This window comes from Pongo abelii, chromosome 20 (genome assembly GCF_028885655.2).
Source record: "Pongo abelii isolate AG06213 chromosome 20, NHGRI_mPonAbe1-v2.0_pri, whole genome shotgun sequence".
Taxonomy (NCBI): domain Eukaryota; kingdom Metazoa; phylum Chordata; class Mammalia; order Primates; family Hominidae; genus Pongo; species Pongo abelii.
The window spans coordinates 56929990-57068741 of NC_072005.2; the positions used below are offsets into that span (position 1 = coordinate 56929990).

Here is a 138752-nt window from a genome sequence, read left to right on the forward strand (position 1 = left end):
GGGATTACAGGCGTGCGCCACCATACCCGGCTAATTTTTGTATTTTTAGTAGAGACGGGGTCTCACCATGTTGGCTAGGCTGGTCTTGAACTCCTGACCTCAGGCGATCCTCCCACCTCAGCCTCCCAGAGTCCTGGGATTACAGGCGTGAGCCACCATGCCCAGCCTGTAACCATGTCTTCATAGGAGAGAAGGTCCTATAGGAGGGCCTGATTCATCAAGGTGGCTGGGAAAAGCTTTCGGTAGAAAGTGAAATTTGCACTGAGATCTCAGGAAGGAGTTAAAAAAAAAAAAAAAAGCAGAGGAAAGAAAGGGTGCTCCAGGCAGAGGGGCAGCACATGCAAAGGCCCTGGGGTGGGAGGGAGACGAGAGAATCTTGGCAATGGACACAAAGGTAGGGGAGCCGGGATGTGGTGCACAAAGAGGGGGAAGGTGCAAGATAAGTCTGGAGAGGGTGGCAGGTGCCCCAGCCCTCACCAGCGGTGTTGAGGAGACTCATATTTATCCCACAAGCAATGAAGAGCCACCGTGTAATTTTCCAGTTTGAACTGTATTTTTTTTTTTTTTTGAGACAGGGTCTCACTCTGTTGCCCAGGCTGGAGTGCAGTGGCACAATCATGGCTCACTGCAGCTCAACCTCCTGAGCTCAAGTCATCCTCATGCCTCAGCCTCCCAGATAGCTGGAACTACAATGCAAGCCACCCTGTTTAGCTTATTTTTATTTTGTAGAGACAGGGTTTTGCCTTGCCACCTAGACTGGTCTTGAAGCTCTGGTCTCAAGTGATTCTCCTGCCTGGGTCTCCCACAGTGCTGGGGTTACACGGTTTGGGGTTTCAAAGGATCACTCTGGCTGTAGGGTGGTGAGTGGCTGGTAGGAGATGAATATAAAGCTGGGGGCAAGGCACAGTGGCTCACGCCTGTACTCCCTGCACTTTGGGAGGCCAAGGTGCGTGAATCACCTGAGGTCAGGAGTTCAAGACCAGCCTGGCCAACATGGTGAAACCCCGTCTCTACTAAAAATACAAAAATTAGCCAGGCGTGTCCCTGGGGTGCGTCTCAACTACACTACTTAGGAGGGTGAGGCAGGAGAATTGCTTGAATCCGAGAGGCAGAGGTTTCAGTGAACCAAGATTGTACCACTGCACTCCAGCTCGGGCAACAGAGCGAGATCCTTTCAAAAAAAAAAAAAAAGCTGGGGCACTGTGTGCTTGGATGATAGGTCTATGGAGACAGGACATAGTGGACAGAGGCAAGAGGCTTTTTGGAGGCAAAATTGACAGGGCTTTGTGATGAATTGGGTGTGCGTGTTGAGGGAGTAGGAGAGAGAGTTATTCAAGGATTCTACACCCCTATCTCAGATGAGTATACTGAGGCTCGGGGTGCGGAGGAAGCCCTGAGCCCGAGATCACACAGTCATAATCCAGTGTCTCAACTAGAGCTTCGACCTATGCCTGTCTGCTGTGTAAGCTCAAGCTTTCCTCAACCCCAGACCTCTCTTCTCTGTCTGTACCTCACCCTTGGAGGACATTCTCAGGCTCAAAGATGTAAATGGCATCTAAATGTTTTTTTGTGTGTGGGGACAAGGTCTTGTCATGTTGTCCAGGCTCATACAATCTTCCTGCCTCTTTCTCCCAAAGTGCTGGGACTACAGAGGTGAGCCACTGCGCCCGGCTGGCATCTAAATTCTAATGACTCCCACATGCCTGTATCCAGCTAGAAACCCCTCTGTAATTTTTTTTTTTTTTTTTTTTTTTGAGTCTTACTCCGTGACCTAGTCTGGAGTGCAGTGGCGCCATCTTGCCTCACTGCAACCTCCATCTCCTAGGTTCAATGAATTCTCCTGCCTCAGCCTCCTGAGTAGCTGGGATTACAGCCACGTGCCACCACACCCGGCTAATTTTCGTAGTTTTAGTAGAGACGGGGTTTTGCCATGTTGGACAGGCTGGTCTCAAACTCCTGACCTCAGGTGATCCACCCACCTTGGCCTTCCAAAGTGCTGGGATTACAGGGGTGAGCCACCGTGCCGGAACCCCCTCCTGTAATCTTGCTGCCAGTATCCAGCTGCCTTAGTGAAGTTTCCCCGGGATGTCTTACAGGCATTTCAAAGGCGAAGTGACCAACCCCGAGCTCCTGGTCTTACTCCAAACCTGAGCTCCTGCTGTCTCCCCTATCCCAGTACAAAGTCCTGCAGTCACCCCGACACTGCTCTCCCTTTCAACTCAAACATCCAGTCCAGCAGCAAATCTAGCCAGCTCCACCTTGACCCAGGAATCTGCTTCCCACCCCCTCCTCTGACATCACCCTGGTCCCCATCTCCATCATTGCCCACCTGGGTTACTGCAGCAGCCTCCTCCCGGCCTCCTGCTTCCATTCCACCCCTCTCAGTCTAGTCTCAACCTTAAAGTCACAGTGATTGTTAAGACCTAAGTCAGATATTGTTCCTCCTCTGCTCAACAGTCTCTTGTAACTCCCATCTCACTCACAGGAAAGGCCAGGAGAGTCTGCACTATGACTCACAGGGTCCTGCTCCATCTGCCCGCTTCCCTCTCTGCCTTCACCTCTCACCTCTCTTCCCATTGGCCACGTGGCTCCAGCCACACCGGCCTCCCTGCTGTTCCTTGAGCGTTCCAGGCACCATCCTGACTCAGGACCTTTGCACAAGCTGCTGGTTCTGCCTGAAGGGCTCTTCCTCGATACGTATGTGCCTCACTATTTTGTTATCTCCTCCAAATCTTTGCTCAAATGTTATATTCTTTTTTTTTTTTTTTTTTTTGACATGGAGTCTTGCCCTGTTGCCTAGGCTCGAGTGCAATGGCGTGATCTCGGCTCACTGCAACCTCCGCCTTCTGGGTTCAAGTGATTCTCCTGCCCCAGCCCTCTGAGTAGCTGGGATTAAAGGTGGGCACCTCCACACCCAGCTAATTCTTTGTATCTTTAGTAGAGGTGGGGTTTCACCACGTTGGCCAGGCTGGTCTCGAACTCCTGACCTCGTGATCTGCACCCCTCAGCCTCCCAAAGTGCTGGGATTACAGGTGTGAGCCACCGAGCCTGGCCAAATGTTACATTCTTATTGGGGTCTTCCCTGACCACCCTGTTTAATGTACCAGTGGCCCCTTTCTGTCTCGTCCCTCACATTCCCAGTTGTCCTTATCTTGATTTTTTTTTTTTTTTTTTTTTTTTTTTTTGGTGACAGAGACTCACTCCGTCACCCAGGCTGGAGTGCAGTGGCCTGATCTCGGCTCACCACAACCTCCAACTTCCCAGATTCAAGTGATTCTCCTGCCTCAGCCTCCCAAATGCCTGGGATCACAGGTGTGTGCCACCGCGTCCGGCTAATTTTTTTATTTTTATTAGTGACGGGGTTTTGCCATGTTGGCCAGGCTGGTCTCGAACTCCTGACTTCAAGTGATCTGCTCGCCTCGGCCTCCCAGTGTGCTGGGATTACAGATGTGAACCACTGCGCTTGGCCTTACCTTGATCTTTTTCTAAAGAAAACATTTCATGGTTTTCATTTCTTCCTGTTGATATGTGTCACCATTTGAAATTACCTCCTTTCAGCCTAGAGGACTTACTTCCTTAAGCAATTTCTGTGGTCTGTAGGCCATATATTATCTCAGATCTGGCTTACCTGAAAATGCCCTTATTTCACTTTCATTTTTGAAAGATATTTTCACAGAATATAAAATTCTGGATCGACAGACATTTCTGCTGCCAATTTTTTCAAATAGTGGAGTAATTTTTAATATTTCGTCCAGATTTTAATTTTTTTTTTTTGTTTGTGGGACTATTTGTCTGACAGAGTTACTCTGACATTACCCAAAGTTAAAAGAACCTCCATCTCATTGTTTTTACTTCATTTTTATTGAGACAGGGTCTCGCTTTGTCACCCAGGCTGAAGTGAAATGGCATGACCATGGCTCATTGCAGCCTCGAATTCCAGGGCTCAAGTGACCCTCGTGTCTCAGTCTCCCGATTTGCTGGGACTACATGCACGCGTCACCATACCTGACTAATTTTTTTTTTTTTTTTTTGAGACAAAGTCTTGCTCTGTTGCCCGGGCTGGAGTGCAGTGGCACGATCTCGTCTCACTGCAGCCTCCGCCTCCTGGGTTCAAGGGACTCTCCTGCCTCAGCCTTCAGAGTAGCTGGGATTACAGGCACGCACCACCAAGCCTGGCTAATTTTTGTATTTTTAGTAGAGACAGGCGTTTGCCATGTTGGCCAGGCTGGTCTCGAACTCCTGAACTTAAGTGATCCACCAGCCTCAGCCTCCCAAAGTGCTGGGATTACAGGAATGAGCCATTACATCTCACGGCTAATTTTTAAATTTTATTTTATTTTATTTTATTTTTATTTTTTTGAGACGGAGTTTCACTCTCATTGCCCAGGCTGGAGTGCAGTGGCACGATCTTGGCTCACTGCAACCTCCGCCTCCCAAGTTTAAGTGATTCTTCAGCCTCATGAGTAGCTGGGATTACAGATGGCTGCCACCACACCCAGCTAATGTTTTTTGTATTTTTAGTAGAGACGGGGTTTTGCCATGCTGGGCGGGCTGATCTCAAAATACTGATCTCAGGTGATCCGCCTACCTCAGCCTCCCAAAGTGCTGGGATTACAGGCGTGAGCTACTGCGCCCGGCCACAAAAACTTTTAATTATTTATTTTTTGTAGAGACGGTCTCACTATGTTGCCCACCTTGGTTTGGAACTCCTGGCTTCAAGCAATCCTTCTGCCTCAGCTTCCCAAAGTGTTGTGATTACAAGCATGAGCCACCACACCTGGCCCCTCCATTTCATTTATTATTTTTCCATAACATTTGTAGTCTTCTAAAGCAGTATATCATGAATTAATTTATTATATGTATTACACCTGACATCTCCCACTGGGATGTAAGTTCCATGAGGGCTTGTTTTGTTACATGAGTTATCTCTGGTACTTAGAACAATATTATTGTGTCCAGTGAGCTGAGATCGTGCCATTGCACTCCAGCCTGGGTGACATAAGGAGACTCTGTATCAAAAAAAAAAAAAAAAAGAACAATGTTATTGTGTCATAAAAAGCATTCAGGCTGGGCTCAATGGCTCACACTTGTAATCCCAGTACTTTGGGAGGCTGAGGTGGGAGGATCACTTGAAGCCGGGAGTTCAAGACCAGCCTGGGCAACACAGCAAAACCCCATCTCTACAAAAAAGAATTTAAGGCCTGGCAGAGTGGCTCACACCTATAATCCCAGCACTTTGGGAGGCTGGTGGACGGGTCACGAGGTCAGGAGTTCGAGACCAGCCTGGCCAACATGGTAAAAGCCCGTCTCTACTAAAAACACAAAAATTAGCCAGGCGTGGTGGCATGTGCCTGTAGTTCCAGCTACTTGGGAGGTTGAGGCAGGAGAATTGCTTGAACCTTGGAGGTGGAGGTTGCAGTGAGCCGAGATCATACCATTGCACTACAGCCTGGGTGACAGAGAGAGCAAGACTCTGTGTCAAAAAAAAAAAAAAAAAAAAAAAGGTAAAAAAATTAGCCAGGCATGGTGGTTAAGTGCCTGTAGTCCCAGCTATTCCAGGAGGCTGAGGGGGGAGGATCTCTTGAGCCTAGGAGGTGGAGGCTGCAGTGAGCTGTGATTGTACCTTTGCACTCTAGCCTGGGTGACAGAGCATGACGCTGTCTCTAAAAGAATAATAATAATAAGCATTCCATAAAAATTATGGAATGGAGAAATCATGAATGGGGTCTCGGAGGGGATCAGGGGCTGCAGTGACAGGCAACCTGGGGTCCTGACACTTGATCGCTCTTGTTCCAGGAAGATGAACTCTTCCGGATGCCTGTCTGAGGAGGTGGGGTCCCTCCGCCCGCTGACTGTGGCTGTCCTGTCTGCGTCCTTTGTCGTCGGAGTGCTGGGCAATGGGCTGGTGCTGTGGATGACTGTCTTCCGTATGGCACGCACGGTCTCCACCGTCTGCTTCTTCCACCTGGCCGTTGCCGATTTCATGCTGTCGCTGTCTCTGCCCATTGCCATGTACTATATTGTCTCCAGGCAGTGGCTCCTCGGAGAGTGGGCCTGCAAACTCTACATCACCTTTGTGTTCCTCAGTTACTTTGCCAGTAACTGCCTCCTTGTCTTCATCTCTGTGGACCGTTGCATCTCTGTCCTCTACCCCGTCTGGGCCCTGAACCACCGCACTGTGCAGCGGGCGAGCTGGCTGGCCTTCGGGGTGTGGCTCCTGGCCGCCGCCTTGTGCTCTGCGCACCTGAAATTCCGGACAACCAGAAAATGGAATGGCTGTACGCACTGCTACTTGGCGTTCAACTCGGAGAATGAGACTGCCCAGATTTGGATTGAAGGGGTCGTGGAGGGACACATTATAGGGACCATTGGCCACTTCCTGCTGGGCTTCCTGGGGCCCTTAGCAATCATAGGCACCTGCGCCCACCTCATCCGGGCCAAGCTCTTGCGGGAGGGCTGGGTCCACGCCAACCGGCCCAAGAGGCTGCTGCTGGTGCTGGTGAGCGCTTTCTTTATCTTCTGGTCCCCGTTTAACGTGGTGCTTTTGGTCCATCTGTGGCGACGGGTGATGCTCAAGGAAATCTACCACCCCGGGATGCTGCTCATCCTCCAGGCTAGCTTTGCTTTGGGCTGTGTCAATAGCAGCCTCAATCCCTTCCTCTACGTCTTCGTTGGCAGAGATTTCCAAGAAAAGTTTTTCCAGTCTTTGACTTCTGCCCTGGCCAGGGCGTTTGGAGAGGAGGAGTTTCTCAGTCATCCTGCCCCCGTGGCAACGCCCCCGGGGAATGATGGAAGACTTCAGCTGGAAGCTGGAAGCCGTCTTTCTTAGTTTGCTTGTGGCCTCTTACCTTGACTGGCTTCTAAAACCCAGCCAAATCCTGCCTCTTCTTTCAGGAAGTCTTCCAGCAACCCCTCATCTAAAGCTCTACCTCATCCTGGGTAATTTGTAGACACGGGGTTTCATCATGTTGCCCAGGGTGGTCTCAAACTCCTGAGTTCAAGTGATCCTCCAGCCTCGGCTCCCCAAACTACTGGGATTACAGGTGTGAGCCACAGCACCTGGCCTCCCCTTTTTTGGTAGTAAAACTCCTGTGTTCTAATGAGGCACGTGGTTAACTAGAAAAAAGGAAAGACTACATTTCCCAGTATCCTTTGCATGTAGATACGCCCATGTGACTGCTTTCTGACCAATAGGATGTAAGAGGCAGCAATCAGTGTAACTTCCTTGAAGTGCCCTTAAATGGAAGAGGCCTGCCCTCCATTTCCCCATTTCCCCCTTTCTATTGTCCGGAATGCAGATGTATCAGTTAGCTCTTGCTGTGTAACAAAAACCCTCCATGTTTAGAGGCTTAAAAATATAATTTTTTTTTTTTTTTTTTTTTTTTCTGATAGGGTCTTGCTCTGTTGCTTAGGCTGGAGTGCAGTGGTGTGATCGCAGCTCACTGCCACCTCAATCTCCCAGCCTCAAGTGGTCCTCTCACCTCAGCCTCCTGAGTAGCTGGCATGTGCCACCATGCCAGGCTAATTTTGTATTTTCAGTAGAGATGGGGTTTCTCCATGTTGGCCAGGCTGGTCTCAAAATCCTGACCTTGAGTGATCTGCCCGCTTCAGCCTCCCAAAGTGCTAGAATTACAGGCATGAGCCACTGCACCTGGGCAGAACTACTTCTTTGAATCTTGAGCAAGTGGTGTGACAGCTTCTGGATTGCATGACATTTTTCTTTTGCCTCCACCTAGAGCCAAGGGAATGGCCTGTTGTGACCAGGGACCACTAGGAGTTCAGTTCCCAGAAAGGAGTATTCTTTACATGCATCAGTTTGGTTTTGGGGTGTTTTAAGTAACAGAAAACCTGACTCCAACTGGCTTCAACAATAAGGAAATTTATTAAGTCACTTCACACAAGTTCCAGAGGTTGGCACGTAATTAATAGTTAAGGGGTAGATTCAGCTGTTGCAGGAGAGACACAAAATAACAGTGGCTTCAATAAGCTAGGATTTGAAACCTCCCTTTTCACAACCTGGGTGTAAGCATCTCAGGGCTGGCCTAGGGACTCCCTGGGGACATGGTCGCTTTCCATCAGGGCTGCTGTGGTAGATTACACAAATGGCCCCCGTTCTGCAGACCTTCCTGCATGCGTGCTCCTTAGCAATGTCACTCTTCAGATTTTCCCATCAAGGGGTGGAGTCTCTTTCCTCACACCTGGAATCTAAGCCAGGCTCGTGACTTGCTTTTTGACCCGTAGCTTGAGTACTAGTCACTTTGTGCAAAGTTCTGAGCCTCCACTTCATACTTCCCTCACTCTTGGAACCCTCCCAACCATCACATGAAAAAGCCAGCCTGCAGGATGATAAAAGCTATGTCTCTAGTAAACATACAAAAATTAGCCAGGCATGGTGGCAGACGCCTGTAATCCCAGCTACTCGGGAGACTGAGGCAGGAGAATCGCTTGAACCTGGGAGACAGAGGTTGCAGTGAAGCAAGATCTCATCACTCCAGGCTGTGTGACTGAGACTCTGTCTCAAAAAAAAAAAAAAGAAAAGAAAAAGAAAAGAAAAGAAAAGTAAAAGAAAAAAAAAAAGCAGCAGCTCTGACTTGCCCTGAGAACTCCACCTCTCGGAGCCTCGGTTGCCCCAAGTCTATAAAATAGAAGCTAGTGTTTCCATCTTCTGGATGAGGAGAAGATTAAATGACACAGTGACTGAGTGCCAGGAAACACAGACGCACCTTAAAAAAAATTAACTCCTGTGGGAGGCTGAGCGGGGAGGATTGCTTTAGCCCAGGAATTTGAGACCAGCCTGGGCAACATGATGATACCCCATCTGTACAAGAGATTGGCATGGTGACGCATGCCTGTACTACTGGCTACCTGGGAGGCTGAGATAGGAGGATCACTTAAGCCTGGGCTGTGGAGGTTGCAGTGAGCTGAGATCGTGCCACTGCACTCCAGCCTGGGTGACATAGTGAGTCTCTCTCTCTCTCTCTCTCTCTCTCACACACACACAGAGAGAGAGAGAGACCTACCTATTCTGTTGACTAGTGGATCTGATTAAAAACAAATAAACTGGGAAAAATATTATTAAAAAAAAAAACTTGAAAGTGATGAGAAATAGTTCTCCCTTTCATTCCAAATCCTCCATTGTTACTTTTTCCTCACGAGAAAACTGTTACCAGTTCTTTGTGTATCCAACCCACGCATAAGCACTTTCTTTCTTTCTTTCTTTTTTTTTTTTTTTTTGAGACAGAGTCTTGCTCTGTTGCCTAGGCTGGAGTGCAGCAGTGAGATCTCGGCTCACCGCAGCCTCCTGAGGCAGGAGAAGTGATTCTCCTGCCTCAGCCTCCCGAGTAGCTGGGATTACAGACACCCACCATCATGTCCGGCTAATTTTTGTATTTTTGTAGAGACGGGGTTTCACCATGTTGACCAGGCTGGTCTTGAACTCCTGACCTCAGGTGATCTGCCCGCCTTGGCTTTCCAAAGTGCCTGGGATTATAGGCGTGAGCCACCGCATCCAGCACATAAGCACTTTCAACACAAATAGAACATGCCATAGCTATGATTCTACATCGTGAGTATTTTCCAAAGAGTATACCTTTGGGATGGAAATACATAAGATGTCTAGCAAATGACTTTTCAATGGTAGTGGCTAAGTGTTCCCTTATATGTATATACTGTGCACAAAAGTAGTTCCCTAATCCCCTACTGATGAGTTGCTTTGAATTTGATGCAATGATATTTTTGAAATTTTGAAAATTATTCAATAAAACATTCTGAACAATACAAAAATAAAATAGAACTGGAGGAATTCGTTTGATTTATCACCAAGTGAACAACCAGGGAACCGAGTCATAAGACAACGTGGCCACCCCAGGGCTCCCCTCCCACCTCCTCGCCCTCTCTGTCAGTCCTCCATCTCCTTTAAAGATAACTTTTATTTTGTTTTGTTTTGTTTTTTGAGATGGAGTATCCCTCTGTCATTCAGGCAGGAGTGTAGTGGTGTGATCTCAGCTCACTGCAACCTCTGCCTCCCGGGTTCAAGCGATTCTCCTGCCTCAGCCTCCTGAGTAGCTGGGATTACAGGCATGTGCCACCTCATCTGGCTAATTTTTTTTTTTTTTTTTTTTTTTGTAGTTTTAGTAGAGATGGGGTTTCTCTACGCTGGCCAGGCTGGTCTCGAACTCCTGGCCTCAGGTGATCCACTCGAACTGCCTCAGCCTCCCAAAGTGCTGGGATTACAGGTGTGAGTCTCCCCACCCTGGCCAATATATTTCAATTAAATATACCATCCTCACATTTGGTCAGTCTCTCTCTCCATCTGTCCATGCACTGTAGTACATCCAGTATGATGAGCAGACCAAGACAGGGACATGAGGTCTGGGAAACCCAGGGAGGGAGCCCTCAGCATACCCCCTGAGCTGTATGCTGTGCTGCAAGGGGCACAATGCTCAGCATTACCTCCCAAAAATGTTGAACTGTGTTAAAGTCTGCGCAGGTAGGACGTCATATTTCACCTATTAATTCTTTAGCCTGTATCTTCTAAGAACAAGGGCATTTTCCCTGTAAAATTATAATATTATTATCTCCCTCGAGAACTTTACCATTGGTATTATCTAATAAACAGGCCATATTCAAATTTCCTAACTGTTCCAATAATAAACTTTAGAGCAATTTTTCTTTTGAGTCAGGGTCTTGCTTTGTTGACCGGGCTGGAGTACAGTGGCATGGTCATAGCCCCCTGCAGCCTTGAATTCCTGGGCTCCAGCAATCCTCCTGCCTCAGCCTCCCAAAGTGTTGAGATTACACGTGTGAGCCGCTGCCCTTGGCATGGAGCATTTTTTAAAAAGCAGGATCCTGCAACGATACTCTCTGCCTCTCCTTGCCAAAAAAAAAAAAAAAAAAAAAAAAAAGACTATGCATTAGGTCACAAATAAAACATAGGTTGATTCCCCAAAGCAGAAGTAATACAGGCCATATTCAAATTTAGAAATTAATAACAAAAGATGAAAAAAATGCTTCAATTGCCTCGGACATTGCAAAACACCCTTCTAAATAACATCTGGGTTCAACTGATAATTAAAACTGAAGTTCTACTTCATTTAAAGCACACTACATATAAAAACTTATGGCCAGGCGTGGTGGCTCATACCTGTAATCCCAGCACTTTGGGAGGCCGAGGCAGGCAGATCACCTCTGGTCAGGAGTTCGAGACCAGCCTGGCCAACATGGTGAAACCCCATCTCTACTAAAAATACAAAAATTAGCCAGGCATGGTGGTGCACGCCTGTAGTCCCAGCTACTCGGGAGGCTGAGGGAGGAGAATCGCCTGAACCCTGGAGGCAGAGGTTGCAGTGAGCTGAGATCGTGCCACTGTACTCCAGCCTGGGTGACAGAGCAAGACTCTGTTTCAAAAATAAATAAATAAATAAATATTTTTTAAAAATCTTATGAGATGGGGCCAAAGCTGTGCTCAGAAGAAAATCTATAGCTTATTTGTTTTGTTGTTGTTGTTGTTGTTTATTTGAGACAGAGTCTCACTCTGTCACCCAGACTGGAGTATGGTGGCACCATCGCTCACTGTAGCCTCAACCTTCCAGGTTCAAGTGATCCTCTCACCTCAGCCTCCCCAGTATCTCCACCATGCCCTGTTATTTGTTTTATTTATTTATTTATTTATTGGTAGAGATGGGGTCTTGCTATGTTACCAAGGCTGATCTCAAACACCTGAGCTCAAGCCATCCTCCTGCCTTGGCCCCCCAAAGTGTTGAAATTACAGGTGTGAGCCACTGCACCCAGCCTTTAATTTAATTGTAATTAGAAGAGAGAGAGAGAGAGAAGGTACGAGAGGAAATTAGCGAAGCAAACAATTCAGGAAGAAAAAAAACAACTATAAAATAGCACACTAAAAGTTGAAAGAAAGCATTCATAGAGATTAGAGGGAATTAATTTAAAGTAACAAATTGTGGACAATAGTAAGAAGCTGGTTCTTTGGAAGGAAAAATACTCTTCCATGTTCTCTCTCTCTCATGTGCGCACACAGGTACACACACAAAAAACCAACAATAATATTCTTTTACATATTTGTTTGTGTACTTTTGTGAATGCTTCAAGAAGGCAGAAGAGCACAATGGGACACAAGTTGCTTCCACTCTCTGTGCCTCAGTTTCCACCAATGTAAAATGGGGATAATGGCAGTAGCTCCCTGAGAGGGTCGCTGTGAGGATGACTTGCGTTGCCGTGGGTGGGGCGCTTGGCTCCGTGCCTGGCACCGAGGAGGTGCGATGTGTTTGCTGTGATCAGTATCATCCTCTGTTGCATAAATTCCTCCTGGGGAACTGCCGGGTTAGAGGGCGGGTTCGATGTCGCAGACGCCGCCGCGAGCGCTCTGCAAGCCTGTTTCCCACGGCTTCGCCAACGCAGCAACCGCCAAGTCAGCCTCTTTGATCTCTGCCTTCTCAGAGGAGAAAAGTGGGATCCCGGGGAGGTTTTTAATTTGCATTGATTTTCTAATGAATGCGGTTCAGCCTTCTTCCAAGGAAGCTCTGCGGTTTTCAGAGCCGGCTGCAGGATCCTCCCTGGGGAGACGTGGTCTTTGCTGGGGCAGAGCCAGGCGCGGTGGTGGAGGTGGGTTTGAGTCTCGGGGAGCGCGCGGGAGCTGGGCACGGCCCCGTGCTTGAGAGGATCTGGCATTTTCCTGGGCAGCCTCGGCGAGAGAGTCGTGGAAGGTGAGTTAAGCCTCCGGATTATACTCTGCCAAACAGGGACTAAAAATCCGTATCCAATAGAATTGCTAAGACAGCTGAAGACTGCGATTCACGCCTTCGTCCCTTAAATAATGACAGCTCACAGGTATTGATCGTGACCTAAGTACCAGGCCCTGTCCAGAGCTTTCTAAACGTGTGAACTCCCAAAGTCAGCATCACAACCCTGAGGGCGGTGCTGCGATTATTCCCGTGGTACAGAGGAGGAAACTCGAGGCTCAGAGAGGTAAAGTCATTTACCGAAGGTCACACAGCTGGCTGGGCACGGTGGCTCACGCCTGTAATCCCAGCACTTTGGAAGGCTGAGGTGGGCGGATCACCTGAGGTCAGGAGTTCGAGACCAGCCTGGCCAACATGATGAAACCCCCGTCTCTGCTAAAAATACAAACATTAGCCGGGTGTAGTGGTGCATGCCTGTAAATGCCAGCTACTCTGGAGGCTGAGGCACGACAATTGCTTGAACCCGGGAGGCTGAGGCTGCAGTGAGTCGAGATCGTGCCACTGCACTCCAGCCTGGGCGACAGAGTGAGACTCCGTCTTAAAAAAAAAAAAAAAGAAAGAAGAAGAAGGTCACGAAGCAAGTAAGTGTAGGATGGGAACTTGACCGGTCTGACTCCATTAATCCATCCAGTTATGTTTACCGAGCGCCTGTCTGGTGAAGGTCACTGTTTTTGGCGTGGGAGAAAGGCAAAGAAGACAAAGATACCTACCTCTGAAGGACTAGCATTCTAGGGGGTAGCACTGACGTGCCAGGGGGAGGGGCTAGCATTTAGGGGGAGTGGATAACTTTAGGAGGCGGGGCTAAAATTCCAAAGGGAGAAACTGATCTTCCAGGGAAAGAAATTGACATTCAGAGGGGAGGGACTAACATCCCAGGGGAGGAGCTAATATTCCAGGGAGGAGGAGCTAACATTTCACGAGGAGGGGCTAATATTTTTAGTACAATTACACACTGTTAATCACTACCTCTGTTTCTAACATTTTAGGGTAATTGCATGCTCTTAATCACTACCTCTGTTTCTCTCAGGCAATAAAGGAGGGGCCAACCTTTATGAGGAAGGGGGTAACATGCCAAGGGGAGGAACTGACAATCCGTGGGGAGAAATGGACATTCTAGGGGGAGGAGCTAACAATGAGGAGGGGCTAACATCGCAGGAGAGAAATTGACATTTCAGAAGGGAGGCGCTAACATCGCAGGAGAGAAATGGACATTTCAGGGGGAGGAGCTAACACTGCAGGGGAGAAATTGACATTCAGGAGGAGGGGCTAACATTCAAATAAGGGTGCTAACATTCAGTGGGAGAGGCTAACATTACAGGGGAGAAACTGACATTTCAGGGCAGGGCTGACACTCTCTATCCTTCAGAGCCTACAGCCTCTGCCTCCTTGCTATACCCTGTCCCTACAAGTGTTGGCTGAGCTCATAGTAGGTGCAAATCTCTGCCACCCTGGGGATTTAAACGTGCCTGAAAAGAATGGAGTCTCTGCCCTCATAGAGCTCGCAGCCTGGGGGCAGATAGTTCTGAACGGAATGATTCCACAGAAAGACATTCACCTCCCAGGCAGGAGAGGTAATTACGCGCTGTTAATCACTACCTCTGTTTCTCTCAGGCAATACGGGAGGGGAGGCGGCGCCCCCATCGTGGCCTTGTTTGAGGTGTTCCCAGTCGTAGGAGACAGACAGACTGTCATCAAGTGTCGGAAAATAGCTGTCATGGGAATCCTCACCTCCTGACACCTTCCCAGTCCCGTGCTCCCGAAACCCTCCCGCGTGGCTGCAGAGTTGTAGGTTCTGCTCCTGTTGACGGGCAACCCCGTAATCTCCAATGCTCACGGCAGCTCTGCTGGGGCACAGCAGCTCCTGGGGGCCAAGGTCCCAGCCAGGACGTGGATGTCAGGGCCGAGATTGGAATGTAGAACCGTGGGAGTCCAGAGCCCAGGTCCTTCCCCACGCACCACCAGATGTGGTGTGGGTTTCCTGGTTTCCAAGAACGGAAACCAGGAAACCACGTGGAATAAAAGGAAAAGGCGGGGGAGTGACAGCCGCACCTAATGTCTCCGCACCACGGTGGGGGATTTTTGTCTGTTCCCTTTGCTGCTGTGTCCCCCGTGCCTGGGATGTGGCCAGTGCTGAACGATACCCCTTTGCACATATACAGTCTCACGCTGATTGATCTGGGTTTACTAAGTGTCAGTGATTCACTCCCTTGAAAATGGGGGCCGCTGTGTGACTCCCATTGTGGTCGTAGGTTCTGGGGACCCCCAGAGGAGTCAGGCCCAGACCCTGATCTCAAAAACGCCTCAGAGGCCGGGTGCAGTGGTTTACGCCTGTAATCCCAGCACTTTGGGAGGCCGAGGTGGGTGGACCACTTGAGGTCAGGAGTTCAAGACCAGCCTGGCCAACATGGTGAAACCCCATCTCTACTAAAAATACAAAAATTAGCCAAATGTGGTGGCGGCCGCCTGTAATCCCAGCTACTCGGGAGGCTGAGGCAGGAGAATTGCTTGAACCCGGGAGACGGAGGTTGCAGGGAGCCGTGATCGTGCCACTGCACTCCTGCCTGGGTGATTGAGACTCTGTGTCAAAAAAATAAATAAATAAAATAAGAGCAGGGATTTTCCATCCAGTTTGTACCTGAAACAGTTTCCGGTTGAGAGTCAGTGCTCAGTAAACATCATTGACTGAATGGATGGGTGGGAGTGAGGGAGGGTCCCCATGCCCTTTGTGGTAGGTGGATTAATGGCCCTCAAAATGTCCACATCCTAATCCCCAGAACCTGTGACTGTGTCATACCACATGGCAAAGGGAAATTAAAGTTACCAATGGAATTAAGGTTGCTTTCTTAACACAGGGAGATCAGCCTGGGTTATCTAAGTAGGCCTAACATAATCACAGGGCTTAAGTCAGGGGTGTCCATTCTTTTGGCTTCACTGTGCCAGATTGGAAGAAGAAATGTCCTGGGCCACACATAAAATACATTAACACAATAGCTGACGAGTTAAAAAAAATTACAAAAAAATCTCCTAATGTTTTAAGAAGCTTTACTAATTTTTCCTGGGCCACCTGCAGCCTGTGGGCCACAGATTGGACAAAGTTGCTTTAAGTAGAAGAAGGAGGCACACAGGTGAGAGTGAGGGAGCGATCTGAAGATCCTATCTAGATGGCTTTGAAGATGCAGGAAGGGGCTGGGCGCAGTGGCTTACGCCTGTAATCCCAGCACTTTGGTAGGCCGAGGTGGGCGGATCACCTGAGGTCAGGAGTTCGAGACCAGCTTGGCCAACACGGTGAAACCCTGTCTCCACTAAAAATACAAAAATTAGCCGGGCGTGGTGGTGCACACCTGTAATCCCACCTACTTGGGAGGCTGAGGCAGGAGAATCACTTGAACCCAGTAAGTGGAGGTTGCAGTGAGCCGAGATCATGCCACTGCACTCCAGCCTGGGCAACAGAGTGAGACTCCATCTCAAAAAAAAAGAAGATACTGGAAGGGACCTCGAGCCTTGAAAATGTGGGCAGGGCCTTGAGCCAGGAAATGTGGGTGTCCTCTAGAACCTGGGAAAAGAAAGGAAACAGGTTCTCCTTTAGAGCCCAGCAAGACCTATTTAGGACTTCTGACCACAACTAAATTTAAGGTAATTTGTTACAGCAGCAAGAGGAAACTAATTACACTATTTTATTTACTTATTTATTTATTTAATTTATCTATTTATTTTTATTATTATTTTTTGAGACAGAGTCTCTCTCTGTCGCCCAGGCTGGAGTGCAGTGACATAATCTTGGCTCACTGCAACCTCCATCTCCTGGGTTCAAGTGATTCTCCTGCCTCAAGCTCCCGAGTAGCTGGGATTACAGGTGTGTGCCACCATGCCTGGCTAATTTTTGTATTTTTCATAGAGATGGGGTTTCACCGTATTGGCCATGCTGGTCTCAAACTCCTGACCTCAGGTGATCCACCTGCCTCCCAAAGTGCTGGGATTACAGGCGTGTGCCCCTGCGCCTGGCCTGCTCTCACAAAGTCTCTATGTTAAAGCATTGAGAGGAGGCGGGGATGCAGACAGACAACACTATACAGAAATTTCAAACAATGCAGGATCAGAAGTGCTCTGAAGGGGAGAAAAGGAGGGTTAAGGGGCGAGCAGGTGCTGAGGAGCTGCCGCTTTACACAGGGTGGTCACAGAAGGCTTCTCAGAAAACGCTGCCTTTGGCCAAGTGCAGTGGCTCACGCCTGTAATCCCAACACTTTGGGAGGCCGAGGCGGGCGGATCACCTGAGGCCAGGAGTTTAAGACCAGCCTGGCCAACATGGTGAAACCCCATCTCTACTAAAAATACAAAAAAAAAAAAAAAATTAGCTGGGCGTGGTGACACATGCCTGTAATCCCAGCTACTCAGGAGGCTGAGACAGGAGAATTGCTTGAACCCGGGAGGTGGAGGCTGCAGTGAGCTGAGATTGCGCCATTGTACTCCAGCCTGGGTGACAGAGCGAGACTCTGTCTCAAAAAAACCAAAAAAACAAAAAAACAAAAAAACAAAGCTGCCTTTGAGCAGAGACCTGAATGACGTGAGGCAGCCAGGGGGTTCCATAAGGAAGGGTACTCCAGGTAGGCGTAAAGGCTGAGAGGTGGGAGAGTGCTGGATGTACTGAGGAACAGGGAGGAGGCCTGAGGGATCCCGTTGGGAGGATCCAGTATGGCGATGTCTGCGGCGTGCCGTGTTACTCACTCCTGAATTGCTGAAGGAGCCTTGGCCTCCACCTGAGGAAACTGGGCTCAGAAAGCTGTGTGAGGAATCGGGTGGCACGGGGGCTGAAGTATGGCCCCCTGAAGGATGGCCAGAGGGTAGGCCATCTGCGGACTCCTAGTATAGTGCTCTTTCAGCAGTCCTGGCCATCTCTACTCTGGAGAACCAGCCTGAGGTTCTGCGTCTCTTTCTCAGTCTTCGGGCTTTAGCCTCTTCTTCCTCCTGGTCTGTCTCCAGATCATGAGCTCCCTATGCATATATGCCTGGAAGCTCCCTGCAGGCCTCCGCCTGAGCTGGGTGATATTGGGGACTCAGATATGAATCAGCCCTTGGGGGGCTCCCAGGCTGTTCATGACATACATAGGGCACATTCATTTCCATCCTAGGGGGATCAAGTGGGTCAGGGGAGGGAAAGAGGTTGTAGGAGGACTCTACCTGGAAAGTCAGAGAGGGCTTCCTGGAGGAGGGGACAATTGAATTGGGAATTGATGTATGAGTAGGAGTTTGCCAGATGGAAATGGAAATACATTCATTCACTCATTCATTTACAGACATGTCCTGGGGCCTCGTGGGGTTTGATTGTGCAAGGATCATTCATTCATTCATTCATTCAATATGTGTCTGGGCAGGATAATGCAACACTTAAGACTGCAGATCCTAGAGTCGGTCCACCTGGATCTCTTTCTCAGTTGTGGCCCAGTTACTTGACCCTGTTCTATGCCTCAGTTTTCCCCTTGATAAAATGAGGACAGCAATAGTATCTTCCTCACAGTGTTCTTGGAATAAATGACAATGGTGCATGTAAACGTGATAACACACTGCTCTGTACATAGTAGATACTTAGTTCCCACCCTTGGTGCGGGCTGAACTAACTCTCAGAGACCCTTTATACAAGGAAGGTGATACCAGACCCAGCCTGATGGGGTGATTGGTGGTTAGAGAAGGGGTTCCAGGGAAGATGGCACCCAGTAGGGTTTTGAAGGATGAGTAGGAGTTTGCCATCTGCAGCGATGGGATAAAACAAGCTACTCTAGGATGAAGAAACAGCAAGGACAAAGGCTGCGTGTATGCAAGAGTGTGTGAAACTGTGTGGCTTGTTCTAGGAACTGCAGAGCAGAAAGAAGGGAAGTGGTAAGCTAGGAGGCTGGTGAAGTGGGTGGGGCCACAACCAGCAGGGCTGCAAATGCCAGGCAAAGGGGCTGGGACCTTATCCTGGGAGCAACGGTAAGACAGCCCTTGGGGGAATAAATGAGTCCTTCCGCTTTCAGAGGAGGAAGCTGAGGTCCATGTTCAGACCCTGCTTGGCAGCCTCTCTGATCTCCAGCCAGGACCCAGCTCCCACTTCCTCTTCTCTCCACTGGGGAGCTGCCCACATGGTCCCTCTTCGGGTCTTCTGGGGAAGACCAGGCCACCAGCTCCTGCTCAGAAGCCCTTGAAGACACCTGCTCCCCATCTTCCAGTGAATTCCGGACACGAGGGAGCAGAGGCATACACTGAGGCCCACAGACAGAGCAGGATCTGGGTGTGAGCCCCCTGAGCTGACATCGAGCCTCTGAAGTCTCACGGATGTGAGTTTGAGTCCAGGCTTGGTCTCGGCTTTGCGGTGGGATGTAGAGTAAGTGAATCCCTCTCTCTGAACCTGAGGGGTGCAGCTGTGCAGGGTAGCCACCTCGTGGGGCTTTGAGGCTGAAGAATGCAGGTTTCCCGGGAGGATGAAGCAGAGCAGCAGAATTTAAGGGAGTGAGGCGGGAGAGAAGGGCTAGCTGTTTGATGGACGGGGACTTTGTCCAGGACCACTGGGGTGCCATGGGAAGGTTATGAGCCGAGGAGAGGCAGGCCAGCTCTGAAGCCACGTGAGGATGGACTGGAGCAGAGAGACTGGAGGCAGGGAGGCCAGGAGGAGGATGGGCTATCGTAAAGGGGATAGAGGGGAGGCGATGGGGCAGAGTCAGTCGGAAGAGAAAGAACGGGGAGAGGATGGTGCCAGGGTCTGGGCGGCTGGTGGGGTCATCCCTGAGGCGAGGGACCTGGCCGGGTTGTGGGAATGGCAGTGGGACGGGCTAACCTGGAGGCCTGTGGGTCCCAATAGCATCGTCCAACCATGGAGGACCCTCCAGAGACACGGCAGGTGGCACCCCCTGCAGCCCTGTGCCTGCCTTCCTCCTCCTCTCCTCCCTGGCTGCTATCCCCTCGTACCTCCTGGACGTGGCCAGCCACAGCCTGGTGATCTGGGCCGCAGGGCCCCTCCTGCCTCCTCTGCTGTCCCCCATCTGGTTCGGCCACGAGGCCACAGCCGACGCCATCTTCACCGCCCTCCTGCCACTGACCCTCACCTGGACGCGCTCTGGCTGGCTCCTGGGTGGTGCCTTCTGCCACCTGGACCCCAGCCTGGCCTCCCTGACCTTCGATGCCAGCGGCTGCCTGCTGACCCAGGCCGCCGCCACCCACCACATTTCTGGGCTGTGGCCCTCCTGGGTGCAGTGTTCTGGGCCGGTGCATTCTGGCTCCTTCTGCTGGGCCTGGGCGGGCCAGCCTTGCACACCTTGGGGGACCAGGTGAACCCGGCAGTTCCCACTAACAGGACACTAGCTGGGGAGCCACCCAGCTGCCGCCAGGACTGCAGGGATTCCCCAAGTTGAATCAGCTGGTGTTTGGCTTTGGGGTGACTCTGGGGGTGCCGGGCGCCTTCCACAGCCTCCTGAGGGCCCAGCTGCATCACGCCAGGCTCACGGGGTGGCCAGAGCTGCTGGGCGAGCTGGGGGCATCGGGGGCCATGCTGTTTTTCTGCTGGTTTCCCTTCTCCTGCTGGTGCTGCTGAGGCTGCTGGGCGCAGGGGAGGTTGGGATGGAACTGGGGGATGTGTGGGTGTTGCTCAGACCCCTGGGTTCACCTTGGCGGGGGCCTGCACCTGCCTCAACCCTTTGCTCTACATGTGTGGGGACCAGGCCTTCAGGCGGCCGCTGGGCCAGGCCCTCTGGTCCTGCCTAGGGGGAGGGTCTGAAGACGCAGAGGTGGCAGTGGGCGCGGGGGATGGGGCCCTCGGTGACCTGTGAGGACCTGAAGGAAAATTCCTGGGGAGTTAGGGAGGGTGTGTGGGGAGGGGGCAGCCCCCCATGTCAACCTCCAGATAATGTGAGACGCTGAGCTGAGAGAAGCCAGAGATGATGGGCAGGGCAAGGAGGCAGAAAGACAGAGGAGCAGGGAGGCGGACAGAGACCCAGAGAGAGAGGGGGACGGAGACCCAGAGAGAGAGGGGGACAGAGACCCAGAGAGAGAGGGGGACGGAGACCCAGAGAGAGAGGGGGACGGAGACCCAGAGAGAGAGGGACAGAGACCCAGAGAGAGAGGGGGACAGAGACCCAGAGAGAGAGAGGAGGACAGAGACACAGAGAGAGAGGGGGACAGAGACTCAGAGAGAGAGGAGGACAGAGACACAGAGAGAGAGGGGGACAGAGACCCAGAGAGAGAGATAGAGACCCAGAGAGAGAGGGGGACAGAGACCCAGAGAGAGAGGAGGACAGAGACCCAGAGAGAGAGGGGGACAGAGACCCAGAGAGAGAGGGGGACAGAGACCCACAGAGAGAGGGGGACAGAGACCCAGAGAGAGAGAACAGAGACCCAGAGACAGGGGGACAGAGCCCCAGAGACAGGGGGACAGAGCCCCAGAGACGGGGGACAGAGCCCCAGAGAGGCAGGGAGAGCCCCAGAAAGAAAGCGGTAAGGCTGAAGAGGCGACGCCAGGAGCAGGAGCAATGTGGCCAGGAGGGAGACACACAGAGGCACAGAGGGGAGCGGAGAGAGCGGCCAGGCTTCTGGGAGGGGCAAGTGGGACACGGAAAAGGCCAAAGAGGCCAAGACTCAGGGAGAGACAGAAACACGGGGCACTCTAGTGAGAGACGGAAACACGGGGCACTCTAGTGAGAGACGGAAACACGGGGCACTCTAGTGAGAGACGGAAACACGGGGCACTCTAGTGAGAGACGGAAACACGGGGCACTCTAGTGAGAGACGGAAACACGGGGCACTCTAGTGAGAGACGGAAACACGGGGCACTCTAGTGAGAGACGGAAACAGAACCGGCGCTGGAGGATGGGAGAAGAGGAGAATCACCACTGAACAGGACAGACACAGCGACACACAGACAGAATGACAGAGACTGACAGAGCAGGTAGCCAGCTTTGAGAGAGCGAGGCGGGGGCCTGGGTGGAAAGCCTGGAATGCAGACATGGCCTACGAATTCGGCAAGTGGAATGAGGGTGACCAACCGCTGTGGCTGTCCCAGGACAGCAATTCCTGAGATGTGGGACAGCCAGTGCTGAAGCCAAATAGTTGTGTGCAAACAGAGCTTGCTGGTCCTCGCATGTGGGACAGAATGAGGGACAGGAGCAGGCCACCGGCTTTTCTGGTTCCTGAAGGAGTCTGTTGTGAAATACGCAAGTGCCTTCTGACCATGCGCACCAGGCCCTCTGCCCTGGGGAACAATGTGCTTCACCTTCCTTCGTTTTCAAGCTGCTGAATGTTTCCAAACTAAAAGGTAAATTTGGCTCCATGTTTTGAGTCTTTGATGTATCCACGGAGCTCCCTCTGAAATGCACTCAGCTCCAAGAAGAGGAAAATCGACCTCTTCGTCTTCTGGGAACACATTACAGCGAGGGCTCTTGACCCTGGCTCCACAGCACAATCTCTGGGGAGAGCTTTTAAAATAAAATCGATGCCCAGGCCCCATCCCCAGACCTTGTGGTTTAAGTGGTCCAGGGTGGAGCTCGGCTCTGGGAATTTCAAAACCTCCCCAGGGATTTCTGTGGGCAGCTGGGCTGAGACCCATCTATCTGTGGTTGTGAAAATACAACCTTGGGCCAGGCATGGTTGCTGACGCCTATAATCCCAGCACTTTGGGAGGCTGAGGCAGGCAGATCACTTGAGGTCAGGAGTTCGAGACCAGCCTGGCCAACATGGTGAAACCCCGTCTCTACCGGAAATACAAAAGAAAAAAAAAATGCAAGCATGGTGGCTCAAGCCTGTAATCCCAGCACTTTGGGAGGCCAAAGCAGGTGGATCACCTGAATTAAGGAGATCGAGACCAGCCTGGCCAACATGGCGAAACCCTGTCTCTACTAAAAATACGAAAATTAGCCGAGTGTGGTGGTGCACACCTGTAATCCCAGCTACTTGGGAGGCTGAGGCAGGAGAATCGCTTGAACCCAGGAGGTGGAAGTTGCAGTGATCCAAGATCTTGTAACTGCACTCCAGCCTGGGTGACAAAGCAAGATTCCATTTCAAAAAAAAAGAAAAGAGAAAAAGAAATACCAAAAAAATTACCCGGGTGTGATGGCACCTGTAATCGCAGCTACTCAGGAGGCTGAGACAGAGAATCGCTTGAACCCAGAAGGTGGAGGTTGCAGTGAGCTGAGATCGCGCCACTGCACTCCAGCCTGGGCGACAGAGCGAGATTGCGTCTTAAAAACAAAAAAAAAACAAAAAAAAGAAAAAGAAAATACAACCTTGATAGCTCCCAGAGGACTGAGAAAGGCAGCACTGAGTGGTTCAAACCCTGGGGTGTGGATGGGAACTTGGGGTGAAAACGCAAAGACCAGCTTTGTTGTCAATATTTGTTAGTGGTGATGTGGGTGCTGTGGTTCATGCCTGTAATCCCAACACTTTGGGAGACCATGGTGGGAGGGCTGTTTGAGACCAGGAGTTCAAGACCAGCCCGGGCACCATAAAAAGACCTCGTCTCTACTAAAAAAAAAAAAAATAGCCAGGCATAGTGGCGTGCACCTGTGGTCCCAGCTGCTAGGGAGGCTGAGGGGGGAGGATCCCTTGAACCCAGGAGGTAGAGGCTGCTGTGAGCCATGATCGCGCCACTGCACTCCAGTCTGTGTGACAGAGTGAGACCCTGTCTCAAAAAAAAAAAAAAAAAAAAGAAAAGAAAAGAAAGAAAAAAAAAAGAAAACTGAACTGTTGCACAAATGTAAGGCTTGATGTTATGTTCTTACACGTACTGTCAACTCCTTAAGGGTGGGAATGGTGTCTTTTTTTTCCTGCTCCCTCCACGGCATCCCCCATCCCCAACCTGTGCTCAACAAATGAATGGGTGTAGAGATGACATCGTAAAACACACTGCACGGTAACTTGCATGGTGGCTTAGCAAACAAGAGGTGCTTAATAAATGGTAGCTAAAACGACAACAAAAATTGTTTCCCAAACATTGACAGCCAAGCCCCAGCTGGGGGTTCAGCAGAGGTCAGATGCTGTTCAGAGCAACCCCACCCTGAAGCTCCCTGTCACAGCTGGGAAGGAGGGGAGGCAAAGTCGGGGCAGCAGACAGGAGAGTCTGACTTTGCTTAGTGTTCAAGGAAGCCTCAGGCGAGAGGTAGGGAAGTGACACAAAACAGACATGGGAGGCCGGGCACGGTGGCTCCTGCCTATAATCCCAGAACTTTGGGAGGCCAAGGCGGGCGGATCACCTGAGGTCAGGAGTTCGAGACCAGCCTGGCCAACATGGTGAAACCCCGTCTCTACTAAAAATACAAAAATCAGCTGGGCGTGGTGGTGGGCACCTGTAATCCCAGCTACTAGGGAGGCTGAGGCAGGAGAATCGCTGGAACCTGGGAGGCGGAGGTTGCAGTGAGCCAAGATCGCGCCACTGCACTCCAGCCTGGGTGACAGAGCAAAACTCGGTCTCAAAACAAACGAAGACATGGGAAAGGGCATTCCAGGCTGGGACCCAGCAGTGCAAATGTGTGGTGCTGCGTTTGGGACTATCTACGAATTCTCTGTGGCCAAGATTACACCAGGGTGGGCATGGGAGGTGGGTGAGATTTTTTTTTTTAAGCCTGGAGGGGGTCAGGTTACATGCAGCCTCCAATGCTCAGTGGAGGGCCTGGGATTCTTATCTTGGGTGGGGGTGCAGGGCCACTGGAGGGCTGTGAGGAGAAAGGGACAGGGTCAGCTCTGGGTACAGGAGGACCCCTCTGAGGACTGGAGGAGAGAGAGAGAAGGCTGGGGTGAGGGTCCAGCAGGGGAGGAAGCCCAGGCAGGGAGGAGGGAGGAAGCGTCCAGGACCCCCACCCAGGTCTCAAAAAATTGTGGTTTTGAACGAGACTCTGTCTCAAAAACAAACAAACAAATAAACAAACAATTGTGGTTTTGCCAAAACCAACGTTTATTTCTTGCTCTCAACCCCTAAGGCAACCAATTTCTGGCTGAGAAAATAGTGCAACACCGCCTCTATGTGGTTATTTGGAGTTTTGCAGCCAAGAACTGGAAAGTAAAGCCAGCCTCCAAATCGGGAAGCTTTTGAGAACTTCAGGAGGGCACTACTGCCACTGACGCTAAAACATTAGCCTAAAATGTTGGTGATCCACAAAAATTCTATTAATTTGAGATAAAATTATAGTGCGACTATGAATGTTTATTACTGAAATTTGTGGCCAAGCGCGGTGGCTCACACCTGTAATCCCAGCACTTTGAGAGGCCGAGGCGGGCAGATCACCAAGTCAGGAGTTCAAGACCAGCCTGGCCAACACAGTGAAACTCCATCTCTACTAAAAATACAAAACTTAACCAGGCGTGGCGGCGGGTGCCTGTAGTCCCAGCTACTTGGAAGGCTGAGGCAGGATAATTGCTTGAACCTAGGAGGTGGAGGTTGCAGTGGGCCGAGATTGCACTATTGCACTACAGCCTGAGTTTAACAGAGCGAGACTCCATCTCAAATAAAATAAAATAAAAAGAAATTTGTGAGGCCGGGCACAGTGGCTCATGCCTGTAATCCCAGCACTTTGGGAGGCCAAGGCGGGCGGATCACCTGACATTGGGAGTTCGAGACCAGCCTGACCAACATGGAGAAACCCCATCTCTACTAAAAATACAAAATTAGCCAGGCGTGGTGGCGCATGCCTGTAATCCCAGCTACTCAGGAGGCTAAAGCAGGAGAATTGCTTGAACCCGGGAGGTGGAAGTTGCGGTGAGCTGAGATTGCACCATTGCACTCCAGCCTGGGCAACAAGAGCAAAACTCTGGGAAGGAAGGAACGGGGGGGAAGGGGGCAGGGGAGGGGGGAGGGGAGGGAAGAGGGGAGGGGAGGAGAGGAGGGGGGAGGGGAGAGGGGAGAGGGGAGGGGAGGGGAGAGGGGAGAGGGGAGGGGAGGGGAGAGGGGAGAGGGGAGGGGAGGGGAGAGGGGAGGGGAGAGGGGGAGGGGAGGGGAGAGGGGAGGGGGAGGGGAGGAGGGGAGGGAGGGGAGGGAGGGGAGGGGAGACGGGAGAGGGAGGGGAGGGGAGGAGGGGAGGGAGGGGAGGGGAGGAGGGGAGGAGAGGAGGGAGGGGAGGGAGGGGAGGGGAGACGGGAGAGGGAGGGGAGGGGAGAAGGAGGGGAGGGATGGAAGGGGAGGGAGGGGAGGGATGGAAGGAAATTTGTTGGGCTTTTTCAGGAAAACCTAGCACATACAGTCAACCCTACTCCAAAGCTGGCTTTTCAGATATTGAGCTGAAATGAAATTGCTTTTGACTAGATGAGAAGGTAGGTGAAATGCAGCTGAAGGTGGAAGTGTCCCCCAGGGCATTGACCTGAGGATGCTGGAGACAGAGGCAGGGGGTGGGGGAAGGGCACTAAGCAAGGGGGCTGCTATCGAACTGCCTATGGGGGCGGGTCTGCACACTTTTATAGGAAGGGACATTGCTGGTGGGTGTTGAAGGTTAAATAGGAGTTTGTTAAGAAGAGAAAAGAGGCTGAGCACAGTGGCTCACATCTGTAATTCCAACACTTTGGGAGGCTGAGGTAGGAGGATTGCTTGAGGCCAGGAGTTAGAGACCAGCTTGGGCAACATACTGAGACCCTGTCTCTAAAAAAATTAAAAAGTTAGCTGGGCATGGTGGTGAACACCTACAGTCCCAGCTACTCAGGAGGCCGAGGCAGGAGGACTGCTTGAGCCTGGGAGTTCAGGGTTGCAGTGAGCTATGATCATACCACTGCACTCTAGCCTGGGCAACAGAGTGAGATCTCATCTCAAAAAGAAAAAAATTAAAAAAAAAAAAGAGGAAGATGTGTTGATACAGTATGACAGTGATGAGGAAGATGATGATAACTACAGACCCGCTGCAGCTGACAAAGTGCATTCACATTTTGGACATCAGGCTGCCCTGGCTGTGGTTTTCTGAGGCCCACTGGACAAAGATTTTCGCCTTTGTTTGATGGAGAAGAAATCGGGGGATCAAGGGAAATAACAAATCCGAGTACACAGCAGCCTGTGTTGGTGCCGGGTGCTCAATCTGCCCTGCTCTTTCTTCCCGCTGTGCCCTTATACCCAGAGTTGAAATGTTCTTCCTCTTCTTGGAATGCCCCCACACAGACTCCTACTCATCCCTCAAAACCCAGCTCAGATTCCCAGTTCCTAGCCTCAAACCTGAGAGGGTGGGCCCTCACCACTCTCCTACCTCAGACCCTGGAGTCTGGACCCCCCACTCCCTCCTGAAACACGGAGCCCCCAGGTGTGGCGTAGGCCCGAGGCCGGGCGCAGGCGCAGTGGGTTGGGTGAGCAGGATATGCGGATTCAGTTACATTTATTTGGCCTCAGAGCAATGGTAGAGGGAGAGGCAGGGCTCTTGTGTGGGGAGGTCCTGCGTCTTCTCACTGCTGAGCCTGAGAGAGGAAAACAGGGACATATACAGAGACGTGGGAGAGAAAGACCAAGATGACAAAACCGGACCAGGGAGACAGAGACTCAGCCCCCACCTCCGCCCTCCTCCCGCTCACCTTGTTGAAGAAATAGATGGACGTCAGGATGGTGAACAAGGCCATGGCCAAGGTCACATTCTGGGGGGGAGGAGATCAGAGGTCAGGAACATTCCCCTCCCTGCCCTCTGCCCCGCCCCAGGCCTCCCTTCCCCGCCAGACCCCTCCTCACTTCCTGAAAGTTCATGGCCTTGGGACTCCAGCCACCCCTTGCTTGGTCTTCTCTCTCTTTCCTGGGCCTCTGAGCCAGAGAGGGGAGAAGCATCTGGAACCCCAAGAGGGGGTTGTCGCAGAGACCAGAATCGTGGCCGTGGCAACGGGGGAAGGGCATTCTGGTAGAGGGGACAGGCAGGGGCATAGGGCAGAGACAGACCCTGGTGTGGCCCGCCACATGTGGTGTCTGAATGTGACATCGGGACATGTGAGATTGGAGAGTCTCGACCTCGAACACCACACTGAGGCGTTTGGGTTTTGCCCCGGAGGGTGCTGGGGAACGACGGGAGGGTTGACAGCAGGGGAGGGGCCAGGTCGGTTTTGGGTATAGAAATATCTCAAAACAGGAGCCTGCAGGCCAGAAGAACAGTTGAGGAAGTCCAGGCAAAATTTCCTCCTCCAGATGGGAGGATCACTTGAGCCCAGGGGGTCGAGGTTGCCATGAACCAAGATCACAGCACTGCACTCCAGCCTGGGCAACAGAGTGAGATCCTGTCTCCACAACTACAACTAAAAAAAATAAAATAAAATACATGTGATGCATGTGTGAGATACCTATTTACCTATCAATCGCTACCACAAAAAAGGGGACTATACAATCTGCTATTCAGGTAGCTATTTGCATTATTTGTGGCAGATATAGTCTCGCTATTTTTGGTAGTTATGTTGTACAACTGTGAACACCTATTGGGGAAATATATTTAGGGTTGGGTGCGGTGGCTCATGCCTGTAATCCCAACACTTTGGGAAAGTGAGACAGTAGAATCGCTTGAGCCCAGGAGTTTAAGACCAGCCTGGGCAACATAGTAAGACCCCATCTCTTTGAATATATATAAATATAGGCCAGGCACGGTGGCTCACACCTGTAATCCCAGCACTTTGGGAGGCCGGGGCGGGAGGATCACCTGAGGTCAGGAGTTTGAGACTAGCCTGGCCAACATGGCGAAACCCCATCTCTACTAAAAAAAAAAAAACCAAAAAAATTAGCTGGGCATGGTGGTGCACGCCTGTAGTCCCAGCTACTTGGGAGGCTGAGGCATGAGCAACACCTGAGCCCCAGGCGGAGGAGGTTACATTGAGCCGAGATTGTTCCACTGCACTCCAGCCTGGGCAACAGAGTGAGACTCCATCTCAAAAAAAAAAATAAATAAATAAATAGAAAAATATATACTTTTATTAATGAAGCAATGGGTCCTCATTTGCTGATTCAGTGGTCACAGTTATACAACATTGCTACTATGAATAATAAGAACTGACTGTAAAAACGATACCTCACGGCACTACCCAGAACATTCCAGACGGCAACACATTCTGCAGAGCAAGTGGCACCGTCTCTCCAACAAATCCATGCCACAGTGCAAAACAAAAGCAAGTGGCCTTGCTATATTTGAAATAATCTGTTAAGAGACACAAGACCAGCTTTGATGGGTGATCCTGGACTGGGTTTTGGTTTGGATGAAAGAAGCTATAAAGGCTCTTTGGGTGGGAGGCCGAGGCAGGAGGATCGCCTGAAGCCAGAAGTTCGAGACCAGCCTCAGCAGCGTGGCGAAACCCTGTCTCTACTAAAAATACAAAAATTAGCCCGGTGTGGTGGTGTGCACCTATAGTCCCAGCTACTCAGGAGGCTCAGGCGCAAGAATCACCAGAACCCGAGAGGAAGAGGTTGCAGTGAACCGAGATCGTACCACTGCACGCCAGCCTGTGTGACAGAGTGAGATCCTGTCTCAAAAAACAAAACAAAACAAAGTCTCTTTGGGGAGAAATGGAGGGACATTTGAATAGGGAGTGGGTATCAGACAAGACGAAAGCACTACCGCCAAGGAGAAGAGGAGGTTAACTGAAAGACGCAGGTTACAAAATTGCAGGTTCTGTATGATCTCATTTTGTTAAGAAGTACATATATGAAAAACTGCATTTAAACATCAGGTTTCACTCTGTCGTCCAGGATGGAGTGGAGTGACAGAATCAGGGCTCACTGCAGCCTCGACTTCGGGCTCAAGCAATGAGTGGCTGGGACTACAGGCATGTGCCACTACACCTGGCTAATTTTTGTATTTTTAGTAGAGACGGGGTTTCACCATGTTGCCCAAGCTGGTCTCAAACTCCTGGATTCAAGTGATCTGCCCACCTTGGCCTCCCGAAGTGACAGGATTACAGGTGTCAGCCACCATGCCTGGCCCAGTTATATTGATTTTAGACTTCCAACCTCCAGAACTGTAAGGGAATAAATGTGTGTCGTTTTAAGCCACTGAGTGCTAACTTGTCACAGCAGCCAATACATCAGTAGATATTAAAGTGCTGACATCTCTAGGGGCTAGAACATGGTTTCTAGTTCCTTAATTTTGTTTCAGGATTTTTTTCTTTTCTGTTTTTTTTAGAGACAGGGTCTTGCTCTATTGTCCAGGCTGTAGTGCAAAGGCACAATTATAGCTCACTGAAGCCTCAAATTCCTGGATTCATGTGATCCTCCCATCTCAGTCTCTTGAGTAGCTGGGACTACAGGTACACGCCACCATACCATGCCTGGCTAATTTTTGTTTATCTTTTATAGAGATGGAGTCGGACTCGGGGCGGGGTGGGTCTCACCATGTTGGCCAGGCTGATCTTGAACTCCTGGCCTCAAGCAATCCTCCCATCTTGGCCTCCCAAAGTGCTGGGATTACAGGTGTGAGCTGCCAGCTCCTGGTCTGGCTTAAGCCTCCAGCTCTTCTACTTCTTTATTCCAGGGGCCTCTACCCTATTTCAAGTACGAGGAGAGAGAGAGATTCACAAAACTTTTGTATCTGGTGCAGGGACTCACACCTGTAATCCCAGCACTTTGGATTGCTTGAGCCCAGGAGTTTAAGACCAGGCTGGGCAACACAGCAACACCCTGTCTCAAACAACAAAACAACAACAACAACAACAACAACAACAACCCAGGACAGGACTGGAGGCTGACTGTGCACAGTGAGGCTGGAGAGCCAGCCAGCCCCAGGTGGTACTGCGAAGTGTAGATTTTATTAGCATTGTGGGATGGTGAGGCCGCCTGAGCAGCAGACGATTGCCATTGAAAGATGACTTGTTGGCTGGGCGTGGTGTCTCATGCCTGTAATCCCAGCACTTTGGGAAGCTGAGGCGAGTGGATCACCTGAGGTCAGGAGTTCAAGACCAGCCTGGCCAACAGGGCGAAACCCCGTCTCCACTAAAATATATATATACACACACATACATATACATACATATATATACAAAAATTAGCCGGGCATGGTGGCGCGTGCCTGTAATCCCAGCTACTGGGGGGCTGAGGAAGGAGGATCGCTTGAACCTGGGAGGTGGAGGTTGCAGCAAGCTGAGATCGTGTCACTGCACTCCAGCCTGGGAAGTAAGACTACATCTCAAAAAAAAAAAAAAAGAAAAGAAGAAAGAAAGATGACTTGTTATACTCACAGCTTCCCCAGAGGAGGGGGCATGCATGCCACAGGGGCCACATGGGGACGCACCAGGGGTGCCCAGGAGGCAGACCACGAGCAAGCAGCTTTCTTGTGTTTTCTGTGGGATAAGGTAGGGTAAAGAGTGGCTGGTTGAGCCATTTCAACAGGCTTTGGGGCACAGGGGCTGTTCTGAGTTGTCCAGTACTCTGCCCCAGGTGATCAGGGCAGGTGGATGGTGGTCTGGGTGGTTGGGGTGTGGGCTCTGGGTTGGCTGGTTTGTACAAGAGAGGCATGCGCTTGGGCCTGTCCCTGACTATTTCCAGGAACTGGTAACCCTGGGAGGGGTGGTCCTTCTATGATCAGCAAGGCCCCTGATGTCAAAGCATCAGAGTACAGAAAATCAAGCACATGGTTACTACCGTCAGCCTCTGCAACTCAGGGGGTCAAGGCTGTTGCTGAGACGAACAATGTGGGGTGGGGGTCTCTGTCCAAGTCTGCATCCAGGTTAAAGGCACCTGGGTTCAAATCGCAGCTTTGTCTGAGAAATCTCAGTGTTTTCTCAGGCCAGTTAGGGAACCCTTCTGTGCCTCAGTTTCCCCATCGGTACAACGGGGATGGTGGTTAAGCACATCAGTGTCTCCTGGGGCAGCAGTGAAGATGAAACGAAGATGAAACGGGTTAATCCAAGGCTGGCAGAGGTGCTGGGGAATGGGATCTGTGGCCCCTGGGGGAGCGTGCCAGGGCCTGCTATAATGGGGGTGCTGAGTGCAGGGCTGGGACAGGCGGGGCTGCGGCCCAGACAGTGGGCTGAGCTCAGCGTCTGGGCTGGGTGGAAATGGCCGGCCTGGGGTTTTGGGGCCACCCTGCTGGACCTCTCCTGCTGCTGCTGCTGGTGCTGCCACCCCGGGCCCTGCCAGAAGGACCCCTGGTGTTCGTGGCTCTGGTGAGGCACCCCCACCCCGGCCTGCCCTCAGCTCCCCCAGGGCTAGCCCTGACCAGTCCTGTCCCCAGGTATTCCGCCATGGCGACCGGGCCCCGCTGGCCTCCTACCCCATGGACCCACACAAGGAGGTGGCCTCCACCCTGTGGCCACGAGGCCTGGGCCAGCTGACCAGGGTGAGAAGTGGGCAGGCGGTGAGGGCAAGGGTGGGAGGGGTGGGGAGAGGTAGGCTGAGGCTGTTCTGTCCCCAGGAGGGGGTCCGCCAGCAGCTGGAGCTGGGCCGCTTCCTGAGGAGCCGCTACGAGGCCTTCCTGAGTCCGGAGTACCGACGGGAGGAGGTAGGGCCACAGTGACCCCCACCTGGCCCCCTGACCTCCCACCTTTCACCTCCACTGACTACAACGCTCTCTTTGGGCCTCCACCTCTGGCCTTTGACCTCCATCAACCTGACTTGCCCTCTACCTCTAACCTCTGACCCCCGATACACTGACTAACCCACACTGACTTCTGACACCATCTCAACCTGTCACATCTCAACCTCTGACCTCCATCAACTCTGACTTTATTTTCTGGCCTCCATCTCTGTTTTCTAAGTCCCATTGACTCCAATCAGACCTCTGGCCTCTCACATTTGACCCCAAACTTGATTTCGATCTTTGACCCTTGTTGACGTAACTTGCCCTCTTGACCTCTAACCTTTAACCTCTACACTTTATCAATTCTGACCTACCTTTTCTGTCTCCTCCTATGTCTTCTGACATCCCCCAGTTACAGAGAGTCCTCCTGACCTCTGAAGAACATGTATTGAACTTTGACTCCAAGTCCTCCAAGCTGCCCTCCTAAACTTGACCTCTAACCTGCCTCCACCGATTCTGATCTTCCTTTTTGACCCTCATTGACTCAATTGACCCCCTAAATCCAACATGGCTGTCCAGCTTAGGACGTCCAGCCCAACTGCTCCTGACATTAGCCTCTGGACCCTTGATCCCAACTTCCAACTTCGAAGGCCGCATGATTCTCAATGTCTGACCTCTACTCCAAACTGAATCTGAAGCTTCTGATCTGCCATGACAGCTGACCTCTGTCCCCAACCACGACCCCCCCGCGTGCCCTCTCTCCACCCCGCTCCAGGTGTACATCCGCAGCACGGATTTTGACCGCACGCTGGAGAGCGCCCAGGCCAACCTTGCCGGGCTGTTTCCCGAGGCTGCTCCAGGGAGCCCCGAGGCCCACTGGAGGCCGATCCCGGTGCACACGGTGCCTGTGGCTGAGGACAAGGTCAGGGGGCTGGACCCAGGTGTGGCAAGGGAGGGAGCCGGTGGAGAGAGTGGCAGCTCTGGGTCTGGCCACCTGAGCTGGCTCCGAGAAGCAAGGCTATCCTCGAGCCGGTCTGTCCAGACCAGGGTGAGCCCCGGCCCACGCTGCTCTTCTGGATCTGGGAGAAACCGTGACAGACGCAGGGGCCGAGAGTCTGGGTTCCCCTGACCCGCTGTGAGACCCAAGGCACACAGCTGTCCTCTCTGAGACTCAGTTTTCCCCAGCTGCTGAGGTTCCCCATGCGCAGCTGTCCCCGATACCATGAGCTGCTGCGGGAGGCCACCGAGGCCGCCGAGTACCAGGAGGCCCTGGAGGGCTGGACGGTGAGCAGGGCGGCGGTGGGGGGTGGGGTGCAGGGGATGGGCCTGGGCTCACCCAGCCCCGCGCATCCAGGGCTTCCTGACTCGCCTGGAGAACTTCACGGGACTGTCGCTGGTTGGAGAGCCACTGCGCAGGGCATGGAAGGTTCTGGACACCCTCATGTGCCAGGTGAGCCCTGCCCCTTCCCAGCCAAGGGTTTCAGGACACCTGTTTCCAATCCCAGCTTACTACTCACTAGCCATGTTTCCTCAGGCATTTAGTTAACCCTCTGTGCCTCAGTTTTCCCATCTGCACAGTGGGGATGGCAACACCGGTATCAACACCTCCCGAGGACGCTGTGAGGATTCAAATGGGTTAATCCATGCACTGTGCTTACTTACAATAGTGCCTGGTGTACAGTGAGGGCCTTGCCAGGGTTTGAGGCTACACATTTGGCAATTCCTCCCCACAGTCCTATAATCAGAAAACCCAAAACCTGGGCAGCGGGAGCTGACCTGAAATGATGCAATGCTTTTTTTTTTTTCTTTTTTTGAGACAGGATCTCGCTCTGTCACCCAGGCTGGAGTGCAGTGGCATTATCATAGCTCACTGCAGCCTCCATCTCCCTGGCTATTGGAATTCTCCTGCCTCAGCCTCCCAAGTAGCTGAGGCAGGCAGATGCACACCATCATGCCTGGCTAATTAAAAAAAAATTAATATTTTGCAGAGATGGGGTCTCACTATGTTGCCCAGGAACTCCTGGGCTCAAACAATCCTTTCGCCTCCCCAAGCGCTGGGATTACAGGCGTGAGCCACCATACCCAGCTAGTACTCTTGCTAGTCTTTGCTCACTCCAGCTCACAGGAACGTTCTGAATCGCAAGGTGGGAGCAGTGATGTGTGTGACTAAGGGGGCTGCCCCAGCCCTTGCTGTGTGTGTTCCATGCTGTGTGGTGTCAGCACCATCAGACCTTTCTAAAGTCCAGAATGTCTGAGCTGTGAAATACCTCTGGCTCCAGCGGTTTCAGATAAAGCCTTCTGGGCTATGTAATGATGATGTCTATTATTAATAATCGCTGTTGGCCGGGCATGGTGGCTCACACCTGTAATCCCACCACTTTGGGAGGCTGTGGGCAGATCACCTGAGGTCAGGAGTTTGAGACCAGTCTGACCAACATGGTAAAACCCCATCTCTACTAAAAATTAAAAAAAAATAGCCAGGCATGGTGGCATGCACTTGTAATCACAGCTACTTGGGAGGCTGAGGCAGGAGAATCACCTGAACCCGGGAGGCAAGGATTGCAGAGAGCCAAGATTGCGCTACTGCACTCCAGCCTTGGTGATGGAGCAAGGCTCCGTTTCGAAACAAAAAACAACAAGAAGAAATCACTGTTGTCCACATCATGATTTCCCAGCCAGATCCAGATCCGGCCCATGGGGGACTCACAAGAGCAGGGGGCAGCACAGGCCTGTGGGGCCAGAGGCAAACTCGAGGGCTCAGGATGGTCCATCTGTCCTGTCTCCCCACAGCAAGCCCACGGTCTTCCACTACCAGCCTGGGCCTCCCCAGATGTCCTGCGGACTCTTGCCCAGATCTCGGCTTTGGATATTGGAGCCCACGTGGGCCCACCCCGGGCAGCAGAGAAGGCCCAGCTGACAGGGGGTGAGGTATGGGGCCAGGAGGCTGGGGTGCCTCCCTCTGGGAGAATCTAAGCTTTTTTCCCACCTTCAGGGATCCTGCTGAATGCTATCCTTGCAAACTTCTCCCGGGTCCAGCGCCTGGGGCTGCCCCTCAAGATGGTCATGTACTCAGCTGTGAGTCCTTGGGAAGCAGTGCCACGTGGCACTGAGGCACAGGGATGAGGGTGACAGCGATTTAGGTGAGGAAGAGCCTGTGGTCCCAGTGGATCTCAGCCCACTGCCTGGGGTAACCTGTATCTCCAAACCCTACTCTCGGGCTCTATCATTAGTCTGGAAAGAGGGAGGTGATGGTGTTATGGGAGGAAGAATTTATGAATTAAATATAATTCCTCTTGTTTTCCTTAAGAAAGTATGATTGGACTAAGCAGTCTGTCCTTCCAGAGGAGAAAGGCTGCTTAGTCCAATCATATTTTTGCACCTATTTGAGAAATCTTTATTAAGTGGCCGCCTGTAACTGCTCGTACTGCCTTCAGGGTGAGAGGAAGGAACAGGTTTGGGGGTTGGTTCTAAGAAGCCTGGGGGACATGTGGATGCACAAGTCTAGCGTTCAGGAGAAAGGCCTCCACAGAGAAGTGCTGTCTCAGCCCTCGGGTCCACCTGCAGCATGACAGCACCCTGCTGGCCCTCCAGGGGGCCCTGGGCCTCTATGATGGACACACCCCGCCGTATGCTGCCTGCCTCGGCTTTGAGTTCCGGAGGCACCTGGGGAATCCCCACAAAGATGGAGGGTGAGAATGGTTTGGTGCCCAGGGACATGGGCGGGACAGAACTCTCAAAGCAAGGGGTGACGTGCCAGGCAGAAGGCATGGCCAGGCAGGGAGCTGCATGGGATGGTGCTGGGAGGATGACAGGTGGGAGTCAGAAGCCCTCTTCTTCAGGCTTTAAGATCAACGACGGGAGGGAGGAGGTGCCACCATGTCCTCTCTCTCCAGGAATGTCACCGTCTCCCTCTTCTACCGCAATGACTCCGCCCACCTGCCCCTGCCTCTCAGCCTCCCCGGGTGCCCGGCCCCCTGTCCACTAGGCCGCTTCTACCAGCTGACTGCCCCGGCCCGGCCTCCAGCCCATGGGGTCTCCTGCCATGGCCCCTATGAGGCTGCCATCCCCCCAGGTGATAGTCCTCTGTGTTGGGGTGGGAGTGGAGGGTCACCAAGTCCTGGCACTCACACCCCACATGTTCTCCCTGCAGCTCCAGTGGTGCCCCTGCTGGCCGGAGCTGTAGCTGTGCTGGTGGCACTCAGCTTGGGGCTGGGCCTGGTGGCCTGGAGACCAGGGTGCCTGCGGGCCTTGGGGGGCCCCGTGTGAGCCAGAAACCAGGGCTTCCCTACCCCCAGCTGACACTGGACCCCAACATGTATGCTCACTAGCTGCTCTGGCTTCTGTGACTTACTGTGCGCCTGTGTGCATGGGGAACGAGGGCTGTGTGAAGCCTCTGGCCTGGAAACCAGTTTGTGTGTGCCTGTGTGCATCCACGTGATGGTGGCATGAGTGTGCATGCATGCGTGTCACGTGTGTGGTTTCTACACTTAGACGTGTGCACAGGCGGTCTGTACGTACATGCTGGTAAAAACATGTCTGTGACATACATTCAAGCACAAATGTGCCCATGTCTGAACAAGCAAGCATGCCTGCATGGCACTTTTTTTGGTAGAGACAAGGTCTTTGTGGCCCAGGCTGGAGTAGTGGCATGAGCATAGCTCACTGCAGCTTTGAACTCCTCTCAAGTGACCCTCCTGTTTCAGCTTCTACAGGCGTGCACGCCTGGTTAATTTTGTTTTCTTGGTATGTTGGCCAGGCTGGTCTCAAATTCCTGGCCTCAAGCAATCCTCCTGCCGTGGCCTCCCAAAGCACTGGGATTACAGTTTGAGCCACCACACCCAGGTGGCATGTTTATGCACCTTTCCATATAAGCATTGGAAGCATGTAGGCTGGCTGAGGACATGGTGGACCCTGTATGGACCTCCACTTGCAGCTTGTGTGACAAGACCTTGCTCAGTGAGCCTCAACGTGGACCATGTGCTCTGTGGAGACCAGGCTCACACAGGAGTTGGACCCTCAAGTCTGGTTATTTGGTGACCCCTACTAGCTCTCAATGCAACCATCAACTTGGGTAGAGTCGGGGGGATCTGGCAGCAGACCTGAGAAAGGTGCACGATTCAAAGCCTCGTCTCCGAGGCTGTGCGCCTCTGGGCAAGTGACAGGCCCTGATATCTCACTTGGCAGAACCACGACTCTAACCCAGTGGACTCCACAACTCCCAAAATTAACTTCCTGGGGACAGGCAGAGAGCAGGGAAAACCGATGACACTCTCGGCTGTGCACTCTAACTGCTGCAAGTGATGTGGAGGCGCTGGCCAATACAATAGCCACGACCACGTGTGGCTATTTAAATTTAGGTTAAATAAAATGGAGTGTTCAGGTCCCAACCATCACATGGGCCACACATCCACCACTGCAATCATTTATCAGATGCTGATGAGCTACTCCGCCCACACTCATGCAGCAGCAGGCGCTGTGTTGAGCCCCTGGCCCCCCAAGGGGAGGCTGCCTTTATGTGGCCTAGAGCAGAGCGCCAGCCCCTCCCAGGCCTTGCCCCACACCCATGGCTATGTGGCACCGTCTAACCAGGGAACTCGTAGGGAGCCCTGGTACAGTGGACGCTTAGTAACAGCCACTTGGCCCCCATTAGACGGGGCAGTCGGAGGAAGGTTCAAAGCCACTCCCAGTGACCAGGACCTAAAAAAGGCACAGGGCCCAGAAACGCCAGGGAGTGGAAGCTGGGACAACCCCTCCTCCACACAAGGGCCACCTGCATACTGCCCTAGCCCATTTCTTCCCAGGGTCCTGAGGGCAGCCTCTCATGCAGACTCATCCCTGGGGAGTCCCCAGACCTGCCTCACTGCGCTTCCTCGCATTCCCTAGAGGAGCTGGTTGGTCATGGGCCACCCCAGATGGATGCCAGGAGCCATGACCCTGGGAAGGCTGAGGAATGAACGCCGCTCACACTTTCTGGCCCTGGGACAGACTGGCTGCTTCCTTGCAGGCTCATGGAGACCCTAAGTGCCAGGTGGGGTTACCTGTGGCTGTGACCAACTCCCACCTGGTGACAAGAGCCCACCCTTTCCCAGCAGCCTGCTGGAAGGACCCGTTCAGAGCTGGGGGCCTGCTAGTGGGGAGAGGCCTGGGTAGATCCCCCTGGATGCAGCTCAGCAGCTGAACCCACAGAGGATTAAGCACCACAGTTTGGAATGACATGTCCACTGTTTAATAGGGGCCCCTGTGTCCAAGACCTCAGCTGTGAAGCCAGAACTGCCGGGGCTCAGAGAGTTCTCACAGAGCTGTCACCTGTGATTCTGGCCCCAACACACCCTAAACCCAGATTCAGAACTCAAGACCATACAGAAGCCACACACAGCAGACCCATCAGAAGGGACTGGCTGCCCACAGCACACAGCCAAGGCATGCTTTCAAAGAGAAGGCATAGCAACAGAGACCTTAAGAGAAAACCCATGACAGGTCAGGCATGGTGGCTCACCTGAGGTCATAAGTTCGAGACCAGCATGGCCAACAGGGTGAAACCTCAACTCTACTGAAAATACAAAACTATCCAGGCGTAGTGGCAGGTGCCTGTAATCCCAGCTACTCGGGAGGCTGAGGCAGGAGAATCACCTGGACCCAGGAGGTGGAGGTTGCAGTGAGCCAAGATTGCGCCATCGCACTCCCGCCTGGGCATCAAGAGCCAAACAGTCTCAAAAACGCAAAACAAACCAATCCTTACAAAAACTTAAAAGTGCTTTTTCGAAGTAAAAGCTTCAAAATGCTTTTATATCAAGGGCGTGGGGTCGCCCTGCTTGGCCTGCAGTGCTCTGGGGCCCCATGTGCTGGTGGGATGGGCACCCATGGTACCCACCTACCCTGCTGCCTGGGCAGAAATGTAACATGGCACACGATGCCTGGGGGATCACTCCCTCCAGGGACGCACGGTAAGTGTCCACTCACGAGGCCTGCTCCCCTCATGACGTCTGGCCAGTTGACACCCACGGGGGAGGTTGGGGGCAGACACCCTTCTCTTTCAGGGCCCTTCAACATGGTGTCAGGGTGTGGCTAGCTCGAGGGACGCCGAATGGCTCCATGGGGAGGTTAGCGCCCAAGGCTTTTTGCCTCCCCTACCATGTCCCGTGCTTCCTAACTGCAGCTCAAACCAGGAGCAGCTCCCCTAGGATTCTGGCCGGCTTCACCCCTGGAGCACCAGGCCAGGTGGTGCCTGTCCTCGAGAGCCAGGCCCAGGTCTCATGGTGGTGTATGGGCAGCTCCTCCCCCAGCCTGCAGGAAGCCCTTGGTAGCCCACTTATCCACCTTCTCCTGGGTGTGTGGCTCAGCAGCCAAGTCCTTGTGCACTGGGTTGGGTCCCAGCATGAGCCTGGTGGCCTGGCGGGCCCTGGCACCATGGAGAGCAGCCTGCTGTCAGTGATGGCCTGGATCTCCAGGACGGCCTCCAGCACTGTCATGCCCTTGACCAGCTCACGCTGGTACAGGACCCAGGTAACAGACATGTCCTTGGGCGTCACTGGCTCAGGGGCAGAGGACGAGGTTGAGGAGGAAGCTGGATACCCCTGTCCATGGTGGGCCGAGGCTGGAAGGGCGGCTCAGTGGCCTCCAAGTGGCGGGAGGACTCCCAGCTGGCACCAGGCCATCAGCAGCCGGGTGGGCAGTGCTGTGGTGCTGTTGCCCTCAGGGCCTTGCAGTGGTAGCTGAAGATGGCACCTTGTCAGGTTGGATCAGGTCACCCAGCAGCAGCAGCTCTCCAGAGCTGAGGCACAAGGCAGGGGCCCGGCTGTACACCTGCAGGACCCAGGAGAGCCTGTTGCGGTTCTTGCCCGAAGTGCCGAGATAGCCAGCTCAGTGTCCCTGTAGCAGGAGCAGAACCAGCTCCGGCCCAGGTGGGTGGGTGCCAGCACTTTCCTACCCATGGCTGCAGCCACGCCTAGGCAGGAAACAGCAGAGAGTCTGGAGGGATGCTGTCGGGAAGGACACAGAAAAGGCACTGAATGGAGTAAACGGCCACACCCCCGCCATCACCTCCTGGAGTGGGGCCCCTCAGACCCCCGGGTGTCAAAGGTCCCGGGGTGCACCGTGTCCTCATGGGCAGTTGGAGCCCAGTGCTGGACATCACGGGGTCCCCAAGTGCAGCCCTTTCAAGAACCCTGACACTGGACATCTCACTGCAACCCAGCCCCAGCCCCCGCCCCCATCCCACCTCCGCCCCTAAGAGGGTTACTAAGAAGGTTAATGAGCCCAGTGCTTAGGGCAGCGCCTGGCTCGGCACTTGCTGGGCACCTGTCTACATCCGCCTTCTCACCATCACGAGTAACAGGCAGTCTCCTCTGTTCTTACCGAGTGATGGTCAGACCCTTCAGCACCTGGAGGCAGCAGGGCACAGGGGAGGGGAGAAGGTCAGTGGGGTGCAGGGCAGCCAAGATACCCACCAGCCCTCCCCAGAGCCAGGGCCCCTCAGACCCCCGGGTGTCAAAGGTCCCGGGGGGGCACCGTGTCCTCAGTGGCAGTCGGAGCCCAGTGCTGGACATCATGGAGGCCCCGGTGCCCTCACTCCCTCCTGATGTGGGTCCCAGGACCACCTGCTGTCCTGAGGGTGACATCACAGAAGAGTGCTGAGAGATCAGGCAACAAACTGAATGACACTTGGTCCCTGGGGATGCGAGGCCCCTATCCAGCTCAGCCTGGGTGTGGCTACTTGTATGATCTAGGCCCACTGACCTCACCCCTCCCCGCCCCCCAGCAGCAGTGTTTCTCTGGAAAACGGGACTAGAGATGCCTGCAGACAGGCACATCTGTGGGGTTCAGTCAGAGGACGGGGCCAAACCCTTCTGCTTGGGCCTCCCGTGCCCTAACGGGATACCGCTCAATCACCTCTGCTGCCCCCGGCCCAGCTCTTCTAAGCTGCTCTGACTTCATCATAACCTTCTGTGACATGGGGAAGGGGCAGCTGCCTCTCATTGGGACCCTGGCAGGATAAGTTCAGTTTATTCTCCGCAAAAGCACTAACACTGCAGGTGCTCGCTCAGTGCGAGCTGCTGTTTAACAACCACAGAAACACCAAAAGCTCCATTTTGCATAGAAATATGCTTTGTATGAAGAGGGGGCCCTTGTTTAATTAAGAAAAATTAAAAACCCAGCCCCCAGCCACAAACTAGCCACATGCCAGGTGTCCAAGAGCCACCCATGGCCAGTGGCTGCCAGACTGGACAAGGCGAGGAACTTTTCTATCTGGACGGTCATAGGGAAGGCACTGGCCCAGAATCCACAGATGCTACATGTCCCTTCTGCCCTCCCTATCCCGCACCAGCTCTGTCTTCTCACATCTCACACATCCCTACCCAACTGGCACTGACCCCACTCCTTATGTCCCCAGGAATCCCCTCTAAGCCAGCCATGACAAATGCTCAGCTCCATTCACTACCCCACAGAGGATCTTGGATTAAGAGCACAGGACCCGGCCAGGCACAGTGGCTCACGCCTGTAATCCCAGCACTTTGGGAGGCTGAGGCGAACGGATCACGAGGTCAGAAGATCAAGACCATCCTGGCTAACACAGTGAAACCCCATTTCTACTAAAAATACAGAAAAAAAAAAAAAAATTTAGCTGGGCATGGTGGCGGGCGCCTGTAGTCCCAGCTATTCGGGAGGCTGAGGCAGGAGAATGGCATGAACCTGGGAGGTGGAGCTTGCCATGAGCCAAGATCGCACCACTGCACTCCAGTCCAGGCAACAGAGCAAGACTCTCAAAAAAAAAAAAAAAAAAAAGAAAGCACAGGACCCTCAGAAACTCAGGGGAACTGCAATCCCAGCCTACCCTGCCCAAAAGCCAGCTTCCTTGCCAGAAACAGCTGAAACCTCCAAGAACCCAGAGAACACACTTTCAGTTCTATTTCGCTGCAGCCACGCTTCCAGCTCCTAACATCTAAGGAACACATGAAAATCCTCCCAGAGCTGAGAACACCTGTCTCTTTTCTGATAACACACACTCACGCTTGTCTGATTTTGCTCTTTGAAACAGTTCTCCTGATAAAGCCTGTTATTTTTATTGTGAAAATAGGAGTTCCTTGAATTGTATCAGTTTATATATAAATGGTTGACTGCAGGCTAAGCTGTGCTTAAAGACACATTGCATTCAGCCTACAAAACCCAAGAAGTAACGTGACAGGATCACCTGGGAGTTACTGTTTCTTTTCCACTGCTAAGTTTGGACATGTTTGATTAGTTCTTTCTCCTGAAACACAAATGCTTGTTCCCTTCAGTCCACGCATTCCTCTTCTTATTCAAGCCCTACCTTTGGAAGGCAGGAAGCGCTACTGGCCCAGGCCATCTGCTCGGTGCCTGCTCCACAGACACAGCAATGAGGCACAGAAGAGTGATGGCCTGGTGAATGTCTCCAAGCCTGTAAACAGCAGAGCTGGGGTTTGGACCCAGGCCTGCCTGCCTAGTTTTCCACAGCTGTGAGATGGGTGGTTTTTTTTTTTTTTTTGAGATGGAGTTTCACTCTTGTTGTCCAGGCTGGAGTGCAATGGCGCCATCTTGGCTCACTGCAACCTCTGCTTCCTGGGTTCAAGTGATTCTCCTGCCTCAGCTTCCTGAATAGCTGGGATTACAGGCATGTGCCACCACGCCTGGCTACTTTTTTTTGAGACACAGTCTTGCTCTGTTGCCCAGGCTGGAGTGCAGTGGCACGATCTCAGCTCACTGCAACCTCTGCCTCCCGGTTTCAAGCAATTCTCCTGCCTCAGCCTCCTGAGTAGCTGGGATTACAGGCACCCGCCACCACGCCCAGCTAATTTTTGTATTTTTAGTAGAGACAGGGGGTTTCACCATGTTGGTCAGGCTGGTCTCAAACCCCTGACCTCGTGATCCACCCGCCTTGGCCTCCCAAAGTGCTGGGATTACAGGCGTGAACCACCATGCCCGGCCTAATTTTTTGTATTTTTAGTAGAGACGGGGTTTCACCATGTTGGCTGGGCTGGTCTCAAACCTCTAATCCACCTACCTCAGCCTCCCAAAGTGCTGGAATTACAGGCGTAAGCCACTGCGCCCGGCCTGAGATGGTTTTTGTATGTAAACACTGAGTACAATCATTGGCACATCAATTAGTTCCTAGAGGTACGGTATGAAGTCAACCTAGACAGTGAGATATTTTAAACCCAGGTGAGTGAAGGAGCAGGAGCAAGGGTTCTTACCTGGATGGGCATGGTGGGTGGTCCTAAGCTTGAAGCTGCACCTGTAACAAAGACACAGTGAGGGTGGGGGAGAAAATAGTCTACAAGTCCACAAGCCATTAAAACTGGGGCCCCTCAGACCCCCAGGTGTCAAAGGTCCTGGGGTGCACTGCGTCCTCAGGCGTGATCAGAGCCCAGTGCTGGACATCATGGGAGCCCCAGCCCCTCTGCAACCAGGTCCTGAAGCCACTTACCTTCAGGGACAGAGGCCAAGCTAACAGAGCTTAAAGAGTAGGAAACGCAAAACCCATCCAGAAGGTAGGAATGACCAGTTTTGCTGATGGAGACACCAAGATGACCCAACCTCCCCAATGTCACAGGTCCTCGGGGGACTGTCCTCATGGGATGGGTAGGACCCCAAATGCACTACATGAAGAGGTCCCCGGTGTTCATCCCCCACTGTTTGCAGGTTTCTTTAGCACTGACTACACCTGCACATAACCCATAAACAGAGAAAGCTGCCAAGACACAAGTCCCCTGGAAGAACTTATTGAGAGAAGGGAGAAGGAAGGGGGCTATTCTAGGAAGAAACAAAGCCAACTTGTAAATAATAAATAATGAGCAGAGACCCTCGACTGAGTCAGGTTTTAACACATCAGCTGTAAAAGACATTTCGAAGATGACTGAGGAACAACAGGCACAAAGCAGATTGTTAAATTGCAGTATTAAGGAATTAATGTCATTAAGGGTGACAATGCTAATAACATTAAGTAGAAAAATGTTACTGCAGGTACACAAGTACACTATTTTGAATGAAATATGAACCTTTCTTTCAAGGTAAGAGTCTGCTCTGTTGCCCAGGCTGGAGTGCAGTGGTGCGATCTTGGCTAAAGGCATCCTCCGCTTCCTAGGCTTAGGGGATCCTCCCACTTCCTTCATAAGTCGCTGAGACTACAGGTCCGCACCACCACGCTTGGCTCACTTTACTATTTCTTTGTAGAGATGGGGTTTTGCCATGTTGCTCAGGCTGGTCTTGAACTCCTAGGGTCAAGCGACCCACCCACCTGGGCCTCCCAAAGTGCTGGGACAATATGCGTGAGCCACCGCGCCGGGCCATGAAACTTAATTTCAAAACACTAAGCACAAAGTTTTTGAATATGGCAAGATGGTGCAAATGTTAAACTTTCTCATTTGTTGGTAGGTTTTAATATTGCCAAAGGAGGACGTGCCAACGATGAACGCATGAGAAAGATACTTTCACTTGTGACATGAACAAACAACGATTTTCTAGGTGGTTGCCTGAAGGAGGAAAGTCAAGTAGAGATCCTTGCTGGGTCTTGGTGGGGCAGATGAGAAATCGGCTAGCTGCTTCCAGGCTGAGCCTTCTCGGCAGGGGCATGGGCCCCGCTCAAGTCAGGAAACCGATGTTCAAGACCTTAAAGGACCTAAGCCAAAAACTAACGTTAACAAAACCCTCTCACGTGGCACGAACGGTCAGAATGACTCCTGCAGGTAAGCAAAGGCCTCGTTTGCTTCCTTCTATATCCATTCCTACATGGTTCTCAAACCCGGCAATTCGCCTAGAAACCTCACTCTCACTTCTTTGGTAATTCGATACCCTATCTGTGCCCCTAAGGAACCCCCCCAAACCCCCTCCTCTCCCGTCCCCCAGACTTTGTTCTAGGTTGCACAAAAATGCCAGCCGTCCAGAATTTTAGAAACGAGAATTCCTAAAGAAGCATCTGTAGGTAGCAAGGGGGTGGAAACCCTCGGAAAGAGCTCAATGTCGCCTCCCAGCCCGCCCACCCCTCTCCCTCAACCAAACCGACAAGATGGCGGAGGCCCGCGGCGTGCGGGAAACACAAGGGGCGACCTCCGCCGCGGAGCAGACGGAGGGTCCGCCCCGGCATCCCTGCTCGCGCCAGCTGTAGGAGTCGCAAACCCCCAGGCGGCCCAAACAGCCACCACCATCCCCGCAGAAAACTCCCAGATTCGCCCCGGAGAGCGCTCTCTGGGTCCTTGCAAACGCCGTGACCCTTTCCACGGGACTACATGGCCGCTCCCGTTGCAGCCTCGAACCCTTCAGGACACGTGCGTCTTCCCACACAGCCGGGAAAAAGTGATAAACTTATGAGGCTTACCCCAGCATTTCTCTCTCCAAAACGGGGGCGGGTTGCGGCACGCGCAGCTTTATAGTGCGCGCCGCTCGCAAGGCCGGTCCTCGGCGCCAGCCCGCGCTCCGTCCGAGGCGTCCAACACACACGCCTGTTTGGGAAACCCCATTTCATGCTTAGGGAAAGGAATACTGCCTGCTTCCGCTAGAATCTTCCTGAACAAGCAAGGAGACGCTGTCTCTGGGGCTGACAAAAAGTGGCAAGGAGATGATGGAAACGATTGTCTTGTCACCTGCGTCCGGCAATTCTAAAGACAGCACCAAAGATGGGCCGTGAAGAGAAAGGACCCCGAGGGCGGCCCGACCCGAGAGAGAATCCGCTGGGACTATTTGCGCGGCAGGGGCTTGAGCTGAGTGAGGCTGCTGGGTGGCACCCAAGCCGAAGGGCCGGACCGAAATTAAGACCCAGCCACTGGGCTGGAGGCGGGGCCAGTGCGCAGATTGACAGGGGGCCATCCTGGGAAAGCGCCCACGTGGCGCAGAATTAGAGGCGGAGCCTACACGGTGAGAGGCCGGGCTAGAACAGTGACGCAAGGGCCGGAAGCAGGGACCTTGTGTCTGGAGAAGCGGGGGTTGGGGGCCTGGACTCCTGGTTCTGCGGGAGGAGGGCGGGGCCTGGACCCCTGGGTCTGAGGGAGGAGGGGCTGGCGGCCTGGACCCCTGGGTCTGAGGGAGGAGGGGCTGGGGGCCTGGACCCCTGGGTCTGAGGGAGGAGGGGCTGGGGTCGTGATTCCCGTGTTTGGGAGAAGAGGGGTTTGGGAGCTGGGACTCCTGGGGCCGAGGGAGGCCTTTGGGGCTCACTCAGTTTTGATGGTCTAAGGCCTGGGGGCCTGCATTCTTGGTAGGGTTGGAGATCTGAGGAGTGTCTTTCCACTGATAGGATTGTACAGTCTTTCCACTTATATGATTATTTTGAAAATTAAAAAAGGAAACTTCTCTACTCCAAACTCACTTTCTAGGAGTTTCACTGTCAACAGTTTGGTGTGGACTCTATGTTTTATTTTTTCAGATGGAGTCTTGCTCTGTCGCCCAGGCTGGAGTCCAGTGGTGTGATCTCAGCTCACTTCATCCTCCACCTCCCGAGTTCAAGCAATTCTCGTGCCTCAGCCTCCCGAGTAGCTGGGATTACAGGTGCCTATCACCACGTCCAGCTAATTTTTTTGTATGTTTAGTAGAGACAGGGTTTCACCATATTGGCCAGGCTGGTCTCGAACTCCTGACCTCAAGTGATCTTCCTGCCTCAAACCTCCCAAAGTGCTGGGATTACAGGTGTGAGCCACCACGCCTGGCCTAGTGTGGACTTTGTACACACACACACACACACACACACACACACACACACACATTATGGATAAAGATACTTTTTTCCACTCTAATTTGTCTCGTAAGTTGTTTCCCCAAATGAGTACGTACAGAATTATCTCACTCACTGAACAATGGCAAAGGGCTCCTTCGTGTGAATTGAACACACTTTGTTTAGCGGGTCCCTGGTCATTTGGGTTGTTTTCTTCTTTCTAGTGAGGAGATTCCTTTCATGAGCCTTGTGTTCTGAAGTAAAAGGAAGAGACCTACATTCCTCTCTTAAGGAAATGAGAGACATTTATGTCACTGGCTGCTGCCTCACTTTAGCATAAAAGCAAAGTCCTCACTGTGACCCACGCAGCCCTGAGTGATCTGGCCCCTGTCCCCTCTCAGCCTGCATCTCTTTCCTCTCCTTTGGCCTCCCTGGTGCTCCTGGAACCTGCCAAGGACGTTTCTACTTCAGGGACTTTGCATGTACTGTCCTCTCTGCCTGGAACTCTTTTCCCCCATCTACATGGCTTTCTGCCTCCTTGCTCCTGTCTCTGCTCAGATGTCATCCTGGAATGGAGTCTCCTGACCTCGTTGCCTCCACTTCATATGACTGTGAGGCTCTCTTGTTCTGAATCCCATCTCACCTACCCTCCTATATTTTTCATCATAACATTTACCTCTAACCTATTGTCTGCTTTATTTTATTTTATTTTTTGAGACAGCATCTCGCTCTGTCACCCAGGCTGGAATGCAGTGGCATAGTCATGGCTCACTGCAACCTCGACTTCTCAGGCTCAAATCAGTCCACCTGCCTCAGCCTTCATGTAGCTAAGACTACAAGAGGACACTACCATGCCCAGATAATTTTTGTATTTTTTGTAGAGACAGGGTTTCGCCTTGTTACCTAGGCTGGTCTTGAACTCCTGGGCTCAAGCCGTCTACGCACCTCAGCCTCACAAAGTGCTGGGATTACAGGTGTGAGCCACCATGCGCAGCCCTAACTACTTGTTTACGGACATATTTTGCTGCCTTGCTGAGTGTCAATTCCATAAGGATAAGGATTCATGTCTAGTTTGATCAGTGCTATGCATCCAGTGTCTGGCATATAGTTGCAGCTCCATCTGTGTTTAAAGATGAAATTTGCAGTGAGGAGTGGTGGTTTAACCCTATAATCCCAGCACTTTGGGAGGTCGAGGCAGGAGAATGACTTGAGCCCAGAAGTTTGAGACCAGACTGAGCAACATAGAGAGACCTCATCTCTAGAAAAAAATTTTAAAATTAGCCAGGCCTGGTGTCACATGCCTGTGGAGCCGGCTACTCAGGAGGCTGAGGTGGGAGCATTGCTTGAGCCCAGGTGGTTGAAGTTGCAATGAGCTGTTGCACCACTGTACTCCAGCCTGCCTGACAGAGAGAGACCCTATCTCAAAATTAAATAAGTAAATGAATAACTTTGGGAGCCTTTTGCAGGAGACAAGGGGGAGAATTATTGCAATAGTACAGAAAGAACATGCACTATGGGCCAGGCATTGTGTTAAATCCTATCTAGATTAAAGCACTATTATTATCCTCATTTTACAGATAGGTTCCACACCTTGCCTCTGGTCACAGAGCAACTAAGTGACAGAACCTAGACTCAAAACCAGGCAGCTTAGTGACTGTATGAGAGGGAGATAGATGGCAGTCCCAGGGCAAGGCCCTGTAGGACAATGATATGACTTTGTACTTGGCTTTCAACTCTGCCCTGTCCAGGAAATGGCTCTCTGTTAGCCCCAAACCATCTTCAAAGGGCCATTACACAGCCTTGTGCTGGGGGACTCTGGGGAAAAGAAAGATGGGGTGGTGGTAGGAGCTACTGGTAAGGGCAGGAGGTGAAGTGTGGGTGCAGGGGGAATTTGCTTCCGGAAGGGTAAATTATTAAGGACTGCAAAAATAAAGGCTGAAGCTAAAAGGGCTTGGGGAGAATGAGATATTCGGCAAACACTGATTAAGCACTATCTGTATGCCAGGGACCATTGGCTCGGCCTCTTTGTTGACCCTGTGCCTTGAGTCCCTGACTTATGAGTCCCTTCCCTTCCCTATCCCTCTACCCCAGAGGGCCCAAAGATGGCCCCAGAGAGGGGTTTCAGTTCCACCAATGCTTCCAAGGCTTGGAGGTAAATTAAAGAATATTCTGGGCAGAAAATACAGATTATTTTAAAAGATAGATTATTAATCTGGATTGAGGCGGGTCAGAAGGGACTGAAAAAAGATAAGTCTTTGTGGGGTTAGGGGCCAGAGAGCAGGGTTGTCAGATACCTGGCAGAGAGCTGTGGGAGCAGGCCAGCGGTGGGATCATTCGCATGTCTTAGGTCCGGATGGGCTGGAGCGCCAGGATAGACCAGAAGTCCATGTAATTCAGATAGGACAAGAAGCCTTGTGGAGAGGAAGAGGGTACGGGAGATGAGACACAGAGTTCACCCGCCCAATCCCAATCACAGTCCTGTCCCCAGGCCCAATTGCATGCCCTGCTCTGCATCAAACCCCATCCCCAAACCTATTCTTAAACCCATCATCAATTCCATCCCATCCCTTAACCTATTGCCAAACCCATCCCTAAACCGAAACTCACCTTCTTCCCCTACACTGTCCCTAACCCATACCCAAACTCCAACCCAGTCCCATCCCCATTATCCAGCCCCATGTGCATCCCCAATCCCGCCTCCCACTTCAGTCACTTCCTATCTAGCCCTGTTCACAACCCACCCCTGTCCCAAATGCTATCCCACAAGATTCCTGTCTGCATCCCTGAACCCATGCCCAAACCCAGCCTCATCCTCTCCCATACCAGTCATCAGGAAGAGGAAGACACTGGCCCAGGTCAGGTAGAAGCTGAGTGCCAGCTGGTAGGTCATGCCTTCCTGCAGGTACTTGTGGGCCTGCAGCAGGTAGAACAGGATACCCAGTATGATGCTGGTTCCTGCATGAGCACAGGTGTTAGGAGGCTGAGAATCAGATATGTAAGGACTCCTTCCCATAGTCATGTGGCTGCCTGGCTCTGGCTCATTATTTCCCCCCTTTATTTAACCTCCCAGACCCTGCTTAGCTCCTAAGCAGGAAGATGGGCTTCTGACCATGTCCTGCTAGAGGACACTGAAAGTGCAAGCCTTGGGCTTTAACCAGGCAATGGTAAGTCTGTAACCACGGGTTTTGAGGCCAACAGCAGGGACCTTCCCTGCCTCCACCTCTGGACTTAGGGCAGCCATGCCATATCTCTGAGCCTCAGTTTCCTCATCTGTAGAGTGGGCACAATCATAGGACCCATCTCCTTGGGTCGTCATGAGGAGTTATTGAGGTTGGCACATTTCCTGGTACACAGCAAGCCCTTAGGGATTAGGATTGATTATTTTCATTCTATTGGGTCTTTAATTTAGGGCTTCAGAAGCAATAGACAAGGAACTTGGTCGTTCTGGGTATATTGGAATGACATGAATTAAAGATAATTTGTGAATAGGAAAAGACTTTTTCCCCTGGACAATGGAGTACTGGGTAGTTTTGTCTGATGTTATTGAAAAATAATATAGAAGGTATTTTCTGTTTAATTAAAAGGAGGAATAGACAGAAATGGTTTTCTTATAGAAAAATGTTCTGTTATAGATGATTTAAAACCAAGGTGTTTTCTATACTTTTTAAAAAACTCATAGTTTTTTTGCGCAATATTCTATACCTTGTACGTTATATTTAAACAATTAGGAAGAGCTACTAGATAAACTGGATAAATGCTTTTTTTTTTTTTTTGAGACAGAGTCTCAATCTGTTGCCTAGGCTGGAGTGCAGTGGCGTGATCTTGGCTCACCACAACCTCCGCCTCCCAGGTTCAAGCGATTCTCCTGCTTCAGCCTCCCAAGTAGCTGGGACTACAAGCGTGCACCACCACGCCTGGCTAATTTTTGTATTTTTAGTAGAGATGGGGTTTCACTATGTTGGCCAGGCTGGTCTCGAACTCCTGACCTCGTGAACCACCCACCTTGGCCTCCCAAAGTGCTGGGATTACAGGTGTGAGCCACCACGCCTGGCCAAATGCTTTTTACTAACAAGGAAATAGAAAGTTGAATGTTTTCTATTCTCGACCTTATTATCACTCTGCAAGAACGTTTTCCTGAAGCAACTAAAAGTTGTGATCAATTACTACAAGGGACAGGAACACAATATCCCTAATTTCCAAATTAACCCCCCCTTAAAGTATGATTGGGCACATGCATGGAAACTAAGCTATTGTAATTTGAATATTAATTTTAAGTTATTTGGCTGGGGATGGGAGGATTATCATGGTAAGAACTTGTACACAGTTAAATAGCTACCATCGAGTACTCTGACATTTTCTTTTTCTTTTTTAATTTTTTTTGAGACAGGGTCTCACTCTGTTGCCCAGGCTGGAGTGCAGTGGCACAATGTTGGCTCACTGCAACCTCTGCCTCCTGGGTTCAAGGGATTCTCCCACCTCAGCCACCTCAGTAGCTGGGACTACAGGTGCAGTCCACCGGCTAATGTTTGCGTTTTTTGGTAGAGATGGAGTTTCATCATGTTGGCCAAGCTGGTCTTGAACTCCTGACCTCAGGTGATCCGCCCGCCTCTGCCTCCCAAAGTGCTGGTGTGAGCCACTGCACTTGGCCAAGTACTGACATTTCTAATTCAATCCTCAGTACGTTTCCATGTGGTAGCAAATTTTGTCCTGATCCTACAGATCAGAAAACTGTGGCTTGGAGAGAAGAGATGAAGTAGCTTGAGCAAAATCACAGAACCGCTGGTGATGTTGGGACAGGATTTGGAATGAGGTTAGAACAGGAGATAGGATTGGGTATTGGGTAGAGGTTGAAGTTTGAGTGATAGAGGACGAGGTTGAGAGTGGTGTCGGGAATGGGTTGTAGTTGGGATGGGTTGTGGTTGAAGGTGGGTCATAGTTGGGGTGGGTTGTGGTTGGGGGTGGATTATGGTTAGGGGTAAGGATGGGTTGAAATGGGGTGGTTTGTGGTTGGGGATGGGTTGGAACAGGGATGGTCTGGTTGGGGGTAGGTTGGGATGGGGATGGGTTGTGGTTGGGGATGAGGATGGGGATGGGTTATGGTTGTAAGTGGATTGTTGTGGGTCTAGGTTATGGTTGGGGTGGGTTGTGGATGGGATGGGTTGTGGTTTGGGTTGGTTGTGGTTGGAGTGAATTGTGGTGGGGAAGGGTTGTGGTGGGGATGGGTGGTGGTTGGGGGTAGGTTGTGATGGGAGTGGGTTGTGGATGAGGATAGGTTATGGTTGGGGATGAGAATGGATTGGATATGGGTAAGAGGATGGAGTTGGGAATGGATTAGATTGAGTTTGGCATTGAAGTTCACAGGTGATAGAATTGGGTTGCATTTGAAACATACGTTGAGGATGGTTGGGCATGATGCTAAGTTGGTTGCTGAGATGTTTGAAGAGGTTGGGGATGGTAATGAGGATGGTTTGGTGATTGGAAAGAATGTAGAGTTGGGATGGAGTAGGGGCACGAGGGAAAGGGATGTGAATGAGTTTGAGATTTGTTGGTGATGGAGATGGGACTTGAAGTGAAGGCTGGTATTGGGGCTGGAGATAGGGTTGGGCTGGTGGTTGATGTTTTATATTGGAATGGGTTAGAGATTTGGAAGGAGATGGGATTGGGATTGCAGATGATGGTGAGGATGGGGATGGGATTGGAGTGTGGTGGGGATGGGATTGGGTTTCATGATTGGCACTGGAGGAGGTACTCCTCGCCTTGGTTCCTGAGGGAAGTGCCGTGCCTGTCAGGATGCTGGTGATGAAGGTGAAGAAATCCAGCATGGTTGGGTTGGAGCCGGTAAAAAGGATGGTGCTTATTAGGGCTATGCAAAGCCAGAAGCTGGTGATGCTGGAGAAGAGGAGGAAGGCCCAGGAAAGGTCCAGCAAGTCTGGGGAAGGAAGATAATCAGGATCACCACGGTTGGCCCAGGCTCTGAGCATGGGGACAAGGGTCACCAGTTGGTGTGGGAGTATTCTCAAAGCTCCTCCCTTGCAAATTATTTATTCTCATTTTAGGAAAATTTAAATTGGGCTCCAGAGAAGAGACATTGAGACTGATACTTCCAGCACTGAGGATCTACCTCTAGGTTGGTGAGGGCAGCTTCTTGGGCAGTGAGAAGTGGGGTGGGCAGTGAGGAACATTCCCAGAAGTGAGGACCACTATAGGGCTGTGAGGACAATCCTAGGGCAGTGAGAACCCTCTGAGGCAGTGAGGACCATCCCAGTGAGTGAGGACTATCCGAGAGAGTGAGGACCATCCCAGAGAGTGAGGACCATCCCAGTCAGTGAGGACCATCCCAGGCAGTGAGGACCATCCCAGGGAGTGACGATCATCCCAGGCAGTGAGGACCATCCCAGGCAGGGAGGACTATCCCAGGGAGTGAGGACCATCCCAGGCAGGGAGGGCCATCCCAGGAAGGGAGGACCATCTCAGGCAGGGAGGAGCATCCCAGGGAGTGAGGACCATCCCAGGCAGGGAGGACCATCCCAGGGAAGTAAGGGCCATCTCGGGCAATGAGGACCATCCCAGAGTGATGAGGATAATCCTGGGGCAGTGAGGATTATTCCAGGGCAGCGAGGACCATCCTGGACCAGTGAGTACTATCCCAGGGCAGTGAGAATCATTCTAGAGCAGTGAGTACTATCCCAGGGCAGTGAGAATCATTCTAGAGCAGTGAGGACTGTCCCAGGGCAGTGAGGACTATCCCGGAGCAGTGAGGACCATTCTGGAGCTGTGAGGACTATCCCAGGTCAGTGAGGATTATCCTGGGGCACTAGGGACTATCCTATGACAATGAGTACTATCCCAGTGCTGTGAGGACCATCCTGGGGCAGTGAGGATTACTCTGGGGCAGTGAGAACCATCTCAGTCAGTGAGGATCCTATGGCAAGGAGGACCATCCCATGGCTGGGAGGACCACCCTGGGGCGGTGAGATCATAAAGTACCTGTGAAGATCATTGCAGGGAAGGAAGAAACCATTCTGTGACAGGTGGAGGGGTCCCTGGGATAAAGTGGAGAGATGGGTCCCAGGAGTGGTGAGGGCAGGGCAGGCCTTCCAAGCATCCTGGTTGTACTCATGCAGGCAGGAGGTGTCAGAGCACTGCTTCTCCTCCCCCAGAAGTCTAGCTCAGAACTTGGCCTCCAGCCTGGGCACTGCCTCATACCTGCAAGAATTGACCTCAATGGAGCTGCACAATGAGAGGTTTTGCATGTTGTCTAGAGGACTTTGGTTGAGTTCAGAGCTGAGCACACTTGCCTTCTGACTCTCCTGGGACTCCCAGGTAACTGATTCAATGCTTTTGATACTGGGCTTGGGGCTACAGGTAAGTGATAGGGGCACATTGACAATGGCCCAGGCTTGGAACTTGGGGGTTGGAACACTTAAATGGGCAGTCTCGGTTGTTGACAGGTAGTTTTGGTCATGATCTTTGTTGCTGGGGATAATTGATGATTAGTCAGGAGGTGAGAGCCTTGGATACTGAAGCAGCGAGTTTGGAAAATTGGTGAAGCACCTCGCATACTGAAATTGTGGCTGTAGGTAATGGCTGGTGTTTCTGGGATACTGATCTGTTGACTGCTGATAGCTGGTGTAGGGTCTTGGATACTGACCTGGTGATTGTGAATAATTGGCAAGGGGTCTTGGATACTGACCAGGTGATTGCTGCTGGCTGGTGGAGGCTCTCGGATACCGACCCCGTGACTGTTCCTGGCTGGTGCAGGGTCTTGGATACTGACCCGGGAATTGTAGGTAATTGGCGCCACCACGCCTGGCTAATTTTTTTGTATTTTTAGTAGAGATGGGGTTTCACCATGTTGGTCAGGCTGGTCTCGAACTCCCAACCTCAGGTGACCCACCCGCCTCGGCCTCCCAAAGTTCTGGGATTACAGGCATAAGCCACTGTGCCTGGCCCTTATTATTATTTTTTAAGGTACAGAAATCTAGACTTTTTTTTTTTCTGAGACAAAGTCTAGCTCTATCACCCAGGCTGGAGTGCAGTGGCATGAGATCTTGGCTCACTGCAACCTCCGCCTCCCAGGTTCAAGCCATCCTCTCACCTCTGCCTCCCAAGTAGTTGGGACTACAGGGCAGCGCTACTATTCCCAGCTATATTTTTGTATTTTTGGTAGAGGTGGAGTTTTGCCATGTTGCCCAGGCTGGTCTCAAACTTGTGAGCTCAAGCAATCTGCCCGCCCCAGCCTCCCAAAGAGCTGGGATTACAGGCATGAGCCACTGTGCCCAGCCTTAGGATTTTTAGGTAGTTTAATTTCTTCACCTTTGTCTCTGTGACTTTATTAATTGCTTCTTGGCTTTGGGAGGTTCTCCCTCCAGATTTTTGATGAACATTCAGTTCTGTTTTTTTAAATTCTCATTACTTATTTTTAGGTTTTGACTGTGATTTTGGAGTTGATATGCAGGGAACATTGAATTCTGTGCTCCCTGCTGTCCTAAGGAAGGGACTTGAATTAGTCAGGAGTTTTTGGGTAACAAGTGACACAAACTCTTTTTTTTAAAATTTTTAAAAAATTTTTTACTTTTTAAAATTTGAGATGGAGTTTCACTCTTTCACCCAGGCTGGAGTGCAGTGGCGTGATCTCGGTTCACTGCAACCTTCACCCTCTGGGTTCAAGCGATTCTCCTGCCTCAGCCTCCCGAGTAGCTGGGATTACAGGCACCCGCCGCCATGCCCAGCTAACTTTTGTATTTTTAGTAGAGACGGAGTTTCACCATGTTGGCCAGGCTGGTCTCAAAGTCCTGACCTCAGATGATCCACCTGCCTCGGCCTCCCAAAGTGCTGGGATTACAGGTGTGAGCCATCGTGCCTGGCCACAAATGACACAAACTCTAACTTGAACTAGCTTGAGTGAACTAGTTGTATTAGCTTGAGTGAACTAACTTGAACTAGCTAGGGGATCCTTTATGGGATCACCTGAGTGAAAAATGGTAAAGGTAGGAATGCCTTCAGGCATGGCTGGATCCAGGGGCCCAAGTGATAGTATCAGATATTACTGTTTTTTGGCTACTTGGATTGGCTTCATTCTCAAGGCTCTGTGTAGTGGCAAGTCAGAATCCAGTTAGGAAAATAAATCATTCCAGATTCTTCAGAAGGAAGTAAATACAGGGAATTGGTTCGTGAGTAACAGAGGAGCTGAGAAGCCAATAGGGAATAGTGAGGCAAACCAGGGGTTAGGAACTACAGGATGCTGCTACTCGGCCAAAAGGACAAAGGGAGGAGGTGGTATTCCTACAGTCCAGAAACAGGAGCCCTCTGGAAGGCATAGGCTCATGGTTGGATTGCTCAGAAGTGGCTAGAATCAGAGAATAGATACAACGACTACTGAAGACCCACCACATGCAGAGATAGAGAGGCTGATAAATACCCTGGCTTGCCCTCTCCTCCCAGAACCAGTCTTCTGCCAGTGCCTCCCATTAGCCAAACACAGTGGTAAGATGGTGAGCAAAGGAGGCTGGGAAATGTGGTCCTTGCAGTGCAGAACAGGGCAGGGCGGGAAATGGATCTGAGAGCAGACAGACAAAAAACTGGCAGAGCTGTTAGCAACTTGGCAGAGTTGGTAATAGCTGCCGAGTCCGGTAGAAAAAAGTTATCAACAGTTCTTGCAAGTCCTGTGTGACTTGGGGCACATGAGCACCCCGAGCCAATTATATGGCCAGTGGAGTACAGTTTGCTGATTGGCTTATAACTGGGGCTGAGAATGGGGAATGGGCAGGAGGTGAAATGCATGGTGGGGAGGTAGCTGCAAATGTCCACTCATTCTGACCAAACCACAGAGTGGGCTGCTTTCTGGGATGAGGAGAGCCAGGGACTTGAGTGTCAGCTCAATGCTCTTTCTCTTGTCTGTTTTCCTTCTTAGTTTTACTCTCCCCATGAGGCTAGGTCCAAGGCTTAGGCAGCTTCAGGCTTGTAATCCTTGAGGAAAGACTGCTCTTCCCTGACAACTTCCTAATAAAAAGTCTTGGGGCAGAGCTTGATTGGTTGGCTTTGGTCATGTGTCCATCTTTGGGCCAATTGCAGGGTCTGTGGCTGGGGTACTGTGATTGGCTCAGCCAGAATCACATGATTACTTCTGTGGCCCAGAGGGCAGCATAGGTCCGGAGAATCGCTCAACCAGGGTTATGTGAGTTGGGTGGAGGGTGTCCCCAAGAGATGTCAGGCTGCTGTTCTGGGCAGACCAAATTCACCATTCAAGGTCTTGGTTTCTGGCTTGGTGCCTTCTCCCTGACCTCTGCTTCTTGACTCTTCAATGAGCAGAAAGAACTAAGGGAACTGTCTGGGCATGGTGGCTCACACGTGTAATCCCAGCACTTTGAGAGGCCAAGGAGGGAGGATTGCTTGAGCTCAGTAATCTGAGACTAGCCTGGGTAACAGAGAGACCCCATCTCTACGAACAAAACAAAACAAAACAAAAACAAAAAACCAAGGGGTCTGATATTTCCCCCACTTCCCAGAGTGCTGTTGCTGTTCTGTATGTATGATGATCCTTTCTCTTTCTTGTTGGGTGTTAGAGATGTGCAGTTTGCCAGAAACAAAGCAGATGAGGTCTTGGCCTATTTGGCTAAAACAATTTTGCACTGTTGAAAAGTAGACAAAGTAGAAAAAGGGCTAAAAGGAGGAGATGTAGCATCTCAGAAACAGGTGAAACTCTCTTCTGCTGGAAGTCTAAGTTGGATAAATATCCACTGTAAACTGGAACTAATCTTTTGGGCACATTGGTTTTAGAGTATTCGACTTGAAAGTTTTTCTTGTGTGCAAATCTGTGTGTGTTTTGTGGGGGCTCTCAGGTGTGAACAAGAGACGACATTAGGATGTCTGAAGAGGTTCTTGGCATGTGAATGGGGCCACTAGGGGACCTTGGGGGGTGACTAGCAGAGACTAGAGCAGAAGTGGGGTGACTTTGGAGATGACTGGGGTGACCGAGGTGTCTTGGATAACTTTGAGAGTGCTGTTGAGGGTGTCTGGGAGTGAAACTAAGGATACTAACATGAATTGTTATGAGACACCTTTTAGGAGTTCAAGTAGGGTGACCAGGGGTGTCTGTGGGGGTGATTCTAGAAATGATTGAGGCTGGGCTCAGTGGCTCACGCTTGTAATCCCAGCACTTTGGGAAGCCAATCACCTGAGGTCAGGAGTTTGAGACCAGCCTGGCCAACATGGTGAAACCATGTCTCTACTAAAAATACAAAAATAGCCAGGCGTGGCAGCAGCAGGTGCCTGTAGTATTAGCTAATCGGGAGGCTGAGGCAGGAGAATTGCTTGAGCCCGAAGGCAGAGGTTGGAGTGAGCCGAGATCACACCACTGCTCTCCAGCCTGGGCAACAGAGCGAGACTCCATCTCAAAAAAAAAAAGAAGAAGAAAGAAAGAAATGATTGAGGTGATTATTCTGTGGGGTAACCTTGAAGATGTAAGTGGGGTGACCTTTGGGGGGTCCTCTGTGGGGTGACCTTGGGGGGCTGTGTGGGATGGATTATGAGAGTGTCTGAGAATTGGGTTTTAGGTTAAGTAGGGGTGATTTGGGACAACTCTAAGGGTGTGACTGGGGGATGACTTTAGGGGTCCCTGGGGGTGACCTTGTGAGTGAGAGTGGAGTTTCTTTGGGGTTTCTAGGAGGTGACTTTGGGGAGGTGAGTAGGGGTGACTTTGAGGATGTACCAGACTTTGGGGTTGTCTGTTGGGCTGCTTGTGGGTATCAGCAGAGATGACTTTGGAGGGTGACCAAGAAGGGTGTCTGGGGGTGACTCTGGGGCCCCTGTCCCCCTCTCCCCAGTTCTCATCCATATGAGCAAGGGCTTCATGTTACTGGCCATGGCCCTGTGCTGAGTCCTCCTCCCACCCATGGCCCTCTCCTCCTGGCCAGTGGTCCTCTGCCTGAACATGGCCGACTTTGTCTTCAGTTTCCTCTGCATCAGCATTGGTAGGTGTTGGCTCGGGGGGCGGGGGCCCTCCCTAACCCCAGCCCTGGTCTCTGGCTTTCTGGAGGTGTATCTAGACTTCCGTGCTGTTCCCCTCGGGGCCTCTGTCTTAGCATGTCTCTGGGGAGCTCTGACTCAGTTCTACTTTATCTGTGGGATGTCTCTCTCTCCCCCACTCTCTGTTTCCCTTTCTTTTTTGTCCCCTCTCTCCAGGTATCTGTCTGTCTGTTGTGAGGGCGTGTGTGTGTGTGTGTGTGTGTGTCTGCTTGTCACAGAGGGTGGGAGAGGATGTCTCAGTCCCTCTTTTCTTACTGGGGGTCACAGGGCTTACTGTCCAGCCTTCTGTCTGTCTCTGGCCCCACCCCATTGCAGGGCTCCTGATTTCTCTTCAGCCTGACGCTCTTTTCAGTTAACTGCAAGACGGTGCACCCGAGTCCGGTGGCGTCCTACCTGGTGACCTCCTACCTGTGCTGGGACGCCAGCGACTTGATGCTGCACACCGGAGAGGGCGAGGCCTCGGGAGGAAGGCGGGGCCTCGGGAAGCGGGTGGGGCCTAGGGTGGGACTGGGAGTACAGCGGCCCACCTAGCCATCACCCAGGAGCCGTGTCCTACCTAAGCCCAGTGGGCATGTGAAGCAGAGCGCAGCCCTTGAATGCGCGGCGGCTGAGCTATCGCGGGTGGGCAGTGCAGCAGGGCGCAGCGAGGCAGACATCCAAACAGCGGAACTCAGACACAGACTCCGAGCACACCCCGGGCCTTCCCATTTCATACACCCTCGAGGATGAGACCCAAGCACCTCCAAGGAATAGCACCCGAGCTCTTCAGGACACTGACCGGTGGCCATGGCCAGATGCCCGGCCAACCCCTTCAGCGTGGCCACGCCCCGGATATTCGACCTCCCCTGAGGCCCCACCCCCTGATATCAGGCCACGCCCCCCAAGGGGACCGGTGGCAAACTCCAACCCTCGCTCTAGGGCCCGCCCTTTGCGGCTTTGTCCCTGCCCACTGGGTCCTCACAGTACCTCCACCCCAGAAGTCCAGCATCCCCTCCCGTTCTGCAGACACTTGTCCAGTGTCCTGCTAAGCTCGGCAGTGTGGCTAGTTTGTGTGGCCCTGCCCCTGGTGCCCAGCCTTCGCAGGCCACACCCTGAAGCCACTCTCCACCCCCTCAGCCAGGGTGGTCTGCATGGAACTTCTCTTCCCGGAGTTCTAGCCTCAGCTCCGATGTCCACCCTTGTCCCCAGGTGGACACAGAACCGCCCAGCATTTGGTGCAACTCCACCCTTCTGCGGAACGGGCCCCTCCCTGGGAAGGCATGGCTTGCAATAACATCCCTCTGTACCTTTTCTGGCTTCCCCGCCACAATAAAACACGGGCACTTGCTAACCTCTCAGCCTCAGACCCTCCATTGCCCCCCACCTCCCCACCAGGGCAGGGTCCGTCCTAGCGTGAGTGAACTGTTCTGGCGTCCCTGACTTGCCCTTTGGGATCTGAGCCTTTCCCTGCCTGTTTGTCTGCACCTGTCACAGCCCCTTCCTTTCCCCACCTGCTGGTGACCTCAGACTTCCAGGCCTGAGATTGACACAGCTGGGGTGGCCCCAGCCTCAGCCGAGCGGGTCCAGGTGCACCACATCTGGAAAGATAGGTGATGGCAGAACGTGACACACATTGGATGCACATTTGATTTTACTAGGGGTAGGGGACAGGGATGGGCGTTCAGGAGTTCTCTGCTATGGTGTCCTTGATCCACTTCACATAAGACAGCACTCTGACGGCGACAGAAGGCTTATTGGGGGTGCCACAAGGGACGTAGCCCCATGATGTGACACCTTGGAGCACACCATCACACATCAGCGGGCCCCCTGAATCACCCTGGGAGCACAAGGTGGGAGGGGAGAGTGAGAAAGGTCTACGGGGCCGAAGTTCTGCCTGGGGAGCCCCAGCTCTCAGACAGGGCCTCCAGTGCCCACTCCCAGAAGAAGGTGGGCAGGGATTCCCACAGAGGGGACAGGGGCTCCAGTCCTGGCCAAGGGGGAAGGGACTTCAGGGTCCAGCTCCTGCACATGGGGCAGGGTCTAGGAGGACAGTGCCTGCAGACAGGTCGGGGGGGGGGGAGGGGCAGGACCATCTGCAGGACGCTGCCCCTGCGGGCGCATCGCAGAGGCCACCTCTCCAGGACTACTCTCTGACTCGACAGTAACTACGCGTTACCACGAGGAACGGTGAACTCTGGTGTGAGGGGGGTGAGATGCAGTTGTCCCTGGATGGGCAGGGGAAGGAGGGGGAGCTGGAGCACTGACGGGGTGAGTGGCTACAGCTAGCTGGGAAGCAGTGAAGCAGACGCCTGGTTAGCTCTCAGAAGCCAGTTCAGAGGCTGAGTCCCCTCCCCCAGCCCTTCCAGACCCTGGGGGCAGGGCTGCCTCACCACACAGGTGTCTTTGCCACCTTCCAGGTGTCCGACACACAGCATGCACTCTGTCACCTTCTGGACGTGGGCTTTTTCACACTCATCATTAGGCAGGATTTCGAGGTCCACACACTGGAGATCATCTGGAAATGAGACTACGAACCCGGGAGAAAACGGATTGCAGCCCCGTAGACCTTTCTCACTCTCCCCTCCCACCTTGTGCTCCCAGGGTGATTCAGGGGGCCTGCTGATGTGTGATGGTGTGCTCCAAGGTGTCACATCATGGGGCTACACCTGCAGTCCTTTCTGCTTCCCTGGCCCTTTCTCCCTTGGACGCAGGAGTGCCTATCCCCACCTTGGGCTATACAGTCTGCCCCCACATACAATTCTCTGGTTCGATGCTGCCCCAGCCGGAGGCCAAACAGGTGCTCCCCACTTCGGGTTCCTGGGTGGGCAACTCCACGACCTTCACAGCGTCTGTGATATCGGCAGGCTCTGTCAGGCGGAGCAGCATGAGGTCGTGGCTGTAGTCCTCGTCTGCTTGGCGGGTGTGGTTCTCCAGGAGGCTCATGTTGAAGCCAGGGTGTGGGAAGCTCTCACTGACATGAACAAACTGGGCTGTGTTTTCATCGTCAAACAAGTTGTGGCGACCCAGCCAGAGCTGGTAATTGCTGGGGAAAGATGGGAATGGAGGGATGAGAAGATGGGAAAGGGAAAGGGGGATGGGGCAGGGGAGCATGGGAGAGGGTCCCCAAAGAGAGAGAGGGAAAGAGAAAAAACGTGGATGGGCAGAGACAGAGGAAGAAAGATATAGTTATGGAGAAATACAGACAGCGAATGGGAAGATGAAAGAGTTTGAGACTGCAAAAGGCAAACGAAGAGACAGAGAGCGAAAAAGAGCTCAAAAGGACAGAGGGGTGAGAAAGGCGGAGGGGAGGCCAGTGAGAAACAGGGTGAGCAAAAAAGAGGCCGGTGAGAAGGATAAAAGACAGGGACAGCGAGAAACAGGTCCAGGGAAGAGGGAGGAAGAGGGAACAGAACCTGGAAGGGAGCGAGAAGCAGACAAATGAAAAAGGACGCGGGACGTCAGAGTGAGAACTGGAAACAGAGGCAGAGAGGAAGGAGGAGTGACTGAGTGTGGGAGAGAAAAGGGAGGGAGGCCCTGGGGGCAGGTGGGGAGGGGGGGGGCAGGCAGGGAGGAGGGGAGGCCTGAGAGCGGCTCAGCTGCAGCTGGGGCTGTGGTGTGGGCTCCCCAGGGGCAGGTGGCCTGGCCTGAAGTCCAAGGTCCAGGCCCCCTTCCCTCCCCAGCACCCTCCCCCGCGTTTCTCGCCCCGCCTCCTCCTTCCTCCTCCCTCGGTTGCCCCACCCAGCTCCCGCTGAAACCAGCCCTTCCCTGTGTCTCTCCAGAGTGGAGGGATATCCTGTGGGGGGCCTGGGCAGAGGGAGAGGCGCCCCCTTCCAGGCACACACGTTGGGGGTAAAGCCCTTCCTTTACTCTGGGGCCTCCCTTAGGCCCATCTGGGTGTGTGTTTAGTAGGGATGGGGGAGCGGTGAGGTAGAGACCCAGAAAGAGAGAGAGATGGGTAGAGAGATGGAGGGTGAGACACAGTGACAGAGATGCCACAGAGAGACTCAGAGACAGACAGAGACAGGGAAGATGCAGAGACAAGGAGACAGAGGAGAGGAAGATAGAGACCAGAACACAGTCACACAGAGACACAAGCAGAACCAGATGCCAAGAGACCCGGGCAGCCTTGGGGAGGGGTGTCCAGCCCAGCTCTGCCCTGCCATGTGACCTGCGCCAGAGCCCTCCTCTCTGCCTCAGCCCCCCAGTCTTGCCTGAGGTTATCCAAGGGGAATGCCACTGGCCTGTCAATCCTGTGGCAGCATAGATGCCCTCCTCCCAGACCCCAGGCCCCTACTCACTCGCTGATGCAATGGGCAGCTGTGAGCACCCACTGGGGGTGCACCAGGATGCCCCCACACTGGAAAGTGGTGAAATGGTACAGAGCCGCCTGCCAGGGCTGGGAATGCTGCTCACACTCCCAGCCTCCCACAATCCGGGACCGAATCGGGGGCGCAGCACCTGCAGAGGCGGTGCTGGGTCAGGAAGGGCAGGGTTGCAGGAGAGGCCAGGGACAAGGCTAGGAGAGGGAGCTGGGCTGTGGGTCTGAAGGGACATTGCAGGTAGAGGACCAGGGCTGGAGGTTGGGGACATGGGCAAGGGGTGTTGGGAAGGGCTGGGACTCTGGACTGTTCCCTGGGCTTTTGGAGTGGTGGCTGGACCTGGTAGGGAGATTTCGTGCTGTGACAGTAGAGCAGCCTCCAGGGATCAGAGTAGGAGACATGAGACAGTGTCTGGAGCAGACACTGCACCTGGGCATCAGGTCATTTGGGGTCTGGGCTGGGGGATGGGAGGTGGTGGGTTAGGAGAGTGGAAAGGGATTCTGGAAACCAGGGATCAAGGCGCCAAGGGTGAGACAAGATCAGAGCCTCACTGAGGAAGAATCTGGAGGGCTAAGGGGCTCCCAGGCTAGGGAAACAGGACCTGGGTTGGGCTTTTGAGGTTCAGGAAAGGATGCAGCTTTAGGGAACCAGGTCTGAGAGGTCTCAAGAAGAGCATCTGGACTGAAGAGTTTGGGGGTGACTTGGGGTCCCTACATTCGGGTTGCAAGGGGCCAGCTTGACTGGGACAGTTAGATTTCAGGGCTTCCTGGTTAAAAGGTAAAAGAAAGGGCTATGGTTAAGTCTAGAGGTGGGCTTCCGAGAGGTTTTGGGGTCCTTCCTGTGAACCAGGAATGGCAATCTGAGGGGAGGTTGGGGCCCTGAGAACACAGTTGGGGTCAGGACTGGGACGGGGCTCAGGAGGAGGGAGGCGTGAGTGGCAGTCCTTCTCGGTCAGGGTGAAGGATGGGATCTTCGTTTCTCATGGGGATGGAGTTCATGGTCTGAGGGTACTGGAGGGATATGGGGTCCTCTTGGAGGCAATCCCAGGAAGAGGATTGGAGAAGTGGTGAAAACAGGCGCCAAGCAGCTGTGGGAATGCAGTGCAGGACCCACTTGATGTGAGGTTGTAGAATCACATACTGGTGGACTTGGGGGAGGCCAGGGCAGAAAGCCTGGCTGAGAAGGCATTCAGGATCCTTGGGGTGGGGTTCCAGAAAACCAAAGCTGTGCAGGAACAATTCAGGTGGAGAAGGGCTGGGGCCTGGGGTGGGATGGAACTTCCCCAAGGAAAGGAGCATGTGATGGGAGGGTGTGGGTGTTTTTCCTGGGAGAGCTGGGGGTGCTGGGTGGGAAGGGACATTTGCAGACCCCCCCATACCAGATGGGGGATCCCACATGCCAGTTTGGGAAGCAGGGTTGTCTGGCGAAATCTGGGGGACCCTGGAAGGACTGGGGAGACCAGATGTCAGGGTCTGGAGGACGCAGTTGAGAGCGGACAGCTGGATGGAAAAAGCCACTGGAGTGTGGTGGGATTTGTAGACTCAGGAGCCAAATAGGTGGCCGCAGGGAACTAGGGGGCAGGAGGGGATGATCAGAGTCCTGTGGGGTGGGGGAAGCCCATGGGAGGGTTAGGGTCCTCCAGAGAGAGACAGAGATGGCCCAGAATCTGCCCCTTTGGTAAAGCGGTGGGACAGGGCGTTGGCTAGGGAAAAGGAGAAAGTACTGAGGCTTCCTGGGAGGAGCAGGAATCTGGTGTGGGAGTGAGGACTGTGACAACATGGAGGAGCTGGGGTGGAAGTTTAGGGTGGGGCCGCGCAAGATAGATAAGAGCTGGGGCACCCCGGATCAGGATAGACTGTGGGCTGGAGGGACGAGGGTGGGATGTTGGAGGGGAAGGTCTTATCGGGGCGGGGGTGAGGGCAGGAAGAGAATCAGGGCCCATTCCCCCTCCCACATCCCCCCACTGTCTCACCAGTCCCCCCCAGGGACAGGGCGAGGCACAGAACCAGGAACCACATGGTGACAGAGGTGTCCAGGGGCCAGCAGGTGGAGGAGCTGGGGAACCTCCCTGGGGAGGCTTTTAAAAGCCCTTATCCCCTCAGAGCCCCACCCCTGCCCTGCTGGCACCCAGATGTTGGCCAAGGTCCTTCCTCTGTTGCCTGGGGGCTGGACAATTGCCCCCCCTCTGATCCCCAGAGCTGTGGACGGGGAGGGAGAGCCAGCACCTGTTCTGCCGGCCCTGGATCACGCTGGACGCATTCCTGGGGTTGAAGCCAGGTGGGGCAGGGCCTGTGGCTCTGGGGCTTTGCTCTGGGGAACAGCCAGTGAGGCAAGGGGGGGACTGAGGGGAAGCAGAAACAGGAGGGCGGAGGACTCAGTGACTCCTGGTACAAAGCCCCATATACTTCAGTCTCAATTAAGGCCCTGCACCCCAAGACCTGGTGCCCTCAAGTACCAGCAGTTAGGGCTCTGATTCACTGCACCACTCAGAGCCAAGATACTAGCATCTCAGCTGCCAGTTCCCCCTGAAATATAAGCCTTGGCCTTCAGAATGCCCTGGTTCTTGCAGGCCCAGACCCAGGACCTAGGTCCCCAAAGCTACTGTTCCTTTCATAATAAAATTTTGGGGTACACATCACCACATTCCTAGTGCCTCCAGATCCAGGAATGTGAAGTTTCAGGGGTCTCCCAGGGTAAGTTCTTTAGCATTACAAAATCCAATGTCCCTCCTAAACAATGTTGGGGTCCCAATGAGCCTCCCACTTCTTGCTCCCAGTTATGGGTGCTCAACGTCCTGTCCTCCAAAGTCCTTCCCTCCCAGGTCAAGATCAGGCTAACCACAGATTCCACTGACCCTGCCCCCCCATTCCACCTGTACAATATTTAGGTCTCACGAGCCAGGTTCATGTACTTCAACATTCAGCGACCCTGAACGTCACATTTTGTGGTCTCTGAAGATAATTAGGAACTGGATTCCTGCAGCCTCAATGGTAAACCCATAGGCTTTCAACAGGTTGTCCTGGCTTTTTGGTAAAATTGAGGCAGCTCAGAGTTCCAGCCTCTGCTGTATATCAGGGACCTGGCTAAGAAAAGGACAGTATTTGCCTTTTTGCCATGGCTACCAGGAAGCCCAGAACTAAATCTTTTTTTTTTTTTCTGAGATGGAGTCTTGCTCTGTCACCAGGCTGGAGTGCAGTGGCGTGATCTCGGGTCACTACAACTCCTGCCTCCTAAGTTCAAGCGATCCTCCCACATCACCCTCCCAAGTAGCTAGGATTACAGTCATGTGCCACCATGCCTGGCTAAATTTTTAAAGTATTTTTAGTAGAGATGGGGTTTCACCATGTTGGCCAGGCTGGTCTTGAACTCCTGACCTCAAGTGAGCCGCCCGCCTTGGCCTCCCAAAGTGCTGGGATTACAGGTGTGAGCCACCGTGCCCAGCCCAGAACTAAATCTTAAAGAAAAAGCCATTCTTGGTAATCTAGTGTCTGTTAGGTCCTTTAACTGGGATCCAGAGATAGAGGGTATTTACTCAGTGCCAGACACGATTTTAATCAGTTCAGATGAATCATCTCATTTAATCCTCACAACAGCCCTTTGAAATCAGCAATAAGATGGTCTCATTTTACAAATGAGGAAACCAAGGCCAAGTGAGATTGGGCCTCTTGTTGAAGATCACGCGAGTGGTCATGTGTGTTGAATGAATGGAGCCCTGCTTCAAGCCGCTTCTCCTCACCTAGGGATCGGGGTGGTGGGTGAAAAGGAACAGTGTACAGTGTCTCTGGGTTTCTCTTTGACCCCAGAAAAAAGTCACAGAAATTCCTACAGAGAAACTTGGATCAGTGCTTTGTTATCTTGGCGTTAAACAGGTGACCTTGAGCGCCAGCTTTGTCCTCAGGTGGGACAAGTCCTTGGCTAACATCTGGGCCTTGGACTTGGGGTCTTGGGGGATGGCTCCGTTCTGTTCCATGTCAGGCGGGGCTACTGGCCAGCTGTGGGGGGCTTCTGCTCAGTCAGGGGCACAGGAGATAGGCCAGAATAGTCAGTTCCTCTTCATGGTTTCCCTGATCCACTCCAAGTAGTGGCAGACTTTGGTATAGACACCAGGCTTGGTGGTGTTGTCACAAGGGACGTCACCCCAGGACACAATGCCCTGCAGGATGCCCCCACAGACCAGGGGTCCCCCAGAGTCACCCTGTGGGGAAAAGAGGGGGTCTCAGGTTGAGTGAAACCTCCTGGATTCATTCTCACCCTAATCACCATTTGCAGTCTCACCCCAAACCCAATCCATCCCCATCCCAGGGAACCCCAACCCAACTCAACTCAATACAGCCCAGTGTATCCCAAACAGAGCCAGCCCAGCCCCAACCCCAATTCAACACAGCTCAATACAACCCACCCAACCTATGTCCAATCTCACCCCCATGCAACTCCAGTGCAACTGAACTAAGTTAAATCCAACTCAGCCTACATCCTCACCATTCAAAATCAAACCAAACCCATGCCCATCTCAAAATCTAATCTCAATTTTCATGTCTTCTGCATTCCAAACAAAATCTACCTCATCCGAATTCAACCCTGACGTATTTCCCACCCAGAATCAAACCAAACCATTCCCATTCTCAACCCCAACCCATGCCATCTCAAACTATCACATTATCCACCTCGAACAATGCAATCCCCACCTATAACCCCAACTCCAACCTCACCCCTATTCTAACTTTTCCTACTCCATCTCCAAGCCTAACCCTAGCATCTTCTCTGGCCCAAAGCAAAGAAAATCCAACCCCATCCAGACTCCCACACATGTCCCCATCCCTCTTCTTCCGCCTGATGGCCCCTCTGGGCTCTGACCTCACAGGATTCTGCGCCTCTGCCCTCCGCGCCTGCACACACCATGGTGTTCGTCAGGCGCCCTGGGTAGCTCTTGTCACAAGATGTGTCCGAGATAATGCTGATGTTGGCACAATGCAACGTATCTGGGAGACTCACTGGGGAAGACAGTGGACTTGGAGCAGATCCATAAATTCCGGCCCTTGTCCCCTCCGCCCAAGAGCCCTGGAGCATAGGATTCCTTGAGGCCTCGCATCCAGCTCCATCCTTTCACGCACCTTGTGACTGGGGGCTCCCGGTGGTCCCAGGCTCGTTGTGGGACACCAGGCCCCAGCCAGACACCACACAGGCCTCCCCCGGGTGGGGGCAACGCGTAGGTAGCACCGCGGGGCGCACCTGGGGGGTCAGGCGTGCGGGCTGGACTAGACGCAGCAACATGATATCGTGGCGGTGGCTGCGCGCTTCGTAGCGCGGGTGTGGAATGACCCGAGACGCGGTCCGTAGTTGCTCTGGGCCATCGCGCTTGCGCAGGTTATGCTCTCCCAGGCGCACTCTCATGAAGCTGTGCGGGCGAGTGGTTTTCCCGCCAGTGGAGTGCGGGCCAGTGGTTACCCGCAAGTAGAGGACAGAAAGATCAAAGAGTGGGCAGCCCGAGGTCCCCCGATCCTTTAGAAATCTCGACATCCCATCCTTTTCCCAAGACCCTGAAGCCAATGGTTCCAGCCCCTGCTCCTCAAGGACCAACGAGTCTGAAGTCAGGCACACTCCTAGAACTCGATCCCCTCCAACTACTCCCAGCCCCCTCCTGGTCTGTCCCCGAATCCAGGATTCTCATATCCCTAGAACTGAGGCTCAAAAGCTAGAACTAGTCATCTCCTTCCTCCTTCAGAGATCGAAGGCTTTGAAACACACACTCACCCCTCACTCAGGGGCTTGACATCCAGCCTCCTCGTCTTTCAGAACCCGGGAGTTCTGGCGTCTGCCTCCGTCTTTCCCCAAACCTAGGAGCTCTTCCCCTCCACCAGGCTCCCTCAGGACCCTGAGCCCCTGCCTTCATACCGGCTTTGGCAGTGGGCAGCAGACAGCACCCAGTGTGGGGAGATGAGGGAAGCGCCACAGTTAAAGCGTCCACGCTCGTAGAGGGCCACTTGCCATGGCTGGGAGTGGGGTGCACACTCGTCACCTTCCAGCAACTTGTCACCATCCTGGGCTGCTAGGAGAAGGGGTAGAGGATGCCTGAGGACAGGGACGTTTGCATTGCCTCCTACACCTTCCTTGCACCCTGCCCTAACTACTATATGCCTATGCCCCTATGCCTTTCCCCTAACTTCTCAAGACGCCCTGCCCTGTTTTTTTTTTGTTTTGTTTTGTTTTGTTTTGTTTTGTTTTTTGAGACGGAGTCTCACTCTTTTGCCCAGGCTGGAGTGCAGTGGCATGATCTCAGCTCACTGCAACTTCCGCCTCCTGGGTTCAAGTGATCCTCCTGCCTCAGTCTCCCGAGTAGCTGAGGTGCCCGCCACCACACCTGGCTAATTTTTGTATTTTTAGTAGAGACGAGGTCTCACCATGTTAGCCAGGGTGGTCTCAAACTTCTGACTTCAAATGCTCTGCCCGCCTCAGCCTCCCAAAGTGCTGGGATTACAGGTGTGAGCCACCACTCTCCGCCTGCCCTGTTGTTTATTTACAACCGCTGCCTGTTTTCTCCACAACTCTAGCCCCCACCCCATTTGCTATAAGATTCTGGGAGAGAGAAGAAGGGGAACAGACCAGAGGGCAAGAAGTCCTCTGTGGTTGGGGGTGGAGACAGGGGCACTGGATACAGGTTCAGACAGGTGGTCACTTGAAACCAGTCATTCACGGTCACCAAATTGTCACAGACGTCAAACACATGTGGCCACTCAGTATGTGTGACACAGCCTTGGCCCTAGAGTCTGGACATGTCAGCCAAATTCAGTGTGTCCCAGCCAAATTCAGTATGAGTCCCAGATGTGGCCATAGAAGGTCATGGACATGCATACATGCACATCCAGCTTCCAAACTTAGGTACAGCTATGGACAGGACTGGAAGCTGGAAGTCACTTGCACGCACATGGGTTGCAGCTTCAAGCATCACAGCACAGGCCGGGCATGGTGGCTCATGCCTGTAATCCCAGCACTTTGGGAGGCCGAGGCGGGTGGATCACCTGAGGTCAGGAGTTCGAGACCAGCCTGGCCAATATGGTGAAACCCTGTCTCTAATAAAAATACAAAAAATTAGCAGGGCATGGCGGCGGGTGCTTGTAATCCCAGCTACTCTGGCGGCTGAGGCAGGAAAATCGCTTGAACCTGGGAGGCGGAGGTTGCTCCATTGCACTCCAGCCTGGGTGACAAGAGTGAAACTCCATCTCAAAAAAAAAAAAAAAAAAAAAAAAAGAATCAGCACAGATGTTCATATGTGTATATGAATATGAATGGTTAAGACATGAATACAGGAATACAGACACACACACACGCACGCACAAACACACACACAGAATTGGATATTGTTCAGACCTAAATTCAACATCTCTGGTGTGAGTCTTGGCATCCAGTGTCACAGACACTTGCATACAGGATCTGGACAAAGAAGGATCCTTAAGCCTGGATTCGAATGTACTAGCTGTGAAACTTTGAGTAAGTTATTTGACCTCTCTGTGCCTCTGTTTCCTCGTCTGTAAAATGAGGATTGTTGTAAGGATGAGGTAGAAATGTGTACGTGTGTGTGTGCATGTGTGTATGTGTGGTGAGTGATACCTAGCTCTTGTAGCTACTTAATAAATATTAGTTGTTTTTTGCAAATGACACCTGGATTTAGTCATAGGGACATACATGTGAAAGTTCAGGTCCATCCTGAAGATGGCCAAAATAAGTCAGACATCTGCACAGAATTACATATAATAAATAGTCAAGGTTGGCCAGGTGCGGTGGCTCGCGCCTGTAATCCCAGCACTTTGGGAGGCCAAGGCCGAGGCGGGTGGATCACCTGAGGTCAGGAGTTTGAGACCAGCCTGGCCAACATCATGAAATCCCGTCTCTACTAAACAACAACAACAACAACAACAACAAAAAACCCAAAAAACAGAAATTAGCCAGGCATGGTGGTGCGTGCCTGTAATTCTAGCTACTCGGGAGGCAGAGGCAGAATTGCTTGCACCTGGGAGGCAAAGGTTGCAGTGAGCCGAGATTGCACCACTGAACTCCAGCTTGGGTGACAGAGCGAGACTCCGTTTCAAAAACAAAAAACAAAAAAAACCGTCAAGGTTAAAACTGTGATTCACCCACAAGACATTTTGTAGAGTTAGAGCTGCAGACACCAACCCAGAAGGCCAACACTCAGATGGGGACTTGCTGTCTGGGGCAGCTCCCACACACGGGGCTGGGCATTCAAGGTCAAAGACATGCAGCTGCAGCCAGAGGCAGCCAGGACAGGACATATTTATCCATCTCTAGATCAGCCCTCAAGCCATATCTGTGGAGTCACTGATTGGGTTTCACATACGGGGATCTGGTTCATGCATATGGAGAGGATGTGAACATACAGGGCCTTGTATACCCACTGCACACGCGCATGTCCACACACACACACACCACACACACACCACACACACCCGCACACACACCACACACACAACACACACACCACGCGACACACACCACACACACACACCACACACACCACACACATACACACACACCACACACACCACACATACACCACACACACACACCACACACACATACACACACACCACACACCACACACACACACACCACACACACACCACACACACACACACCACACACACATCCACACACACATCCACACACCACACACACACCACACACACACCACACACACACACCCCACACACACACCCCACACACATACACACACCCCACACACCCCACACACACACACCACACACACCACACACACATCACACTCACACACACCACACACATCACACACACGCACACACACCACACACACCACACACACACACCACACACACACCACACACACCACATACACACGCCACACACACACACCACACTCACACACACCACACACACCACACACACCACACACACACATACACACACACCACACACACCACACACACCACACACACACGCACACACACAACACACACACCACGCACCACACACCACACACACACACACCACACACACATACACACACCACACACACACGTCCACACACACCACACACACCACACACACACCACACACACACCACACACATCACACACACACACCACACACACACACACCACACACGCACACCCACGCACACCCACACACACCCCACACACACCCCACACACACCCACACACACCCCCCCCACACACCACACACAACCCCCCCCACACACCCCCACACACACACCACACACACACCACACACACACCACACACACCACACACACACCACATACACCACACACACACCACACACACACCACACACCACACACACCACACACACACACACCACACTCACACCACACCACACAAACACCACACACACCACACACACACCACACTCACACCTCACACACACACCACACACACACACCACACACCACACACATACACACACCACACACCACACACACGCACCACACACACACATACACCACACACCACACACACACCACACACACCACACACACACATACACACCACACACACCACACACACACCACACACACACCACACAAACCACACACACCACACACACACCACACACACCACACACACCACACACACACCACACACACACCCGCACACACCCGCACACACACCACACACACCACGCGACACACACCACACACACACCACACACATACACACACACCACACACACCACACACACACCACACACACATACACACACACCACACACCACACACACCACACACACACCACACACACACCACACACACACATACACACACACCACACACACACCCCACACACACCCCACACACACACCCCACACACACATACACACACCCCACACACCCCCCCACACACACACCACACACACCACACACACATCACACTCACACACACCACACACATCACACACACACGCACACACACCACACACACCACACACACACACCACACACACCACATACACACACCACACACACACATCACACTCACACACACCACATACACACACCACACACACACATCACACTCACACACACCACACACACCACACACACACACCACACACACATACACACACACCACACACACACCACACACATCACACACACACGCACACACACCACACACACCACACACACACCACACACACCACATACACCACACACACACCACACACACCACATACACACACCACACTCACACACACCACACACACCACACACACATACACACACACCACACACACACCACACACACCACACACACACACCACACACACACCACACACACCACATACACACACCACACACACACATCACACTCACACACACCACATACACACACCACACACACACATCACACTCACACACACCACACACACCACACACACACATACACACACACCACACACATCACACACACACGCACACACACCACACACACCACACACACACCACACACACACCACACACACCACATACACACACCACACACACACACCACACTCACACACACCACACACACCACACACACATACACACACACCACACACACCACACACACACATACACACACACCACACACACATACACACACACCACACACACCACACACATACACACAACACACACACGTCCACACACACCACACACACCACACACATCACACACACACACCACACACACACATACACACCACACACGTACACCGACACACACCCCCCACACACCCCCCACACACCCCACACACACCACACACACACCCACACACACCCCACACACACACCACACACAACCCCCCCACACACCCCCACACACACACCACACACACCACACACACACACCACACACACCACACACACACCACACACAAACACCACACACACCACATACACCACACACACCACACACACACACCACACTCACACCACACACACCACATACACACACCACACACACACATCACACTCACACACACCACATACACACACCACACACACACATCACACTCACACACACCACACACACCACACACACACATACACACACACCACACACACACCACACACATCACACACACACGCACACACACCACACACACCACACACACACCACACACACACCACACACACCACATACACACACCACACACACACACCACACTCACACACACCACACACACCACACACACATACACACACACCACACACACCACACACACACATACACACACACCACACACACATACACACACACCACACACACCACACACACCACACACACACATACACACACCACACACACGTCCACACACACCACACACACCACACACATCACACACACACACCACACACACACATACACACCACACACGTACACCGACACACACCCCCCACACACCCCCCACACACCCCACACACACCACACACACCTCACACACACACCACACACAACCCCCCCACACACCCCCACACACACACCACACACACCACACACACACACCACACACACCACACACACACCACACACACACACCACACACACCACACACACACCACATACACCACACACACACCACACACACCACACACACACACCACACTCACACCACACCACACAAACACCACACACACCACACCACACACACTCACACCTCACACACACACCACACACACCACACACACCACACACACACCACACACACACACCACACACACCACACACACACCACACACAACACACACACACAACACACACACCACGCACCACACACCACACACACACCACACACACCACACACATACACACACCACACACCACACACACACACCACACACACATACACACACCACACACCACACACACACCACACACACCACACACACACCACACACACCACACACATACACACACACACAAACCACACACACACACACCACACACACCACACACACACACCACACACACATACACCACACACACACCACACACACCACACACACACATCACACACACACCACACACACCACACACACCACACACACACCACACACACACCACACACACGCACACACACCACACACACACACACACCACACACACCACACACACACCACACACACACCACATACACACACCACACACACACACCACACACACATCCACACACACCACACACCACACACACCCCACACACACCCCACACACACCCCACACACCACACACACCCCCCACACACCCCCCACACACCCCACACACACCCCACACACACCCACACACACCCACACACACACCCACACACACACCCCACACACACCCCACACACACCACACACCACACACACACCACACACACACATACAGACCACACACACACACCACACACACATCACACACACACACCACACACATCACACACACACACGCACACACCACACACACACACACACACACCACACAGACACACCACACACACACCACACACCACACACACACCACCACCACACACACCACACACACACCCCACACACACACACCACACACACCACACACACACACACACACACACACACACAGAATGGCATTATGCTTAAGGACATGATTAGAGACATTCAAGGTCACAGGACCAGGACCCTCTCCACTGGGCAATGTGGATGCATCCCCTGAAGGTTGAAGCCACGCAGAACCCCATCCACACAGGGGCAGGATTTGCACGGCCAGACCAAATGCCCACACTCTGCCCATCACAGTCAGGAACTGGGCCAAAGGCCCCCGTGAGACCAGGGGAATGCGGATGTGGTGGACAAGGGGCTTAACAAAGGAAGGGTGAGGTCGTCCTCCGAAGGGTGGAGGGTATGGGCTGAACAGCTGGGCACCGAGGCTGCACCTGGCCAGTCCAAGCCAGAGGAAGGTGGAGGCCCCAGCTGGGCGCAGCAGGCAGGCACGAGGCAGGTAGGTGAGTGCACAGAGAGAGCCGGAGGGGAGGCTGGAGGTGTGGGGGGTCTGAGGGGCCCCCAGGAGTGAGGGTCATTTGTGGCAGAACGTTAATGAAAGTCTACTCTCCAATTTCTCCAGAAGAGAGGCATCAGGTTACAATTAATTTCTTGGTGTGTGGCAGCTGAGTTCAGTCTGGAGTTTGCCTGACACCCAAGGTGACCTTGATGTTGTGGCCATCCCTCTGAGCCACAGCCCCTTCCCTTGTCAAATGAGGTCGGTGGTGCCCACCACACATAGACGCTGTATGTAAGCTCTAAGCACTGTGCCTGGCTTGTACACCTGAAGGGGCACTACCTGGGCCAGGCTTATGCTTCCACCTCACATACGACCACATTTAATCCCCTCAAAGACCCTGTAAGAGACAGGGAGTGGCAGGCGTGGGACTCAAGCTGGAGTCTGTGCTCTTGTCCTCTCAGCACTTGTCTAATGCTTGCTATGTATATTACCTCTGTTATGCTATTGAGACCTCACTGTTATTGTCTCAAGCGGGTGCTGTCTTATAGAGAAGGCATCCCAGAGAGGTGAAGCAGTTCCTTCAAGAACACACAGCAAGGAAGCGGTTGCCCCAGGACTCAGCTCAGGTTTGTGTAACCCCAGGACCGTGTTCCTTGTCATGGGCAGCGAGAGGCCCCAGGCAACATAGCGACTCCAGAGCAGCAGCACCAGCACCTGATGGTAAGCGCTTAGGGACATTGGCGCAGGTGGAAGGTGAAGGAAGGATCTTTGGTGGTCTCTGGGTGAGGTAGGGGCTGACAGATCACTGGGCCCAGACATGCTTGGGAAGGGGGCACCTGCTCCCACAGACCTGGCCCCCTCCTGGAGCCACCTCACCTGCGGATGCCAGCAGGAAGGAGAGAGTGAGAAGCCACATTGTGGAGGAGGGACCAGGGTTCGGCTGCAGTCTGGGGAGGGAGTGAGAGAATCCAGGTGAGGCAGGACCCTTCTGCCTCCACCAGGATCCCTCCAGACACAGACTTATCCCACCCACTGTTAATAAATTTCTTCTGACCACCGGTATCCCCTTCCCCCAACCCCACTCTGCGCTTCCTTCTGGGTCCCCCATCTCTGGAATGTTTACTCTTCCTCTAGGCACTCGGACAGACCCCACCGCCCCCCTCCACCTGTTGGCCCCCAGCACCATGCTACCAGCCCCTGGATCTCTCTCCATCATCACCAAGGACCCCTGTCCCAACTTTTTTTTTTTTTTTGAGATGGAGTCTCACTCTGTCACCCAGGCTGGAGTGCAGTGGCACGATGTCAGCTCACTGCAAGCTCCACCTCCCAGGTTCACACCATTCTCCTGCCTCAGCCTCCCGAGTAGCTGGGACTAAAGGCGCCTGCCACCACGCCCGGCTACTTTTTTAAATTTATTTTTATTTTTTATTTTTTATTTTTAGTAGAGACAGGGTTTCACCGTGTTAGCCAGGATGGTCTCAATCTCCTGACCTCGTGATCCACCCACCTCAGCCTCCCAAAGTGCTGGGATTACAGGCATGAGCCACCACACCTGGCCTATCTCAACCTCTTATCTGGCCTTTTGGGTCCCCCTCCAGTCCAGTCCCCTCCACCAGCCTGCCCTCCACCCATGACCCCAAAGGGTCTTTCTACATCTGGAGCTGGCTGTGCCCCTCCCCTGCTCACCACCCTCCATGGATCCTCGGCACCACCAGGATAAAGTCCAGCTCTTCAGCCTCACTTTCTTTCTTTTTTTTTTTTTTGAGACGGAGTCTGGCTCTGTAGCCCAGGTTGGAGTGGAGTGGCATGATCTCCGCTCACTGCAACCTCTGCCTCCTGGGTTCAAGCGATTCTCCTGCCTCAGCCTCCCAAGTAGCTGGGATTACACACGCCTGCCACCACGCCCAGCTAATTTTTGTAATTTTAGTAGAGACGGAGTTTCACCATGTTGGCTAGGCTGGTCTTGAACTCCTGACCTCTAGTGATCCATCTGCCTCAGCCTCCCAAAGTGCTGGGATTACAGGCACGAGTTGCCTGGCCCCAGCCTCACTTTCAAGGACAAAAGTGGCTTCTTCCCTTCTAGCCTCTCTCCCTGGGTCTCTCATGACCTTGTCCTAGACGCAGCCAGTGCTGCCATTTTCCCTCCTGCCATTTCATGCTCAGGCTGTTCCTCCCACCACGTATCCAACGCCATTCCCTTCCAGCCCCGCTTCCTCCTTGAGGCCTTCTCTGACCTCCCCTGACCCTCAGTGGTGTCCGCCTCCCCTACTAGACTGGCAGCTCCCCGAGGAGCTGGTCTGACTCCACTCTGGGTCTCCAGTACTGCAGGGCCCCGCCCACGGGAGGCCTCAGGAAGCTTTGGAAGTGAATTAAAATCCTTCTTCCCCATATCTTCCAAATTCGTCTTTGTCCTCTGACACTCTGCCCCCACCTCTTCTGGGAGGCCCCAACACCTAACAGGTGTCTCCCCTGAATCCCACAGCACCCATTCAGTCTCCATTACAGTGCAGATGCCCCATACTTGCTGAGGTCTAGCCTGTTCTTTTCTCCATCTGGGGGCCTTGAAGATGGGGCTCAGGTCAGGTTCTTTCTGTGTCCTCAGCACTGCCCCGCCTGGGGCCTGGTACACAGGAGGCCTCTGGGAGGTTGTGCTGAACTGACTTGAACCCGTGATCACTCCTAACCACGTTCTTGGCTCTGGTACAAGTGCTTCAGGGACGTCCTCCTGATCCACTCCATCCCCCTCCCTCCCCGCCACTGCAGCTCCTTCTGGCCATTCCAGGACATTTTCTTGGTTCAGGTTCAATCTGGGGCATTGGTAAAAGACACATGGATCTACCCATGCCCTTGACACTCAGTTCTCCAAGCATGGTCGATGTTTCCCCTTGAAACCAGGGCACAGTGAATCTCCCCTTTGCCCCTCCCTCCAGTCTTGTCTCAAAGCTCTCACCTCCTCCAGATCCTCCAGCAGCATCTAGGGCAGCTTGGGTGCCAGAAGGGAGCAGGTACCAGGATGCCTGAATTTATAAGCTCCCAGTCCCAGCTGGGTCTGGGGGTGTGGTGGTGTAGGGTGGGGTGGGAGGTAGCTGAGAGTTAGGTTTACAGGCAGAGACGCCTTGGTGGCTGGTGGGGTGGGAGACTTGGCCTAATGAGCATTTATTAGGTTGAAGCTGTTGTCTGAGTCCACAAGGAGGAATTCTTCACCAGGAGCAGCTCCTCAAGGGGGAGGGCACAGGAGGACAAAAACAGAAATTAGGAGGAGATCCAAAGACAGAGTCTGGAATTTGGGGTCTGGAGTGTGGAAACTGGATCCTAAAGTCACTGTTCTTGGGCTTGGGGCAGAGTCCTGGATCCTGGTTTCTGAATCCAGATCTGGTTCTGGATCTGGGTCTTGGATTTCAGATTTGAGGATCTTAAGTTGGAGATTAATGACCTGCAGTCTGGAATATGGATTTCAAAGTCTGAATTCTTGGGCCTGGAGTCTGGAATCTGGATCCTGGAGTCAGGCCTTTGAGTGACAGATCTTGAACCTGGATTCTGGATCCTGGGGCATTCAAATCTAGAACCCAGAATAGAAGCCTGGAATCTGGTGTTTGGAATCTGGCACTCGAGGCTGGAAATCTTTGCACCTGCTATGAGAAGCCTGGGGCCTAGACTACAAATGGTAGATTTCGGATTTTGAATTGTGGGGTCTGGATTCTTTTTTTTTTTTTTTTTTTGAGATGAAGTTTCGCTCTTGTCACCCAGGCTGGAGTGCAATAGCGCGATCTCAGATCACTGCAACCTCCACTTCCTGGGCTCAATTGATTCTCCTGCCTCAGCCTCCTGAGTAGCTGGGATTACAGGCGCCTGCCACCACGCCCAGCTAATTTTTATGTTTGTGGTATAGACAGAGTTTCACCATGTTGGCCAGGCTGGTGTTGAACTCCTCATCTCAAGTGATACACCCTCCTCAGCCTCCCAAAGTGCTGGGATTACAGGCGTGAGCCACCATGCCAGGCTTGGGGTCTGGATTCTACAGGGTGGATCTAGGCTCTGAGCTTTCAGGGTAGACTTTGGAGCATAAAGTCTGGAGTTTCAAATCTGTGTTTTGCATTTAAAAGCTGGACTGTGGCTGGGCCCAGTGACTCATACCTTTGGGAGGCCGAAGTAGGAGGATTGCTGGAATTGAAGGGTTTGAGACCAGCCTGGGCAACATAGCAATACCTCATCTCTATGAAAAATTTAAATAAATAAATAAATAAGTAAGTAAGTAAATTTTTAAAAGGCTGAATTGAGAGACAGGGACCTGGCTTTCACGATTCGAGATTGCTAGAATCTTGACTCTAGAGTCTGAATTTAGAGTCTGGGAACCTAGGGTCTCTATTCTGGTCCTGTAGTCTTATTTCTGCGTTCTAGAGCTTGAAATCTGGATTCTGCATTCCAGAGGCTGGAGATCGTCACTGAGATGACCCAAGGCTTTGGGTATTTGAGGCTGGCTTCCAATGTCTCAGAACCCCTGAGGGCCCCAAGCAATTTTCTAGAGTCTATTTTGGCTTAATTAATGAGGAGGTCCCGAGACAGGAGGGACTGACCTCTCTCAGGTCACCCAGTGAAGGATGGGACCTGTTGTAAGCGTGGTCTCTCCCCATGTGTGGAAAGTCCTCATCTTTATGGGAAGGAGTCAAGTGGGATTCAGCCATTCTAGAACTATAGGCCTCTGCAATTTCTAGAATATCAGACTTTCAGATTCTAAAAGCACAGGCCCTAAGACGTGCTGGCAGTGGAGGACACTCTGGAAAGTAAGATTTTAGAATAGCCTAGAACCACAGAGCTCCAAACACTCTAGAACCTTAGAACATTGGGCACTCTGGAGTCCCCAGAAACCTCATGCATTCTAGAACGTCGGGTCTCCAGACATTCTACAAGCCCAGACCAGCAGACATAATAAATCCCCAGGTTGGAAGCTATTCTAGAACTCCTATGTCCTTTTGCCTCCCTCCCCACAAATTGATGCTCAAAGTCTGCGGGCCTCACCCTGGGCCACCGCTTCAGCTGAGCAGCCCTGTTTATGGAATGCGGCTGCAGGCCACTCCCCCGTGCCAAGTGCTCTCTTTGTAGGATCTCACTCAGGCTCCGGGCAGCCCTGTGAGGTGTTTATATTAATAACCTTATGGCTTCCTGCTGAATACGGAGGAAACTGAGGCCCAGACAGGAGGCAGCACAAGCAAGGTTCCTGCAGAAGCGAGAGGCCACGCGGGAGAGGAATCAGTGTTCCGACTCCGGAACGCACAGTGGGCCCTTTCGCCGCCACCCCTGCAGCCGCCTCCCTCTGTTGGGGCGCGGTGGTGACGAGGGGAAGGAGCCGAGCCCCTGGGACTTCCTCGGTGCCAGGTGTGTGCTAAGCGCTTTCCGTCACGATCGCACGTGCTCCTCCTCCTAACCAGCCTAGGCAGGTACTGATGAAGTACCCCTGATACAGACGGGGACACTGAGGGCGCTCCCACCGCGCGGAACCCAGGCGTGCACCCAGTCTGCGCACCGCTCCCTGGAGGGCTCGCAGCCGGCGGCTCCCGCAGCCCCGCCCCCACGCGGTGACGTCAGCGCCCCGCCCCCGCCCACTGTGGCTGGCTCAGGCCCGCGCGATCGATGTCCTCCTGGACGTGTCCGCGGACGTCCTTCACCTCCTCCGCGGCCTGGGTCCCGCCACCGCGGCCTGAGTCCCACTTTTGTCCCGCTCCTCCTCCTGATAACATTCCCTGGGAGTTTTTCATCAACTCCCGTGGTTCCTCCACCAACCACGCAGGTCTCCTCCATCTGACCCTGAACTCCGGCTTGGGCAGCCACCTGCTCCTGGGCGCCCCCTGCACCAATGTCCCTAGGCCCCTCTCACTTACCGAGTCCCAACTCATTGCTCTATTTCCCCAAACCCACCTTCCCTGTTCTTTCACGTTCTCCCTCTCAGGGGCAGCGTCACCGACCACCCAGTTATTCGGCCAGACGCCCTTGGCACTGACCTTGCCCCATCTCTCCCCTTATCCCCTACAGCCCATCGGTCCCCAGCCTTGTCCCTTCGGCCCCTGCCTCTTTCTGCCCTGTCCCCTCCTCTCCGTCCCCTTGGCCTGGCTTCAGCTCAGACGTCCTCCTCTCTCTCTGGACCCTCGCCCCTCCTGTCCGGGAGGACAGCCTCCTGTCGGTCACCTCGTGGCCCTAGAGGGTCTCTCTGCACTTGGAGATCACCCCGCCCCTCCCCTGCTCACAGCCTTCCCTTGCAGCTCCCCATCATCCCTGGGCAAGGTCCCGGCTTCTCAGTCTGCAGTTTTAAGCCCTTTGAGATTCCCCAGCAGGAACAAGCCTCCCTTCAAACCCCCTTCTCAGGGGGACTGCAGACTGCCCACCTCAGAAGCGGGACTGGACTCGTGGTGCCCGAAGGGCCTCCCCATGAGGTGCTGGCCCTCTTCTAACTTAGTCTCACCACGGCCTCCGTTCCTTCTGGAACCAGACAAGCTGCTGTTTCAGGGGGCTGGGTCTGGATGCAGACAGCATGGGCGCAGATCTCTGTTCCACTACTTACTATTTTGGGAGACCCTGGTAAGTGTTTTTTCTTCTCTGTGTCTCAGTTTCTTATCCTTAAAATCAGAGGATCCCCTCGTAGAGTTTTTCGAGGAGTAACGACTTAGTTTGTGTTAGGAGCTCAGAGCACATAGTAAATTATGATGATTCATTCATTTTACAAATGAACAGACGGGAGTGCGGGGGCCATTGGTGAAGGTCACCCAGGCTGCAGAAGTGGAATCAAGAGAATGGTTCTCGGGGTCCTGGTGCCCCTTGTGAGAGGCGTTAGCTCTCTGGGTGTCAGGTGCTCATCTGCGAAGGGGTCTTCGGTGGGGGTGGGGTGGACATGGGAGGGACCTCACAGGGGTTGGATGAGGTCATACCCATGGAGCAGGTGTGCGAATCATAAAATCAGGCTGACGCTTGCAAGACCGGTTAACACGGCACGTGATTCGGATGTGGCCGCTGGAGCCAGGTGGCCCGGGTTTGAGTTCTGCTTCTGTCCCATAATACTGTGCACTCTCAGGCAAGTCACTTAGCCTCTCTGTGCCTCAGCTGCCTCATCTATAAAGTAGGGGTAATAATTGCTCCTCCCTCTTCTGTAGGAGTGTTTTGAGGTGTTCATGCTTGAAATCTGTGCCTGGCACTGAGTGAGTGCTGGGCCATTATCAGTCTGTCCTATTGCCCTTGGGAACTGAACGCTGGGGAGGGATGGTTATGTGGGGTCTTTCTCAGATGACACAGTTGGGCAGCAGCAGATTTGGGACCGGAAGAAGCCACTGTACTTTTTGTTTTGTTTTGTTTTGTTTCTTTTTTTTTTTTTTGAGACGGAGTCTCGCTCTTGTTGTCCAGGCTGGCCACTCCTCCTTCAGATGGCATGATCTTGGCTCACTGCAACCTCTGCCTCCTGGATTCAAGTGATTCTCCTGCCTCAGCCTCCTGAGTAGCTGGGATTACAGGCACCCACCACCACACCCAGCTAATTTTTGTATTTTTAGTAGAGATGAGGTTTCACAGTGTTGGCCAGGCTGATCTTGAACTCGTGACCTCAAGTGATCCACCTACCTTGGCCTCCCAAAGTGTTAGGATTACAGGCATGAGCCACCACGCCCGGCCAGAAGCCACTGTTTTGATCTCCCAGATGTGGTATCTTTTTCTGAATCCCTGTGACCCCTTTATCAAGATCCCTGTTTTACAGATGGGGGAACTGAGGCCCAGGGAGAGGAAATGGATGTCTGAGACCCTGGTATGAGAGTGTAACGTCAAGCAAAGAGAATGTCACACGCAGACGAGTTCTTCTCTGAGACTTTATTTCCTGGGCTGTGCCGGGGGAAGCTGGAGGGGAGGAGGCAGAAAAACCCACGTCTTCTCTTCTTTTGTCCTGGGAGGGCCTTACCGATAGGTGGCATTAATTGTGCGTTTGTTCATAGGAGGTTTGCTCCTGGGTCTGAGGGAGGAGGGGCTGGGGGCCTGGACTCCTGGGTCTGAGGAGGGAGAGGCTGGTGCCTGGACTCCTGGGTCTGAGAGAGGAGAGACCGGGGGCCAGGACTCCTGGGTCTGAAGGAGGAGTGGCTGGGGTCCCAGACTCCTGGGACTGAGGGACGAGTGGCTGGCGTCCAGGACTCCTGGGTCTCAAGGAAGAAGGGCTGGGGGGTCTGAGGGAGGAGGGGGCTGGGGACTTGGACTCCTGGGTCCAAGGGAGGAGGGGCTGGGGTCTGGACTCCTGGGTCTGAGGGAGGTGGGACTCAGGGCCCGGACTCCTGGGTTTGAGGGAGAAGGGCCTGGGGGATCTGAGGGAGGAGGGGCTAGGGTCTGGACTCCTGAGTCTGAGGGAGGTGGGGCTGAGGGCCCGCACTCCTGGGTCTGAGAGAGGAGGGGCTGGGGGGTCTGAGGGAGGAGGAGGCTGGGGGGTTTGAGGGAGGTAGGGCTGGAGTCTGGACTCATGGGTCTGAGGGAGGAGGAGGCTAGGGACCGGGACTCCTTGGTCTGTGGGAGGAGGGGCTGGGGCATCTTAGGGAGGTGGGACTGGGGCCTGAACTCCTGGGTCCTGCACTCTGGGGCTGGGAGAGAAAGGCCTGCCCTGCCTGCTTCTTCTTCTGTGTGTTCCACCGCCACCCATAGACCTCTTCTCTAGAGTTCTGAGCCCCCAGCCCACTTTCCAGCTCTCTCCTCTTTCCTTTCTGGAAGCTTCCCTTCTGCGTTTGTTCATAGGAGGTTTGCTCTTGGGTCTGAGGGACGAGGGGCCGGGGTCCTGAACTCCTGGGTCTAAAGGAGGATGAGCTGGGGAGTCTGAGGGAGGAGGGAGGTGGAGGCCCAGACTCCTGGGTCTGAGGGAGGAGAAGCTGGTGCCTGGACTCCTAGGCCTGAGAGAGAAGAGGCTGGAATTTGGGACTTCTGGGTCTGAGGGAGGAGGGGCTGGGGTCCTGGACTCCTGGGTCTGAAGGAGGAGGGGCTGGGGGGGTCTGAGGGAGGAGGGAGCTGAGGAGACGTGTGTCTTCTCCCTCCCGTGACTCCTGCTCACTTTCCCCATGTCTGTGTTTCTGCTCCCCTCTCCCTGTGATCCTGTCAGCTTCTTTTAGTTTTTATTTTTTAGAGTTGGGGTCTTGCTCTGTTGCCCAAGCTGGAGTGCAATGGTGCAATCACAGCTCACTGCTACCTCAAACTCCTGGGTTTAAGCGATCCTCTGGTATCAGCCTCCCGAGTAGCTGGGACTACAAGTGTGTGCCACCATGCTTGGCTAAATTTTAAGGTTTTTTTTTTTTTTTATGGAGATGGGGTCTTGATATGTTGCCCAGGCTGAGATTGTTTGTAAAAAGTCATCATGGAATACCCCACCTCCCAGTGCAGGAAAGCTGGCTGTGGTATTGCCAAGAATGATGTTTATTGCAGCACTATTCCCAATAGCTAAGATTTGGAAACAACCTAAGTGTCCATCAACAAATGAATGGATACAGAAAATGTGGTACATATATACACAGTGGAACACTATTCAGCCATCAAAAAGAATGAGAGCCTGTCATTTGCAACATGGATGGCACTGGAGGTTGTGATGTTAAGTGCAATAAGTCAGGCACAGAAGATAAACTTCACAGGTTCTCATTTATTTGTGGGAGCTAAAAATTGAAACAATTAGCTGGGCACTCACACCTGTAATCCCAGCACTTTGGGAGGCTGAAGCAGGTGGATCACCTGAGGTCAGGAGTTCAAGACCAGCCTGGCCAAAATGGTGAAACCCTGTCTCCACTAAAAATACAAGAATTAGCCAGGCGCAGTGGCGCGTGCCTGTAATCCTAGCTACTCGGAAGGCTGAGACACAGAAGTGCTTGAACCTGGGAGGAGGAGGTTGTGGTGAGCCAAGACCTCTCCAGTGCACTCCAGCGACCTGGGAGACAGAGCGAGACTCCATCTCCAGAAGCCTGGAGAAATAGGGACAAAAAACAAAAACAAAACCAACTGAGTTAATGGAGATAGAGAGTAGAAGGATAGTTATCAGAGTCTGGGAAGGGTGAGGGTATGTGGGTAGTGGGGAAGTGCGGATGGTTAATGTGTACGAGGAAATAGAGTAAGATCTAGTATTCGATAGCACAACAGGGTGACTGTGGTCAGTAATAATTTAATTTTACATTTAAAAACAACAAAAAGAATATAATTAGATTGTTTGTAACACAAAGGGTGAATGCTTGAGGTAATGGATACCCCATTTACCCTCATGTGATTATTACACATTATATGCCTGTATTAAAATATCTCATGTACCCCATAAATATATCCACCTGCTATGTACCCACAACAATTACAAATTAACAAAAAAAGAATAATGTGGCTCTCGCCAGGTTTCAGCTCCACCCTTGCTATGTGTGTGGCGCGTTGTGTCCCCAGGTCCCTCTCAGTGGTCCCTGGAGAGCATTACCACCTGTCACTGTCTACTATCTCAGGGCAGACCCTCTCTCCTCTCTCTTCCTCCATCTCTGCACCCCATAAATAACGTGGGAAGCCCCCCCCATGTGTGTCTTTGCAGAACCTGAATGTGATGAGATTGCCGGAAAATGCCAGCGTACCCCTGGATGGGTGGAGGAGGGTGGGGTGGGTGGAGGGGACAAGTTTGCCCCACTGGGGAACCACTGGTCTATACCTGTCACTGAAGCTTCCTTTTTCCCCTGCACCTGACTCCACACCTCAGGACGCAGGTCAGGAGGGCTGGGAGATGCTCTAGCCTTGGCCAGGTGGGCCTCAAGATGATTGTTCACTGCAGGGGCATTCACCTTTTTAGATGGGTGCTTCCTGTCTAGAGAAGGAGACACGGGGGAGCTGGAAAGAGAAGCCTGGAGAAATAGGGACCGGGCAAAAACAAAGGAGGGTGGAGTCGGGGAGTGTAGAAGAGAGAAAGTAAGGACTGGAGTGAGGAAGAGGCATCAAAAGAGGGAGGGAATGGTGAAGGCAGAAAACCGTGAGAAACAGGGAGTGAAAAGATAGCATGAGAAAGACAGGATCAGGCCAGGCGTGGTAGCTCACGCCGGTAATCCCAGCACTTTGGGAGGCTGAGGCGGGCGGATCGCTTGAGGTCAGGAGTTCGAGACCAGCCTAGCCAACATGGTCTCTACTAAAAATACAAAAATTAGCCAGGTGTGGTGGTGTGTGCCTGTAATCCCAGCTACTCAAGAGGCTGAGGCAGGAGAATCTCTTGAACCCGTGGTCGGGTGGAGTTTGCAGTGAGCCGAGATGGTACCATTGTACTCCAGCCTGGGTGACAGAGTGAGACTCTGTCTCAAAAAAAAAAAAAAAAAAAAAAAAAAATCCAAACAAACAACAACAACAACAAAAAACAGGCAAACTGGGGGCTGGGTTTTGTATCCCAGACCAAATTCCTGCACTTTGAATGCCTGGTTGGGAAATCTGAGATTATCCTGTAGGGAAGCATCGAGAGCGTGAACTGAATGGTGTTAGGAGACAATTATCCATGGCTCCCTTACCTTCCTGCCTGTCTCCTGAAAAAGATATTAGCCACTTTTTAGCTCCAGATTGTCTTTTTATGGATGTTTCTCTAGAGCATCAGAGCATGTTTGTTTACCGTCTTAGATGATAAAGATAATGTCCTTCCATAACGATTTATTTATTGGCTAGGATAGTAAATACAATATGTCCTTCCAGGGCAGATGGATCAGCAGTCCAAGATAACAAAGATAATATCTCCTCGAGTTTCAAAGTCAGTCAGATTTCCTTGCATCTCCCTTATAAGATTGAAGATTTGTAAACACATGTAAACAGAGATTCCCCAGCATTGACACAAACCACTGTGCGCAGCATCAGCCTGAGCCACTCTGATCATCCCTGTAGGACCTGGGGGCGAGGTGAGCCCATGTGAACATGAACCTCATGCTGCCTGCTGTGCCATGAGTAATAAAGTCCTTTGTCTCTGACCCGGAGTCATTGTGTGTTCTGCCAATAGTTTCACTGGATACAAAATTCTTGGCTGATAATTGTTTTGTAAGGAGGCTAAAGACAGGGCCACAATCCCTTCTAGGTTGTAGGGGTTTTTGCTGAGAAATCTGCTGTCAATCTAATAGGTTTTCCTTTATAGGTTACCTGATGTTCCTTCAACTTGACTTTAGATAACCTGATGACTGTGTGCCTAGGGGGTTATCTTTTTGTTTTGTTTTGAGATGGAGTCTCACTCTGTTGCCCAGGCTGGAGTGCAGTGGGCGATTTCGGCTCACTGCAACCTCTGCCTCCTGGGTTCAAGAGACTCTTCCGCCTCAGCCTCCCGAGTAGCTGGGATTACAGGTGCATGCCACCACACCCGGCTAATTTTTTATATTTTTAGTAAAGAAGGGGTTTCACTGTGTTAGCCAGGGTGGCCTCAATCTCCTGACCTCGTGATCCGCCTGCCTCAACCTCTCAAAGTGCTGGGATTACAGGCGCGAGCCACCACGCCCATCCAGTGGTCATCTTTTTGCAGTGAATTTCCCAGGCGTTCTTTGAGCTTCTCATATTTGGATATCTAGATCTCTAGCAAGGCCACGGAAGATTAATCCCCTCAGATACATTTTCCAAACTTTTAGATTTCTCTTCTTCCTTGGGAATATGAATTATTCTTAGGTTGGTCATTTAACATAATCCCAAACTTCTTGGAGGTCTTGTTCATTTTTAAAAAATTCTTTTTTCTTTGTCTTTGTTGGATTGGGTTAATCCAAAAGTCTTGTCTTTGGGCTCTGAAGTTCTTTCTTCTACTTGTTTGATTCTATTGCTGAGACTTTCCAGTGTATTTTGCATTTCTCTAAGTGTGTCCTTCATTTCCAGAAGTTGTTATTGTTTTTGATTTACACTATTTCTCTGGAGATTTTTCTGTCCATATCCTGTAACACTTTTTAAAATTTCTTTAAGTTGGTATTCACCTTTCTCTGGTGCCTTCTTGAGTAGCTTAGTAATCAACCTTCTGATTTTTTTTTCTGGCAATTTCAGAGATTTCTTTTTGGTTTGGATCCATTGTCGGTGAGCTGGTGTGATCTTTTTGGCGTGTTAAATAACCTTGTTTTGTCGTATTACCAGAATTGGTTTTCTGGTTCCTTCTCATTTGTAGACTATGTCAGAAGGAAGATCTGGGGCTCAAGGGCTGCTGTTCAGATTCTGGATTTAGCTACCCAGTGGAGTGTCTGGGCTCTGGGCTGGTACTGGGGGGTGTCTGCAAAGAGTCCTGTGATGTGATTCATCTTCAGGTCTCTTAGCTGTGGATATCAGCACCTGCTCCGTTGGAGGTAGCAGGGGAGTAAAGTAGACTTGCTGGGGGTCCTTGGTTGTATTATTTTTTAGTGCGCTGGTTTTGTGTTGGTTGGCCTCCAGCCAGGAGGTGACACTTTCAAGACAGCATCAGCTGCAGGAGTACAGGGAGGAAAACAGCTTGCCCTAGGGTCACCTGGATAAGTATTCAGGTTTCTCAGGTGGAGGATGGGGCCAGAAAGCTTCCAAGAGAGTATGTCCTTTGTCTTTGGCTACCAGGGCAGGTAGAGAAAGACCATCAGGTGGGGGCAGGGTTAGGTGTGTCTGAGCTCAGACTCTCCTTGGGTGGCGGTCGCTGCGGCTGCTGTTGGAGGGTGGGGTGTGGCTCTCAGGCCGATGAGGTTATGTTCCCAGCGGGATTATGGCTGCCTCTACTGCATCATGTGGGTCACCAGGGACGTGGGAGAAAGCTAGCAGTTTCAGGGCTCACCCAGCTCCCATGCAGCCCAAAAGGCTGGTCTCATTCCCACTGTGTGCACCCCCAATCAATGCGCAGTTTGTTTCCAGGCAGCGGGTGAGCAGGACTGGGAACTTGCCCCAGGCTACAAGCCTCCCTGCTGAGAAAGTAAGCAGGGCTTTCAGGTTTGGTGCCTCCCCACCTGCTGCAGCTTCTGTGCTCGTGTCTGCACTCACAGTTCACCCCCTCCCTGAGTTCTGTCCAGGAAACTTCGTGTTCAGTTGAAATTGTTGCAGAGTTCAGCTGGAAGCATCCTTCTCCTTGTAGTTTTTCCCCAATTCCATTGGCGGCCCTCCCCAAGGACCCCTGTGAGACGAAGTCAGAAATGGCTTCCCTGGGGACCAAGAGTACCCTCAGGGCGCTTCCTGCTGCTTCCTCTACCCCCCCGTATTTTGTTCAGCTCTCTAAGTTCATCTCAGCTTCAGGTGAGGTCAAATCCTTCTCCCATGATCTGGACCTTCAGATTCCCCAGTGAGGATGTGTGTTCAGGGGCGGATGATCCCCCTTTCACACTTTCACACTTTGAGCACTCACAGTTTTTCAGCTGTCTCCTGGAGCCTGCAGCAGCAATGTGCTTCCTTCAAAGGGTCTGTGGGTTCTCTTGGCTTTCCTAGTATGTTCCTGCAGTAGTTCTTGGAGCGAAAATTCAAGATGTCAGTCTCCACATGCTGCTCTGTCCATCTGAGTGGGAGCTGCAAGTTAGTCCTGCTTCCTAGCCACCATTTTCTCCACACATTAGCTTTTTGACTTTTCTTTATATATATATATATATATATATATTTTTTTTTTTATTATACTTTAAGTTCTAGGGTACACGTGCACAACGTGCAGGTTTGTTACATATGTATACACGTGCCATGTTGGTGTGCTGCACCCATTAACTCGTCATTTACATTAGGTATATCTCCTAACGCTATCCCTCCCCTCTCCTTGACTTTTCTTTTTTATTAATTGCCTGTTGGTATGCTTTGTCCATTTTTTTAGGGGTTGCTGTCTTGTTCATGTCAGAAGTTTCTTGTGCCTTCTAAATAGTGATCTCTTTTTGGTTTTGAATGTGGTATATGTCATCTTTTATAAATAGAAATTCTGAATTCTTACACAAGTTTCTGGACGACAGTGACCTCTAAGCAAAAATTCTAAATTTTCCTATAATGAAGTACATCCAAATTTTGGTCTATGATTTGTTCTTCTGAAGTTGTATCAAGAAACCTTTTCTTTGCGTTAGATAACAAAGGTTATCTCTCATATTTTCTAGCCTCTCTAACCCTCTCTCTTTGTCCATCTGTTTCTGTATCTCATCCCATCTATACAGCTATTCATTAATTTCTCATTTAATTGATATTTGCTAGTTGTCACAACTGTGACTTGATGAAGATAACATAAATTCATAATATCCCTCAATAAGAAAAGGAACAATAAACTAGTGTCATTAGCTTATAAACCATGTTAGATTAGTTGGTGGATCAGAACACTTGAAATGTCCTGAAATCTTTCAGCTGACATTTGAAAGAAACTTACTATTATTTCTCCCCAAATTGGGCAAAAATCCTAAACAAATCATATGAAATTTAAATAAATAAAAGCTTTGACGCTGAAATAAATGTTTCTAAAGCATTAATAATGAAAAACAGATTTTGATCAAATATGATAAAAATGAAATTATTTTTCTTCCCCTAGAAAATGAGATTATAGGCCAGGTGCAGTGGCTTACACCTGTAATCCTAGCACTTTGGGAGGCCAAGGCGAGCGGATCATGAGGTCAGTAGTTCGAGGTCAGCCTGGCCAACATGGTGAAACCGCGTCTCTACTAAAAAAAAAATATAAAAATTAGCCAGGTGTGGTGGCATGCGCCTGTAGTCCCAGCTGCTCGGGAGACTGAGGCAGAAGAATCGCTTGAACCTGGGAGGCGGAGGTTGCAGTGAGTGGAGATCGCGCCACTGCACTCCAGCTTGGGAGACAGAGCGAGACTCTGTCTAAAAAAAAAAAAGAAAAGAAAAAGAAAATGAGATTACAAAATCATTTGATGATAAGCAGAGATAACTGAAGAGTATGAGGACAAAAGAATGTAGGAGAAAAACTTTATAAGGCATTTAAGACAATTGCTAAATTAAAAAATTATGCATCTTCTAAATTGTGCGTTGATTTTGGTACTGTATACTCTTTTAAGTAGTTCCTGTATTATTCCTTTTATCATTCACATTTGCTATTTACATTTGTTATTTCTTTTCCCATTAGAATAATCTGGGTTATACCTAAGTTTATATTAAGAATCTTTTATTCTTTTTTTTTAAGAAGGTGAAGACCTCAGAAAACCTGATCAACATGAAGTATGGCATGAAGTAGTACTCAATAAAGAGAAAACATGATGGTAATCTTGAAGAAAAGCACCATATTCATCTCTGTATTTCCTTCTGTGTCCCTCTCTGTCCCTGGGGGAGGGCCTCTCTGACCATCTCAGGCTGTTATAGTGGGGATTCTGGAACTCTGGAGTAGAAGGATTCCTGAGACCTTTCTGGGGGTATGCGAGGTCAAACACTAGTTTCATAGTAATCTGTACACATTATTTACCTTTCTCATTCTTTCTTTTCTTTTTTTTTTCTGAGATGGAGTTTCACTCTTGTTGTCCAGGCTGGAGTGCAATGGCACAATCTCAGCTTACTGCAACCTCTGCCTCCCAGGTTCAAGTGATTCTCTTGCCTCAGCCTCCCAAGTACCGGGATTACAGGCGCCCGCCACCATGCCCAGTTAATTTTTGTATTTTTAGTAGAGACAGGGTTTCACCATGTTGCCCAGGCTGGTCTCAAACTCCTGACCTCAGGTGATCCACCTGCTTTGGCCTCATAAAGTGCTGGGATTACAGGCATGAGGAACTGCGCCTGGCACTTTTCTCACTCTTATTCTCTCACAAGCACAAGGTGGAATTTTCCAGAGCCTACATGCTGTGATATTGTAGCAAATTAAACCCTGAAGCAGATATGAGAGTCCAGCTGTCTTTTATTAAGCCAGACATTAAAGAGACTTGCAAAAGTGTATAACATTTTTTTCTCACTAATTTTTTTGTCTTAAAATATAGCTATTTTTCATTAAAATACATTATGCCAACATATATTTATTATTGTTATTTAAAAATAAATTAATAACTGAATATTTTAAAGATTTCTCAGTTTTAGTATCTACTGTGGTGAGTATCAATAGATATAGTTACTATAAACAAAAACCCATGAAAGGCCCTCAGTAATTCTTTTTTTTTTTTTTTTTCGATGGAGTTTTGCTCTTGTTACCCATGCTAGAGTGCAGTGGCACAATGTTGGCTCACTGCAACCTTTGCCTTCCCGGTTAAGGTGATTCTCCTGCCTCAGCCTCCTGAGTAGCTGGGATTACAGGTGCCTGCCACCACGCCCGGCTAATTTTTGTATTTTTAGTAGAGATGAGGTTTCACCGTGTTGGCCAGGCTGGTCTCAAACTCCTGACCTCAGGTGATCCACCTGCTTTGGCCTCCCAAAGTGCTGGGATTGCAGGCGTGAGCCACCGTGCCCGGCCCAATAATTCCTTTTTTTTTTTTTTTTTTTGAGACGGAGTCTTGCTCTGTCACCAGGCAGGAGTGCAGTGGCATGATCTCGGCTCACTGCACTCTCCGCCTCCCAGGTTCAAGTGATTATCCTACCTCATCCTCCCGAGTAGCTGGGATTACTGGCGTGTGCCACCATACTCAGCTAATTTTTTTGTATTTTTAGTAGAGACAGGATTTCACCATGTTAGCCAGGATGGTCTCAATCACCTGACCTCGTGATCTGCCCGCCTCAGCCTCCCAAAGTACTGGGATTACAGGTGTGAGCCACAGCACCTGACCCCACACCAATAATTCTTAAGAGTGTAAACGTGTCCTGAGATGGAAAATGTTTGAGAACCACCATTCTAGACATTTTCCTGAATTCTAGAGTGTGGGAGTACAGAACCTGGAGCTTGGCTTCTGGAGCCTAGATTCTGGAATTTGGAGCTGGAATCTGAGGCTTGGTTGCAGCAGTGTGGGGCTGGCTTCCAGAACACAGATTTGACATGCTCATCTGCTGCGTGGGGTTTACTATCTGCCTTGAATCCTAAAGTCTGCCCTTGAGGGATCTGGAATCTGGAATCTATTATCTTTAGTTGAACACCTCCAGTCTGCGTTCTGCTTTGCAGAGCTGGATTCTTTACCAGTGATCTGTTCTGGCATTTCAACTTCACATAGAGTAGGCCAATTCATGGTACTGCTTTCATCCAATCAAGCAAATGAATCGTTAGAGCCCTTTCTAATTCCCCTAGTTGCAATGTTAAACCCAATATTTCTGTTTAGTGGGTCCATATTATTAAATTCAGCCTGATCTAACCTTATATTCCTTTCACCATTATTCCATACCCATCCTTAATATGCATTCCCACATATATTTCCTGGATTTCTGTCCATATAAGGGTAATCCCAGCTTTGCCAGTTTCTAGTGACCTAACATTTCGGTGACTCATGTTATCGTTTTTTAAAGTGGAAATAACAACAGTTCCTGTACAGAGTTTAGGGCTTCCCAAGATGACCCTCCATTGTGACATCAGATGAGATTCCAGGAGAGTCCAAAAGATCATCCTTAAGGTTCAGTCGTTTGCTAGGATGCTCATGGTTGTGGTTTATTACAGCAAAAGGATACAGATGAAAATCTGGCAAGGGAGAGGTGAATGAGGCAAAGACAAGGAGAACTCAAAGTGCAAAGCTTCCAGTTTTCTTTTCCCAATGACATCGTGGAAAGCACTAGCATCTCTGAGCAATGATCTGTGACAATATTCACCATGTATTGCCATCCAGGGAACTCAACTGAGCCTTGATTTCCAGAGATTTTTTTGTTTTTTTCTGAGACTGAGTCTTGCTCTGTGCCCAGGCCGGAGTGCAGTGGTGCAACCTTGGCTCACTGCAAACTCCACCTTCCGGGTTCACGCCATTCTCCTGCCTCAGCCTTCTGACTAGCTGGGACTACAGGCACCCGCCACCACGCCCGGCTAATTTTTTGTATTTTTAGTAGAGACGGGGTTTCACCGTGTTAGCCAGGATGGTCTCAATCTCCTGACCTCGTGATCTGCCCACCTCGGCCTCCCAAAGTGCTGGGATTACAGGCGTGAGCCACCGTGCCCGGCCGATATCCAGAGATTTTTTTGGGGGCTCCATCACACAGACGTGTTGACCATCTTCATGGTTGACTTTTAGTATCCAGCCCCTCTAGAAATCTAGCTGATATGGTGTGGCTCAAAACCTTTAGCATAAATCACACCGTTAGACTATCTGGTGTGGCCCAAACCTTCAGGTGAACAAAGGCACTCTAATCTGGCAGGATATTCCAAAGCATTAGAGATGACCTCTTGCAAAGAAAAAGAAATGGAAAAGAAAAAGAAAGAAAGGGAAAAAAAAAAAAAAAAAAAGAGATGACCTCTCAGGCTCTGAGGGCAAAGGCCTGAGGTCTTTGGGCAAGGTCAGTCCTCTGTTGCACAGTCTCCCTCACAGGGTCATTGTGAGGATCAAATGTGGTCACGTGTACGAGGCACCAGCACATGCCTGGCTCTGGGGAATTCCATGTAAGTGTATGTTTGCACTGCTGAATGGCTGGGATGTGTCAGGCATTATCTTCAGCACTTACAGATGCTCATCGAATCCTCACAGCATCACTATGGGGTGGGTATTACTGGCCTCATTTGACGGAGAAAGTGGCTGTGGCTCAGAAAGCGGGGACCACTAGACCAGGGACACTCTAGATGCTGGGGACTCCAGAGACCACGACCACTCACCAACTGCAGAGAAATTAATTGTGACCTAATGTCCCTGTCCTGGAGAAGGTGGAGGTGGACCTTCACTAACCTCCTACCTTGACCCTGTCTTTTAGGGCTGTTTCTGACCTCCACCATGATACTAGGACCCCATTGTATTCTGTACCCTCTTGACTCTATGATCCCCACTGCCCACTGCATCCAGCTGGGTCCTCTCCTGTCTCCATTCCCCGCTTGCCAGTGCAGTCTCAGTGCCCAACTCTTTGTCAGTAACTCTGAAGGGGCTGACATTTTACTGACCTGAAAACAAATAAGCTAACTTGCCAGAGTTTTGTGAATGCTGGCAGAGTCCATGAAACTCCTGAGTCAGAGGCAAAGGATCTTACTGCTCACAGCTCAGCAGACAGCATGAGGTTCATGTTCACATTAGTACACCTTGCACCCCCAAATCTTGTAGGGTGACCGGAGCAGTCCAGGTGGATGCTGTGCACACAGGGTTTGTGCCACTGGTGAGAAACCTGAGATTAGGAATCCTCAATCTTATACTGGGACAACTTGCAAACCTGCTCAGCCTTTGTCCCTGATGAAGATATTATCTTTATGATCTTGGATTGAAAACAGACCTACTCTGGAGGAACATATTGTATTTATTGTCCTTGACAGTAAACAAATCTGTTGTAAGAGACATTATCTTTATTATCTAGGACAGTAAGCAATCCTGGATCTGAGCGAGATATCATCTTGCAAGGATGCCTGCTTTACAAACATCCTTGAAACGACAATCCAGAAAAAAAAAGGTGTTGCTGTCTTTGCTCAGAAGACACACAGATACGTGACAGAACCATGGAGAATTGCCTCCCAACACTGTTCAGCCAGAGCCTTCCACCCTTGTCTGCAGGACAATCTCAATGTTCCACCATTAAATACTTTTTCTATCACATCCCGCTCCTTTATGCCTAACCAAGGTTCTAGGTCCGGATCCTGACTGTCTCTGGCAGCACTCCACTGCCAAACCCAGAATAAGGCAGTGCTCAGGATCCTGAAGGGGCATGGCTGGGGATCAGAACTTCTGGGTTGGGGTGAGGAGTGGGTCCAGCCTCTTGAATTTCAAAGGAGGAAGAGGCTGGATGTGAAGGTACTGGGGGAGGGAAAGTGTCAGTTCTGAACTCTTAGGTCAATGAGGGAGGAGACTGGTAAAATCCCAGCTCCCAAGGTACTGATGTGGGAATGGCCTAAGAATCTCATATCCTCAGGAAGAAGGTGCTGGAATCCTGAGGGGTAGAGTTCTGGGTATATTTGTGGCTTGAGGCTCTCTTTGGCCCCTGAAGGGCAGAGGCTGGAACAATTAGGTCCAGGGTTTGAGGTGATAGTAATGGGATCTCTTGACTCCCCAGGAGTCCGAGGATCGAGGGTTGCCCATTCTTCCATCTTGCCACCTAATCCTTATTCCACTTGAGGGTATCACCAGCCCTTCTAGCTCCATGAAGTTGCCCCTGGGTGAGCACAATCTGAGCATGAACGATGTCCCAGAGTCCTTGGGTGTCATCCACTCATCATCCAGCATCCACACTCTGAGGGCGTGGCCAGCACCATGACATCATGTTGTTGTGACTATCCCTGCAGGGCGCCTCTCCAGCCACCTGCCAACCATAGAGCTGCTGACATCCTCCTCTGGTGGGAGTGACGTGCATGGTGCCAGGCTGGGGCCTAGTGTTAGACAGGGAGCCTGGAATCATAAGGATCTAGGACTTGATCCAGGACTCAAAAGTGCTAGAGAATGGCGGTATGTCGCCATCCATGAAATCTCAAGGGCTTCTGGGTGGAGGGCACAGGGACCTGAACTTGTGGGTTTTCCCCAAGTCCACTGCTCTCCCAAGTGAGTCTCCCAGATACGAGGCACTGTGCCAGCATCAGCCTTATCTCCACCACATCTTGTAAAAGGGACTGCCCAGGGCCCTGATGAACACCATGGTGTGTGCAGGAGTAGGGGGTGGAGGCACGGACTCCTGTGAGGTCACAGCCAAAGGAGCATCATCATGGGTGGATAGGAAGCAATGGACAGGCTTGAGAACTTGGATGTGGTTGTATTTGGTTTTCTTTGGTTAGATAAAGTGCTGGGTATAGCATTGAGAGTGGAGTATGAAGACCAGTTAGGATGGAGGGTCAGATTGGAGTTGGGTTAGAGATGGGGTAAAATTGTGCTTTGGATGAGTTTGGGATTGACACTGTGGAGGTGGTTTGGGATGGCATGGCTTTGGGATGGAAATAGATTTGTTTTGATGTTGGCTCAGAAATCCATGGGGATTGAATTGGGGATGAGGCTGGGTTTGATTTTGGAGGTAGAAGACGTGGAAGTAGCTATCAGATTTGACAGTGGCCATGAGTTTTGTTTGATGGGGAATCAAACAATGGGGGAAGACATAAGGGTTGGCTTGTTAGGTTAAATTGCGTTGGGTTGATGGGGTCAGGGCTGTGTATAATGCGGTTGGATTGGTTTGTATTAAATTGGGTTGGGTTTTGGTTGAGGATGAGTTGAGGATACGCTTCGAGACACTGGATCCATGAGATTCTCACTGGAGTGGAGAAAAACTTCCTTTCCAGGATGAATCCGGGGAAGCCTTAATTCACGTGTGGGGGAGGTCAGGCCACTGGCTAAGTATATCCTTCCACTCCAGCTCTAAGATGGTCTTAAATTGTGATGATCTATATTCACTTATGTCTCCCTCACTGTGCTTGGAGTTTATCTGATCACTCAACTAGAAACAAGGGAAGATTTTATCAAATTCTTTTTTTTTTTTTTTTTTTTTTTTTGAGACAGAGTCTCACTCTATTGATTGCCCAGGCTGGAGTGCAATGGTGGCCAATCTCGACTCACTGCAATCTCTGCCTCCCAGGTTCAAGTGATTCTCCTGCCTCAGCCTCCTGAGTAGCTGGGATTACAGGCGTGCACCACCACGCCCAGCTAATTTTTGTATTTTTAGTAGAGATGGGGTTTCACCAATGTTTGCCAGGCTGGTCTCGAACTCCTGACCTCGTGATCCACCTGCCTCGGCCTCCCAAAGTGTTGGGATTACAGGCGTCAGCCACCGTGCCCAGCCACTTTTGTCAAATTTTTGAGACACAACTCGGGCTGGATCAAGTGAGCTACTCTGGTTTTATTGAACAGCTGAAATAACCAACTTTTTGGAAATTGATGAAATCTTATGGAGTTAACAGTGGAGGTACCAGGGCTCTTAAGAGTTCCCGATTCTCTTCTGAGACTACAAATTGTGATTTTGCATGCCATGCCACCTTAATCTTTTTTTTTTTTTTTAAATCAAGGTTTCGGTCTCATTCTATTTCCCAGGCTGGAGTTAAATGGTGTGATCACAGCTCACTGTAGCCTTGAACTCCTGGCCTTAAGAGATTCTCCTGCTTCAGTCTCCCAATAGCTAAGACTACAGTGGTCCACCACCATATCTAGGTAATTTTTAAATTTTTGGAGGGGCCGGGCGCAGTGGCTCACACCTGTAATCCCAACACCATGGGAGGCCGAGGTGGGTGGATCACGAGGTCAGGAGTTCGAGACCAGCCTGACCAACATGGTGAAACTCTGTTTCTACTAAAAAAAAAATAGAAAAATTAGCCGGGCGTGGTGGCACACAGCACTTGTAATCCCAGCTACTCAGGAGGCTGAGGCAGGAGAATCACTTGAACCCAGGAGGCAGAGGTTGCAGTGAGCCGAGATTGTACCACTGCACTCCAGCCTGGGCGACAGAGTGAGATGGATCTTGCTTTGTTTCTCTGGTTGGCCTTGAACTCCTGGCTTCAAGTGATCCTCCTACCTTGGCCTTGGAAAGTGTAGGGATTACAGGCATGAGCCACCATGCCTGACCTGTCGTTTAATCTTGAGGTACATAAACCTGGCTCCCAATGGCTAAATATTTTGTTGGAGAAGGGGCATTGGATTTTGCATGAGGATGATTCTGACCTGGGAGGGCAGGTCAGCAGGCATCTCTGTTGCACAGATAGAGTGCACAGGTCTGGAGAACAAGGAGTGGGGGGTTATTGGAATTCCACGTTGTTTGATGGACCTTGGATTTTGAAATGCTAGGGAACTTTGGGAGACTCATATTTCTGGGCTAGAGGATCTGTGGACCACAAGATCTTTTTATGATGGCAGTAGCAATGTATCTGTGGAACTAGATTCTGGGTTGGGAGTGCAAGGAAAAGAGAGTACTGAATGCCAAGACATCTATTTCAGGAGCATGAGAAATAAAAGTTCTAGTTTCTGGGCTCAGAGTGGTACAGGAATCCAGGAGTCTCACAATCCCCTGGGTGCTGGTATTTTAGGGCACGTTGGGTCTTGGAGTGCAAAGGATCTAGGCACATGAGGCTTTGTATGAAGAATCGGGGATCGTACCCACCCCCTGTTTCTGTTTCATCCTGGGCCTGTCTCCTCTGCCTTTGTCCCCTAGATGAAGTCTCCATGAGCTACAGGGCCTGGTGCATCCAGGATGATCTAGTAATTGCAGAACAGCAAGTGGTAGCTCTCCCTCCCCTTCCACAGCTCTGGGTGTGGGAGGGGGTTGTCCAGCCTCCAGCAGCATGGGGAGGGCCTTGGTCAGCCTCTGGGTGCCAGCACAGCAGGGGCGGAGTCCTGGGGAATGAAGGTTTTATAGGGCTCCTCAGGGAGGCTCCCCAGCCCCAAGCTTACCTTCTGCACCCGGAGAGCTGTGTCACCATGTGGGTCCTGGTTGTCTTCCTCACCCTGTCCGTGACGTGGATTGGTGAGAGGGGCCATGGTTGGGGGGATGCAGGAGAGGGAGTCAGCCCTGACTGTCAAGCTGAGGCTCTTTCCCTCCCACCCAGCACCCCAGCCCAGACAGGGAGCTGGGCTCTTTTCTGTCTCTCCCAGCCCCACTCCAAACCCATACCCCCAGCCCCTCCATATTGCAACAGTCCTCACTCCCACACCAGGTCCCCGCTCCCTCCCACGTACCCCAGAACTTTCTCCCCATTGCCCAGCCAACTCCCTGCTCCCAGCTGCTTTACTAAAGGGGAAGTTCCTGGGCATCTCCGTGTTTCTCTTTGTGGGGCTCAAAACCTCCAAGGACCTCTCTCAATGCCATTGGTTACTTTGTCCTGAGCCCCTCAATCCTATCACAGTCTACTGACTTTTCCCATTCAGCAGCGAGTGTCCAACCCTATCCCAGAGACCTTGATGCTTGGCCTCCCAATCTTGCCCTAGGATACCCAGATGCCAACCAGACACCTCCTTCTTCCTAGCCAGGCTATCTGGCCTGAGACAACAAATGGGTCCCTCAGCCTGGCAATGGGACTCTGGAGAACTCCTGATTCGCTGACTCTTAGCCCCAGACTCTTCATTCAGTGGCCCACATTTTCCTTAGGAAAAACATGAGTATCCCCAGCCACAACTGCCAGCTCTCTGATTCCCTAAATCTGCATCCTTTTCAAAACCTAAAAACAAAAACAAAAACAAACAAAACCAACTCAGGCCAGAACCGTTTTCTCAACCTGGGACTTCCTAAACTTTCCAAAACCTTCCTCTTCCAGCAAATGAACCTAGCCATAAGGCACTTATCCCTGGTTCCTAGCACCCCTTATCCCCTCAGAATCCACAACTTGTACCAAGTTTCCCTTCTCCCAGTCCAAGACCCCAAATCACCACAAAGGACCTGATCCCCAGACTCAAGATATGGTCTGGGCGCTGTCTTGTGTCTCCTACCCTGATCCCTGGAGTCAACTCTGCTCCCAGAGCATGAAGCCTCTCCACCAGCACCAGCCACCAACCTGCAAACCTAGGGAAGATTGACAGAATTCCCAGCCTTTCCCAGCTGCCCCTGCCCATGTCCCAGGACTCCCAGCCTTGGTTCTCTGCCCCCATGTCTTTTCAAACCCACATCCTAAATCCGTCTCCTATCCGAGTCCCCCAGTTCCTCCCGTCAACCCTGATCCCCCTGATCTAGCACCCCCTCTGCAGGCGCTGCACCCCTCATCCTGTCTCGGATTGTGGGAGGCTGGGAGTGCGAGAAGCATTCCCAACCCTGGCAGGTGCTTGTGGCCTCTCATGGCAGGGTAGTCTGCGGGGGTGTTCTGGTGCACCCCCAGTGGGTCCTCACAGCTGCCCACTGCATCAGGAAGTAAGTAGGGGCCTGGGGTCTGGGGAGGGGTTGTCTGTGTCCCAGAGGAATAACAGCTGGGCATTTCCCCCAGGATAACCTCTAAGGTGAGCCTTGGGACTGGGGGAGAGAGGGAAGGTTCTGGTTCAGGTCACATGGGGAGGCAGGGTTGGGGCTGGACCACCCTCCCCATGGCTGCCTGGGTCTCTGTCTGTGTCCCTCTATGTCTGTCTGTGTCGCTTTCATTATGTCTCTTGGTATCTGGCTTGGGTTGTGTCTCTCCGTGTGACTATTTTGTTCTCTCTCCCTCTCTTCTCTGTCTTCAGTCTCCATATCTCCCCCTCTCTCTGTCCTTCTCTGGTCCCTCTCTAGCCAGTGTGTCTCACCCTCTATCTCTCTGCCAGGCTTTCTCTCTGGGTCTCTGTCTCACCTATGCCTTTTCCCTACTGAACACACGCACAGGATGGGCCTGGGTGGACCCTGAGAAAAGGAAGGGCTTTGGCTGGGCATGGTGGCTCACACCTGTAATCCCAGCACTTTGGGAGGCCAAGGCGGGTAGATCACCTGAGGTCAGGAGTTCGAGACCAGCCTGGCCAACATGGTGAGACCCCCATCTCTACTAAAAATACAAAAAAGTAGCCAGGCGTGGTGGCGCGTGCCTGTGGTCCCAGCTACTCAGGAGGCTGAGGGAGGAGAATTGCTTGAACCTGGGAGGTGGAGGTTGCAGTGAGCCGAGACTGCGCCACTGCACTCCAGCCTGGGTGACAGAGTGAGACTCCGTCCCCCCCAAAAAAAAAAAGAAAAGAAAAGAAAAGGAAGGATTTTATCCCTGATGTGTGTGGGTATGAGGGTATGAGGGGGTCCCTCTCACTCCATTCCTTCTCCAGGACATCCCTCCACTCTTGGGAGACACAGAGAAGAGCTGGTTCCAGCTGGAGCTGGGAGGGGCAATTGAGGGAGGAGGAAGGAGAAGGGGGAAGGAAAACAGCGTATGGGGGAAAGGACCCTGGGGAGGGAAGTGGAGGATACAACCTTGGGCCTGCAGGCCAGGCTACCTACCCACTTGGAAACCCACGCCAAAGCCGCATCTACAGCCGAGCCACTCTGAAGCCTCCCCTCCCCAGCGGTCCCCACTCAGCTCCAAAGTCTCTCTCCCTTTTCTCTCCCACACTGTATCACCCCCTGGATTCCTCTCTACTTGGTTCTCGTTCTTCCTTTGACTTCCTGCTTCCCTTTCTCATTCATCTGTTTCTCACTTTTTGCCTCGTTTTGTTCTTCTCTCTCTCTTTCTCTGGCCCATGTCTGTTCCTCTATGTTTCTGTCTTTTCTTTCTCATCCTGTGTATTTTTGGCTCACCTTGTTTGTCACTGTTCTCCCCTCTGTCCTTTCATTCTCTCTGTCCTTTTACACTCTTTCCTTTTCCCTTGGTTTCTCTCAGTTTCTGTATCTGCCTTTCACCCTCTCATACTGCTGTTTCCCAACTCATTGTCTGTATTTTTGGCCCGAACTGTGTCTTCCCGAACCCCGTGTTTTTCTTGCTGTTTCTTTCTCTCTTTTGGAGCCTCCTCCTTGCTCCTCTGTCCCTTCTCTCTTTCCTTATCATCCTTGCTCCTCATTCCTGCATCTGCTTCCTCCCCAGCAAAAGCGTGATCTTGCTGGGTCGGCACAGCCTGTTTCATCCTGAAGACACAGGCCAGGTATTTCAGGTCAGCCACAGCTTCCCACACCCGCTCTATGATATGAGCCTCCTGAAGAATCGATTCCTCAGGCCAGGTGATGACTCCAGCCACGACCTCATGCTGCTCCGCCTGTCAGAGCCTGCCGAGATCACAGATGCTGTGAAGGTCATGGACCTGCCCACCCAGGAGCCAGCACTGGGGACCACCTGCTACGCCTCAGGCTGGGGCAGCATCGAACCAGACGAGTGTACGCCTGGGCCAGACGGTGCAGCCGGGAGCCCAGATGCCTGGGTCTGAGGGAGGAAGGGACAGGACGCCTGGGTCTGAGGGAGGAAGGGACAGGACTCCTGGGTCTGAGGGAGGAGGGGCCAAGGAACCAGGTGGGGTCCAGCCCACAACAGTGTTTTTTCCTGGCCCGTAGTCTTGATCCCAAAGAAACTTCAGTGTGTGGACCTCCATGTTATTTCCAATGATGTGTGTGCGCAAGTTCACCCTCAGAAGGTGACCAAGTTCATGCTGTGTGCTGGACGCTGGACAGGCGGCAAAAGCACCTGCTCGGTGAGTCATCCCTACTCCCAAGATCTTGAGGGGAAAGGTGAGTGGGGACCTTAATTCTGGGCTGGGGTCTAGAAGCCGACCAGGCATCTGCCTCCCCTGCTCCCCAGCTGTAGCCATGACCCCTCCCTGTGTCTCATCTCATTCTCTCCTTCCCTCTTCTTTGACTCCCTCAAGGCAATAGGTTATTCTTACAGCACAGCCCATCTGTTCCTGCATTCAGCACACAGTTACTAGGCACCTGCTATGCGCCCAGCACTGCCCTAGAGCCTGGGATATAGCAGTGAACAGACAGAGAGCAGCCCCTCCCTTCTGCAGCCCCCATGCCAGTGAGGGGCACAGGCAGGAACAGAGACCACAACACAGAAATGCTAGAGGGTGTCAGGAGGTGATCGGGCTCTGGGGGAGGGAGAAGGGGTGGGGAGTGTGACTGGGAGGGGACATCCTGCAGAAGGTGGGAGTGAGCAAACACCTGCCGCAGGGGAGGGGAGGGCCCTGCGGCACCTGGGGTTGCAGAGGGAACAGCATCTGATCAGGCCTGGGAGGAGGGGCCTAGAGGGTGTGAGGAGCACAGAGGAGGTTGCCTGGCTGGAGTGAGGGATTGGGGCAGGGTGCGAGAGGGAAGAAAGGACCCCTCCTACAGGGCTTCACCTGGGCCACAGGAGGACACTGCTTTTCCTCTGAGGAGTCAGAAGCTGTGGATGGTGCTGGACAGAAGCAGGACAGGGCCTGGCTCAGGTGTCCAGAGGCTGCCGTTGGCCTCCCTATGGGATCAGACTGCAGGGAGGGAGGGTGGCAGGGGTGTGGGGGCAGTGATGATGGGGCTGACCTGGGGGTGGCTCCAGGCATTGTCCCCACCTCGGCCCTTACCCAGCCTCCCTCACAGGCTCCTGGCCCTCAGTCTCTCCCCTCCACTCCATTCTCCACCTACCCACAGTGGGTCATTCTGATCACCGAACTGACCATGCCAGTCCTGCCCATGGCCCTCCATGGCTCCCTAGTGCCCTGGAGAGGAGGTGTCTAGTCAGAGAGTAGTCCTGGAGAGGTGGCCTCTGTGACAAGCCACGGGGGCAGCATCCTGCAGATGGCCTTGGCCCTTGTCCCGCCAACCTGTCTACAAGGACTGTCCTCCTGGACCCTCCCCTCTGCACAGGAGCTGGACCCTGAAGTCCCTTCCCCACCGGCCAGGACTGGAGCCCCTGCCCCTCTGTTGGAATCCCTGCCCACCTTCTTCTGGGAGTCGGCTCTGGAGACATTTCTCTCTTCTCCCAAAGCTGGGAACTGCTATCTGTTATCCGCCTGTCCAGGTCTGAAAGATAGGATTGCCCAGGCAGAAACTGGGACTGACCTATCTCACTCTCTCCCTGCTTTTACCCTTAGGGTGATTCTGGGGGCCCACTTGTCTGTAATGGTGTGCTTCAAGGTATCACGTCATGGGGCAGTGAACCATGTGCCCTGCCCGAAAGGCCTTCCCTGTACACCAAGGTGGTGTATTACCGGAAGTGGATCAAGGACACCATCGTGGCCAACCCCTGAGCACCCCTATCAACTCCCTACTTGTAGTAAACTTGGAACCTTGGAAATGACCGGGCCAAGACTCAAGCCTCCCCAGTTCTACCGACCTTTGTCCTAAGGTGTGAGGTCCAGGGTTGCTAGGAAAAGAAATCAGCAGACACAGGTGTAGACCACAGTGTTTCTTAAATAGGTGTAATTTTGTCCTCTCTGTGTCCTGGGGAATACTGGCCATGCCTGGAGACATCTCACTGTTTGAGGACACAGATAGGATGGGGTGTCTGTGTTATTTGTGGGGTACAGAAATGAAGGAGGGGTGGGGTCAACACTGAGAGAGTGGACAGTGACATGTGCTGGACACTGTCCATGAAGCACTGAGCAGAAGCTGGAGGCACAACGCACCAGACACTCACAGCAAGGATGGAGCTGAAAACATAACCCACTCTGTCCTGGAGGCACTGGGAAGCCTAGAGAAGGCTGTGAGCCGAGGAGGGAGGGTCTTCCTGTGGCATGGGATAGGGATGAAGTAAGGAGAGGGACTGGACCCCCTGGAAGCTGATTCACTATGGCGGGAGGTGTATTGAAGTCCCCCAGACAACCCTCAGATTTAATGATTTCCTAGTAGAACTCACAGAAATAAAGAGCTGTTATACTGTGGTTTATTCTGGTTTATTACATTGACAGGAGACACACTGAAATCAGCAAAGGAAACAGGCATCTAGGTGGGGGTGTGCAGAAAACAGGGAAAATATTTCAGTTGTTTTCTCCTAGTGGGGTGTTGTGGACAGCACTTAAATCACACAGAAGTGATGTGTGACCATGTGTATGAAGTATTTACAACTAAGGAAGCTCACCTGAGCCTTAGTGTCCAGAGTTTTTATTGGGGGTCTGTAGGATAGGCATGGAGTACTGGAATAACTGACCTTAACTTCTCAGACTTCAGGTTCCTCAGAGTTCAAACAGATGCAGCATGGCCTAGAGCCTCATATGTACAAAAACAGGCATTCATCATGAATCACACTGTTAGCATGAATCATCTGGCACGGCCCAAGACCCCAGGTATACCAAGGCACTTGGGCCAAATGTTCCAAGGGATTAAATGTCATCTCCCAGGAGTTATTCAAGGGCGAGCCCTGTACTTGGAACGTTCAGGCTTTGAGCAGTGCAGGGCTGCTGAGTCAACCTTTTACTGTACAGGGGGTGAGGGAAAGGGAGAAGATGAGGAAACCACTTAGGGATCTGGTTCTGTCTTGTGGTCGAGTGGACCATGGGGCTATCCCAAGAAGGAGGAATTCAGAAATAGGGGAAGGTTGAGGAAGGACACTGAACTCAAAGGGGATGCAGCGATTGGTTTATTTGTCTTCTCTTCACATCATTGATGCTGGAGGAATTCCTACCCTGATGTTATGAAGATGTCTGAACACCCAACACATAGCACTGGAGATATGAGCTCGACAAGAGTTTCTTAGCCACAGAGATTCACAGCCTAGGGCAGGAGGACACTGTACACCAGGCAGGATGACATGGGAATTGCGCTCAGGATTGGCTTGAAGAAGCAAGGACTGTGGGAGGTGGGCTTTGTAGTAACAAGAGGGCAGGGTGAACTCTGGTTCCCATGGGGGAATGTGATGGTCTTGTTACAAAGTTTTCAAGCTGGCAGGGAATAAAACCCATTAGGGTGAGGACCTGTGGAGGGCGGCTGCCCCAACCGATAAAGGAAATATCCAGGTGGGGGCCTTTCCCATTGTGGGGGGGGGTCATATCTGGCAATAGAAGCCTTTGAGACCCTTTAGGGTACAAGTACTGAGGCAGCAAATAAAATGGAATCTTATTTTCCAACTTTATACTGCATGAGTGTGAAGATATATTTGTTTCTGTATAGGAGGTGAGGGAAAGGAGGGGAGGAGGAAAGTTTCTGCAGGTCTGGTTTGGTCTTGTGATCCAGGGGGTCTTGGAACTATTCCTGCAACAAGCGACTGTTTTTAATTTAATTTAATTTAATTTAATTTAATTTAATTTAATTTAATTTTATCTTAAGTTCTGGGCTACTTGTGCAGGATGTGCAGCTTTGTTACATAGGTAAACGTGTGCCATGGTGATTTGCTGCACCTGTCAACTCATCACCTAGGTATTAAGCCCAGCATGCATTAGCTATTTTTCCTGATGCTCTCCCTCTCCCTGACTCCCACAACAGGCCTCAGTGTGTGTTGTTTCCCTCCATGTGTCCATGTGTTCTCATTGTTCAGCTCCCACTTATAAGTGAGAACATGCGGTGTTTGGTTTTCTGTTCCTGTGTTAGTTTGCTGAGGATAATGGCTTCCAACTTCATCCATGTTCCTGCAAAGGACGTGATCTCATTCTTTTTTATGGTTGCATAGAAATTGTTTTTACAAATCCAATTGATATTGTATTTAATTACAAGTTAACCTAATTAGCATACTAAAAGAGATTAGAGAAGATATTAGGTACATTGAATGAGAAAATATATAAAATAGGACCAAGGTGAAATATTAGGTAGGAAAAGTATAATAGTTGAAAAAAGTAAAAGAAAAAATCATGCATGAGTAGCAGAATGGAAAAGAGGTGAAGAACATAATAGTGACTTTTTAGACCAGATTGAAGGACAGAGACAGAAAAATTTTAAGGAACTGCTAAACCATGTGAGTGCTAGAAGTACAGTCAATAACATTAAAGTCTCAGGAGGAGAGAAGAATAGGAAAGGAGGAAATATGTGAATAAATAGTAGAGACATGTTTGATGGATTTTAAAATATTTGAAAGACCTCAGATCAAAAGATTCATACCATGCCATTGAAGAGGAAGATAGAAAAGCCAAGAAGCCAGAAGAAATTTAGAAATATTATTAGCAAAGCTTAAATGTTAAAAGTCCTAGAAAGAAAGGATGGCAGAAATATTGGAGGGAAAGAATGTGGAGCCTGGAATATAAATTCATCCCAACAGTTTGGTAGTGTGCACCTGTAGCCTTTTCTAGATAATATGCTATTGTCATACATTGCTTAAGGGAGTGTAAAATGGTCTCCTCACTTTATTTATTTATTTATTTGTTTATTTATTTTTGAGTTGGAGCCTCGCTCTGTCTCCTAGGCTGGAGTGCAATAGTGCGATACCGCTCACTGCAACCTCTGCCTCCTCTGTTCAAACGATTCTCTAACCTCAGCCTCCCGAGTAGCTGGGATTACAGGTGCATGCCACCACACCCAGCTAATTTTTGTATTTTTTGTAGAGATGGGGTTTTGCCATGTTGGCCAGGCTGGTCTCGAACTCCTGACATCAGGTGATCCACCTGCCTCGGCCTCCTAAAGTGCTGGGATTACAGGCATGAGCCACCGCGCCCAATCACTTTATTTATTTTTTATTCTTTTTTAAATTTCAGCTTTTATTTGAAATACAGGGGGCACGTATATAGGATTGTTACATGGGTATATTGAACTCAGGTAGTGATCATACTACCCAACAGGTAGGTTTTCAACCAACTCCCCCTCTTTTCCTCCCCATTCTAGTAGTGTGCAACGTCTGTCGTTCTCATGTTTATGTCTATGTGTGCTCAAGGTTTAGCTCCCACCTATAAGTGAGAACATGTGGTATTTGGTTTTCTGTTCCTGTGTTAATTCACTTAGGATTATGGCTTCCAGCTCCATTCATATTGCTGTAAAGGATACGATTCATTTTTCATGGCTATGCAGTATTCCATATTGCATATATACCACATTTTCTTTCTTTTTTTTTTCTTCTTTTTTTGAGACGGAGTCTCGCTTTGCTGCCTAGGCTGGAGTGCAGTAGCGCGATCTCGGCTCACTGCAAGCTTCACCTCTGGGGTTCCCGCCATTCTCCTGCCTCAGCCTCCCGAGTAGCTGGGACTACAGGTGCCTGCCACCACGTCCAGCTAATTTTTTTTTGTATTTTTAGTAGAGATGGGGGTTTCACTGTGTTAGCCAGGATGGTCTTGATCTCCTGACCTTGTGGTCCACCTGCCTCGGTCTCCCAAAGTGCTGGGACTACAGGGGTGAGCCACTGCGCCGGCCCATATATACCACATTTTCTTTATCCAATCCACCATTGATGGGCAACTAGGTGGATTCCATGGATTCCACAGTTTTGCTTTTGTGTGTAGTGTGGCAGTAGACATATGAATGAATGTGTCTTTTTGGTATAATGATTTGTATTCCTTTGGGTATATAGTCATTAATAGGAGTGCTGGGTTGAACGGTGGCCCTGTTTAAAATTCTTTGAGAATTTTCTAAACTGTTTGCCATAGAGAACAACTAATTTACATTTCCACCAACAGTATATAAGCATTCCCTTTTCTCCACAGCTTTGTCATCATGGTTTTTTTTTTTTTTTTTTTTTTTTTACTTTAAAAAAGAATATTTTATTGTTTTTCTAGGGTACACGTGCAGGATGTGCAGGTTTGTTACATAGGTAAACATGTGCCATGGTGGTTTGCTGCGCCTGTCAACCCATCACCTGGGTATTAAGCCCTGCATGCATTAGCTCTTTTCCCTAATGCTCTTACCACTGCCCCACCCTCACCCTGAAAGGACAAACAGACAACCTACAGAATGGGAGGAAATTTTTGCAATGTATTCATCTGACAAAGGTCAAGAATGTCCAGAATCTATAAGGAACTTAAGCAAATTTTTACTTTTTAATAATAGCCACTCTGACTGGCGTGAAATGGTATCTCATTGTGGTTTTGATTTGAATTTCTCTGATGATCAGTGACGATGAGCATTTTTTCACATTTGTTGGCTGCTTGTACGTCTTTCGAGAAGTGTCTGTTCATGCCTTTGGGTCACTTTAATGAGGTCATTTTTTGCTTTTTAGTTTAAGTTCCTTATAGATTCTGGATATTAGACCTCTTATTGGATGCATAGTTTGTGAATACTCTCTTCCATTCTGTAGGTTGTCCGTTTACTCTATTGATGGCTTCTTTTGCTGTGCCGAAGCATCTTAGTTTAATTAGAAACCACCTGTCAATTTTTGTTTTTGTTGCAATTGCTTTTGGGGACTTAGTCATAAATTCTTTACCAAGGTCTGGGTCAAGAAGAGTATTTCCTAGGTTTTCTTCTAGAATTTTGAAAGTCTGAATGTAAACATTTGCATTTTTAATGCATCTTGAGTTAGTTTTTGTATATGTGAAAGGTCTACTCTCATTTTCTTTCTTTCTTACTTTCTTACTTTTTCTTTCTCTTTCTTTCTTTCTTTCTCTCTCTCTCTTTCTTTCTTTCTTTTTTTTTTTTTTTTTGATGGAGTCTTGCTCTGTTGCCCAGGCTGCAGTGCAGTGGCACGATCTCGGCTCACTGCAAGCTCCGCCTCCCGGGTTCAAGTGATTCTCCTGCCTCAACCTTCCAAGTAGCTGGGATTACAGGCGCCCGCCACCAAGCCTGGCTAATTTTTGTAGTTTTAGTAGAGACAAGGTTTCGCCATGTTGGCCAGGCTGGTTTGAAACCTCCTAACCTCAAACGATCTACCTGCCTTGGCTTCCCAAAGTGCTAGAATTACAGGTGTGAGCCACTGTGCCCAGCCAAGAATGTCATTTTCTAAGAGGTCCAAGAACCTCCAGATATTTTGGGACCTTGAGAAGAGAAGAATTCATACAGGTATCACGAGCACAGCCTAATGGCAAATCTTTGGCATGGCTTGGCTTCAAGACTTTAGGCTCTTAAAAGTCGAATCCACAATTTTTTATAAAAGTTCCAGCTAAGCTACCTTAAAAGGGGCCTGTATGGTTGGTCACTCTTCTTGCTGTACTTTACACAAATAAACAGCCCAAATATAATGAGGACAAAATTTATTTTGCAAATAAATTTGTCCTGCTATGATTTATTCTTGGTAAAAACAGGGAAAGTAGAGAGAGAAAAATTTAGATTGTATCTGACCCTTTTTTCTGAATTTTTATATTTGCCTACAATTTGAGCTAAATCCTGAATTATTTTCTGGCTGCAAAAACTCTCTAAAGAAGAACTTGGGTTTCATTATCTTCGTGACACATTTATCTGGCTCTTTACTAGAACAGCTTTTTTGTTTTTGGTGTTCTAGCCTTGTGTGCATTACAGATCTACTCTTCAAATTATTGTTTGTGTATCTCATAATTTTCCTTCTTTTGAGAAAACTGAAGCCATGGTATTCTGAGGACTAGAGATGACTCAACAGAGCTGGTGAATCTCCCTCATATGCAATCCACTGGGCTCGATCTGTTTCAGGTTGCTGATGCACTGCTGCTAAAGCTATACATTTAAAACCCTCACTAAAGGATCTGGGACCATCATGCAAGAGAAGAAAATATGAAATTGTAAGAGCCAGATTCGGGGGGTAGAGTGTGGAGGTCAGAGCAACTCCACCTTGAATAAGAAGGTAAAGCAACTCATCCTGAAAGCTAACCTGCCGTGGTGGCTTCCGATTAACCCCTGTTCTAGGAATACTGACAGTTTGGGTCTGTGTCATTGCCCAGATCTCATGTTAAATTGTAATCCCCAGTGTTTGGAGGTGTGACTTGGTGGGAAGTGATTCAGTCATGGGGGCAGATTTTCTTCTTTGCGGTGTTATAGTGATAGTGAGTGAGTTCTCATGAGATCTGGTCATTTAAAAGTGTGTGGACCCTCCCCTCCCTCTCTTGGTCCTCCTCCTGCCATGTAAGATACCTGCTCCTGCTTTGCCTTCTGCCATAAGTAAAAGCCCCCTGAGGCCTCCCCAGAAGCAGATGCCACCATGCTTCCTGTACAGCCTGCAGAACCATCAGCCAATTAAACCGCTTTTCTGTATAAATTACCAGTCTCGAGTATTTCTTTACAGCAGTGTGAGAACAGACTAATACAAGGGTCTCAAAAATTCCAAGTTTATGTATTCTTTCTTGCCAAATAGCAGGTATTTACCATAAATCCTGTCCTTAGGTCAAACAACCTTGATGGTATCATACTTCAGTTGTCTTACACATTCCTTCTGAACGACTTCTCCCCTATGGCATATAAGCCCTGGGTCTGGGGGGATAATGGCAGAGGGGTCCACCATCTTGTCTGGCTGCCAGCTGAGACACAGACATGGCTTCTGTTGGTAAGTCTCTATTAAATGTTTCTTTCTAAGAAACTGGATTTGTCAGCTTCTTTCTTTGGGCTCTCAGCTTCCTCAGACTTTGGGGTAGGTTGCACAACCCTGCCCACCACGAAACAAATGTTTAATATGATAAATGTGGATAGATATAATCCACATAAATAAAAGCTCTTGGAGGGCCCTCAATAATTGTTAAGAGTGTAAATGTGTCCAAAGATGGAAAATGTTTGAGAACTACTGTCCTGGAGATTTTCCTGAGTTCTAGAGTGTGGGAATATAGAACCTGGAGCTTGGCTTCTTCAGCCTAGAATCAGGAGTATGGGGCTGAAGTCTGAAGCTTGGCTGAAGTCTGAAGCTTGGCTTCAGCAGTTTGGGGTTGGCTTCTGGAGTACATATTTGACATGTTGCAACTGTGGTTTGGGGTTTAGTATTTGCTCTGATTCCTAATGTCTGTCCTTGAGGCATCTAGAATCTGAAATCTATGGTCAGAATTCTATTATCTTGAGTAGGACATCTCCAGTCTGGGTTCTGCCTTCTAGGGCTGGAGTCTATAGTCAGTGATCCGGTCTGGCATTTCAACTTCATATACAGTGGGCCTTCTTTTGGTCTATGTTTCAACCAAACAACCAAAGAAACCATTAGAACCTTTCCCCACTCCCCTAGCTGCAATGTTAAACTTAGGATTTCCATTTAATGGGTTCATATCAATAATTTCAGCCTGATCCAACTTTACATTCCCTCCACCGTTATTCTACACCCACCATAAAAATGCATTCCCAACACATTCCCTGGATTCTACCTATATATGGTAATCCTGGCTTTGCCAATTTCTAGTGCATTAACATATCTGATTTATGTTCTTTTACTTTAAAGTGGAAATAAGAGTCCCTCTGCAGAGTTGAGGAGTTCTCAAGATGATCCTTACTTCTGACATCAATTGAGATTTCAAGGGAGTCCCCAAGATCATCCTCAGGTTCAATGATTTGCTGGTAGCACTCATATAACTCAATGAAAGCTGTTATGCTCACGGCTATGGTTTATTACAGCAAAAGAATAGAGATGAAAATCTGGCAAGGGAAGAGTTGCATGGGGCAAAGACAAAGAGAGCCCCAAGTGCAGAGATTCCTGTTGTTTTCTCCCGGTGGTGTCATGGAAAGCACTATCTTCTCCATGCAATGACATGTGATAATATTCAGTGTATTGCCAATCAGGGAACTCAACTGAGCCTTGATTATATTGGAGCTTTGTTGCACAGACATGTCGACCACCTTCATGGCTGAACTTTAGTACTTAGCTCCTCCAGACATCTACAGCTGATAGGATGTAACCCAACATGGTCACCATAAATCACATTGTTAGACTATCCAGTGTGGCCCAAGCTCCCATGTAAACACAGGTACTCTAAACAGGCAGGATATTTCAAAAGCTTAGAGATGACCTCTCAGGAGCTGAATGCAAAGACTGGCCTGTTTGGGCAAGGATAATCCTTTACTGCATACTCTCCTTCACAGGGTTATTGTGAGGATCAAATGTGGTCATGTGTGTGAGACACCAGCACATGTCTGGCCGCGGAGAGTGACCTCTATGTGTGCTAACATTGCTGAGTGCTAAGAATGTATTAGGCATGGCTTTCAGCACTCACAGATGCTCATCTAATCCTTACAACATGGCTACAGGGTGGGCACTACTAGCCTCATTTGACAGAGGAAAGGACTGTGGATAAGAAGGGGGTGACCAATAGGTCAGAGTCATTCTGGATGCAAGGGGCTCCAGAGGACCATGATTAGACATTGCCTGCAGAGAAATTATGGCTGGATGTCTCTGCCCTGGAAAGGGGGTTGCACTTTCTTGACCCCCTATCTCAGCTGTTGACTTTGAGGTTATCTCAGACTTCCTCTATGATACCAGGAGCCCATTATAATCTCTCTGTCCCCTCTCCCCTCCCTCAGTCTTACTGCCCACTCTTACAGCTCCATCTCCAGCTGGCCAGCTCTAGCCACAGTACCTGACTCTTTGCAGAGAACTATAAATGTGTATCCTACAGGGGAGGAAAAAAAAAAGAACTCTGAAAGAGCTGACATTTTACCGACTTGCGAACACATAAGCTAATCTGCCAGTTTTGTGCTGGTAGAACTCATGAGACTCCTGGGTCAGAGGCAAAAGATTTTATTACTCACAGCTAAGGAGGCAGCATGAACTTTGTGTTCACATTTGTTCACTTTGCCCCCCAGTTCGTATGAGATGATCAGAGCAGTTCAGGAGGATGGACACAGGGGTTTGTGGCAAGGGTGAGCAATCTAGGCTTAGAAATCCTCAATCTTATAAGAGGGTACTAGCAAACCTGTCCAGTCTTTGTATCTGATGGAGATATTATCTTTATAATTGGGTTGAAAACAGACCTACTCTGGAGGAACATATTGTATTTATCGTCCTGAACAGTAAACAAATCTGCTGTAAAATAGACATTACCTTTATTATTTAGGGCAGTAAGCAAACCTAGATCTGAAGGAGATACCATCTTGCAAGGCTATCTGCTGTACAAATACGCTTGAAAAGATGGTCCAGAAAAGAAAATGGTATTACTGCCTTTGCTCAGAAGACACACAGAAACTTAACAGAACCATAGAAAATTGTCTCCCAACACTCTTCACCCAGAGCCTTCCACTCTTGTCTGCAGGACAATCTCAACAACCCATCATTAGTGTGTCTACCTAATGTAGACTGGCTTCACCGTGCCTAACCAAGATTTCTAGGTCCAGTTCCCCACCGTGTTTGGCAGCACTCCACTGCCAACCCCAGAATAAGGGAGTGCTCAGAATTCTGAGGGGACACCGGTGGGGATCAGAACTTCTGGGTTTGAGTGCAGAGGGGTCCCATACTCCTTGGTTCTGAAGGAGGAAGAGGCTGGAGGTGAATATCCTGGGAGAGGAGGAATGTGGGTTCTGAACTCTTAAGTCCCCAAGGGAGGAGACTGGTAAGGTCCCAGCTTCTGAGGTTCTGACGTGGGAATGGCCTGAGGGGTCTAAGAATCTCGTATCCTCGGGAAGAAGGGGCTGAAATTGTGAGGGGTTGAGTTGCAGGGGTTTGTTAGCTTGAGACTCCTTGGTGGGTCCCTGGGAAGCAAGGACTGGAACCATTGGCTCCAGAGTTTGGTGTGAAGGTAATGGGATCTCCTGATTCTCAAAGGGTCAGAGGACTGAGAGTTGCCCATGCTTTGATCTTTCCATCTACTCCTTACTCCACTTGAGGGTAATCACCTACTCTTCTGGTTCCACAAGAGTGCGCCTGCGCGAGTATAATCTGCACATGTGCCACGTCCCGAGGCCTGGGGCATCATCCACTCATCATTCAGCATCTGCGCTATGAGGGCGAGGCCAGCGCCATGACGTCATGTAGCTGCGACTATCCCTGCAGCGCGCCTCTCCAGTCACGTCCCAACCATGGAGCTGTGGACGTGAGTGCCCTGGTGGATGCGGCCTGCGTGATGCCAGGCCGGGGCTGGTGTCCGATAAAGATCCTAGAACCATAGGAAACCAGGACTGAAAGGTGCTAGAGAATGGCCATATGTCGCTGTCCATGAAATCTCAAGGGCTTCTGGGTGGAGGGCACAGGAGCGTGAACTTACAGGTTTGCCCCAGTCCACTGTCCTCCCAAGTGAGTCTCCCAGATACGAGGCACTGTGCCAGCATCAGCCTCATCTCCACCACATCTTGTAACAGGGACTACCCAGGGCCCTGATGAACACCATGGTGTGTGCAGGAAGAGGGGGTGAAGGCACGGACTCCTGTGAGGTCAGAGCCCAGAGGGGGCCATCACTGGTGGGGAGGAGGCTGTGGACTGGCTCGAGAAGTGGGATGTGGTTGTGTTTGATTTCCTTTGGCCAGATAAAGTGCTGGATATAGGATTGAAAATGGAGTATGAAGACCAGTTAGAATGGAGGGTGAGGTTGGAGTTGAGTTACAGATGGGGTAAAATTGTGCTTCGGATGAGTTTGGGATTGGCAATTTAAAGGTGGTTTGGGATGGCATGGCTTTGGGATGGAAATAGGTTTGTTTTTATGTTGGCTGGGAAGGGTGTGGGGATTGAATTGGGGATGAAGTAGGTTTGGTTTTGGAGATAGAATACATGGAGGTGGCTATTGCATGCGAGGATGTGCATTAGTTTGGTTTGATATTTAAATGAAGGAAGACATTAGGGTTGTCTTGAATTAGATTAAATTGTGTTGGGTTGACGGGTTGGGCTTGTGGGTGATGTGGTTGGATTAGGTTGTGTTAAATTGGTTTGGGTCAGGTTTTGGTTGAGGTTATCATGGGGATGAGGATATGCTTGGGACACTGGATTCAGGTGGTTCTCATTCAAGCTGAGGCAAATTTCCTTTCAGATGGTCGTTCCAGGGAATGAGTGGTTGTGTGGGGGAAATCAGGCCACTGGCTGTGAATATCCCTCTACCCTGGTCTTGAATTGTGATTATCTATGTCCACTTCTGTCTCCTTCACTGTACTTGGAGTTGATCTGCTCATTCAGCTGGAAATGGGGGAAGATTTTCTCAAATTCTTGAGACACAGCTGGGCCTGGATCAGCATAAGCTGCTCTGGTTTTATTGAACAGATGAAATCACATTTTTTTTTTCAAAATCAAAGAAATCTTATAGAGTTAACAGTGGACTCTTATAATAAGAGTTAACACCAGGACTCTTATTCTTGATTCTTTTCTGAGACACCAAAATGAGATTTTTCAATGCCACCCTAATTCTTTTTTTTTGTTGTTGAGACACAGTCTGGGTCTTTTGCTCTGTCATTCAGGCTAGAGTGCAGTAGTGTGATCATAGCTCACTGAACCCTTGACCTCCTGGACTTAAGGGATCCTCCTGCTTCAGCCTCCTGAGTAGATGGGGCTACAGGTGCTTGCCACCACACCTGGCTAATTAAATTTTTTTTTTTTTTTTTTTTTTTTGTAGAGAAAGGGTCTCACTTTGTTGCCCTGGCTAATCTTGAACTTCTGACTTCAAGTGATTCTTCAGCCTTGGACTCCCAAAGCACTGGGATTGCTGGCATGAGCCACTCACCGTGCCTGGCTTGCAACTTAATCTTGGAGTGTATAAACCTGGCTCCTGATAGCTAGACATTTCAATGAGAAGGGGGCATTGGATTTTGCACGAGGACAATTCTGACCTAGGAGGGCCGGTCAACAGGAATCCCTGTTGTACCTGTACATTGTACAGGTGTGGAGAATGAGGAATGAGGAGCCACCGGAACCCCATATTGTTTAGTGGACACTGGATTTTGAAATAATAGGGAACTTGGTCTGGGAGAGTCATATTTCTGGATTGGAGAATATGTGGTATCACAAGGTTTTATGATGAGGGAGAAATGTATGTGGGGAACTATTTTCTGAGTGTGGAAGTGCAAGAATCAGAGAGTACTGAATGCCAAGGCTTCTATTTCAGGAACATGGTAAGTTGGAGGTCCAGCTTCTGGGCTCAGACAGGTATAGGGACCAGGAAGTCTCACAATCCCATTGTTCTGATATTTCAGAGCATATTAGGCCTTGGGGTGCAAAGGAAGTACTTGGGATTAGGCACATGAGACTTTGTATTGAAAATCAATGATCGGGGCTGGCCGTGGTGGCTCATGCCTGTAATCCCATCACTTTGGGAGGCCGAAGTGGGAGGATCGCTTGAGCCCAGGAGTTGGAGACCAGCCTAGGCAACATAGCCAGACCCTCTCTCTATAAAAAATTAAAAATTAGCTGGATGTGGTGGTGCATGCTTGTGGTCTCAGCTATCCTGGAGGCTGAGAAAGGAGAATCGGTTGAGTCTGGGAGTTCAAGGCTACAGGGAACTGCGATCACACTACTGTACTCCAGCCTGGGAAACAGAGACTGTTTTTTAAAAACAGTTTAAAAAATTTTTTAAACAGTTTTTAAAAACAGTTTAAAATTAAAAAAAAAAATTTTAATTTTTTAAATTTTTTAAATTTTTTTAAAAAAAGAATCAGTGATCATCCCAACCCCTGTTGCTGTTCATCCTGAGCCTGCCTTCTCTGGCTTTGTTCCCTAGATCATGTCTCCATGATCCATAGGCCCTGCCCAATCTGGCCTCACACCCTGGGAATGCTCCAGACTGATCTAGTATGTGCGGAACAGCAAGTGCTGGCTCTCCCTCCCCTGCCACAGCTCTGGGTGTGGGAGGGGGTTGTCCAGCCTCCAGCAGCATGGGGAGGGCCTTGGTCAGCATCTAGGTGCCAGCAGGGCAAGGGCGGGGTCCTGGGGAATGAAGGCTTTATAAAGCTCCTCAGGGAGGCTCCCCAGCCCCAAACTCACCACCTGGCCGTGGACACCTGTGTCAGCATGTGGGTCCTGGTTCTCTTCATCGCCTTGCCTGTGGGGTGCACTGGTGAGACTGGGGGGAAAAAGGAAGGGGGGTGGGTTTTGACTCTTATGCTGAAGCCCTTTCCCTCCCACCCAGCGCCCCAGCCTCGTCCCTTCAGCCCACAGTTCACCCCAGACAATGTGCCCCTGACTCTTCCACATTGCAATAGTCCTCATGCCCGCAGTAGGTCCCTGCTCCCTCCCACTTACCTCAGAACTTTCTCCCCATTGCCCAGCCAAATCCCTGCTCCCAGCTGCTTTACTAAAGAGCAAGTTCCTAGGCATCTCTGTGTTTCTTTTTATGGGGCTCAAAACCTTTCAAGGACCTCTCTCCATGCCATTGGTTCCTTGGATCCTATCATTGGGCTGCCTCCTGAGCCCCTCAGTCCTACCACAGTCTACTGACTTTTCCCATTCAGCTGTGAGCATTCAACCTTGTGCCCTGGACCTTGACACCTGGCTTCCCAACCCTGTCCCAGGAAACCCAGATGCCACCAGACACTTCCTTCTTCCCCCCGAGGCTATCTGGCCTGACAACAAATGCTGCCCCCCATCCCCAGTCTGGCACTGGGACTCTGAGAACTCCTCCTTACCTGACTTTTTGCCCCAGACCCTTCATTCAATGGCCAGCTTTTTCCATGGGAAAAACACGAGCACCCCCAACCGCAACTGCCAGTTCTCTGATTCCCTAAATCTGCACCCTTTTCAAAACCTCAGAAGCAAAACAAAACAAAGCAAGAAACAACTCAGGCAGGACTGTTTGCTTAACCTTGGACATGGTAAACCGTCCAAAATCTTCCTTTCCCAGCAACTAAACCTCTCCATTGGGCACTTATCCCTGGTTTCTGGAACCCCTTATTCTCTTAGAACCCACAGCTTCCACCACAGTTTCCCTTCTCCCAGTGTAAGACCCCAAATCATTCCAAATGACCCAACCCCCAACCCGATGCCTGCTCCAGATGCTGTCCCATGTCCCCTACTCTGATCTCTGAGGTCAGCTCTGTTCTCAGAGCTTGAAGTCTTCCCACCTGGCCCAGCCACCAACCCGCTAACACAGGGAATAGCTACAGAATTCCCAGCCCTCCCAGGACCCCTTGCTTGTGTCCTGGACTCCCAGTCCTGGTCCTCTGCCCCCATGTCTCTTCAAACCCATAGCTCAGCTCCCTCCCTCCCCTATCCAGTTCTTCTGGGTCTGATCCCCCTGACCTAGCATCCCCTCTGCAGGTGCCGCACCCCTCATCCAGTCTCGGATTGTGGGAGGCTGGGAGTGTGAGAAGCATTCCCAACCCTGGCAGGCGGCTGTGTACAGTCATGGATGGGCACACTGTGGAGGTGTCCTGGTGCACCCCCAGTGGGTGCTCACAGCTGCCCATTGCCTAAAGAAGTAAGTAGGACCCTGGGATCTGGGGAGGGAATGTCTGTGTCCCACAGGAATAACAGCTAGATACTTCCCCCAGGGTCACTTCTCAGGTGAGGCTTCAGACTAAAGGAGAGAGGGAAGGTCCTGGCCCAGGTCGCACCAGGAGGCAGAGCTGGGGCTGGACCACTCTCCCTATGGCTGCCTGGGTTTCTCTCTGTGTCTGATCTTGCTGTGTCTCTTGGTATCTGGCTCTGGTTGTGTCTGTATGACTGTGTTTTGGTCTCTATCTCCCTCTCTCTTTTCTGTCTCCCTGTCTCTGTGTCTCCCGTCTCTGTCTCTAGGTCTCTCTGCGGCCATCTCTGTCACCGTGTGTCTCACCCTCCATCTCTTTGCCTGTCTTTCTCTCTGGGTCTCTGCCTTAGCCCTTCCTCATCACTACTGAACACACCCAGATGGGCCCGTGAGGGTGGGTGGGGAGCACCCAGAAAAAGGAAAGACTTTAAGCTCAATGTGTGTGCATGTGAGGGGGCGCCTGCCATTGCACAGCACTCTCTGCAGGACATCCCTCCACCCTGGGGAGACACAGGGAGGGCTAGTTTCAGCTGCAGCTGAGTGCGCAATTGAGGAGGGAGGAAGGAGAAGGGGAAACAAGAAAGGAGGGAAAGGTGGCTGGGCACGGTGGCCCACGCCTGTAATCCCAGCACTTTGGTAGGCTGAGGTGGGTGGATCACCTGAGGTCAGGAGTTCGAAACCAGCCTGGCCAACATGGCAAAACCCTGTCTCTACTAAAAATACAAAAAGTAGCCAGGCGTGGTAGTGCGCGCCTGTAATCCCAATTACTAGGGAGGCTGAGGCAGGAGAATCGCTTGAACCCGGGAGGCAGAGGTTGCGGTGAGCCGAGATCGTGCCACTGCACTGCAGCCTGGGTGATAGAGCAAGACTCCATCTCAGAAAAAACAAACAAACAAACAACAACAACAACAACAACAAACGACAGGAGGGGAAGGGAGCTGGAGAGAGAAAGTGGGATGTGGCCCTGAGCTGTGGGCCAGGCCACCCGCCCCTACAGAGCCTCTCTCCAGCCCCACCTGCAGGTGAGCCACCCTCATGCCTCTCCTCCCCCTGCTACTCCACACTCCTCAGATGCCTCCGTGGCTCCCTCCTTTTTCTCTCCCACACTGTATCACCCCTGGCTTCCTCTCTGCTGTTTCTCCTTCTCTCTCTGACTTCCCGCGTCCTTTTCTCATTTGTCTATTTCTCATTCCCTTTCTGGTTCTGTTCTTTCTCCCTTCCTCTTCCCCATGTCTGTTTCTTGCTGTCTGTCTCTTCTTTGCTCATCCTAATTCTCACTGTTCTCCCCTCTGCTTTTGTCATTCCTCTGCCATTTTATGCTCTCTCTTTTCCACTTCGTTTCTCTCAGTTTCTGTATCTGCCTCTCACAAGATTACACTCCTGTTTTCTAACTCACTGTCTGTATTTCACCACGACTGTATCTCCCCACCCCTGTGCTTTTCTCACTGTTTCTTTTTATCCCCTTTAGAGTCTCCCTTAGCCTCCCCTGCCCCATCTACCTTTCCCCATTTTCTCTGTCCTCATGCATCCACCCCCTTCCTCCCCAGGAATAGCCAGGTCTGGCTGGGTCGGCACAACCTGTTTGAGCCTGAAGACACAGGCCAGAGGGTCCCTGTCAGCCACAGCTTCCCATACCCGCTCTACAATATGAGCCTTCTGAAGCGTCGAAGCCTTAGACCAGATGAAGACTTCAGCCACGACCTCATGTTGCTCCGCCTGTCAGAGCCTGCCAAGATCACAGATGCTGTGAAGGTCCTGGGCCTGCCCACCCAGGAGCCAGCACGGGGGACCACCTGCTACGCCTCAGGCTGGGGCAGCATCCAACCAGAGGAGTGTATGCCTGGGCCAAACGGTGCAGCCGGGAGCCCAGATGCCTGGGTCTGAGGGAAGTGGGGCCAAAGAACCAGGTGGGGTCCGGCCACAGCCCAGTTTTTCTCTGACCCATAGTCTTGCGCCCAAAGAGTCTTCAGTGTGTGAGCCTCCATCTCCTGTCCAATGACATGTGTGCTAGAGCTTACTCTGAGAAAGTGACAGAGTTCATGTTGTGTGCTGGGCTCTGGACAGGTGGTAAAGACACTTGTGGGGTGAGTCATCCCTACTCCCAGCATCTGGAGGGGAAAGGTGAGTGGAGACCCTAATTCTGGGCTGGGATCTGAAAGCTAACCAGACATCTGCCTCCCCTGCTCCCCAGCTATAGCCATGCCCCCTCCCCATGCCTCATCTGCCATGCTCCTTCCCCGTTCCCTGACTCCCTCAACACAACAGGTGATTCTCACAGCATAATTCACCCATTCCTGTGTTGAGCACATGCTTACTGGGCACCTGCTGCGTGACCAGCATTGCCGTAGACCCTGGGAAGCAGCAGTGAACAGATAGAGAGCAGCCCCTCCCTCCTGCAGCCCCTATGCTGGTGAGAGGCATGGGCAGGAACAGTGGACCCAACACGGAAATGCTGGAGGGTGTCAGGAAGTGATCGGGCTCTGGGGCAGGGAGGAGGGGTGGGGAGTGTCACTGGGAGGGGACATCCTGCAGAAGGTAGGAGTGAGCAAACACCTGCCACAGGGGAAGGGGAGAGCCCTGCGGCACCTGGGGGAGCAGAGGGAGCAGCACCTGCCCAGGCCTGGGAGGAGGGGCCTGGAGAGCATGAGGAGCAGCGAGGGGGCTGCATGGCTGGAGTGAGGGATCAGGGGCAGGGCGCGAGATGGCCTCACACGGGGAAGAGAGGGCCCCTCTTGCAGGGCCTCACCTGAGCCACAGGAGGACACTGCTTTTCCTCTGAGGAGTCAGGAGCTGTGGATGGTGCTGGACAGAAGCAGGACAGGGCCTGGCTCAGGTGTCCAGAGGCCGCTGCTGGCTTCCCTGTGGGATCAGACTGCAGGGAGGGAGGGAGGGCGGCAGGGGTGTGGGGGGAGTGGTGATGAGGATGACCTGGGGGTGGCTCCAGGCCTTGTCCCCGCCTGGGCCCTCACCCAGCCTCCCTCACAGTCTCCTGGCCCTCAGTCTCTCCCCTCCACTCCATCCTCCATCTGGCCTCTGGGTCATTCTGATCACTGAACTGACCATGCCCAGCCCAGCCCATGGCCCTGCGTGGCTCCCCAATGCCCTGGAGAGGGGACATCTAGTCAGAGAGTAGTCCTGAAGAGGTGGCCTCTGCGATGTGCCTGCGGGGGCAGCATCCTGCAGATGGTCCTGGCCCTCATCCTGCTGACCTGTCTGCAGGGACTGTCCTCCTGGACCTTGCCTCTTGTGCAGGAGCTAGACCCTGAAGTCCCTTCCCCACAGGCCAGGACTGGAGCCTTGTTCCCTCTGTTGGACTCCCTGCCCATATTCTGGTGGGAGTGGGTTCTGGAGACATTTCTATGTTCCTGAGAGCTGGGAATTGCTCTCAGTCATCTGTCTGCACGGTTCTGAGAGAAGGAGTTGCCTAGGCAGACACTGGGGCCAGTCTTTCTCACTGTGTCTCTCCCCCTTTACCCTTAGGGTGATTCTGGGGGTCCACTTGTCTGTAATGGTGTGCTTCAAGGTATCACGTCATGGGGCCCTGAGCCATGTGCCCTGCCTGAAAAGCCTGCTGTATACACCAAGGTGGTGCATTACCAGAAGTGGATCAAGGACACCATCGCAGCCAACCCCTGAGTGCCCCTGTCCCACCCCTACCTCTAGTAAATTTAAGTCCACCTCACGTTCTGGCATCACTTGGCCTTTCTGGATGCTGGCCACCTGAAGCTTGGAACTCACCTGGCCAAAACTCGAGCCTCCTGAGTCCTACTGACCTGTGCTTTCTGGTGTGGAGTCCAAGGCTGCTAGGAAAAGGAATGGGCAGACACAGGTGTAGGCCAGTGTTTCTGAAATGGGTATAATTTCGTCCTTTTCTTCAGAACACTGGCTGTGTCTGGAGACTTCTCACTCAGTTTCAGTGAGGACACACACAAGGACGTGGGTGACCATTTTGTTTGTGGGGTGCAGAGACAGGAGGGGTGGGGCCCACCCTGGAAGAGTGGACAGTGACACAAGGTGGACACTCTTTACAGATCCCTGAGGATAAGCTGGAGCCACAAGGTACGAGGCACACGCACAGCAAGGATGACACTGAAAACATAACCCACTCTGTCCTGGGGGCACTAGGAAGCCTAGATAAGGCTGTGGGCAGAAAGAAGGGGAGGGTCCTTCTGTGTTGTTGAAGGAGGGACTAAGGGGAGAAACTGAAAGCTGATTAATTACATGAGGTGTGTTCAGGTCCCCCAAACCACTGTCAGATTTGATGGTTTCCTAGCAGGACTTACAGAAATAAAGAGCCATCATGCTGTGGTTTATCATGGTTTGTTACATTGATAGGATACATATTGAAATCAGCAAACAAAACAGACGTATAGATTAGAGTGTGGAGAAAACAGAGGAAAACTTGCAGTTATGAAGACTAGCAATTGGCTTTACTAAGTTTTCAGACTGGCAGGAAGTCAAACCTATGAGGTTGAGAACCTTGTGGAGTGTAGCTGATCCAGCTGATAGAGGAACTAGCCAGGTGGGGGCCTTTCCCTTTGGATGGGGGGCATATCTGACAGTTATTCTCTCCAAGTAGAGACTTATGGACAGCACATAATTCTCCCTGCAAGGATGTATGATAATATGTACGAAGTAATTCCAACTGAGGCAGCTCACCTGACCCTTAGTGTCCAGGGTGTTTATTGGGGGTCTGTAGGACCAGTATGGAGTACTTGAATAATTGACCTTAAGTCCTCAGACCTGAGGTTCCCTAGAGTTCAAACAGATACAACATGGCCCAAAGTCCCAGATGTACAAAAACAGGGATTCATCACAAATCACATCTTTAGCATGAAGCGTCTGGCATGGCCCAAGGCCCCAAGTATATCAAGGCACTTGGGCAGAACTTTCCAAGGAATCAAATGTCATCTCCCAGGAGTTATTCAAGGGTGAGCCCTTTACTTGGAATATACAGGCTTTGAGCAGTGCAGGGCTGCTGAGTCAACATTTTACTGTACAGGGGCTGAGGGAAAGGGAGAGGATGAGGAAACCCCCCTGGGGATTTGGTTTGGTCTTGTGATCAGGTGGTCTATGGAGCTATCCCTACAAAGAAGAATCCAGAAATAGGGGCGCATTGAGGAATGACACTGAGCTCAAAGAGCATTCAATCATTGTTTTATTTGCCTTCTTTTCACACCATTGGTGAGGGAGGGATTCCCACCCTGGGGTTATGAATATGGTTGAACACCCCACACGTAGCACTGGAGATATGAGATAAACAGTTTCTTTGCCACAGAGATTCACAGCCCAGAGCAGTAGCACGCTGCACACCATGCAGGATGACATGGGGGATGCGCTCAGGATTAGCGTGAAGAAGCAAGGACTGTTAGAGGCAGGCTTTATAGTAACAAGACAGTGGGGTGAACTCTGATTTCCATGGGGGAATGTCATGGTCTTGCTTTACTAAGTTTTGACACTGGCAGGTAGTGAAACTCATTAGGCTGAGAACCTTGTGGAATGCAGCTGACCCAGCTGACAGAGGAAGTAGCCAGGTGGGAGCCTTTCCCAGTGGGTGTGGGACATATCTGGCAAGATTTTGTGTCAGTCCTGGTTACAGATACTGGGGCAGCAAATAAAATTGAATCTTGTTTTCTGACATTATACTGTGTAATTGTAAGTGGACATTTAGTAATGTACAGGGGGTCAGGGAAAGACGGGGGATAGTGAATGCACCTGTGGGACTGGTTTGGTTTTGTGATTGAATAGCCCATGGAGTTATCTCTGCAATGATGAATTGTTTGAAAGAAACCTGATTGATTTTATATTGAATTAGAAGTTAACTTAATAAGCATGCTGAAAGATAAGAGAAGATATTAGGAATATTGAGCAAGACCAACATACATAAAATATGAGAAAAAGTAGGTAGGAAATATTAGGTAGGAAAAATATGATAATTGAAAAAAGTAAAAAAAAATGGATTAATAGAATTGAATAGAGGTGAAGAACACAATAGTGACATTTTAGACCAGATTGAAGAAAAATGTCAAAGAAATACTGAATGATGTGAGTACTGGAAGTGCAGATACTGAACACTAAAGACTCAGGAAGAGAGAAAAATAAGAGAGGAGGAAACACATGACTAAACACTGAAGGCAGGTTTTTTTTTTTTTTTTTTTTTTTTTTTTTTTTTTTACAGAGTTTCACTCTTATCGCCCAGGCTGGAGTGCAATGGCTCAATCTCAGCTCACTGCAACCCCTGCCTCCAGGTTGAAGTGATTCTCCTGCTTCAGCCTCCCCAGTAGCTGGGATTACAGGCACGCACCACCACACCCGGCTAATTTTGCATTTTTAATAGAGATGGGGCTTCTCCATGTGGTCAGGCTGGTCGTGAGCTCCCGACCTCGGGTGATCCACCTGCCTTGGCCTCCCAAAGTGCTGGGATTGATTACAGGCGTGAGCCACTGCGCCCAGCCTGAAGGTAAGTTTTATGGAATTTAAAATATCTGAATGACCTCAGATCAATAGAATCCATAGAGTGTGATTGAGTAGAAAGAAGGAAAGGCTATGAAACAAAAAAGAAAACTAGAATTGTCATTGACAAAGCCCTGGAGAGAAAGGATGGCGGAAATATTGAAGGAAAAGAATGTAGAACTAGAATATAAATTCAATCCAACAGTTTGTCAGTGTGTATCAATAGCCTTTTTTAGACAATGTAACATTCTCATACATTGCTTAATGGAGTATAAATTGGTATCCTCATTTTAGAAAATGATTTAGCAGTATGTGTTGCAGCTGAACATATGCATGACCTATCAGTATCAATCTTAGAAATATACCCCCTAGAAACCCTAGAAATACTTCGTATTTTCATAAAAATCCTCATACCAGAAAGTTCATAGCATCCTCAAGCCAGAAATCACCCAAAATGTTTATCTATAGGAGAATGGAGAAATAAATGGCATATTCATACCAATGAATAGTGTGTGTAATGAACAAGGATTATGTTTCATCCAAGACAGAGATGGGGTTTTAAAGAGACTGCCACAGGAACACAAAGAGAAAACCAGAGATGGAGAGACAGCAGGGGAAATAGAATCTGAGATAGACAGTGACAAAATTGGGAAGAGAAAAAACAAGGTAGCTGGAGACACACAGAGAGATACAGACAAACAGAGAGACAGCATCCCCTCGTGGTTAACATCAGAGCTTCTGTTTATTAAGCACCTAATGTGTTACAACTGCACAGATCCCATCTAACCATGGGTCCTCTCCCTCACCTCCCCAAGGAGGCAGCATGCAGGAGCTCAACCAGGCAGAGAACCCAGGAGTCCTGAGGTGGTTGCATGAATGGACAGCATACACTAAATGAAGAAATGCTAGACCTGCCCTGGTGTACTGAGCACGAGGGATTAAAAGGCTTTGGGTAATGGGAACATGATCATACATTCATCGTTATGACATGCACACCCACCCTGGGAGGCTCCAGAGGGTGCACCTTTCACTACAACAGGAGAAATGAATTTGTGAGGGGAGTACCAGCATCCTTGAAGAGCTGTATGATCCCTCATCTCTGTAGGTCAGAAATTATGTGGGAATGGCTGACACTGAAGCAGGAAATCTCAATTCAGTGAGGATAATTGGATACCAAGATGGTTGGGGCCAAGTGATGCTAACTTCACCAAAACATGGGCGTGGTTAGTACAATAGACAGCACAATCAACACAGTGATCATGATAGTCTGACTTCAGAGACCTGTGGTGCTGGTAGTTGATCACAGTGTTCCTGGAAGAGAAATAGATTGGAAAAGACTAAATTATTTCTATGTAATCAGGAGACTTCTTGGGTCCAGTGAACAGAAGTATAATTTGAATCATAAAAGCAAAGAATCCTGGCCCATCGTTCAATTCATAAACTTGAGTCAGTTACCAGATGTTTTGGAGATTATTGGACACTGATTCTTAACTGACACTAATTACAAGAGACCCAAAACACCACTGTAGTCCAACAATCAGTGTAGCGCCTGGTGGAGGTCAGGAGTTGTGGCCGAGGCCCATCTCACAGTGGGTCCCGTGGGTCTCTGAACCTACCTTTTGGGTATTTCACCAATTACAGAATAATGCATAACTGGGACAGGCATGCTGAGAAAGTGACAGAATTTCCACGTGGGCTCCCAGACCTGTGGATGAGGGATGTTACACCAGACGAGTCCAGGTGGAAGTCACTAGGACTTAGCCCCACCTAGCCCCACCTAGGAGGGATCAGGGGTTACACCAAGCCCAGGTCCTTCCTTTATCATGTGGCTGCACCCAGCTGAATCCTGTCCTATCTCCATACCTAGGGAAATCATAAACCAAAACAAGTCTGCATTCCTGCAGGGATTACGGAGGTTGGTGACACTGTCAATGACTGAAGGACGCAGGAGTGGTGGTTCCCACTACATCCACATCCAGTTCACCTATTGGCCCATGCTGAAAACAGATAGATCTTCAGGGATGATAGTGGGTTATCCTAAGTATAACCAGGCAGTGAATTTCATTACAGCTCTTCATGTGGCTTCATTGTTTGAGCAAATAACACATCTCCTGGCACCTCATATGCAGCTATTGACCTGGTTAATGTTTTGTTTCCACCTCAATATCTGTTAATAAAGGCAACCAGCAGCAGTTCGTTTTCAACTGGCAAGGCTTTATTATCCATGAATATCCTCTTAGTGTCTCAGTGATGATGGATCCACTATCATTTCTGATCTTACTAACATGTATCTTCTGTTTTTTTTTGGTCTTTGTTATCCTGGCTAGAGAATTATCAATTTTATTGATCTTTTAAAAGAAACAGTTGTTTTAGTTGATTTTCTCTATAGGTTACTTGTTTTTAATTTCACCAATTTCTGCTATAATTTTTATGATTTATTTTCTTAGGTTTGCTTTAGGCTTAAATTGCTCTCTGAGTCCATGGGAGGTTGGACTGGAAGCTGGGATTCAGAGTGGGAGGCTGGGAGTGGGTCCAGATAGAGGGTGTGGCTGAAGGTGAGTTCTTTGGGGCTAGAGAAGATCTAGGGGCTAGGGGATGTGGCTAGCGTCTGATGGGCTGTGGGGCACCCAGGGGTCTGATCTGGTGTCCGAGGGAACAATAGATCATCTGGAGATGTGAGATACGAAAACAAAGAGGAAGAACATGTTGGGCAGGAGAAAACACAAGGGTGGTAAAAGGAAGTTTTTTTACATAGCTGTTGGGATGAATTTGTGTCTGGAGAGATTCAGGTGGGGCCAAGAAGGTTCAGCTTCATCCTGGTTTACAATCCCCACAAAGGAGGGATCAGGGGTTACACCAAGCCCCGGTTCTTCCATTATCATGTGGCTGCACCCAGCTGAATCCCATCCTATCTCCATCTCCAGCTGTCCAGGTGCAACCTCAGTGCCCACGTGTTTGTCAAGAACTCTGAGGGGCTGACATTTTACCAACTCAGAAACAAAAAAGTTGGCCTGCCACACCTTCATGGGTATTGGCAGAACACACCAGAACCTGGCCAAAGGATTTGATTACTTGGCACAGCAGGCAGTGTGAGGTTCATGTTCATATGGGTTCACCTTGCCCAAGTCCTATAGGGTGACCAGAGAAGTCCAGGTGGATTTTGCGCTCAAAGTGGTTTATGCCACTGCAGAGGGTCCTGAGTTTCAGAATCCTCAGTCTTATAAGGGGGCACTAGCAAACCTGCCCAGCATTTGCCTTTTGCTTTTTAAAGAGACAATGTCTCACTCTCTTGCCCAGGTTGGAAGGGAGTGGTGGGATCATAGTCCACTGCAGCCTCAAACTCCTAGACTCAAGCAGTTCTCCCACCTCAGCCTTATGAACAGCTGGGACTACAGGCTTGCACCACCACACCTGGCTAATGTATGTATGTACTTATTTTGTAGAAAGGGAGTCTTGCATTGATGCCTAGGCTGGTCTTGAACTCCTGACTTCCAGTGATCCTCCCACCTCAGCCTTGAATCTTTGTCTTTGGTGGAGATATTATCTTTATTACCCTGAACCACAAACAGAATTGCTGCACAGGGGCATATTATATTTATTGTCCTGGATAGTAAACTAGTCCATTCTGGGAAGACATTATCTTTATTATCCTGGACAGTCAACAAACCTGCTCTGATGGAGATACCATCTTGAAAGACTGCTTGTTAGCCAGCCATCTTTGATAGATATTATCGAGTAAAATGGTGTTAGTACCTTTGCTCAAAAGACATGTAGAAATGTAAGAGACTCGTGGAAATTTTTCACTCACTACTCAGGTCCTGGCCTCCACCCTTCTCTGCTGGAGAGCCCCGCCTTTCTTCCCTTCCACCTCTCATTCACTGCATGTTCCCCCAGTTCTCCCAGTGTTCTGGGCCCCATTTATGCCCGTGGTAGATATAACAACGGTAATTCAATCTGGATGAGCAAACCCTGTCCTCCCCTTCGGTGCATATGTGTGTGTGACTTTGACTTTGAAGGTCCTTTGACTTTGAAATGTCTCTGTTTGGTATCTGTGCATAGTGCAGCTCTGTGTGTGCGTGTACGTGGGTGGTGGAGTGCGAGGCTCTGCCTGTCCACTACCTGCCCATATGTGTGCATTTGTCCCCAAATGCAAAACCTGATGAGTCACCTTCAACACCAAGTATCTCTGACGTGGGCACTGATCCAGAGGTAGATTATTTCCTGTCCTGGCTGCCTGTGTCTCTAGCTATACCTTTGACCTTGAATGGCCAACCCTGTATCTGGGTGCTGCCCTGGCATCTGCTCTAGTGGGTCCATATCTGAATGCCTGGCCTCTGGGTCTGTGCCCGCAACTTTGAATCACCGCTCACTGGCTTCTGCATGAATCGCAGTGTTGACCTTGACTCTCATATCTGGTCCTGTGATTATGTCTGAATTACTTTGGCCACATTTGTTTCTCAAATCTGAATATCCACAGATGCTATGTATCTCCCACCCATCTAACCTTTACAGCAACCTCCAATTTACAGATGAAATGGAGGCACAGTGAGATCAAAGCATTTTCTCAAAGTCTCAAAGCTGATATTTTTGAATGCAGGTGGTCAGACTCTAGATGTGAGCACCATACTCATGTCTGTGAATCCGTGTCTGGGACTCTGAGTGCATATCCCTGCCTCTTCCCTTTGTAATCTTATTAAGGACCCAACCTTGTACGTCGAGACCCTGTGTGCAAGTGTATACCCATGTGACCTTGCATACCCAGAGCCACACTGGAGGTTATGAATTTAGGTTTGAGTTCTTATGTCCAAATCTGTGTCTATGAATGTGTATGTGTGTGTGCTTACACCCATGCCTGTCCATATTTATATGCACATGTGATCACTTGGGCTGTTATTATATAAGCTACATGAACATGCATATGAATTTCTGCTTAAGGCACACTGCCTATATATGTATCCAAGCCTGGAAACCGTCTTGTGCCTGTATGTATGTCCATGACCTTGTGTGGTCACATATGTGTCCTTCCCTGGCATGCTGAGTTTGGCTTAGATCTCCAGATTCTGAGGCCAAGAATTCTACCGTACAAATTGAATGGACACGTCTGTTTGAGGTCTCTGACATATCAAAGCAACCGTCTGTCTAAGCCTGTATCCAGTGAACCTGTCTTCATCTCGAATCACAGAGGGGATTTTGCCCTCTGGTCCTTCATTTCCCTTCTGTCTGTCTCTCTCTCTCTCTCACGAACCTATCGCATGTAGGGTAGGAGATGAAGGGAGAAATTCTGGAAAAACAGGCTGCAGCTGTAAAACCTAAAGAGAGGAGAGTGCTTTAAAAATAACAGAGGCTGGGCACAGTGGTTCACTCCTGTAATCCCAGCATTTTGGGAGGCCAAGGCAGGCAGATCATGAGGTCAGGAGATCGAGACCATCCTGGCTAACATGGTGAAACCCAGTCTGTACTGAAAAAAAGAAAAAAAACAAAACAAAACATTAGCTGGGTGTGGTGGCATGCGCCTGTAGTCCCAGCTACTTGGAAGGCCGAGGCAGGAGAATCGCTTGAACCTGGGAGGCAGAGGTTGCAATGAGCCAAGATCGTGCCACTGCACTCCAGCCTGAGTGACAGAGCAAGACATCGTCTCAAAAACAAAACAAAACAAAACAAAAAAGCAAACAAAACTAACCCCCCAAAAACCAGAGACTTCCAGATAAATTGTGGGAAAAGCATATGTAAATGGTTTTCACATATGTAGGTACTGTAGGGCACTGGGAAGGGTGGCCACATAGGAAAAAGTCTCTGTTCTCAGGGATCCTCTATTCCTTTCTGCAGAGGCTCAGGATGGCAATGGGAAGGTGTGGGGAGGGGTGAGACAGAGACTCGAGAGAGAGAGAGAGATGAGCAGAGAGATGGGAACTGAGACACAATGACAGAGATGGCCAAGAGAGATGCAGAGAAAAACAGAGACGGGAAGACACAGAGACAAGAGAGAGAAGAGAGAGGGAGATCAAGACCAAAACACAGCCACACAGACACAGCAGAGCCATATACTAAGAGACACAGAGAGACCAAATGGACAGAGATACGGTGAGAGACCAAGGCAGCCCCCAGGAAGGTGGTCCCCAATGCCTGTTCGTGCAACCTGAACCAGAACCTTCCCTGTCTCCCTCTGTCCCCAGCCTCATCTGAGGGGAAATGCCCAACTGTTATTCCTGTGGGGCACAGACACCGCTCCCCAGACCCCAGGTCCCCACTCACCCGGTGATGCAGTGAGCAGTAGTGAGCACCCAGTGAGGGTGCACCAGGACGTCCCTGCACCGGAAGTTGCTGAAATGGTACAACCCTGCCAGGGTTGGGAATGCTTCTCACACTCCCAGCCTCCCACAGTCTGGGACTGGATGGCAATCACAGCATCTGCAGAGGGAGTGCTGGGTCAGGGAGGGCAGGCTTGGCAGGAGAGGCCAGAGACTGGGCTAAGAGAGGCAGCTGGGCTGTGGGTTTGAAGGGACATGGAGGCAGAGGACTGGGGCTGGGGATCCAGGGACACAGAAGGGCCTGAGATTCTGGACCATTCCTTGGGGTCGTGGGTTGGTGGCTGTTTGGCTGTTCCTGGTGGGGAGACTTTGCTCTGAGAGCAGGGCAAACCCCAGGGATTAGGATAGGAGACATGAGACATTGTCTGGAGCAGGCTTTGGGTTGGGAGCAAAGCATGTGGGGTGATTTGGGGTCTTGTCTAGGAGGCTGTGGTGGGGAGGTAAAGGATAGAGTGCTTGTGGGTTTATGAACTTCTTGAGTCTAGGATGTCCTGCTCCTATGGACAGGGGACATTTTCCCAAGTTAGCAGTTTTTTCAGCCAAACTACCTAATCTGATGCTATACCCAGATCAAGGTGGCAGGAGAAGAGTCAGGAATGGGGACCTAGGGACAGATACCTGATCCAGTCCCTTGAGGTTCCTCCCCTTCCTGGTCAGCACTCTCTGAAGACAGTGGGTCTCTTCTCTACTGGTTCCATGCCTCTGCCATTAGCTCAGATTCCATCTTCTTGTCCTTGTCTTTCTGTCTCCATCCCTGTCTGTCTCTTTGCATGTGTATATTTGTGTGTGTGCATCTTATTTTTTCTCTGTTTCTCTAAAAATCCTGTCTGAGACAAACTTCACTAGTTCTTCTAGAGGAAGGAAGTCTTAGGGATGAGCTTTCTGAATTAGTTCTGGCATTTCTAGTTTTTGGAATTGGTTCTGTAATGCAAATAAATTTAAAGGCACCAGTAACTCTATTTTCAGTAATACAAAGAGAAATAAAAGTCCATGGTGTTATGTAGCAATAGAGATATGCAAAATATCACCACTGGATAGTCCTAATCAAATAAAGGAGCAATGACCAGGGTGATCATGTATATGATACTTTGGAATATTTTTTAAAGTAACAAGCATAATGAAATTGGATGATTGCTTCTAGTTGTGTTGGCAAAAGTGGAAAAAGAAAAGAGTGAGCACAGGACTTTAAATTTCCAGATCTCAGTCTGAAGAAATAATCTAAAGTTGCTATGTCCATGACTATGTTGAAAGAAACCTTTATCTCCTGTAGCCACAGAGCTGAGATTTCTGAAAATCAAACCTAGAATCTTATTGTGTGAGTGGCTGAATTACAATGCTAATTAAATCCTCAGCATACATGCTGTCTGCCATTAAAGTGAAGGCATAATTGGAAAGGGTAGGGATCTCAAAAGTTGGAATGAGGACATATGGGAAGACTCTGATTATGGTCAGGAGGCTGCAGAAAGGGTCTATTTAGAGGACGTGGCCTGAGGCTTTAAAAATAAAGATCCAGGTCAGTCGCGGTGGCTCACGCCTGTAATCCCAGCATTTTGGGAGGCCGAGGCGGGTGGATCATGAGGTCAGGAGATCGAGACCATCCTGGCTAACACAGTGAAACCCGTCTCTACTAAAAATACAAAAAATTAGCCGGGTGTGGTGGAGGGCACCTGGCGCCTGTAGTCCCAGCTACCTGGGAGGCTGAGGCAGGAGAATGGCATGAACCCAGGAGGCGGAGCTTGCAGTGAGCCGAGATCACGCCGCTGCACTCCAGCCTGGGCGACAGAGCGAGACTCTGTCTCAAAAAAAAAAAAAAAAAAAGAAGATCCAGCAGGCAGGTAGAATGTGGCCAGTGTCTGGCAGGATGTGGGGCACTTGGCATCTATCCTGGTGCCTGAGGAAGCAGTGAACTCTCCCAAGAGGGAGAACCCAAAAGGAAGAGAATGTTGGGGAGGAGGAGAGACAAATGGCGAAAGGAAATTTATTATGCCAAAGGTGGGATGATTTGCGTCTGGAAGGATCCAGGTAGAGCCAAGAAGGTTAAGGTTCAGCTTCAGCTTGGCTTACACTGCCCTCAGAAAAGTTCAACCTAGCCTTGGTCCCTCTTCTGTCACGTGGCTGTGCCCAGTTGGGGCCTCTCGTACCTCCCACCGTTCCATCTCCAGCTGGATAGGTGCAGCCTTAGTGCCCAACTGTTTGTCAAAAACTCTGAAGGGGCTGATATTTTGCCAACTGGCAAACAAATAAGTTAGCCTGCCACAGTTTTATGGATACGGGCAGAACACACTGGATTCTGGATCAAAGGCAAAGGACTTTATTACTCACAGCACAGAAGGCAGCATGAGCTTTTTGTTCACATCAGTTCACGTTGACCCTAAGTCCCAGAGGAATGATCAGAGAAGTTTAGGAGGATCCTGTGACACGGTGCTTTGACCCACAGCTGAGAAACCTGAGCTTAGGAATCCTGAATCTTGTGAGGGGACTATTAATATTTGTCCGAGAGGGAGACACATTCTTCGTTATCCTGACCACAAACAGACCTGCTCTGGAGGAACATACTATATTTATTGTACTGAACACTAAACAAATCTGCTTTAAGGGACACATTATTACACTGGTCGGTAAGCAAAGCTGTTTTGTTGAAAATACCATTTGCAAGATGGCTTGCTAGCCAAACATCCTTGATAGTCCAAAGCAATTTTTTTTTTTTGCTTTGAAGACATGTAGAAACATGAGAGGCCCATGGAGAATTTTCTCTTAGAATCATAATTTAAATTCTCTAACCTTCCCTGCAAAACAAACTTAGACTTTCTTCCTTATACCCCTTGTCTGCCACATCTGTTACCCTAGCCTCACCAGTGTGCCAGGCCCAGTTCCCAATGATGGCAGGAAAAATATGGGGGTCTGATCTGGATGTGCCCTATTGTTGCTGTCTGTTTATGTGTGAATTTGCCTTTGAGGGGACACATCCACGTTTCCCAGTGTAGAGGCTCATGGTCTTCTGACTGTAAAAAGTCCTTGTTTGGTACTTGTGCGTAGTGCAGTTCTGTGTGTGTGTGTGTGTGTATGTGCATGCACATGTGTATGTGGTGGGTGTGCAAGGCCCTGCTGTCCACTACCTGCCCACACATGTGAGCCACGTCCCCATATGGGAAAACTGATGAGTAACCTACAACACCAAGTGTCTGACTTGGGGGATGATCTAGAGACAGATAAATCTTTCTTGTCCCAGCTGCCTGTGTCTCCAGAATATGTCTTTCCCCATAAATGCCCAACTATGTGTCTGGGAGTTGCCAGGAATCTAATATGAGCCTGTATATGAATGTCTGGCCCTTGGGGTTGGTGTCTGCAACTTTGAATCACCACTAAGTGGCTTTATGGATGAATCACAGCATTAGCTTTGACTAACTTTATCTGGGTCTGCACATATGTCTGATTTTGGCCATATTTGTTTTCACAAGCTGAACATCCACATGTATGTACCATAACAAAGTCATGTGTCCTTGATTAAAATAACTGATATTTATTACTATGCATTACAGTTACTGTGTGCCAGGCATTATCATGCACACCCACACACATGCATACACACAAAGACTCATTTTTCTGTTTAAGTCTTAAGGAAACTCCCATGAACAAATGAGGAAATGGAAAGACACTGAGGTCAAATAATTTTCTCAAGGATTCAGAACTAATATGTTTGATCCCAGGTGGTCATACTTTTGGATACAACCACCATACTATAGACCCATGTCTGTGAATTGCTTTTGGTGGGGGCTACTCAGGATATGTCCCCTCAAAGTCAAACCCAACACTGCATATCAGTGTCTCTCTCCTGTGTACCTTTACTAAGGCCCCCACCTTGTACGTTCAGACCTTGTGTGCAAGTGTGTGCACCTGGAACACTGGGTATCCAGACCTACAGTGGAGTGTAGAATTTGGTCCAAGCGTCTATGACCAAAGCTCTGTGTGTGTGTGTGTGTGTGTGTATGCACACGTACATCTATGTCTTTTTTTTTTTTTTTTGAGACAGAGTTTTGCTCTTGTTGCCCAGGCTGAAGTGCAATGGCACGATCTTGGCTCAAGTCAACCTTTGCCTCCCCGGTTCAAGCTATTCTCCTGCGTCAGCCTCCCGAGTAGCTGGGATTACAGGCATGTGCCACCATGCCTGGCTAATTTTGTATTTTTAGTAGAGACGGGGTTTCTCCATGTTGGTCAGGCTGGTCTTGAACTCCCAACCTCAGGTCATCCACCCACGTTGGCCTCCCAAAGTACTGGGATTACAGGCGTGATCCACTGTGCCCAGCCACACCCATATCTTAACTGTCCACACCTACATACAAATATCAATGACCATATAGTGATCCTCGAAGCTGAGATCTATTTATATGTTACGTGAAGGTAAGCTGTAAGTGCTGTCCCTACCAATCCCTAAGTTTGAAAGTCTGGTTGTGCATATATGTAGGTCCACAATCTAGTATGGCCACATCTGTGTCCTTGTATGACCTTGAGTTTGGCCGAGATACCTGAACTCTGGGACCAAATTTGTGTGTCATACATACTGAGTGTCACATCCATTTAATATCTGTGACAGATGAATGACCCTGAATGGCTGGCTCCAAGTGAGCACTTGTCTGAACTCACTGTATCCAGTGACCTTATCTTCATCCCCAACCACAGAGAACTTCTTGCCCTCTGATCTTTTCCCCTTTCTCTCTCTTTTGGGAACCTATAACACATGAGATGGGTGGTGGGAACAAAAAAGGATACAGTTCCAGGGAAAAGAGGCAAAAGTTTTTTAAAGCTAGAGAGAAAACTGTATTTTAAAAACACATCAGAGACTCCTGGAAAAATTGAGGGGAAGGCATAAATGAAGAATATGTAGGTAGATAAGGGTACAGTCAGGGAATAGGAGGTGAGAAGGACCCTGTCCTCATGGATCCTCTACTCCCATCCCAGAGGCCTAGGACGGTGACTAGGTCCTGGGAACTGAGGAGTGTGTGCTCTGCTCCCAATCTTGGCAAGTGATTCTCTTTGAATGTGGACATTTTAATTGTGGTCCTTCATGCACTGTCGCCCGCTGTGAGCTCTCTGAGGCCCACTACCAGACCTGGTAAGAAGGCAGGGGTCAGGGTCCTGAAAAACGTGGCTGGGAGTAGGAACCCATGGGTTCTGTACCTGGAGTTGGAGAAGGCTGAAAGCCGGGAGTCCAAGGTCTTGGAGAAGGAAAATGTTGGGATTCTGGACGCCTGTATTTTAATGGGTTGGGGAGAGAGTCCTTGACTCCTCTGAGGACAAAAGTACTGGAGCTTGGGGACTACAGCCCAATGGGTGTGTGCCCACACATTGGAACTCTTAGCTACCTGGGAGGCAGGAGTAGGGGCCATTGGTACCAGGGCCTCAGGAGGTGGTAAGTGGAATTTCAGATTATCACAGGGCTTGGGGATCCCAGATTGCTAACATTTGGGTCTTTCTGTCTACTCCACACTCAGCTTGTGGGTAACCACCAGCCTGCTAGCTCCCTACAGTTGCTGGGCCAGCAGGAGCCCGGCGAGCAGGAACTGCGCAAGCGCGCTGGTTC

At 50.8% G+C, this 138752-nt stretch overlaps 8 protein-coding genes, 2 long non-coding RNA genes and 3 other non-coding genes across 23 annotated transcripts; 6 read left to right on the top strand and 7 right to left on the bottom strand.

Moving 5' to 3' along the window:
• The first annotated feature begins 5716 nt into the window (after positions 1-5716).
• Positions 5717-6789, top strand: LOC100462326 (probable G-protein coupled receptor 32). Its single transcript, XM_009232951.4, is given in 2 exon segments — positions 5717-6751; positions 6754-6789. Coding segments are annotated over 2 exon segments (1071 nt in total).
• A 20246-nt stretch (positions 6790-27035) lies between these two features.
• On the bottom strand, positions 27036-27606 carry SMIM47 (small integral membrane protein 47). Its single transcript, XM_054538954.2, has 3 exons — positions 27397-27606; positions 27246-27305; positions 27036-27131 (listed from the first exon to the last, which is right to left on the bottom strand). The coding sequence occupies exons 1-3, from the start codon at positions 27580-27582 to the stop codon at positions 27120-27122; spliced, it is 258 nt and encodes an 85-aa protein (XP_054394929.1). The 5' UTR covers positions 27583-27606; the 3' UTR covers positions 27036-27119.
• A 4079-nt stretch (positions 27607-31685) lies between these two features.
• On the top strand, positions 31686-36473 carry ACP4 (acid phosphatase 4). Its single transcript, XM_063719622.1, has 11 exons — positions 31686-31793; positions 31862-31966; positions 32042-32128; positions 32922-33068; positions 33332-33430; positions 33501-33596; positions 34937-35069; positions 35139-35221; positions 35711-35835; positions 36040-36218; positions 36297-36473. Exons 1-11 carry the CDS (start codon positions 31686-31688, stop codon positions 36410-36412), a joined length of 1278 nt encoding a protein of 425 aa, XP_063575692.1. The 3' UTR covers positions 36413-36473.
• Positions 36474-38349: 1876 nt separating this feature from the next.
• Positions 38350-45964, bottom strand: LOC100937188 (uncharacterized). 2 transcript variants are annotated; one of them, XM_063719620.1, is made up of 4 exons: positions 45742-45964; positions 43357-43397; positions 40502-40527; positions 38350-40125 (listed from the first exon to the last, which is right to left on the bottom strand). In XM_063719620.1, the coding sequence occupies exons 1-4, from the start codon at positions 45962-45964 to the stop codon at positions 40092-40094; spliced, it is 324 nt and encodes a 107-aa protein (XP_063575690.1). In that variant the 3' UTR covers positions 38350-40091. The 2 variants fall into 2 exon arrangements, with proteins under 2 accessions (XP_063575690.1, XP_063575691.1); XM_063719621.1 differs by lacking the exon at positions 45742-45964 and adding an exon at positions 45477-45603.
• LOC112130247 (small nucleolar RNA SNORD88) lies at positions 40198-40288 on the bottom strand. The gene has a single exon (XR_002912521.1). It is a non-coding gene; the product is annotated as a small nucleolar RNA SNORD88 (small nucleolar RNA).
• On the bottom strand, positions 40612-40703 carry LOC112130246 (small nucleolar RNA SNORD88). Its single transcript, XR_002912520.1, has one exon. It is a non-coding gene; the product is annotated as a small nucleolar RNA SNORD88 (small nucleolar RNA).
• Positions 43464-43554, bottom strand: LOC112130245 (small nucleolar RNA SNORD88). Its single transcript, XR_002912519.1, has one exon. It is a non-coding gene; the product is annotated as a small nucleolar RNA SNORD88 (small nucleolar RNA).
• Positions 45806-60334, top strand: LOC112130112 (uncharacterized). Of its 5 annotated transcripts, none has more exons than XR_008516267.2 (6): positions 45931-46012; positions 46518-46639; positions 52859-52929; positions 53927-54125; positions 58628-58774; positions 59145-60330. It is a non-coding gene; the product is annotated as an uncharacterized LOC112130112 (long non-coding RNA). The 5 variants fall into 5 exon arrangements; XR_008516263.2 differs by having other exon boundaries at positions 53963-54125; XR_008516264.2 differs by lacking the exon at positions 46518-46639 and having other exon boundaries at positions 45806-46012; positions 53963-54125; positions 59145-60328.
• A 107-nt stretch (positions 60335-60441) lies between these two features.
• KLK1 (kallikrein 1) lies at positions 60442-65184 on the bottom strand. Its single transcript, XM_002829622.5, has 5 exons — positions 65100-65184; positions 63107-63266; positions 61565-61851; positions 61199-61335; positions 60442-60645 (listed from the first exon to the last, which is right to left on the bottom strand). The coding sequence occupies exons 1-5, from the start codon at positions 65143-65145 to the stop codon at positions 60490-60492; spliced, it is 786 nt and encodes a 261-aa protein (XP_002829668.5). The 5' UTR covers positions 65146-65184; the 3' UTR covers positions 60442-60489.
• Positions 65185-66659: 1475 nt separating this feature from the next.
• KLK15 (kallikrein related peptidase 15) lies at positions 66660-79129 on the bottom strand. 3 transcript variants are annotated; one of them, XM_024238373.3, is made up of 6 exons: positions 79082-79129; positions 77008-77078; positions 69020-69170; positions 68239-68522; positions 67982-68118; positions 66660-67322 (listed from the first exon to the last, which is right to left on the bottom strand). In XM_024238373.3, the coding sequence occupies exons 2-6, from the start codon at positions 77045-77047 to the stop codon at positions 67170-67172; spliced, it is 765 nt and encodes a 254-aa protein (XP_024094141.3). In that variant the 5' UTR covers positions 77048-77078; positions 79082-79129; the 3' UTR covers positions 66660-67169. The 3 variants fall into 3 exon arrangements, with proteins under 3 accessions (XP_024094141.3, XP_024094140.3, XP_024094142.3); XM_024238372.3 differs by having other exon boundaries at positions 69020-69173; XM_024238374.3 differs by lacking the exon at positions 67982-68118.
• LOC112130237 (uncharacterized) lies at positions 76097-96614 on the top strand. Its single transcript, XR_008516268.1, has 3 exons — positions 76097-76131; positions 76663-76851; positions 96382-96614. It is a non-coding gene; the product is annotated as an uncharacterized LOC112130237 (long non-coding RNA).
• Positions 96615-100359: 3745 nt separating this feature from the next.
• Positions 100360-106202, top strand: KLK3 (kallikrein related peptidase 3). 3 transcript variants are annotated; one of them, XM_024238370.2, is made up of 5 exons: positions 100360-100446; positions 101661-101820; positions 103439-103725; positions 103900-104036; positions 104971-106202. In XM_024238370.2, exons 1-5 carry the CDS (start codon positions 100401-100403, stop codon positions 105055-105057), a joined length of 717 nt encoding a protein of 238 aa, XP_024094138.1. In that variant the 5' UTR covers positions 100360-100400; the 3' UTR covers positions 105058-106202. The 3 variants fall into 3 exon arrangements, with proteins under 3 accessions (XP_024094138.1, XP_024094137.1, XP_024094139.1); XM_024238369.2 differs by having other exon boundaries at positions 105414-106202; XM_024238371.2 differs by having other exon boundaries at positions 103568-103725; positions 105414-106202.
• Positions 106203-116010: 9808 nt separating this feature from the next.
• On the top strand, positions 116011-126056 carry KLK2 (kallikrein related peptidase 2). 2 transcript variants are annotated; one of them, XM_024238376.3, is made up of 6 exons: positions 116011-116158; positions 118671-119006; positions 120206-120365; positions 121961-122247; positions 122361-122534; positions 123894-126056. In XM_024238376.3, the coding sequence occupies exons 2-6, from the start codon at positions 118682-118684 to the stop codon at positions 123896-123898; spliced, it is 951 nt and encodes a 316-aa protein (XP_024094144.3). In that variant the 5' UTR covers positions 116011-116158; positions 118671-118681; the 3' UTR covers positions 123899-126056. The 2 variants fall into 2 exon arrangements, with proteins under 2 accessions (XP_024094144.3, XP_024094143.3); XM_024238375.3 differs by having other exon boundaries at positions 122361-122497.
• The last annotated feature ends 12696 nt before the right edge of the window (positions 126057-138752 follow it).

What these genes read in the sequence shown, in the direction of transcription:
- KLK1 (XM_002829622.5), bottom strand. Translation starts at nt 65,145, where the DNA reads ATGTGGTTCCTGGTTCTGTGCCTCGCCCTGTCCCTGGGGGGGACTG. An exon ending in GCTGCCCATTGCATCAGCGA is followed by an intron (nt 61,852 to 63,106) that starts GTGAGTAGGGGC and finishes ATCTTTCCCCAG; the next exon opens with CAATTACCAGCTCTGGCTGG. An exon ending in CAGCATCGAACCAGAGAATT is followed by an intron (nt 61,336 to 61,564) that starts GTATGTGGGGGC and finishes CCGGGTTCGTAG; the next exon opens with TCTCATTTCCAGATGATCTC.
- KLK2 (XM_024238375.3), top strand. Translation starts at nt 118,682, where the DNA reads ATGATCCATAGGCCCTGCCCAATCTGGCCTCACACCCTGGGAATGCTC. An exon ending in CTTGCCTGTGGGGTGCACTG is followed by an intron (nt 119,007 to 120,205) that starts GTGAGACTGGGG and finishes TCCCCTCTGCAG; the next exon opens with GTGCCGCACCCCTCATCCAG. An exon ending in GTGGTAAAGACACTTGTGGG is followed by an intron (nt 122,498 to 123,893) that starts GTGAGTCATCCC and finishes CTTTACCCTTAG; the next exon opens with GGTGATTCTGGGGGTCCACT.
- LOC100937188 (XM_063719620.1), bottom strand. Translation starts at nt 45,964, where the DNA reads ATGGCCCCCTGTCAATCTGCGCACTGGCCCCGCCTCCAGCCCAGTGGC. An exon ending in TTTAGAATTGCCGGACGCAG is followed by an intron (nt 43,398 to 45,741) that starts GTGACAAGACAA and finishes TCTTTGTTACAG; the next exon opens with GTGCAGCTTCAAGCTTAGGA. An exon ending in CACCCACCATGCCCATCCAG is followed by an intron (nt 40,528 to 43,356) that starts GTAAGAACCCTT and finishes TGCTGCCTCCAG; the next exon opens with GTGCTGAAGGGTCTGACCAT.
- KLK15 (XM_024238372.3), bottom strand. Translation starts at nt 77,047, where the DNA reads ATGTGGCTTCTCACTCTCTCCTTCCTGCTGGCATCCGCAG. An exon ending in GCTGCCCACTGCCAAAGCCG is followed by an intron (nt 68,523 to 69,019) that starts GTATGAAGGCAG and finishes TCGCCCGCACAG; the next exon opens with CTTCATGAGAGTGCGCCTGG. An exon ending in CGGGAGCCCCCAGTCACAAG is followed by an intron (nt 68,119 to 68,238) that starts GTGCGTGAAAGG and finishes TGTCTTCCCCAG; the next exon opens with TGAGTCTCCCAGATACGTTG.
- SMIM47 (XM_054538954.2), bottom strand. Translation starts at nt 27,582, where the DNA reads ATGCCCCTGCCTGTCCCCTCTACCAGAATGCCCTTCCCCCGTTGCCAC. An exon ending in AGGCCATGAACTTTCAGGAA is followed by an intron (nt 27,306 to 27,396) that starts GTGAGGAGGGGT and finishes CCTCCCCCCCAG; the next exon opens with AATGTGACCTTGGCCATGGC.
- KLK3 (XM_024238369.2), top strand. Translation starts at nt 100,401, where the DNA reads ATGTGGGTCCTGGTTGTCTTCCTCACCCTGTCCGTGACGTGGATTG. An exon ending in CCTGTCCGTGACGTGGATTG is followed by an intron (nt 100,447 to 101,660) that starts GTGAGAGGGGCC and finishes CCCCCTCTGCAG; the next exon opens with GCGCTGCACCCCTCATCCTG. An exon ending in GCTGCCCACTGCATCAGGAA is followed by an intron (nt 101,821 to 103,438) that starts GTAAGTAGGGGC and finishes CTTCCTCCCCAG; the next exon opens with CAAAAGCGTGATCTTGCTGG.
- ACP4 (XM_063719622.1), top strand. Translation starts at nt 31,686, where the DNA reads ATGGCCGGCCTGGGGTTTTGGGGCCACCCTGCTGGACCTCTCCTGCTG. An exon ending in TGCCTGTGGCTGAGGACAAG is followed by an intron (nt 33,069 to 33,331) that starts GTCAGGGGGCTG and finishes AGTTTTCCCCAG; the next exon opens with CTGCTGAGGTTCCCCATGCG. An exon ending in TGGACACCCTCATGTGCCAG is followed by an intron (nt 33,597 to 34,936) that starts GTGAGCCCTGCC and finishes GTCTCCCCACAG; the next exon opens with CAAGCCCACGGTCTTCCACT.